This window comes from Pipra filicauda, unplaced genomic scaffold, assembly GCF_003945595.2.
Source record: "Pipra filicauda isolate LSUMZ 115617 unplaced genomic scaffold, ASM394559v2 scaffold365_size864120_pilon, whole genome shotgun sequence".
NCBI lineage: Eukaryota > Metazoa > Chordata > Aves > Passeriformes > Pipridae > Pipra > Pipra filicauda.
Window position 1 is genome coordinate 149,004 of NW_024104493.1, and position 144,179 is coordinate 293,182.

General features: G+C 39.9%; 2 protein-coding genes and 1 long non-coding RNA gene across 3 annotated transcripts; 2 read left to right on the forward strand and 1 right to left on the reverse strand.

Annotated features, from left to right (window-relative positions):
- The first annotated feature begins 4,349 nt into the window (after positions 1-4,349).
- Positions 4,350-93,365, forward strand: SMAP1 (small ArfGAP 1). The gene is made up of 11 exons (XM_027711207.2): positions 4,350-4,561; positions 30,751-30,884; positions 31,549-31,634; positions 35,452-35,527; positions 44,777-44,854; positions 48,966-49,046; positions 71,332-71,416; positions 79,742-79,869; positions 90,271-90,439; positions 91,079-91,410; positions 92,384-93,365. The coding sequence occupies exons 1-11, from the start codon at positions 4,444-4,446 to the stop codon at positions 92,516-92,518; spliced, it is 1,422 nt and encodes a 473-aa protein (XP_027567008.1). The 5' UTR covers positions 4,350-4,443; the 3' UTR covers positions 92,519-93,365.
- On the reverse strand, positions 93,363-112,778 carry B3GAT2 (beta-1,3-glucuronyltransferase 2). Its single transcript, XM_027711209.2, has 4 exons — positions 111,759-112,778; positions 100,749-100,893; positions 93,997-94,145; positions 93,363-93,917 (listed from the first exon to the last, which is right to left on the reverse strand). The coding sequence occupies exons 1-4, from the start codon at positions 112,296-112,298 to the stop codon at positions 93,831-93,833; spliced, it is 921 nt and encodes a 306-aa protein (XP_027567010.1). The 5' UTR covers positions 112,299-112,778; the 3' UTR covers positions 93,363-93,830.
- A 21,993-nt stretch (positions 112,779-134,771) lies between these two features.
- LOC113982736 lies at positions 134,772-141,686 on the forward strand. The gene is made up of 3 exons (XR_003538873.2): positions 134,772-134,836; positions 135,069-135,228; positions 140,076-141,686. It is a non-coding gene; the product is annotated as an uncharacterized LOC113982736 (long non-coding RNA).
- Positions 141,687-144,179: the final 2,493 nt, after the last annotated feature.

Sequence of the window (144,179 nt, forward strand, 5' to 3'; positions counted from 1 at the left end):
GTAAGAACACATGACTCATGCCACCCCTGGGGAACCCTGCAATGCTTATTGACCAGAATTCCAATTGCAGTGACACTACCAGGCTGTCAAATGTGGAATACCCATTTTGGGGATGGTGAGATATAATCTTGTTTCTCCTGTGTACCCAGTATATTCAACTATAGTTTAGACAGTCTTGTCCCCAACAACTTTTGCATCACATAAAGATTCTTTTCATAGCATCAATACATTCTGTACAGTATAACTAAAGTTTTGTAAAGCATAAATTAATGTATTATGATCAAATATACATGTAGTTTGTATATTAATGTATATTAATACATATAATGTTTGTATTTTAATGTATATTAACATTAAAAAGGTTTATCAAAACAGAATTAAAATTGAGCTTTGAAAACCAAACTTTCTGATTTTTCAAAGACTGTGGTTTGTTGTATTTTGTTTTTTTGTTTTGTTTTTGTTTGTTTGTGTTTGTTGTTTTGTTTTGACTTTTTTGGGTTTGGGCTTTTTTGGGGGGGAGGGTTTAGTAGAAAATACTGCATTTTTAAACACTTTGTTGAATTTGGTTTTGGGGCTGTATTTTTCTTTTTAAGCAAATAAGAAGAATATGGGGAAACCCTTGGTATAGTTGTAGACTCCCTGATAGAGGTGTAATTTCATGTAATGTCATGTTACTATGACTTCCTCTCCTTTTTTTTTTTAAATTAAAAATATCAGAACTAGAGCTGGGCAGGACTTTTTCTACACAAAGTACACTGCTGAAAAATTCTCATTAACTAAAAACAATGGTGAGAATCCATTTCTTAAATGTCTATCTTTGGCCCACTCAGGTACAAGGTCACCCTCTCTACCCTTTATAGTCAATTAGGAGGCACAAATTATCAAAGTCATTCATGTCCTTCTAACACAGGCCCTTCCAGATGGTAATTGAGCTCACCCCAGTCAAACACCTCTCTGAGATTGTGACAAACCACCCTCAGGAATGTCTCTTTCTCTCCGCTGACCATCAAGGGTAGACAGAGTGACTGGCTCATAGCTCAAGATTTTCTTAAGTCTGTGATAGAAATTGCATCTAAAATGTTTGCTAAAACACAGTGTCAACTTTTCAGGTTCTGCCATTGTCTGCCAGCCAAGGAACTCAGGTACCACGTTACCCCAGACTCCACAGCACGGAGAGCCAGCATGGAAGAGTTCATTCCCAGGAAGTTTGACATACATACATATATATATATATATATATTTCTTTTTACTTAAGATCATGAAACTATCTGAAGCACCAAGGTTTCTTATGAATCAGAAATTCTTGACTGAACAACTCCAGCTGGAACCCTGTTTATTTCTGGACTTCGATATTTGAGGATGAGGCATTAGAAAAATGCAGCTATTTTGACACCTGGTTTCAATCCAGTTAATAACTTTGCACCTGATGTATTCTTCCCCATTAAGTCAAATTTATGCTAATACTGTCCTGATTAGCAAATACTATTTAAAGCTGTTTTATGGGATCATTCCTGAATAAGGTGGGTGTCTAGATTCAGTGAATTTCAGCTATGAGATTATAAAACAACATGAACTTCACAAGTTGTCTGTAGGTATCCCTGCAAAACAGTGAAATAGTCTACAGGATGACAAGTAGTGACAATTAGGGAGAGATCTTTCTCATGCTGGGCAAATCTTTGCTTTTACTGAATACAACACAATCTCTAGCACTGGAAACTGCAGAAGTCCAGTGTTTAAGTTCCTTTATGGAAAATTCAGTTAGCCACATGAAACTCACTCACTTCTGAAGATACGGGTCTTGAAACACAGAGTATGTACTTAAATAATTCCCAAACTGGACTGCATAGGTTGTGCTCTGCAGGGCTTAATGAAAGGTGAAGCAGAGGGCACCGAGCTGACAGGCTCAGCATGACAACTACGTATCTTCTCCTGAAGGAGCAACATCTCTGGCCTCTCTGCACCACATGGCGTGGGCAGACCTTAAGTCATTCTGTAAATCATACTGTATCCCGAAAGACATCTTTTCTTCCTTTTTTTTTTCTCTCTGAAAAATGCTTCGGGCAGTAACTTCACATCTACCACACTGCTTCTCTTCAGGATCTAGAAGAAGCAGCAAAGGCACAGAAGGGATACATTTTTGTCCTCTTTTGATTCATTTGAACTCTGAGGGAAACACCTAATAATGTATTTACAGCATGCTGTTTTCAAAGCGCTATCTATTAAAATATTAATAACCTGTTCATCTCAGCCCCCTGGTGAAGCAGGTGATTTCGTGTTTCTACTAGAAGCAGAAGTATTTAGAAGGAAAGGATAATTTTCAGACCTGAACACAAAAAGCGCATCTTCATGTTTGACTGTTAGAAGAGGATATTCCATATAAATCAAGACATCTAGTTTTAAGGCACTAAGGGCAAAAGTGCACACCAAACAATACAATTAGTCTGCACTTGTGTAGGTTTTTTCTGGCAGTATGGAAGACAATTTCAGACTACATGTAAATTACAGGTCAAGTCTGTCATGTACAAAAGCAACTACTATTTTCTTGTAAAATGGCAGTGCCGCTGGTTACTTGGCATATGAGAGGCAAGTTAATCTCCTTTTCTCTCAGGGAATTTCTACCCACTTCTCTTGCTCTGAGTCCTGGAATAACAGCAAGGAGCAGAGGCTGCCCTTCTAGCTGAAACTGGTTTTCTCTACAAAAAAAAATCCAATAATTAAAACCACTTTAGGCTAGAAAAAAGTTGTATGCTTGTAGGTAAATATTCAGCTAGAAGAAGTCAGTCCTGTTTAATGTCATGTTTAAGCGGCCAGGACTATTGCGCCCCAATAATCAAGTCTCTGGCAAGGGACTCATGGCGAATATCAGGATACAACGTTTGTGTTGCACACCTTCTGGTGTAGCAAGTCTGGATTTAGACACTGCAGTAAGGCAGCTGGAGCTCAGCTTTGTTGTGCCATTCTGTATTTCTGGTTTTAACCCTTAATGCCTGCTCCAAATAGGATGGTAAACCCTCTGTTGAAATTATGTGTCTATACCACATCCTCATTTTGCAGCCTCACACCCAGTAGTTCACTGGCCAGAACACTCTATGGGCAGATTTTAACTCTCTATTTGAGGGAAATCTAACCACATTCTCCCATTTTGGGTGCTAGCTAGCTACTAATTAACTTGATGTGCATTATTCTCAGTTTTTTCTGTTGTAACTCTTCCAAACCTAGGGGAGTTGGAACTGAGAAAAAGAAAGATACGGAGAATGACTCAGTAATTTAATGGCTGAGAGAGAAAAGACCTGGAATTCCATCTGCCTCACTTAAGTATTTTATAGGCTATATATAGGCTTCAGCTCTTTCCAGAAGGGTTGGATTAGAGGCAAAAAAACACAAGAAGCTAGAATTGATTTGATAAAAAAGGATGTTACTGGTGAACAGACTCAACAGAGTAGTCAAGAGAGGCAAAGGGACATGATACAAAATGGAGAAGGGGGGCAATATAGACATGGTACAAAGTGTAGAGGTCCAGCCTTGGTCCCAGAAAATCAGCTTGGGCTGTGCCTTCTGCAGGTACTTTGTGTCCAACCAACAGAGCAGCCTCAGGATCCAGCTCTGCCTTCCTCAGAGCATCTCACCACCTCGGTGGGAGTGGAAAAGCCCTACTCTCCTCATTGTATGGTCTCTGCTGCCTGTAATGCTTTATTTCAGACAGGAACACGTACTCTTGGAGAAAGTTCAGAGGGCAAGTTAAGGCTATGGCAGTATCTGTTCAGTCCGGAGGCTGTAAGAGCTTATTTTTATTCCCTCATCACCGGCCTGAAGAAAGAGACACCTGCCTCAAAGACACAGGGGGACCCAATGCCACGGACACTGGCAGATCCCTTGGCTGTGTGTTTCGGGGTACTTCCCGCCTTGTTGCCACCTGGAGCAGCGCGGCCTCCAGGACACCCCAGGGACCCGTCCCCTCACGGCCGGGGCGGGGCGGGGCGGCGCGCGCACAGGTGCGGCGGCTCGCGCCGGGCTCCGCCCCCTCCAAGCAGCACCTGGAGGGCGGGATCACCCTCCGGCGGATGGATATTTCACCTGCTGGCTCCTGGTGACCCCACTCGGCTGGACACCGCCCCTCCGTGCCCTTCCAAAGCCAGGGCGGGGGTTTTCGCTCTTTGCGAAGATCTGCGAGGAAGGGGCGACATCCTAGCGCGGCACTTGAGACGCGGCGGACTATTTTTCGTCTCTCGCGGCATAGGGGGCTGCTGGGGGTGGAGGGGGTCGTGTGCGCGCGCGCGCCGGGAGCAGCGGGGAGGGAGGCAGACAGGCAGGCAGGCGGGCGGATACGTCCGCGTCCGCAAGTAGTTCCGGTTGAGGAAGTCAGCGCTCGCGGCCGCCGGTTCCCGTGGCCGCGCCAGGGCAGGAGCGCTCCCGGCCCCGCTCCCGGCCCACTCGAGCCGCGCCATGGCCACCCGCTCCTGCCGGGAGAAGGCGCAGAAGCAGAACGAGCAGCACCAGGCCATCCTGGCCAAGCTGCTGCGGGAGGAGGACAACAAGTACTGCGCGGACTGCGAGGCCAAGGGTACGCGGGGCGGGGGACGAGGGGCCGCCCGGGCGCGGCGCTGCCCCCGCGGGTCCCGCTCGGGGCTGCGAGGACCGGGAGGGGCCGCGCCACGTCCGCAGGGGCGGCCGGGCACGGCGGGCGGCCCTTCCCGGCCCCTGGCCCGGGGGGCGGCAGCCGGGATCGAGAGCGGGATGGGATGGGCGGGCCCGGGGCAGCGGCGGTGCGGACGGGCGGACAGCCTGTCCTTTCGGTGCCGGCCGCCTCCCGCTCCTCCATGGGCTGGGCTGGAGCTGCCTTGTCGTCTAGCGAGGAACCCCCAGCTGGGGCTTTATGCAATGACTGGCCCAGCCCTTTCCTGAAGTTTCACGGCCGCGTCCGCTTCCTGCGCTGCCAGGTATCGATCGAGAGCGGGCTGTGGCCTTCGGGAAGGGACTGGCCAGTGCCAGGGGTAGATGCCAGAGGAGTTGAATGCCGACTGTCCGAAACAATATACCCTGTGATGCTGACTCAGTCAAAATGCCAGGCTTTGTGAATCTGGCTGTCTGTGTCTGATTAGATGTGTCACAGATGTAGCTTTGGTGATGAATGAAATTTTAAAGATTATATCGCTATCAAATCTTACATTGCTTTTGTCTAGTGGGTTTTCTTTCCTACACAAAAGTAGATACATATTTGTGTTTGTATTTACCTTGGGTTCTGTAGCTTTGAAATAGAAAAACGTAGCACATCCCTCTTTCATCTAGAGTCAGTTAATTAAGATCTTACCCTAAATAAGATGACTGCACTGTAAGTTATTAAGTGTAATGCTTCCTGAATAACGACCAGGGGTTCACACTGTATGATTAGTCAGAGCTGCCTTGTTCAGTCCTTCTCCATTCGAGTGGAGGTGAAGTACAGTGAGCTTTGTTTGAGCAACCAGAAATGGCACTGTGTTTGTAAATTCTCTTTCCAATCTCCGTATGCTGATTTTTTTTTTTGCCACTGACATAAGACATGCAGTGCCTTGAACAATCAGAAACAGGACTGTATTTTCCTAAGATATAACCCTAAGAATTATATGATGTGAATTACACCAAAGGTAATAGATCTTTATATTTTGTAACTCTTCTTAAACATTTTCTAGTACAGTTCTTCTTGCCTTCTGACTTCTGGTTACCATGTAAAAGACTCATTGTAACTGGCGGTTTTCTGGAAAAAACATGTTTGTATGTTTTGTGTGTTATTGGCACTTCAGATTTCTGTGGTGAATGCTGCTCTGAGTTGCTTGCTGATGGAATTCCCCATATATATTGTTCTATAGCATAGGCCTTAGAGCTGTGTTGCTCAAGATCAGAGTCTGGAATTCTCCAATTACTTTTTGTTCTACCTTCTGAGTTTCCTCTTTCTAACCATCACCTGGTCAAAGTATTGTTTGTAAGTCTCTGTAGTCCTTGATGCTTGGTAAATTTTGCCCTTTCAGTTCAACAGTGCTGACACTTTCATCTTCCTCTTCCTTATATTTGTGTTAATTAATGTATAATAATGTATTTTTATTCACTGTTCTTTTCTTTGGTGTTTTGTTTTGTAAGATCAAGCTTCAGTGTATCTTGAAGTTGGTTCTTTTCTGTTCAGGTTCTGGAGGACCTACCAATCTTGACCTGGCTGCCTTCTGCTAGTACCTCTTAATTCAGTTTCCATCCTTCTAGTAAACTATTTTACTTAAATCTGATGGGGCTTCTGAAGGCTTCTTGCTTTTCCCTTTTGCTCAACTCCGCTTCTCCTTTGCTGTCTGTCTGTGTGTCAGAGGCATGGCTTGCTTTTACCCTGTCCTCTAGGAGAGCTGGCCTGAAAATACTGGGTGATGCAATTTGAGGGAATTATGAGTTGTTTATTTATTCTCTTTCTCTCTTCAAGTTTAATTTTTACTTTCTTCGTCCTGTTCTAGCAACTCTTCATTTAAGTCTTTTATCATATTAGATTTATAGTGCTATCTGACTTTGCCTGTACTGTATTTAAGTGTATGGTTTTTTTATAGATGGAGAGGAGTGTGTGGAATGATAAAGATGCTTTAGTTGCAGCTGTTCTAGAGGTGCTTGACTGAGAGATGGTCATATATGCGCAGTCTCTGTAGATTTCTTTCCTTAAGTTAATGAAGTTTCTTTCCAGGAAGGAGAGTTGTGTGAACAAGTTGACATGCTTTCACTATGCCCTGAAGTCTGGATTTCTGTATGCTTCCAGAAGACATAGCTCAAAAAAACCCCCAAGATCAATTGTTTAGTTGAAAATCAAGCCTGTCATGAACCTGTAACGCCACTGTTGAGCTCTTCCTTGTTATATCAGTCTTTGTTAAAACTTCATGTTAACAAAATAAGTGAAAAATCTGCAGCTAGCTAGCAGTTTTTTCCTAATATGTTACACATTTAATCCATGGTGTTTGAGTGCTCATGACTTGCTGCCGTCTGGCAAAGCTGTAGTTTTGCTAGTCCTGGAATGCAGTGCTGTCTGAGGCAGTAGCTATTAACATGGCTCTGTTAAGCTAACCAGAGTCTGTCAGGTCTTTGTGTGACTTTCCCCAGACTGTGGCAGTCTCCTTCACCTCTTGCAACACTAACAGCATCCCTTTCATCTCTGATCATGTTTGTCATTAGTCTGGAGTTCCCTTTTGCCACTTCCAATAGGGAGCCTCTTCATCCTGGATTCTGCAGACATGGACATAAAACCACTCATGACAAAATATTTAGGACTTCTGCCAGTCCTAGTTCATGTTTTGTAAAAAGCATGGTTTTCCTTTTGTTAGTGTAATTTATTCTGTTTTCTTTGAAATGTTGTCTGCTTTAGTTTCTGTTACTTCCCTCTCTGGTGTGAACTTTGCTCCGTTTTCTGTCATTGTCTTCTCTGTTGCTCAGTAGGATCCCCTGACTTCTATTTTTTGGTTTTTTTTCCTGTTCACCTCATTGTGAGGTAACACTGTCTTCGGGATTAACTCTGGTTGTGTTAACTGTGTTGCATTTGCGTCTTGGGTCTTATTCTGGCACTGTTTAAAAACATTGTTTTCAGTATGGTCTTTCAGATAGCTGTCAGTTCAGCATGGGTTCTTAACCATAGCTGTCATCCTTAATTCCTTTCTCTCACCCTAAGTGTTACAGTCTTTCTTAAACCTGAGGTATTATATTTCCCCTAGGCTTCTGTCCAGATAGTTGCATCAAAGTCTTGTGGAAATTTTGCAGATTATGCTTGTATATCTGTTTTAACTGCTATTCTTTGAGCCTTCAGGAATTCTTAAGTAGCTAGGTGTAATTTAAAATCTTATATCTTCTTGACCCTTAAAAATTTAATCTGATCCTATTACGGTATTTATCACTTGTTACTTTCATTGTATCTGCAGTAATGCCACTGTTGAACTCCTTTGTATCATTAAGGCTTCTCCTCTGGCTTGTACTTCTTGCATCAAGAAAATGATCATCAAAACTTACTACCATCCTGTCACTCCTAAATTACTGAGTTAGCTCTCCTTGCTCTCAGATATAGGACCACCGTCTGTATTTCCTGTGAGGAGATTTGAAGCATGCACCTTTCCTGTATTATCACATGCTTGCTCTGTGTAAGAATTCAAAAAGTTACTTCTCGGTCTTCCTCAAAATAATCTTCTGTCATTAATAGTGGTCTTGTATCAAGAACAAACCAATCCTTTGGTTTCTGATCTGCTTTTTCAAGTATGTGGTATGCAGACATGTTAGATGGTTTTGGAAGGTGTAGAATGCAGCTGAGGACATTAAGTAGTGATGTCAGAGTAGCGTTAAGTAATAATTAGGATTGCTGACTCTGGCAACAATTTTTGGAAGTGGTTTTTATTCTGTATTTGCGTTTTGCCTGTTAAAATAGTTGCTATGAATCTGATTGTCACTGCTAAAACGTGTTGGAAACTACCTGTCGTAGGGCCATACGGTAGTTGCCATATGTCACCTTCAAACTGTAAATCTTACAGCTGTCAGAAAGAGTAGATGACACTCTGTGGGGAAGAAGCCTAAAAATCAAAGGTTCTGGAACTGTTTTTTCAATCACTGAGACTTTTGGAAGAGTGGGGAGGTTGTGATGACATTTGACAAGGCAGTGCTTGTCTGTGTACTGCCTGTTCTTTACATCCCTGCCTGAACAGCAGTTACATTTACTTAGATAAGGCAGTAAATGTCTTCCCAGTGTTATAGTACTGGAAAGTAGTTACACTTCTGTTTTTGATATTTGTGGGAAATAATAGGATATGTTGGCAGTAGCTTAAGTCACCCGAAGTTTTCAAAGAGAGGCAGCTGAAATGCCTTTGTGATCCTTTTCTTTGTATAACTAAGTAAAGCTGGTAGGAACTGGAAGGATCTAGGAGAGGGAAATAGATGGACAAATCTGTAGCTGTATCAGGTGTGTAGACTATGCTGAAAGCTGTTGAAAAGCATGTGAATTTTTCTTCCCTTTCACTGTAGAGGGAAAGTAATGCATTTTTTTATTGTTGTTTCAATGCTGGTATTTGAGTCCCTTAAGCAATAATACCTCTAAGAGATCTGTCAGATGGAGCCAAAATAAAAAACCTGTTAATATCAGTCAGGGACCCTTTGACTATAGGGGATATAATTTGCTATTTCTGTGTAGTTAATACCTACTCATAACGTGCCAGAAGTCTCCTGTGTTGTTACTGCTGGGCAGCAAGGCTGGTGTTACTTGGATGCTGATATTAAACAGTACTGAATCAAGTACTTAGAAATTAAAGTGTGTGATGAAGCACAAAAGGAGATGCTTTTTTCTTAGAAGGTGACAAGATATTCGCCAGAATCAAAGGTCTGTGCACCTAGGCAAGCAGGCCTGTAAATTGAAGACAATCAGTCTTGGTCAAGTGTTCTTGATTGTCTCTGCAAATGTGGAACGTAAGATTGATTACTGTCCCTAACAATGTTTGAAACCAGTGTGAATGTTCTCTGACATACCATTTCTGTTTGCTATGATTGTATTTGGATGCATTTGTCTTTAGTACAAATGGATTGACTGCTGAAGACTGCTTGTAAATTCATCTCTCTGTCAAGGAGGCAATTACGTGAGTTGTCAGCTGCTTTCCAATTTTTTAAAACTGTAACCAATTGTAATTGGAAGCTTGCAGACCTTAGTATAAACAATTGTAGATGTTTTGGGCCTTCAGAAAAAGTGAATAAATTTCTGTATTGGAGGAAGTGGTCTGGTTTTTTGGGGTTTGTTTTTTTTTTAATATTTGCTTACTTCATGCCTGGTAGTGCTTGAAACATGCTTAAATGATCTGGTACCACAATCCTAGCACGAAGAGGCACATGGATGCTGTTGCTTGTTCAATGAGATTAAAATTGGTTTATTTTGGTTATAATAGTAATGAAAATACTTTTCAATACTTAGAGTTGTACTGTACAGTCATTGAATATCTATATGTAACTGAAGACTTGGTCTTTTCTGTCTGAAAAGTGAAAGGTACAGGCTCATAGGGGTGTGGGGAGAGACTGGACAGGAAAGACTGCAGTACTGAAATTTGTTTAGGTAGGACCAGTTGTTACAGTTTTGGCTTTAAGTAAACCTAATTTTAACTTCCCTAGCAATTGGCCAATCCCAAACAGAACGTCTCTCAGCAGTAGGGGAGCAAAAAATCTAGTTTAAGTAAGTGGGTAAACTAGCTATCAGTAGAAATCTGGAATATTCCAGGTGTGTTTAAAGCTGCTATGATTACTTTTTTTTTTTTTTTTTACAATTTAAGTCTTGTACGGAATCTCTTCTGTGTCTGGGAGATCAACTCAAATGTTTGTGTGTGATCACAGCTTTTTGTGAAGCTTCTTTTGCTCTTTAATTGTTTGATGTGTGGTCTTTCCACGGTGTTAATCTTGCCTGTATACTTCAATAAATAGTGTACTTCTTCCTCAAGATTTGACCTAAAACAGGTGAATAGCTGTTTCAGTTTTCACTGCCCCCAGCTCATGCAAGGCTTCAGCTTTTGCTTCTTACAGTGTAAGAAAGCTTTGGGACAGCTCATCAACAGAGCTCACACTGGGACAAGGCCTGGCTGCTGTACCTCCTCAGGTGAAGTTCTTCCCTGTATTCCTCTTAAGGTGGAGGAACTCTTGAAGTAGGGCATTATGGGCAATGGAAGACAGTTGGATTATGTTGGAGGTCAGTTCCACACATCTCCAGTGCAACTTCTAGCCCTGTATTGAAGTTCAAACACAAAGTAATAACTAACCAACAGATTTAGTGCTCTGTGGATATTCTGTGCCAGTGACCATAGTTGCAAATATCAGATGTTACTGCAGGTCACTTGGATCAAGAAATTGCTGGTACTTCTCTGTGCGTTTCTGTTGCAAGGTTGGTATTGCTATTGGGAGATCAAATTGGTAAAGATTGTGTGAGCATTACAGACTGGAATATGAATTGACAGATGCAACAACTGGAAGCCTCTAGCTGTCCAGTGAGGCTTTGCAATATACTTCCTTAAGGAATAATGAAGGCAAACCATTTTGATTCAAGGTGAGTCTTACTTAAACTTTGCAACTGGAATGATCTATGTTGAACTATAGAATTTCTAGTGATACAGTTCCTTACTATAATTAGTGACTATTTGGTACTTACAGTCTTGTTTTTCTGGCCTCTTTTTGAAGATAGTGCCTTCAAAGACCTTAAGGGACCAGAGACTCCCTTCAGTCTCTCTTTATACTGTATAACCAGATAGGGTTTTTTTCCTGTTTCCCTGCTACTAAATAAAACTACTGCAATGTTCTGTTTTTGTTTTATATGCTCTTACCTGTTGCTGACACTGGTTGGATGAGACTGAAACTTAGGAATTAGTTGCTGTTGCAGCCCTGAAAGTGGTAATTGTCTTCCCCAAACAAAGAGCCTCACTTGCTGGGAGAATAGTGTGGCAGTTTTAGCTTAGAACTTAGAGAACCACTCTGAGTAGGTTGGGTATTGCAGTGTTGGGTGACTCTAGTGGTGCCTGTAAGGAAGGGATTTGTTTCCATCTCTTGACTCTTACAGATCAGAAAAATACTCTCAAAAAGTCACAGGAAATCTGCTTAGCTTGTAATAGAACAGTTATTTGCAAAATCTGAAGGCTTTTTACCCAAGTCCTTAAAATGGTATTTGTGGATGCAATCTCCATTCTTCAGGACTTAACTGAACTTGATTGGATGAGACCCAAAGTGGTATGATGTAGCTTTGAACTTAGCATTGCTTTGACATAAGGCTGGATGGGTGACCTCTGGAGGTCCCTTTCAACCTAATTATTTCTGTGACTACTAATAAAAATATTTGTGGGATTTGGTTCTTTATTATGCTGCAAATTTTAGATTCTCTGAGGTGTATTATACAGATGCAAAATTCCTTACATGCTTAGTTTGCTGCCCTACATTGAGAAGTCATTGGCAGTCTAAGGTGTTTCCATTGTGTGAACCATAAAGGTGGGACAGTTCCTGAAAAGTGATCATTAGTATTGATAAGACCAAGTTCTTGCCTTTTGGAGTGCAAAACACCTCAGTCCTTTTGGTCAGGGTGTGTCTTTGAATGGTACCTAAGCTGTGGTTCTGCCACTCTCTAGTGACATGAAAAAGCTGCCACTGCAGGATGCTGTTTACACCAACTGGTCTTTCCTTTGTTCCTAAATTTCCTTTTGTGTAGTGGAATAATGCTGTCTTGTGAATCTGCCCTCTTTGATCTGAATGCTGTAAAGAAAGAGCAACTGTGCTGCAGCTTTAAGAGGTCTTTGTACACAATACAGAGGAAGCAATCAGATATATCTGTATGATATCCAGACTTTTAGGGAGGTACCTTTTCCTGGAGAGGTGATTCTGTCTTTAATGCATATGCCCTGTAGGACTTAAGAGTCAATTATCAGACATTACTCAGGGAGTAGTCAGCAGTTGATTTAGCTCAGGTGTCACATTGTCCTAGACTAGCTTGGTAAGGTTCATTTGGGTATGATTCAGCTTTACATTAGGAACTGAGGTGCTTCATTTTGTTCTCTTGTGGCCACAACTAAATTCTCAAGGGCATAATGACTTTGCCTTGTGAACAGGTAAAGTTTTTTGTTGATATCTTATTCTCATGTTGAGATTCTTAAAGAGTTATTCTATGAAACCCATGACTAGTTGAATCTACCTTCACTGTCCTGTCAGTAAGTTGTTTTTAGATATTATGAAAAAGTAAAAATTATTTAAGACTGAGCCATGTTTTTTATTGGCATTGCAGAGTGGGATAGCTCGTGCAGCTGGAGGACTGCGGTGGATAAGTGCAGGTCCTTAGGAAGGGCAGGCTGGGATGGTGATCAAGGGAAATTGCCATTTGCTGTGAGAGCAGTGGGGCTGCCTGTAGCTTTGGCCAGAGATGGTTAATGAGCCAGTTGAGAGCTTATGGGTCAGGATTAGAGGCCAGACTGTCATGGGTGGTCGTGTGTGTATCTGCTTCACATGGATCAGGAAAGAAGTAGTAACAAGGATTTCGTTGAATAACTCAAGCCTAACCTTCACAGGCCTTGATGCTCATGGGAGTCTCGAACCACCCTGCTTATTTTCTGGAGTAACAGCATAGCATGGAATAAGTAATCAAGGAGACTTTTGGAATACATTGATGACCACATCTTAATACAAATGGTTGAGGACCTGTTAAAAACAGGGAAGGACAGGTTGAGGATGTAAAGGTTAGGAATAGTCTTGGCTGCAGTGGTTGTGAAATGGAAGAGTTCAGGATCTGAAGAGGAAACAGCAAAGCAAAAAGTAGGATTGCAACTGTGATCTTCAGGAAGGAAGACTGTGTTCTGTTCAGGGATCTTCTTGGAAGAATCATTTGGAAGATGGTTCTGAATAGAGAGATCCAGGAGAGCTGGTTAACTGCTTAAAGCTCTAGTGTGGTATATCCAAGTGAACAGAAAATTTTGCGAAGGCAGCAGAGGTCCTGCTTAAATGAACAAGCAGCTTCTGAGAAAGCTCAGGCATAAGAAGGAAGCATATAAGAGGTGGAAGCAGAGACAGGTGGCCCAGGGGAATGCACGGCTACTCAGAGCAGAAGAGTAAACAGGTGGAAAAAATGGGCCAGGTGGAAAAAAACCTTATGAGGTTCGACAAAGAGAAATGCAAAGCCCTGTCCCTCGAGAAGAGGGTGCTAGGGGTGCAGAGGAGATGCTGTAGGTCAAAAATTGGTTATGAGCCAGCAACGCACCCTTGCCAGAAAGAAGGCAAACAACATATTGGATTGTATTTCAGGAAGGGTGTGTTCACAGTGTCTGGAGGGAGGCAATCCTTTTTCCTCAGCACTGTGAGACTGCGTATGTAGTGCTGTGTCCATTTCTGGGCTCCACAGTGCAAAGACAGGGACAGACTGTAGCAAGTCCAGCAAAAGGGCACGAAGGTGAAGAGACTGTGTGTCTAACAATCAAGAGGAGGCTGAGAGAGCTGGGATTGGTTAGCCTGGAGGAGAGAAAGCTGCTGGGGAGATCTTTTCAAGGTGTATAAATACTGGTAACAGAGTAAAGGTGATGGAGGCAGACTTATCTGTGATATCTGGTGATAGGACCAAAAGGCAATGAACACAAATGGAAACACAGGAAATTGCACTGAAACATATGAATCAACTTTATTCTGGGAGATGTTGAATACTGGAGCAGGTTACCTGGAGAGGCTGTGGAGTATCCATTCCTGGAGATACTGAAAATCTGATTTGGAACAGCCCAAAGCAACTTGCTGTATTTTCTGTGCTCTGAGCACAGGGCCTTGGACTAGCTGAACTCCTGGGGTCCCTTCTGGTCTCTGCTACTTCAGATCCAATTCAGTTGTTGCATCACGTACAAGCTGGTATGGAGTCCCGCTGGTATGGAGTTCTTTTTTTCTCCCTAGTGCAAATATCAGCCTATGCAGATTTAAAAGAAGGTTCTTTTGTTTAAAATCGAAGTCTCTTATGAGAAAGAAAGGTGATTAAACAGCAGTAAATACAGGCTGTAGTAGAGCCTTAACTCTTCAGGACGTGTAGGAATCTCGCTGTGATTTGTGCATCCAGAGATAAAAAGGACCAAATCTAGCTATTTGAAGCAAGTGGGAATTGAGACACAATGGTAGAAGGGTTACCGATGTCTTGTTTGACTGAAATTCTGTTCAAATCCAGCTGGAAGAATACTTTCACTACTTAAACTGCCTCATAGAGCTGGTAGAAAATTGTTTAGAGCTTGTGTCCCTTGTGCTGGTTTTAACTCCATATTATGTCTAAAAATTATGTCCCCTGGAAGACTGGGGCAAAAGAGAAACTACTGCAGATTCCTGTTTTTCTTCCATTCTGACCTCTTATCTGATAAATGTTTGAGAGCTTGAGCAATATTATTCTTAACATTTTTCTCTTGAATGGCTTCACAAAAAGCTATTCAAACAAAACTACTTTATTTTCTTTGTAACTTGGCATATTTAAGATTTGAATGGATACCTGTTTGTATTCATCTTTGTTTACAGTAGACTCTGATTATATGATATGATGCTAACTCCTGCTTTTCTTCCACTGTCTTGTCTGGATCACTTGTTACTTTCCCTTAGGTGCTAAACTTGTATGTCTGAGTACATACTCTCCAGGAGCTTCTGCTTGGTGCTATGAAGCAACCCAACTGAGAGAACCTGAGTTCCTGCTTTGTTTCCTGCTTGTCCAAAATACTGATGAGTAGATTTGGGTTCCTCTGAACAGAGAAGCCAGATGCTTTTCTATTCTGAGGTGAAGATTGGAAGAGGAGGAAGAACTTAGAGTTTCAGAGAACATCCTCATGCTACAAGTCTGTGGCAGATGTGGATATAGAGAGCACTGATTCTGTAGCTGATGGAGATGGTGACAAGTTTTATGGGGAAGTGAGAACTGCACAGGTCAGCGTTCTGCCTATCTCAGGAGCCCTAAACTGTCAATTACCCTTTTCCTCTCTTGGGTTAGAGGTGTTTGCATCCCGTAGACCATGGAGAAAAAAGAGGTAGAAATTGTGGCTCAGTCCCTGTCAGAGTGGAGCTGTGGACAGCGGTGCATGATACTTAGAGGCAGTGTTGCCAGGCAACTAACTTTGCAGTTGTGGTTTGGTAGAAGAGCAGTTCTGTTTCTGAAAGCTGTACTTGGCTATGATTTTGTGTTAAAATATATTGATTAAGAGTGGGGACCTGTCTCTGTTGCATGGATGAGAAAAGGAATGTGATATTCCACATTTGGCTATCGATTGCTATACTCTTATGTTCCTTCCTCCTTTTTAACGAGAAGGGAACAAGAGTCTAATGCGTTTTTACTGAAGTGTTTGAACGAAAATGAATGAAGCTTCATAGAACAGGCCTTCACTGGCAGTAGTAGTCCTATAGGAATTTCTGCAAAAGAAGATGGAAGTGATTAATTGTGTAGCCTAGTATTCCTGAATGCAGCTGAACTTGCAGGGGATTCAAAACATGGCAGTGAGTGGCAACTGGGACTGAGTGATCATTTTAAATAAACTCCTTGTAATGTGTGCTCAAGTAATTTGGATTTAAATTTGTGATTCACAACAATTTATAGAAACAATCAACAAGTAATGATGCTTTTATAATATATAGGGACTGATTTTCCCATTAAAGTATGTACCTATGGCATACTTGCCTGTTACCTGTAGAATAACAAAAATATCCCTTTAAACACGGCAAGTGCCACACTTAATGTTCATCCTTTACAGCTTCAGCAGAATTATGCTTTTGTGCATTTGAGCTCCCCTCCTAAACGAAAGAGAGATGCCAATAAGACACTGGGTGTAGACTTTTTGGTCTTTGTTCTCATTGCCAAGTGATAGGTGAGTTATTCTCGACTTTACATATTGAACTGCTGTGTTGGGTTTGCCTGGGTGGAGTTAACTTTCCGTGTAGCAGCCCTCATGGTGCTGTGCTTTGCAGCTGCTGCCAGGGTGTTGATAACACTGGTGTTTTGGCTGTTGCTGAGCAGTGCAAGTACAGCATCAAGGCTGTCTCTACAACCTCACCCAAAGGCCACTAGACTAGAGGTGGGCAAGAGTTTGGGAGGGGATGTATGTAGCCAGGACAGCTGACCCAAACCAACCAGAGGGATGGGCTATAAAAAGTGATGCATTAAAAGCTAAAAGAAAGTAGGGCATGGGGAACATTTGTTGTTAAGGTGTTTGTCTTCTAAAGCAACCACTGCGTACTGAGGCCTTGCTTCCCAGCAATTCCCTTGCTGATGAGTGAATAAATATTTTTCTTCTTTCTTCTGCACATGACCTTTGCTTTTCTGTACTAAACTGCCTTTATCTTGACCCATGAAGTTTTTTTCATCTTATTTTCTCCTCCTTGGTTGGTGTGTGATGGCCAGCCAAGGTTAATGTACCACAACTGCTGAAAGTTTCTTCTGTGTTCTGAGTAGAAGGTAATTGCTGTTTCCATTAATAAAGACTAAGAAACCTTGGTTCACTTTTCTGGGTGTTCTGTAGCATGTAGAAAGCAGCCTTTGAAAGAAGACCCTTCACACTTGCCTTGTTCATTGCAATTTCCATGGAGTTTGGGTATTCATGGAATCTCTTCTTAAAAAAAGGTTACTCCGAAAATATATTTATGAAGCAAAAATATTCTGTCAAGTGGTTGGTCTTAAAGAAAAAAAAACCAACCCGACAAGATCACATGCTTGAGATTCCTGCAAAACTTTGAGAGTAAATTTTGAGAATTGATACTTGTCAAGCACCCTTAATTGTACTTTGAACCTATACTCTCAATCCTATATTCCAGACTAAATGCAGTGGACTACTTTGATAGTAGTCTTTGGCATCTGAAGAAAATGATGTTTTGAGGAAAAATATTTTATAGCAACAACTTATTTTCTACAGAAACTACAGAGAAACTTTGGAAAAAAAACTTATACAGTAAAGCCATGAACTTGCTCTCCATTTTTTGAAATGCAAATCTAGTTAAAATAGCTTTGAAGAACACTATTTAAAAATAAATTTGTTTTTTCCTCTCCCAGTCACATGTAGCTGATATAATGATGTCTGAATGTTGATTATAGTCTGTCATGCTGGAATGTTAGTTTGAATTATATTTAATTTAGTATCATCTTGTATGAGACTGCCTTAGTTTTAGGAAGAAAGGACGTACCTTTAGAAAGATGCAAAACGTGTTTAAGCCTCAAATGTGTGGCATGATGCATTTGGATTGGATATAAATAAGTTATTTTTTGGTTAAAAATAAGAAAACTTCAAATACTGGACCAAGTTGTTCTTCAGAGAGATGGTGGAATATACCTTAGAGGTGCTCAAAGGACCTGAACAAAGCCTTGAGCAGCCTGGTCTAATTAGATCTGATTGAAACATTAGGTTAGTCTAAATGACCTCATGAATTCCATTCACAGCTAAATTATTTTATAGTTTTTATTCAGTGATGGAGAAAATACAGTAATTCTATCTTTTAGACAGCAGGTGTTAAACATTTCACAGATACCTTCTATTCTATGTATTGGCCCAAACCCACCTTCAAGGATGGGCACTGAAGAACTCTGAGGTGTGAGCTGTTTGCTGAGACTTTGGCAGAGTACAGTACTGGGGTGTAGCTAGCCTGGCATGCAGGTCCTGGACATTTGTGGGAAGGATTTGTGTCTATGCCACTGGAGCTTAAAGTGGAGGAAAGCCCTGATTTTGTCTGTCCTCTTCAGCCTGTTTTTTCCCATGGTTTCTTGTTAAGTTCCACAAAAGAGGTCCACAAAACGTTCTGCTCCGAAGATTGATAATATTGTTACAGTAAAACTAGGGGATCATCCAAGACTAGAGCTACATTTGTGTGGTTGGCTGTTCCTAGCAATATATTAGGGTTTGAATGTGGACAGACAGGCTCTCTGTAGGTAAGAGAGGTGAGAATAGTGCAGCATAAAAATCTACTTGGTCTGATGTACATAACCTGCAGAGGAAGTGAGGGAAGACAGTATGTAGAGGAGGAATGTAGGTGAATATGTCTCTGCAGTGAATATGGATGTTGTGGGATTTCTTTGTAACCCATGCCAGTGGGATGGCAGAAGGAATCAGAAGGGTAAGAGAGAAAACTCATGGTTTGAGATAAAGACAGTTTAATAGGTAAAGCAAAACCTGCACCCACAAGCAGAGCAAAACAAGGAATTAATTCATGACTTAGCATCGGCAGGTGGGTGTTCAGCCATCTCCAGGAAAGCAGGGCTACATCACATCTAACAGTTATGTAGGAAGATAAATGCCATCACTCCAAATGTTCCCCCTTTCTCCTTCTTACTCCAGCTTTTATTGCTGAGCATGGTGTTGTATGGGATGTCCCCTTGGTCATTTAGGGTCTGCTGTCTCAGATGTGTCTCTTCCTGTCCTCTTCCCCGTTCCCAGCCTCCTCACTGGCAGGACAGCCTGAAGAGCAGAAAAGGCCTTCATGTTGTGTAAGCACTGCTCAGCAGTAGCTAAAACATTGGTGTGTTATCAACACTTTTGGTTGCAGATCCAAAACACAGCACCAGAGAGGCTGCTATGAAGAAAATAAATTCCATCCCAGCACAAACCCATATAGCAGAGAAGACCGGTATGAGAAACTGTCTGGCCAGTCTTTACAGGTGGTTTTCAGTGTATTTCTACAGTCTGGAGCCTGAAATTTGGCACTGTGCTTTGGCAGCTTATGGCTTGGGTGGGTGCACTCTTTGCTGGGTGTGAACTGGCTGTGTGGCCAGGCCCAGAGCGTGGTGGTGAATGGAGTTACATTCAGCTGGCAGCTGCTAACCAGTGGTGTTCCCCAGAACTCAGTCCTGTTTGATATCCTTATCAATGGTCTGAAGGAGGGAAGTGAGTACACTGTCAGTTGCAGATGGCACCAAATTGAGTTGGGAGTGTTGGTCTGCTGGAGGGCAGGAAGGCTCTACAGAGGGATCTGGACAGGCTGGATTTGTGGGGGGAGGCCAACAGTATGAAGTTGAATCAGGTGGAGTGCTGGGTCCTGCTCTTGGGTCACAACAACCCAAGGCAGTGCTACAGGCTGGTGGCAGAGTGGCTGGAGAGCAGTCCAGCAGAAAGAAACTCGGGGGTGCTCTTGACAGCTGGCTGTCAAAAGACATGGAGATGCTGGAGCATGTCCAGGGAAGGGCAGTGAAGCTGGTGAAGGGTCTGGAGCGCAAGCCTTAGAAGAAGTGGCAAGGGAGCTGGGTTTGTTTAGCCTGGAGCAAAGAAGGCTCAGGGGAGACCTTATCTTTCTCTACAACTACCTGAAAGGAGGCTGTAACCAACTGCGGGTTGGCCTCTTCTCACAAGTGAGAAGTAACAGGGCAAGAGGAAATAGGCTGAAGCTGCATCTAAGGAGGTTTAGATTAGATATTAGGAAAAATTTCTTTACTGAAGGGGTGGTCAGGCATTGAAACAGGCTGCCCAGTTCCAATGCCTGAAGTGTTGAATTGTCCCTGAAAGTGTTCAGAAACATATAGATGTGGCACTTGGCCATGCTAGGTTAATGGTTGAACTTTATGATCTTAGAGGTCTTTTCCGACCTTAATGACTGATTCTATGGTCCTTGCATAGAGAGACTTGGATCACTGCATTGTTTTCAAAGATAGGTTTATGCTGGAGACGTTCCGGGGTTGCATTTACCTGCTTTGTAATGTACAAGGGAGTGCATCTCTGGAGTCATTGAGGACTGTACAGAGGTTGTATAGTTCGTGGAGTGTTTACTTAAGTCTCTTCACTTATATTTGAGGAAAAAGGGTTAAGAGAGGATCACAATTACTAGATAATTTCTCTCTAGTAGAAAAAGATAACTTTTATTCTTGTTTATGGCACACTGGCTATATTATAAACCTGTCTTGCAAACAAATCTTATTTCTGAGACTTTTGTCATAGTTAAAGGAAGAACTTCAGTTGCTGGCTAAAGGTTTTTTTACAACAGATGCTTATATAACCATTATCCTTTGCCTGGCTACGTAGGGGGATTCCTACATCCTAACAGAGTAGCATAGACTTACATTTTTTTCTTTTCAGAGATGCTTTTACTTAATGCTTAGCTACCAACTTATGAAAACATTTTGTAAGAGCTCACTGTTCCCCATTTTCTTTTTATTTCTGCATATAAAAGGAATATAAATTGTACACTTAGAACCGTAAGCCTTTCAGCAATTCCTTGCTGACAAGGGAAAAATTGCAGTCAGGACGAGCTCCAGAAGTTTCCTACTAATACTGTAGTATGCTACATAACCTTGTCTTTTCTAGAAAGTACCAGATGCTGCTAACAGGAAATGACAGCTTGCACACCTTGTTCTCGCAGCCTGAACTCTGACACAGGCAGGATAAAACTGGAGCGCTACTCCTCAGCCAAATTGAAATTTCATTTCTGAAGCTGTTTGCTTATTGAATGTGCCCGGGTTGGTACCTCTGTCATTTCTCATACTTAGGACACTGACTTTAGTTTCCCAAGGGTGTGCTGTAGCAGGCCAGTATCCCACACAGCTGGTAGAAGTGCTGTGACTGTGTCCCATGTACTCTGTGTGTACTCACCTTGACTTAATCACTCTCCATATACAGTCACCCACATGTGTGCTCTGCATATCCAAGTATGAGCATGGTGGGTGTGGTTGCCAGCCAAGGATCAGGAGCTGCTCTCTGACAGTTCTGTAGCTGGTTATGATCCTGCTTACCTGCGCAGTGTTAGGGTGGATGAAGTTTGTGGTGTGAAGTACTTCCAAGTAAGGAAGTACTTTGTGAACTGGTTTTCAACTTTGTGAAATGATTTTAAAGGAAGTTTCCATACAAAACACTGAGTTAAACTGATATTTGCATCAAAAGTGTTTTAATGAGGTAGGTATTCTATTTAAATCCTGCCATCTTAGAAGTATGATGAATAGGAGGCCTTGGTGATGTTTTGGGGAACAAATCTCCAAAAGCTGTTCATGATCTCCTTTTTCTTTTAATTTACATCTAGAGTGATCAACTACATATTTATGTATAGAACTTTGTGGTGAACTCTAAATATTGTATTTCACAGCTTAGTATTTGCATCATATAATCACATAACATTTTATTTTGGAAAAGCAAACTTATCTTCTCCCAATCGTAGTCAAAAGATTTTTAGTAGCTGACTGTTAATAAGGCCAAAAAAATTTCATTCTTTCACTTTGTCACATTACAACATTGCTTGTGCCAAAGGGCTATTAGACAAGAAAAAGACTGTTCATCTCAAGAATAAACTGACATTTCCTGTATATCTCCAATAGCTGTAACTAACCAGTTCTCTGATTTACAAACTGCGCTTTTTTCATAGTCCAAACTTAATTTTCTGTATAAAGCTTTTGCTGTTTGAAATTACTTGGATGCATTCCAGAATTAAAGTAGTTATGAAGCCAACCACTTGATTTTGTGGCTTAAACATAGAACTGAAGGAACATTCATGTCACTGTACTTCCTTTGTAGTTGAGGCTTCATGCAGCCCTTGAAATTTCTTTGAAATGCTTTTAGCAGTTATTGATGCTACTGAATCAAGTGGATCAGTGAGCTGAAGGAATAATTGAAACTGGTTGATACATATTTCTCTGACTTCAAGAGGTGGGACAGGTTGTGCAGGGGAAGAGTTTCGTTTGTGATACTTTTAAACAGCCTCTTTGGAGTTGTGCATAGGACTGAGCTTAATGGATTTGTTGATGACTTTCATGAAAAATGGTTATCCAGGAAGACAAATTTGGAGGAATTCTGTCCCTGAAACTCTCTACCGCTTACCTGACACTGGCTAAAAATAGCCAAGCGATGCTTCTAAGGCTTGTCTTCACACTGTTCTTACAGTACACCTTGAACCATATGAATCTCAGCTGTTATCAAGCTGGGCTCTGGAGCGGTGTGCTTGAATTGTCTGCTTTCAGTACAGCTTGATGCTGTTGAGTTTGATTTTATTTAAAACTACAAAACCAACCCACTTCAAACAGTTCTTGTTTGAACTCCTGTCACACTTCTCTGCATGTGGGAAGTTTTAAGTTCTCATATTCTGGCCTTGACTGTCCAAACACAGGCTTACTAAGGCACCTGTAAGAGACTGCTGAGAACTACCATTTAAGCTACAGCCTTTTGTTGCTTTTGTTTATATAAAACAATATTTTGCTGCATACTTAGACTTTGACATCTGAAAAGCATATAAAGACTGAGCTTGCATGTTTTTCCCAGTCTTGGGTATGGAGGTAAAGCAAGGAAGCCTCGTCTACTGTAGAGGAAAAGAAATGAAGCCTAATGTGAGAAGTAGGTGTGACACAAGAACGTGTTTCAGGCTGTTTGCTCTGTTTAATCAGAAACTAATTCAGTGGATCAAGTGATGGGTGAATAGTCCCATATCAGTAGTCTCAAAAGACTTAAGGTTCAAGGACCTTGAAGAACATTTTATTTCATAGACTAAAGTTCTTGTACTGTGGTTCTTGCATGATTTCCTTTACTTCAAGATCTTTATGAAAAATATTTTATTCTTTTGGGGATTTGTTCTTTAATTCACAAAGTCTGTTTCAGTGGACATGATTAACATTGCAATTAAGCCTTTTGTACTGGGGGTAGGTGGATGGTGTTCTCAATTGTTTGTTTTTTTTTTTCTCTATCCCCAGAAGTATTAGACTGAAAATGGATGACAGTAGTTGATTTATTTTGACCATTTCAGTATCACCTTGACTTAATCACTATCTTCAGTGTGTTATGTTTTGAGGAGAGAAACTTGAAGGAGTCACTATAAGTTCTGCCTTGGTTTTTTGCTCTTCCCTGAGTAGCCACTGGAGAAGAGACTGTTTTGTGTTAGTTTCTTGTGTTGAATTACATAAAATACAACTGCTGCTTACTTGCTTTTCTTCTTTTCTCTGTATCTGGTATTTAAGGGTCTTCTGTTCACAATCTTTATCTGTATCTCAGCTTGGAGAAATAATAGATATTTCTGGAAAATATTCTTTGCTAACTTGGTTGAAATCTTGAGTAGCAGAACACTCGAGTAGTATGAATTGTGTGTGGGAGTAATGCAGAGAGAGAGAGAGCACTGCATGGGTATGCTTGGGTTGATGCAACCAGTGAGGCTTTGTCTTTGGCCAAAAAGTGATAGCTTTTAGAAACTGTCAACCACTCAGGATGAGTCAGGTGTGTAGATTTTCTTGCAGTTAATTTTCTGTTCCACAAGATGGAGCCAGTTCTTTGGCAAATCAGCTCTGTCAACCAGCAGCAGAATTTGAGGAAACAAAAGAGAATTAAAGTAACTTCACCGTGCTTTATGGTTAAAGAACAGCTTAGGTGCGTTTGAGTGAAAGGAAGAACTATAGTCTCTCAGAAGTCTTTGAAGATGTTGGCCCAAGGTAAGTTTGCTACAGACTGTATTAGAGATGCAAAGCACTTGACTTCCTTCCTTGTAGAATTTCTAATTGGTAACTGCAAGAATGTAAAGTGAAAACTAACTTAATTTCTATGTACCTCTATCATACAAACCTTATTTAGTCTCGACAAGCTTTTTTCCATTTAAAACTTTCTCTCAAACTTATTAGTTGCCTAGCAAACTGGTTTTATGCACACAGTATGGAGGATTCAGAATTGTTTGCTGAGATGTAAAATAGTTGCCCTTCCCATTGACAGCAAATATAAAATTGAAAAGCTGCATGTTTGCTCTTTGTACCCCAATTCAGACCTCTGTTTGCTCTCTGTAAGTTAAGGTGTTTAGGTAGAGTGGGCAGCACCTGTGTTGAGAAAAAGGAGCATTTCAGTATTAACTGCAGTTACAGTAAGCTGAACAGATTGTAGTGGACTGATGGAGGGAAGGAAACTCTGAATTATTATAATAAGGGAAGTAACCATCATCATTCTACTTTGTAGTCAAATCTGCAGTGATTTTGTTCCATTGTGGGTGTCTCCCAGTTATGTCTTATCTCTTCTGTTTCTTTTTAGTTTTTTTCTGGTCTCCATTGCCTTTTTTTTTTTTCCTAACATGTTTATTAGGAAAACAGGTTCTCCTACTCCTGCCCAGTCTTGCCTGGTATTGTATAACCTTTCTCACTAATTTCCTACTGCAAGTGGAAGCTGAGTAGAGGCTGGAGTGTGGACTGAGATGTTTAAAACAGTTGAAGGATTTTTATACAGACTAATCAAATGAAGAGATAAAGCAATGTTTTACACTGTATTGACTGCTTGGATTCATATACAGTTTCACATGTTTTATAATGCTGATAAAAGTACCTTTTCCTCAGCATTTTAAAGGAACAATATTGTGTAAGCTGTGTTTTGTACCTCATACAGTACTGTGCGTCTGCCGATGCAAAATAAAACTTGAGCAGATGCAATAAAACTTAAACCTTGGACTTACAAACACTAGTTTGCTTTGTCTTGTGTTTTCTTTGGAAATGCACTATACCAGCTTCAGCATTACCATTCCTGTCATTATTCTTGACCAAAGATCTATGTCAGATGTACCCACAAAAAGTTGGCTGTATTGTCTAAAATTGCATTAGCAGGGTATATCAGCAATGCTGTGAATTGTTGTGGCTTCTTCAATCAGCTTCTTTCTAATATAGTGGAGTATAACACCTGGTCCTTACGGAGAGAGTTAATGGGATTGGGGAAGAAAGCGATATGCAGCGGTATGTGCACAAGCATTAAGCACGTGCAAGATACTAGTCCAGTTTAAATAATATGAAGGGGAAATCTGCAATCAAAAATTATATCCTGAAAGAGGCAAAGTGTGGAGGAAAAGTGGAAAAATTTTTAAAATATGTTGAGAAAAAACTTTCCCTCACCAGAGGATATGTAAAAAATTACGCCTTTTTCACGAAATTCGCACTTTGTTCATTTTAGAATGAAAGAATGGCATATGAAGTTGGATAAGTTTTTCACCAATTTAAAAATTGGCTTGAAATCAACTTATGTGAAGGCTTTTATCTAAAATTATGTAAATTATTTTCAAGCTCTTTATTGCTTAAGTTTTAAACAGCTGAAGTCAGTTTTTGAAATGTTCTCAGTTTTACAGCTACCAACTAGCTGTAGATATTTCTACAAGTAGGAAGAATGTTGGTTCTATACAATAACTATACTGGCATGGAAGTCTACTGTAACTGGAAAAAACCTTTAGTTTTTTTCTTAAATTCACAAGTTGCCTACAAATTCTGAATACTTCAAGATAATAGCAGGTTACGTTGTTTTTGGGTGGCTACATATTTCTTTCATTCTTAGAGCCCAAATGGTCTCTAATAGAGGACTCCTTAAGTACTCTAAATATGTCACAGTTAGGGCTGTTTCCTTGAACCTGATTGAATTCTGTTCTGTGTTCAACACTTGATGCACAGTTCCTGAGTATAAGGTAGTGTAGTAGCAGGTGTGATGGATTGACCTCAGTGAGCAGCTGAACACCAACCCCCACCCCCCCATCTCTGCAGTGGGGAGAAAATAGAAAGAAGGTGGGAAGTCTTGTGGCTCAAAATCATGGCAGTTTAATAAGGAAGGCAACAGCTGTGCATACAAATGAAGAAGAGAGGATTTCATTCAGTAGTTCCCATCAGCAGGTGGATTTCAGCTATGTCATGGAAAGCAGGGTCTCAGCTTGTGTAGTGGTTGTTTGCGAAAGCAGATGCCATAACCACTATTGCCCCCCTTCCTCCTCTCTTTCCCCCAGCTTTTGTTCTGCAAAATAGCATAATGCCATAGGGTTTGGGATGTCCATTTGGTCAGTTGGGGTCTGACTGTGACCCCTCCTGGCCTCTTGCCTACTCCCCGCCTACTAGGTGGGAATGGGAAAGAAATCCTTGAATTTGTGCAATCACTGTCCAGCTGCAGCATTACTGTTTTCAGCACTGTTTTGGTCTCAAATCCAAAGCACATCTCCATAGAGGCTGCTATGGAGCAAGGTAACTCTATCCCAGCCAGGCTCAGTGCATTAGGAAATGTCACTTGGTATTTTCCATTTAACAGGCAATAGCCAAGACTCCAAATTAATTTTTGTGAAACCATATGACAGCTCAAATCCATCTTTCTGTTTAGCTCTTACAAAAAACTTGCACTTGTGCTGTGTTTAAATTTCAAATCAAAATTAATCACTTCTTTTTATTAAGGCAACTGCATTACAGTTGCCAGTAAAACTAACTATGCACAATAAACCTTGTGGGCTTAAAGATCTAACCTAGTTATTTTAAGGGTTACTTAAATTATGAATGATCTTACACATTCAAAATCTTGTCTTGATTTCTCTGGAAGATAGCACACACCTTCACAGCCACCTGTTAACTGAAAAGGAAATTTAAATCCAGTTGGTAGATTGTATATAGAAATATAGAAAAGAAAGTTCAAAGTGAAGAAACAAAAAATTCAGTTCTCTCATCTTGGAAGCAGCAATCTGGCTTAGGATTGCTGAAGTTTTTTCCTTTGTTCAGCCAGGCAGTGTTTCAGGGACTTCACAGTACTGTAGTGTATATAGTTTAATATAAATATTGGTCATTTTCAGTCCTATGGCTTTTTTCCTTAATTTAACTTCAGCAAAGGACAAAAGAGGCTGAAAGTATTTTTAACCAGATACCTTCATCTTAAATGACTGAAGAAATGACTTGAAGTGTATTTTTATATTGGAGTGGTGCAGCAAGCTGTTGAAGAGCAACTCAGCTCTTCTAGTAAAAAACGTGTATTCAAATGGCTTTCAAAAGAAAAAAATTACAATTCTATTAAAGCTTATGTCAAACATGACATAAGTATTTCATTTCATTATTTGTTGATTGAAGTTGCATTGTATAATGTAGTTCTTGATACGTAAGGTAGCGTTACTACTGACACGTAGAGGTGTTTTAAATAGTGTAAAATAGCAGTCATCAAGATTCTTAACGTCCAGTCTTCGTTTCTGAAGCCAAATGTACATCTTCTGAATTGGCTACCAAAATACATACAGCAGATAAACCAGGTTACTCTTGTAAATTTTTTCTGAAGAAAACCAAATGTATCTTTAAGGACCCAGAAGACAAAGCCTCTGAGTATTTTGATTAGCGCAAAATATTTCCTGTATACAGAAAAAAGGATCCTGACTTCATAAAGAATTGGCAAAACTGTAAATTTTTTATTGAATCAGTCCAAATTACCTTTTAATGTTTCTCACACAGGAAAGTTTGCAGACTAAGCTTTAGTTAACTGGTTAAGTCAAGCACAGTTGGTTTGATGCCCACACAGAAAACATTTTCTAACAACTTTTGCCTAGTGCTTAACTGTGCCTGTAATCGATTTGTATTAATTAAAACATTTTTCATTTGAAATGTTTAATATTGCATATTAGTCAGAATTCAATTCAGAGGCTACACATGAATATTTTTGTCTGGCCTCAGGTTTGCCTGTTATTCCACTGTTTAATTTGTTTCTTTATTGCTTAAATATATTTGATTTCCCCAATTTATTTTATAAATAAGTACAAATTAATGAAATCTGAGCTTCTGGGAAAATATAAAACTGCTTTTTTTCCAGGAAAAAACCAGCTAATTCACAAGATGTATTATAATCTTTCTTTTTGTTAACAAAGTTTTAAGTGTAATATTTTAACTACAAAGTTAATGATCTCTGTCTTAATTCATTAAAGTAGTCTTCAGTCATGTCAAGTCCTCCTTCCAGTCTTATCTCATTAATGTTGAACTTACCTATCTGGGATCTCACAGCTGAGAAAGAACCTGAAGAACAACACGAAACTCATGTGATGTGTAGTTGTACAAACTCATTTGTGGTAAAAAGTTCATAGTGATTGTGTAAACACCTTATAGGGATAAAACCATGGACAGCATATAGAAACTAGAGATAAACACCTGCTGTCCCTGTAGTAACCACATCAAAACAGACTTGGCTTTTTAGCAGGCACATCCATGGGTTATTGTTTGGGGAAAAAAATGGAGAAGCTGTTGGGCATACAAGACTTTGTCTTACCATTTTGTTTCTAAATCATCATGGCTACATTAAGCAATTGCATAAACTGAGGTACTTGATCTGCAATGGAGTGGCTAAGGGTTTTCTTTTATTACGTTTCTTCTGGTATACTACTTTAGCTGAAATTTGATTAATAGGTTGAGGCAGATGACCTGCAAAAGTCTATCTTGAAGCATTAAATCTAAAAGTAGTATAAATTTTAAGTGGAATCTTCCTGTAATATAAATCTACCAACTGTAAGGGGCGGTGTATTATGCATCTGTAGTGTTTTATAGGGGAAAATATAAAGTGCAGATTAATAGGTTGCTAGTTGTTGAACTATTTAAGACACATGTTACAAACAGTCTGACCATTGTTATCTGACAAGTAGTAGTTTTAATGTAGAACTGCCACTTGTGTCAGTTTTACTGAGTAACTGTTAGATCTCTTGACCCCCAAAATCTAATTTAATGATAGTAGCACTGATTTTGAAAACCGCCAATCATGTTAATGATTTTGGTCTTAAAGGTCAGGCAGTGGACATCAAATGGTCTAACTTTTTGAGATCTCGAACAAGATAAATTAAAAGCAAAGTGATTACCCAAAATACAGACAATATTTCCACTAGTAGGAGGAATGCTTCCTGCAACCAATCCGGAGATCTGTGAATGTGTCTTGGGGTTTCAAATATCAATTTGAAACCCCAAGCTGAAAGCTGAAAGGATTTTTCCTGCTTCCTTATTTTGGCTGTTGCTGAACAGTGCTTGCACAGTATCAGGGGTTTTCTTGTTTCTGTTCTACTCCCCAGAGTTGAGTGGGGAGCAGAGAGTTGAGAGTTGCAATCTCAGCTAGTGATGGGTGGGCAAGAAATTTGGAGGAGATGCAGCTGGGACATCTGCTGACTCTAACTGACCACTCCATGCCATGTGAGGATGTGCTCAGCAATAAGTGCTCAAGGAAAGGAAGAGGAGGAAATTATGTTATTGGTTATGGTGGTGTCATCTAAAACAAGTCTGGTGTGTACTGAGGCACAAAGTGGTTGGACAGCTGCCTGCCTGCCCATGGGAAGTAGTGAAGAAATCCTTTCTTTACCTTTTTTTCCCACCTTTGTTTGTGTGTGATTTTTGCTTCACTTATTAAAACTGTCATCTCAGTCTGCAAGTCTGCTCACCTTCCTTCTCTTTTCTCCCTGTCCTGTTGAAGAGAGAGTGAGTGAGCAGCTCTGTGGGTGTTTGGCTGGGGTCAAACCAATGCAGCCCTAAGCTAAAGATTGAGAGAGGGAAGAATAAAATTCTTTTGTAGGTCCCAGGAAAGTGTTCTTATAATATATTGATTTTGAAATGCAGAAGTTGTGTTAGTGGTGTAGATGCATAACTGTCATACAAAAGCAGAAAATAATTGCTTGAAATGTTTTCAAGCTCTTCAATGTGTTTTCTTGCTTTTGGTGGTTAATTATTTAGTCTTTGAGCTCAGAACTAGATGGACTTTAAAGCGGTGCCTTTAACAGTGGTGATGTACAGGACTGGAATAAAATTATATAAATGTGTTTAATTAGAGACTGCATAGTAACTTCAAGTGAAACATTCCAAGTGTCACTGCAATAATTCAGGCCAACATACTTTAACTGTGTCTCAGCATGCTGGCACAGCTGAGAAATGATGGAAAGGTTCATAAATCAACCTGATTCTGTGAGAAAATCCATCAGTTTCTGAATGGCAACTCATACTGTAGTTTAGGAATCAAGGGTACTGAACATACTCATTTTTCCACCATTCTTAGTCATGGATATTTTTATCAGTTGATTTTGCAAATTGGTATAATCATTCCCTAAGACCTTGCGTGCTGCTGTTCTAGAGTCAGTGCTGTATGAGGTATTAAAGGATTTGTTGCATTAATATAAGATTGCTCTGCATTTAATTTCAAGTTAAGTACAGATGCATGTCTTAAGAAGCTTTTAATTGGAGAAAAATTAGCAACTTCTATTGATGTCTGCTGATGCTTGCATCTGAGGCATAGCCATAAGGATTATTCAAGATGCAAGTAAAATCCTGTTGTTGCTAGTAAACCAACTTTCTAAAGTTTGTTTATTGGGTTTTTTTGGCATGGGGAGATGGACACAATATATGACTTTCTAGCTTAGTCTGGCTAACTAATGCTCTGTGACATTATTTAGAAGTAGAAATCTGTGAATAAAATTGTTAACAGCAGAGATTGTTTAAAGTAATACATATCCTAAGGACACTGCTATGAGCCTTTATTCAAACTTGTTGATTCAGATTATCAGTATGGAATTATGCCAAGGAAAATCTTCACAGTATATGGAATTTTGAAAATAACTGATTTATTTCCCCATTCCTCTTAGGTCCAAGATGGGCCTCTTGGAACACTGGTGTTTTTATTTGCATCAGATGTGCGGGAATACATCGAAATCTTGGGGTCCATATATCAAGGGTCAAGTCTGTCAACTTGGATCAATGGACACCAGAACAAATACAGGTAAAATATCTTAAATATGTTTCCATTTTGGCAGGGATGCCAGGCGTACTTTTGAAAGGATTTGCATTTATCATGATGCCCAAGTTAAATGTTTTGTAAACACAGTAGTTCTTAACGTGTTATACTTCTGCTGTAATGACTTTAGGTTCCAAACACTTCAGAAATTGGTATTCTACCTTCCCACAGGGACTCAGGAAGCTATTTCTTTGTTGTATCTGTAGAAAATGTGTTGTAAGCCTTTTCAGTAGTTGACAGTAAGGTAGCATTCACACATCTGCATCATTCCTGGTTATGTTGTTTTGGTGCACCAAGCACTGACTTTTCTAGGCATTCTCCAGTCTGAAGCCTTTTTTTGCCATCAGACAAATTTTCTTACTCCTTTCTTCCTGGTCTGAAGAGCCATCTTGAGAGATGAAAGCCTGTCTTTCCCAGGATGGGTTAGTTTACGCTGTAAACAGCATCAGTGTTTTTTGCTTTTGTCCAGCAAGTCTTGGCCGGCAGCCCTCCTGTGCCATGGTAGCATCTCCCAAGGCATATGGCAACAGAGAGATCTCCAAGTTAAAAGCCTGTAGTGTCATTTAAGCACACCAATAGCATTCTGACTGTTTCTGGATTTAAAGTATTGATGGACATCAACTAACTGTTTTCTACCACTTTTCCTTAGTGCATGCAGGAAATGGGAAATACTAAAGCAAGACTACTCTATGAAGCTAATCTGCCAGAGAACTTCCGAAGACCTCAAACAGATCAGTATCCTTTTTGTTTTGACTTTCACACTGAAATGACTTTCAATGCAATTTAGGTGTTATGACTGTTTCAAGGAACTGCTACATTTGACAGCTCATCTTATTTATTTCATTGATATTGTTGTATAAGAAATGAGAGTGGAAGTTGAGAACAGTTCAGAAAAGGTTTAAATTACTTCAGTTATTGCAAATCTACTTTGTAATGAGATTTGGCAAGCCCCATTTATTTTTGCTTTCTGTAGAGGTGACTTCATAAATTCCCTGTATGTAGAAGGTAGAGTGATACTAGAGAGTTCTTGAATAGTCTATCTTTCCTGAGTAAGTGTCAGCTGAAGTTAGAAGCATTTGATCAGGAAATAATGAGCTGAATGGTAAAGTAAATAAGCCATTGGATCTTACTTAAGTGAAGTATGGATTTCTTTCTCTGGGTGACTAGCATGGGAGTACATAAAAAAACGCCTAACCTCTCTGATGGCCACCCCTTGTGTTTGGGTGTGGTTGTCACTATGTACCTGGAAGGAAAGGGTTGGAAGAAAAACTGTCTACCGACAATAAATAACTTTTCTCAAAAAAATACGTTTTTTTAATTTACTGAATCACTAGGGTAATATATAGTGGCATTAACTTAGATTTGTATTTTTCTTGGTTTAGTGAAGTTACTTCATCGGTAGGATTTGCTTCACCTGATCTTCCTGGAACTCTTTAGCTGTAATGAGATCCTAAACACCTAGTGTTGAGTGAGCTGAATCTTTCCCCAACTCTCTTTTCCTGATGCTGATACAAGCTACAGGTGCTGATAAACAGACTTAATTGTAACTGGATCTGAATATTCTCCTATGTCCAAAAGTGATTTTGGTTCTTCTGTTTATTAGATTCTATGCTCGATATGCTATGCTGGAAGATTTTTTTTTTTTGGAAGGGTTAGACTACTTTTTATAAAATGCACTTGAGCAAAACAGATGCATTTTTTCATATTCTAGTAGCTTTTGAATTAAACATCCATCCCCATAAGAAAAAGTAACTGGAACCAGATAACACTGTAGTATTCTAGCTGTAATATTCTAGAACTTTATTTCAACCATAGGACTGAAATACTTTGACTGAAACGTACTCAAAAATGGATCTTGAAGATGTATATTTTATTCTTACTGCGGCTAACTTGAATTCACTGGTGCTATTGCATGAGAAGCAATAATGCTTTACTCTAAGCTTTTCTTGTCAGATCAAGCCCAAAGTCTAATTTTTAGACTTTCAGAAGTAGGAGCAAAATTCCTTTGTTCACACTGTATACTTAATTATGTACCCTTTTGAACAGTTGTCAGCTTCTGAGTGGTGGACTTAGTCAACTGAATATATTTCACTGCTTGTGTTTTCTTTATTAAAACTGCAGTACCAGGACAGGTGATGCCAACATTTTCTCTTTTGTTTCTCAATTTCCCCATAACTTGGCATCTACTTACCTACTTGGCATTCATGACAAGCTGTTGTGCTATGGGTGGTTTTTGTCCTTCCTCTTTGCTCTTTGTATCACTACAAAATTAGCTTTGTATATCACCAGTGTTCTGGTTATGAATATTCTCATGTTCTGAATGTTGTTTTGGATGAACTATGAAAATGTTTTGCATGTAATGATCAGTTTTGTATATATTCATCTGTATTAGTGTGTAAATTCCTGTAGCACTATAATATACTTATATTTTTTTAGGTAGTAAAGTGAACACACAGGAGAAATGTGTATGTGGCATCTGCACAAAATCTTTTGCTAAAGATCCCTGATCACATCTGCTTCCTAATCACAAGACTGACCTTTTTTAAGCAATTTTTTTTCTTCCATTGTACTTGGCAGGGATGCTGTAGTGTAGAAGCTAACTTTGAGCATCATTGTGATGGTTTTTTCTATGGCAGCTTTAGCTTCCTGTTGGAAAATGTTTTCTTCCAAGAATAGAGTGAATATTTTTTTTGTCTCTTCATTTTACTCAATTCTTAAGTTTTGGCATCTGTTGAGGTTGCTTAAAATTTTCTTTTGTTAGCCAGAACACAGTAGGTTATTGATCTAAAGAAACTTAGGCATGGTCCAAAAATTCATGCATATTGAAGGGGGTAACTTGAATAAGGTGGATATTTTTCAGAAATAAGCCCCATGAAATCTAAATACTTATGATTCAATGTTAATAATTTTTAAATTAGACCTTTCTAATTGTCTGAAATATCAAGTGTGCATTCTTGGCAACTACTAAAAATACAGAAATACTTATGCAAAAGACCTAAAATATCTAAGCCTAAAATATCTAAGCCTGTGCAACCAAAACTTAGAACACTTGACAATCTGAATGTGGTGTCTGAAAATGTTAATTGTGGCAAATAGCTAAGATGTTTTATTTGAAGAAAGATTAGTTTGTTCAAGGGTATTTTATAACAGTCAAGTTTTGAATCTTTTCTCTTCTGTACTAGTTATATTTTAGTACAGTTATCCAGTTGCAGCCCAAAAGCATGGAAAAAAAAATTAAATTCCCTTTCTCTATCTTCTCCTCCCACTGAGTTAATATAATCCAATAATTTGCACTGCAGTTTGGAAATAAACTTTTTGAGGGAACCCCATTAAGAATTAGCTACATCTGTAAAGTTGTGGGAGGTGCATATTACACAACTTCCATTCATCTGTGATTTAATAATATACGTTGATTTATTTTTTTTTCAAAATGACAGTATAAAGGATAATGCAGTATTAGTACTAAGATAGTTGTATATTCAAAGTGCTCAAGATACCCTTTAGAATTTAGATGTATTTGGAAGGAGGTAGAAAAGAATGTTTTGGGTTTTGTAACTTTTATGAAACAGTGTCTTCAGGTGATACTTGCATACTGTTTGAAACTAAATGTGATTTTTGACAAAATAATTTGGTGCACAGAGTGAAGGGACCGAGCTCAGTGTTAATCTTAGAACGTAGTATGTGGAGCTAAAGTGTCTTTCCAAATTGCTTTGGAAGTTTAAGAGGCAATGAGTCTGAGCTTCCACAGTTGCAATTACAATTTTTGAATGGATAATCCCATTGCTGGACAAATTAATTAAAATTTATTCTACAGATACCAAAGAATCAGCTTTACTAAAGTTAAAGTGTTTACACTGCTTTGGATGAGCTGCTTTTATGAAGCTGAGAGAATAATTGAGGAAAAACTAGTTTTCCTTTTTGTATTTGAGCTGCTGAGTTGCTAGTTCTGGTTTTCTACATCAATATACTTGCTGCTATTGCCATCTTTGCTTTAATACTTTTTATCACTAGTGTTTTAGTTTTGTTTCCCTTCCACAGGGATGTCTGTTGTAACAGGAGACTCTCAAGGAGGACTTTTGGATATCTGAGAGCTGTTTATTATAAGCTTTTGATACATGGTGTAACTTGTGCAAATCAGAGAACAGATACATACGTTTCACCTTTTTTTTTCTGAAGAGAAAGTATTTTTTCCCAAGTTAAGATGGTAAACTACAATTATTTACCATATATAAGTACTGTTGTTCAAGTATTTTTAGTACTACAGCCAGGTAGATTATAAATACCAGGTGAAAATGTCCTAACTGTGGTACACTGAGAAACATATTGGTTTCTTAAAAGATTAAACTGATTAATTCTCTGGAGTAAAAAGAAGTTCATTTTGGACACTGCAATAGCAATTGTTCTGTGTAGAGTGATTTGTTCTGCTGTTTTAAAACTACGAAATGAGATGCAAGAATCTGATGCAGTTTTTGAATTTGAATAACCGTGAGCTTTTTAGGTTAATGTTACTATTTATCTGAATGCGTATTTTCCTTAAACTAGCTACTTCCAGAGCTGTGGAGTTTTTCATCAGGGATAAGTATGAAAAGAAGAAGTATTATGATAAAAATGCAGTCAATGCCTTCAATGTAAGTAAACAGTTTCACTGAGAATTCTGTCACTTTTTTTTTTGAAAGCTACATAAGAGAAATGTAGGAAACATTATATATGTTGTCTTTTAGAGTCAAAACTTTTTGAGACAGAGCTAACTGCTTTCCTCTGTATCTCTTGAAGGTTATTCCTAGGTTCTATAAGTTTGACAAACATTGTCTATTACATTCATAACAGCAGAGTGTTATGATCCAATAAGTAGCTTGCTTACGACTCTTTATATTCTGTTTTCCTCTTTCAGTGATGAGTAGTTCTTTAGCAGTATACTTTGAGTCCTTTCTAAATATATTTTTCCATGTTATGGAGATAAAATAGTATGACTCTTCCTGGTGACATTGTTTTGCCTCATTCTCTGTAATACCCTTATGAGAAATCCTAGTGTGTGTCGAGCCCCTCTTCTGCTGACTTCCAGACTGTTGCTTGCAGTGAGGTGCACTGTAGTAGCACACAGGCAATATGGTGAACCAGCTGTTTAATCAGGTAGTTGTGTGTTCACTGCAGTAAGTTGGTGAGGGCTTTTCTGGCAAAGCAGTTTTGACAATGTCAGCCTTGGCTGAAGTTCACAGGCTTGTTAGTTTTTGATTGGTTTTTGATACATCTATTTCTGTGACATACAATCTAGTTAATACATTTTTATTTATATATTTGTATTTATGCTGAAATATTATGCATGAACATAATACAGCTATACCCAGATAATGTAAGTATGGCCTAACATGTAGCTTACTTCTCCATCTTACTAGGCGGTGAACTTGGACAGTGAAGCAAGTATAGGTGTGGGCGTAAAGAGTGAGAGTATATGCTGCCTTTCTCATCTGAGAAAGTGGATCATTGAATGATGGTTTCATTTTAGAAGGGAAAAAAAAAAGCAAACCTGGGAACTGCAGAAGTGTATTTCATTAAGCATTGTTGAAATGGGGGAAAATTGCTTCACTTAAAAGGTAAAATACGATTGAGGTTTGAATTACACTGTCAGCTACCCTTCTTTACTTTTATTCCAAAGTAGAAAATAGGAAGAATAGTTTAAAATTGTACTTCTTTACAAAGTTCAAAAGACTCCAAAGATATTTCTAAACAGAGAATTTTAGTGTCTAAGTTAGTAGTTCACTGCTGCCTTAATATGTTCGAATGAGTAATCAGATTTTGCTTTATCGTGTTGCAGTCTAATATGAATCTCTGTCATAGCAGCAAGGATAGAATCCAGACAAGCTGAAGAGATGGATGTTTCTGCTGAGTACTTGCTTCCTACTTGGGTTTTTCTTTCACTGACTAATGTAAATGGCATAATCTCTTTTGGATAGGAACAAAATCCGATTATGAAATATTTTAGCAATAGATGACTCATGCATATTCACAGTCACCTGCATTTCTTCAAGGCCACCAAACATCGGGCATTGGAATGGGCTGCCCAGGGAGGTGGTGGATTCTCCATCCCTGGAGGTTTTTAAGATAAGACTGGATGTGGCACTTAGTGCCATGGTCTAGTAACCATGGTGGTAGTGGATCAAGGGTTGGACTTCATGATCTCGGAGGTCCCTTCCAACCCAACTGATTCTGTGATTCTATAATTCTGTGATCAGGTTTGACCTGGGCAGTCTGAAATCACAGTTATGCTGAGATCCTAAAAGTACAGTAGCACCTACAGTCGTCGTCTGGTGCTTATATTGGGTTACATTTGTTGGTCCTGGCCCAGCTCACAGGCTTGTGTAGTGCTGTGACTGGTATTGTATTCAGTGATCATCTTTCCCTGACAAGGAAGAGGAAGAAAAGGTGAAGCTGAGCCTGCATTCTACCTGTCTCCTACTGACCTTTTCTCCTCTGGATACTGTTGTCAGGGAAGATGACGCTTCCAGCACATAGAGAGGTCTGCGGGAAGTTTGAGAAGAATGGAGTGAGGAAGGGAGTTCTATGGAGTACATGTTTCCATGCCCCTTTGCAGGGTGTTGTGACAATTTCTAAAACTTTATTTTGCAGTCCTGATAACATCTGAGACACCTTCTCTCTTCCTGCCCTACCAGAAGGTGGCTAAAATTCCCTGGGAACTGAGGGGCAACTGTGGAGAAAAGGGGATTTTCCTACTTGTAGCCTTCAGCCCACCCCCGAAGTGTTTTGGTAGCATCAAAGCACTCGCTAATACAATACTTTCAGGAGTAACAGTAAGTGAAAACAGTTCTTGTGAACTGTTCTAAAGGGGTGTCAGTGCTACACCAGGGCAAGCTCTTCTGGAAGATTTCTTGACTTACTGTTGCAGAGAGCACCTTGTGCCTATTTTTAATCAAAATTAGCACTGTTGGGGTGACATGTGAGCTTTTTAGGACCCTTTTCATTATCACCTTTGAAACAGAAATACTTTCTGCTTGGATTAGTACCAATTTAAGTTGGAGATGCATATGTATGTTGTAATTTGGTAAAATGAATCCCTTCTGGGTATGAGCAGATAATACAGAAGTGCAGAAACAGGCTGCTATGCCCTAAGGATCACTTTCCTTAACGTGGTAATTTCACTGAAGTGGTATTTAAAAATTTAAGGGGCTTTCCCAGATCTCATCCACTGTTACAAGTTGATGGTGGTGAAAGCTTCCTGTAGCATAAAAGTTGTTTTGAACAGATAATCTTAAAGCATGCAGTACAATATTTCTCTTAGGTTAAGTTTATCGAGTTCATAAGCTTTTCAGGTTTGTCTAACAGTACATCTCTGTTAATGTATTCCGTCTGTTGGAGCCCAGGAGTATATGTGAAGGTTCAGTTTTTGGTTGTCAGAATTAATGTATCTTTTGTTACAAATTTTTTATTTCTAATTCTTAATTATATGAGATGTTCTGTTTTCTGACAAGACTGTTGTATTACTAAATTTGGTTTTTAGAATTGCACACTACAATAACAAAATTAGCTAGAGCAGAAACCAGTAGTGCCATCAAACATGCAGATAAAAAATATGCAAATATGAAAAATTAAATTATTTTTCTTGTGGTTCACTGAAAAGCAATGCAGAATAAAGCTATGGGGGAAAAAAACACCTGTGGTTTTACTGACTAGTTACATTTTAAATTGAATAATGCAATTAAGTAAAAATCAAATATAGGTTAGAATAATGCTGACTAAAAGTAGCTTGACTTTAAAAAATATTTAAAATCTATTAAAATGTATAGGTCTCAGAGTTCTCTGGTCCATCATTTTTGGAAAAATGTGAAATGAAAGTTCTGTAATGCTGCCCAAGTGCAGATGCAGGTATCATCACAAACAATCTCTACAGCTTTTAGTACAAATAAGTGTATAGGGGAATGCATATGGAAATTGCCTTATTCAACGTGGATGGTGAATCAACTAAGTAGATTCCAGATACTTTCAGTCTCAAAAATTATGAACTGGTACAATCTATTCTACTACATGAAGTGGGAGTATATTATCACGTCCTGACAATGTTTTAGAATACTAAACAAAGTTTCTGTATTTAAGAAAGTGTGTGAATTTTGTATGAAGCAGATGTTTTCTATGGCTTAAGTTCACTGCAGGAACATCTTTCACATTTTCCTAAGACATTGTGTATAATTTAACAAGTGTGAACTTAGGCAACTGGCTAAAATGTGATGTTCATTAAGAGATTGTGATGGCACACCTTCCAGAAAGTTATCTTAAAGGAGATTAAATCTGTAACACATTTACTGCACTAAGTATGTTATGTAGGCACCTTAAGATGGATAAACTGGGATATGACAGGGTACGTGAACGGTAAGTTTATAGTAGCTATCATTCTGAAGCATTCCGTCATTGTCGCGGAGAGAGGTTACCAGTTACCCCTCCCGCTATTGCAGCAACCCTAGTGGGTTTTTCAGTGGTCTGTGAAAAATCTATGAATTAAGTGATATGAAGTATTTTTAAAATATGTTAATCAAGATAGGCATCAGTAGGAAGCACTGAAATGCTATACAAGAATTATGACTTGAAACAGGGATAGTGAGTGGAGTTTCCTGTATTTCAGTTTATGTTCAGTGCCTCTTGGTCCTGTTCCTGGATACCACAGGCAGCAGTCTGTCTACCTTAGTCTTTGCTCCTTACCCTCTCCCTGCCCTTCCAGCTTTCTCTCCTCCAGGCTAAACAACCTGAACTCACTATGCCTTTCCTTGTCTGAAAGGTGCTCTGGTCCTTTAAACATCTTATTGTGCCTTTGCTGGACTTGCTTCAGTGTGCCTATGTCTCTCTTGTACTTGTGAGTCCGTGATGCTGGCTCATGCCCAACTTATCCACCAGGACCACAAGGTCCTCTTCTGAAATCTGCTTTCCAACCACTTGATACTGAACCTGTACTGGTGCATGCAGTTATTATACTGAAAACATTGGTTAGGCTGGACAGGGGAAGTGGAAGGAACTTCAATAAGAGATTAAAAGCATCTGTTTTGTTTATCCAGTGCCAGCCTTTAATGAAACCATGGTAACTCTCTCTAATATCTAAAGGAAAAGCTAAATAATCTAAAAAAAAAGTGGGCAACAGTAGGTGCAGATGTTCTTGTTTAGAGTTGGAAAAAGTATTTTGTGCTCAAATCTATTAAATATATCTATATTTGCCAGAACAGTGCATAATTACATCTCTGTTTGATGTAAATTTTGTGAATGTCTGTAGCTCTGCACATATTCAGCTTATGCCTAAGCTTCACCCTATTCCTGTGACAAGGTACGATCACTCTGAAGGGATTGAGGAGTGGCGAGTATGTTCATAATATTGATGGAAGAGCAGTACTGGCTTCTTTGAAAGGCCAACTACGGCTCTGTTTTGTAAAACATGGGACTTTGAACCTTTTTATGGGGTGTCAAGCATTAAAGCACTGAATGACGGAGTGTTGTGGTTTTACTTCAGCTGACAACCAAGCCCCAGGCAGCCGCTTGCTCACTCCCCCACCAGTGGGATTGGGAAGAGAATTGGAAGGGTAAAAGCTGGAAAACTCATGGGTTGAGATAAAGACTCAGGTTGTAGAGAAGGTTGTAGGGAAAGCAAAACTGTGCACACAAGCAAAGCAAAACAAGGAATTAATTCACTGCTTCCCATAAGCAGGCAGGTGTTCAGCCATCTCCAGGAGAGCAGGGCCCTATCCCACGTAACAGTGACTTGGGAAGACAAACACCATCACTCTGAATGTGTCCCCCTCGAACCCCACTTTATATACTGGGCATGATGTGATATGGTATGGCATATCCTCTTGGTCAGTTTGGGTCACTGACTGTGTCTCTGCCCAACCTCCCATGCACCCCCAGCTTCCTTGCCAGTGTGGCAGTATGAAAAGCAGAAAGGGCCTTGGTTCCTTGTAAGCACTGCTCAGCAATAACAAAAACATCTCTTTATTATCAACCCTGTGTTCAGCACAAATCCAAAACATAGCCCCATATGAACCACTGTGAAGAAAATTAATTCTACCCCAAGCAAAACCAGCACAGGGAGACATTTTAGTAATTTTTAAAAAAGCCTTACCAGTTAGCCTAAAGAACTTCAGAACCTTGCCAGAAGCCTAAAGTTTGTAGGTAAGTGTTATTGATAGTACATTACTTTTCTTATACTCCTTTCAGTATTTCAAGAATAAGCCTCTTGAAAAATGTCAAGCAATTGATTGTGTGTTTATGTGCATCTAATAGCAGTCTATAATTGCTACTGCTTTAAGATAAATTGCTGATTTTACTGTTGTCAACATTCATTGGAGATGTATAGTAATAAAGTCAGAAGTCTGCTGAAAGAAGAAAAACAAATGTTGAAGCTGAACTTAAAGCCTGCCAAATGAAAGCAGAGTAGTCCTCTTTTTAGGTTATTTCCCTGCATTATTGTGTGTGTATAAACTGGCCACTCGAGGGCACCTTTGTATTTGTTTCAGCTGCAAACTTTCTGGATGGTTTGATAATGCATTCATTAAAGACAGTATTGAGCTTTATTATGCAAAGTGGCTATTTTTGCTGTATTGTCTTTCTAAAGAGGAGTCAGTCCCAAGATGCACACAATGGAAAGAGATTCAAGAATTGCTAAAAATTAAATGACTGCAAGTCTTCTGGTCTGAAGTGCAGTAGAAATTTTGTGAACATACAAGAAATATGGAAACTTAAGAAACAGCTCCTTGCTTTCATTCTCCGTTTTAGGCAATCCTGAATTAACTTCTTAATCAAAAACCCAACTACTCTTAAGTTAAAAATCAAAATTATATATTTGAATGCTAGTTGTCATTCTGCAGTACGTTCATAATGCACACAAGCACATCACCATTATCCTTCTTCTAGTAGTATGTGTGATTGGTTGCAGGGGTCACCACTGGTTTTGTCTGGTACTTTGAAGTGTCAATAATCAAGAATGTCTTAGTTGACAACTTTCCAGAGCATAGTGCAAACATGTTATCAGAGTAGATCAGCATGTGCTTTTATACTTGAATTTGAAGTATGCCTGGAAATTGTCTTGGATTTTGATGCAGATATTTAGATGGCTGTCAGCCAGCACCCCCAGATCCTTTTTCCCCAGGCACATTTCCAGCTGCTCTTTCCCAAAAGACCCAAGTTCAGGACCTGGCACTTCACCTTGTCGAATTTTACTCAATTGGCCTTGGCCTATGGATCCAGCCTGTCAGATCTCTCTTCAGAACCTTCCTCCCCTCCAGCAGATCAACACTCCCACCCAACTTGGTGTCATCTGCAGACGGACTGGGGCTGCACTCCATCTTCTCATCCAGATCATGGATAAAGATATTAAACAGGACTGGCTCCAATACTGAGCCCTGGGGAACCCCACTAGTGACCAGCCACCAGCTGGATGTAGCAGCATTCTGCCCGGCCATGCAGCCAGTTTTTATCCAGCGAACAGTGCACCTGTCCCAAGTCGTGAGCAACTGGTTTCTCCAGGAGAATGCTCTGGGAAATGGTGTAAAAGTTTTTACAAAATTCTAGGTAGACAATGTTCGCATGTTTAGCTTTGTCCAACCACTCAGTTTGACTGGATTTTTTCATACAGCTTTCCTTATCTAGCACAGCATGGTAGATAACAAATTTAACACGATGCAGTGGTGATAAAGCTGTTCAGCAGCCCAACCTCGTGCTGTTGCTTTCATTATATAAACTTAATCAGTTCTTTATACATTGTAATGTGTCTTCTCTTAAAGATTAGCTGCAGTTGTATGCCTTTTGTATTCTTGCTTAGTTGAATATTTGCATATGTGAAGTGTGCTTTCAAGTTCTCCTTTTTTGCCTGAAGTGGTTGTAGTGCTGCTGGTTGTCTTTAAACATTACGCTTGGGCATTTCTCAGCTTGTGCATCCTGTTATATATCCCATGCTAGATAGCGACTGCATTTCACTCTGTCTTCTGCTTATAGCTTGCATGACACCTTACCATTGGTTCTATGATTCTCTACTTGATTATCAAAACTATAATAATTGCTTTCAGCCCTTCATAGGATTACTTTCTTCTAGGTTAGATAACCCCTTAATTTATGAAGATGGTATGCAGATTGAGAAGAACTATTACGGGAGGATGGAAATTGATGCAAACATCTATAATGCTCATTTTTCCCCTAACCCCCAAATGAAATTCTGCTTACCTGGTTCTGTGTAATGAGTAGCTGTTACCTGCTGTTCACCTGTGAGAGCTATCAAGCTTAAATTCTAAAATCTGAAGCATACAACAGAATGAAAGACACTGCAAACCCAAACCAAGAATCACACTTTAGCAACTTGAAAGTATACCTAAGATGTTTCATTATCAGAATTTCACATATTTGCATTTCATTGAGATCTTAGTAAGGAGCATGATGTTAGAGTCCATAGTTCAGTGTCTTATATAGTTACCTTATCATTTTTCTGACATTTTTTTTACAATGTGGTGCAGTCTGAATAAACAAGATCCCAATGTTCCTATAGCAACAGAATGCTACCATTTGAGAAACTGCTTCATTGCAGCAAATATATCCATAATTCTGCTAATAACCTGAGGATTTTAAAACAGTAAATTTAGAAATGAGGATTCTGTTTCATATTTCTGCAGGTAACATTTGGTTTTAAAATTAAACCTTATAAATATCTTACCTGAAGCTCTACACCACCTTCCAGTGTAGGCGGAGTTTCTGAGTTTGTAAAAATAATAAGTATATATATTCTATGAATATTCCAGCTGTATAAGCCAAGGTACTGGTAGGATTTTCTGTAAGAATTAAAGGGTGTTTAGGCATGAAGGTAGAGAGGGGTTTTTTATCAGCTTTCAGTTTCCGTTTAGCACAAGCTAGTTTTTTTAGGCTAAGTAAAAACATGTCATCTAAATTGGTTATTTTGGCCCAACATAATGACCTGATCTGTAACAGCTTTATTTATTTCTAAATTTTCCTTCTGTATAGTGGAGGTGATACAAGACAATCTAGAAGTGTCAGCTTTATAGCTCTGAAGATCTTCTACATGTTTGGAAAATTTATTTCAGTTGCATTTTTATAATAAGGCAATAGAAAGATAATGTTTCCATTAAAGTGATCAACTATGCATAGAGAAATAAGATAGGAAGATGTATGAAAATACATTTAGAGAAATCCTATTTTCTTGAGCATATATAACTTACACTATTTGGATAATTCTGGAAGTCTAGTGCTATTAATACCAATTTTACATACCAATTCCTAGAAAAGAAGTATGACTTGTTTGGGAGGTCTGTCAGCCCACTGTTAAGATGCAGCTTTATATTAACCCTAAGCTCTTTAAGTACTTGGAGTGCTCTTAGAGAAGAATTAATTAGAACTTTAATTAACGTATAACTTCCAGAGTTATTTTGCATTCCTCTTAATAAAAGTATTCTGTTACATTGAACAAGAACAAAGGCACTCTTCTCTCCCCCTCCTCTGGGACAGTGTGCCTTCATGCTTCAGGACATTAATATTTCAGTAGTTACACTGGATAAAAATTGAACAATGGATGAAACCTAATTATTTTTCTTAGGCCTGTGATATGATCTTATCCAGATTCATTTGCTTATATTCTGTTCTAGCGAGTTTCATTATATAGGTCACACTTTCCTGCCTGAAAGATTTCCTTTAAATCTTGTACTCAGAAAAAAAAGGATCAAATATTTTATCTCCTCTTTATGTTTCTTCTATGTTGTATAACCACCACCACCAAAATTATTGAAAGAAAAGGAATGAAAATCATGTCTCTTAGCCACCTCTGCTCCCTCACTTCCCAGCTGTTCTTGCTTATTTTCTTTCTCATTTCTTTCCTCTGTTTTGTACAGATATCTTCATCTGATGCTGCTCAGCCTTTGGCATCCTCTCCTTCTCTGCAAGCTGCTGCTGAGAAGAGCAAAGCAGAGGTATATTGGTTTGGGTGTAACTCTTATCAGGTTACTGCTTTGCGCAAATGTTTTCATTTCTATAGGATAATTTCACTGAGGTAACTTGAGAATTTGAATTGCTGGTAATACTTTACACATTTAAAATATTTCTCTCCTTTTTTCTTGGACTAGCTAAATGAAAAGTGCCAATACAGCCAGACAAAGCATATGTGTGATTGTTACCTCTTAATGTTTCTGTGTCAAAATTTTGGTTCTGCTCTGGTTTAGTGTCACAAAACTGTGGAAAAACCATTTCATTCCCAGCTAATGGGTATGAGTGACATTGTCCTGTCTCCTCAGGCATAATTCTTGATATCTTTTTTTTTTTATTACTTGCTTGTTACAGAATCTAAATTATCAGTATTGTTCCAGCCATTTAATCTGTTCTCCTTGGAGATAAATGTAGAATTAATTTGACTCGTACTTCTAGCTGGGATATGTATATATGCTGATGTTACATTAACTGTTTAGAAGGGCCTTTGAAAAACTTAACACACAATTAGTAGATGAGGCATCATTTGTGTCAGCTTTCAGTAACTGTCACAATTTGCAACAATAATGAAATATTTTTTAGACTGGGAATGCTCTTTCAGATGCTTCACTCTAAATTGAGATTCTATACAGAATATTAAATAATTTATGATCTGATCCTGTCACATTTTTTCCTTCTAAATACAGAATATATGGACCGACATTATAAATTATTTTAGTTCAGCTCTATTTAAACATTAATTAAAGTTTAAATGACAGGGTCATGGACTAGACCACAAGCCTCATTGAATTTGACATGTTTTTTATGTTGTAGCAGGAGTAGCAGCAGCCACTTGGAATGAAACTTACCTTCACTTTCTTACCCACCTCTATTTATGCGTTCTCGTTTGAAAGTTCCTCTGTGTAACAGCATGCCATGTTGATAGAAATGAAACTTGGGAAAAAACGGAATAATTTTTGCTTAGAATTTAAGAGCAATATGAAGCCAATTTCATTTTATTATATTCACAGTGCTTTTTGACTGCTTTTGCAAGTAATGAAACACTTGAGTTGAAGTTCTGGCATCAATACAGCATCTGAGAAATGTTTTTATTTTGTCTGAATTCATTTTTATCTAATGGAGCTGAGGCAGAAAGCTTGCATATTGAAATTGAGAAGCGTGAAGATGAAGGACTTTTGCGTTTTCAAGTACATGGTGAAAATTAAATGAATAAAAATAAACTCACTGGGAATCAAGAGAGTTCCTGTGGGCTCTGTGAGGTGTGGAGGCAGAAACACTGTAGAACAGTTTAAGTCTCCATGTATTCACTGTGAAGCTTTCAGGGTTTTGTTAAGGGCAAGGAGAGGCATGTATTTGTATTTGGTCACCTTTATGGAGTGTTTGCCATATGAAACTTTCTTCAAACCCTCCTCGATCTTCAAGTCCTGAAGATCAAAAGTTTCCAAATACTTTTTCCTCCAGAAGCAAGGTTTTTTAACAAAACATATTTTAGAAAAACATTGGAGTCAAACTGGACATCCTGAAGATGATTGTATGCAAAAACTTAAACTCTGCTTTCACTAAAACATATTCAAGCAAAGTTAAGGTAGTCTATTTGAGAAGTAAGTGTATTGTCATGGCACTTCCAATGCCCTTTCCCGGGAGGAAAGGAAACAAATCATAGAATGGTTTGGGTTGGAAGGGACCTTAAAGGCCATCTAGTTCCAACCTCCCTGCCTTGGGCAGGGATGCCTTCCACTAGAGCAGATTGCTCATAACCCATCCAAACTGGTCTTGAACATTTCCAGGGATGGGGCATCCACAATTTCTCTGGGCAGCTTGTTCCAGTGCCTCACCACCCTCACAGGAAAGAATTTCTTTCTAATATCTAAACTAAACCTACTGTAATTCAGTTTAAAGCTATTCCCCTTTGTCCTATCCCAGTAGAGAGTCCCTACCCATCTTTCCTGTAGCCACCCTTTATGTACCAGAAGACTAAAAGGTGTTCCTGGAGTCTTCTCTCTTCTTCAAGCTGGACAACCCCAACTCTCTCAGCTCATCTTTATAGGAGAGGTATTCCAGCCCACAGTCATCTTAGTGACACTTCTCTTGACTACTTGCTTCAGCAGATCCATGTTTTTCCGATTTTTGGGGGCCCCAGAGCTGGATACCTGAGGAAGGGTCTTAAGACAGCAGAGTACAAGGGGTAGAATCACCTTCCTTGACCTGCTGGTCACACATCTTTTGATGCAGTTGTCTAAAATGTAGAAAGGTTCCTACAGGAGAAGAGATTAGGTTTATTTAAATTATTCAACTTGTGAAGGTTGGAGTGGGAAGTGAGGACAGACAATGAAAGACTTTTGGAAAAGTTACTGCTCTGACGGTGTATGTGCATGTATATTAGAATGCAGGTTGGTACTAGGGTCAGTGAAACAGTAATGGAAGAAAAGCTAAGCTTCATTGAAAGACACAGCTGTGCATTTGTAATCCTAGTTCAAAAAGCCTACAAGTCGCAGGCTATTATGTGACCTCAAAATAAAGCACTGCCCTATACTTGTCCCAGTCATACAGACTTCACTTGAACACCTTGCACTGCCACAGGTGAGATACAGTTTAGACAGGTCCTCTGTTTTGGAATACTATGTTCATTTTTGTGTTCCTAATGTTCACTAAAATCTAAGTTGGTCTCTGTTTCTTTTTGTCAAAACAGGCATTCTGAATTCCCCTGCTGCAGTTTCATGACTGTGGTCATTGCTTTCTGTTGCTTGTAAGCAGGTGCTTGGTCTGATAGTCCGATTTTCCTGCAACTGAGTGTTCAGGTTAATGCCTGATGAAATAATTCACAAGGTTTAGTGGAACTTGAGTAACCTCAATCCATCTGGTAAATTTGGTGAAAGTTTTGAAAACCGATTATTGGAAGTTGTGAAGAATATGTTGCTTGGGTCACTCTGTGCCTGGTCCCCCAGCAAAAAAACCCTCAATTCATCTTAGTGTTAGAACTATATGAAGTAAATGCCATGTTATAAAGATTTAAAAATTATATATATTGGATGTTAAAAAAAAAAAAGAAAAAAACAATCCTTATTGACACAAACTATAACCTAGTAAGTTATTTTATTTTTAATATTGGAGCTACATAGACAGTTGTCTAACCTCTCAGCCTTCCTCCTAATGTTAGGAAACTTGCTAAACAATAGTGTTTTGTGAAACAAAGCTGTTTCAAAGCTTTGAACAAAGGGATACAAGTCTAATGATTAAAGAACATTTAGGAGATACTATGAGGTAAGCCCTTGTGTCAATCCATTTTAATGTTCAAATATACTCAATAGTACTACACTGTAGTTGAACAAGGTAAATGCAGACGGATTACTACTAACTACTAACACTTTGGTCTAAACTACTAACACTTTGTCAAAACAATTGCTGGCCTAAAAAGTGCATATTTTCTGCATGTTATTCCTTACTGAATATTTTATGCTTTGATTCAATCAGACTAAGTCTGTAATATTGGCCCATTTATTCATTTAAAACCAAAATGAAGAAACTTCTGTAATGTCATTATGATGCATTCAGAGTAAAGGCATCTTTTATATTTTCACTTTCTGGAACAACTTAATGTCTTGTGACTCGGGTGGTCTGTCATAGGGCCTAAGGCAACTTTTTACATTCAGAAGTGTTGTTTAAGACACCTAGATTAGCTTTTATAAATTAGTAACTTTCTGCAGAAAGCTCTGTGTAGTTCTTTGGTCAAGGTAACTGACATCTGCCCTGATGAGAGAGGTTATCAGAGTTAATGGAAGTACTTGTAGAGATGGGTTTTCTCTTCAGCTCTGCACAGTTTAGGAGAAGCAACACTGTTGTTTTTTTTCCCCGTCTGCTTAGAAGCAGAAACGCAGATGACCAGATGAAATAGTGCATTTCTTGAATTCTCAAAGTTGCAGTATTTTTAGTACTACTATCTGAGCAAAATGAGCTTCACTTCTGGAAGCAGAGCAGATAGAGGCATAAACTCTGATTTAAAAAGGAATAACTGAAGATATCTGTTTATATTCTATATGGCTGTAGACATTCAATATGTTTGCAAATTGGGTACTAGCAAAATGCTTTTTCTTTTTGCAGAAGGAAAAAGAAAAAAAGAAAGAAGAGAAAAAGAGAGAGAGAGAATCAGAAAAACCATCAAAACAGTTAACAGCTGAAAAGGTAAGAATAGTTTATTTTCTACAGTTATTTAAAAATTGCACATAGTATTAGACATATACAGAGATTTGGGGGGAAATTAATATGTATTTATATATATACACACGTGTGTGTATATGAATAATAATCTGGTTAATCCCCATGAATCATTTACTTGTGCTGTTGCTTGCATACAAAGATTGGTTGACCATGTGAAGAGGAATGCGTTTAGGGTAAGATGGGAATTACAAGTTAAGCTTTGTTAAGATTTCAGCTCAGACTAAAAACCTAATTAAGGTTTTAACTTGTACCATTGCTATTCTTGCACAGAAAATTTTCAGTTTTATTGAGTCCTGTATTATCATCTAATACTGTCTTTCATAAGTGAATCCATTTTAAACATCGTTGTATAATTTATAGAATTTAAGTTAAAACTCTAGATAACTTGAAAATATGCAACTAGATCATGTCACAAAATGTGACAGGCAAACCATTTAAGGTGCTTCTTTATACAGCTATGCTAAAGGATAATGAGCAGCCTTACCAACATAGGTACAGTTAAGATTTCAGGTACACTTCTGTATAGAGTTAATATTAAACAAAAATGAAATGGGTAATTTAAGTATTAGATAGAATAATTTATTTTACTACACGTGTCCTCTCTCAGATTATGTGAATCCATTAATATGTTCTGGTCTGTAGAATGCATTGGAGTCTCCATCTGTCAGTTTATTCCCCAACAGTGCAGTGTTACAATTATGAAAAATGTTGTATATTCATAGACTATGATTGCAGATGTATTTCTAATTCAGTTTTCAAATAGAGGTTTTTTCATTTTGCAGAACAAAACAAGATACAAAAATATATGCGTGCTTTGGGGGGGAAAAGCCCCTACCCAATACAAATATCATTTTTCTGAAATTGGACTAAGTTAATGCAGAAGCCAATTTTGTTATGATAATGTATGTAGCTTCACTGAGGTAGTGGAAAAGGATATCCTTATTCATATGGCAAGAGGTTAAAGCAAGTTTATGGGTGACAATAAAAACATTAGACTTGTTGATTATTGAAGTTTTACAAGGGCATCCAGCCAAGTTAAATGTTTTATTCTGGTCCTTATAACAATATACTTTAGTTATAAAGGCTAAAAACTTTTCTGTGGTTTGGAAATCTGAACTTCCTAGAGGCCAAAGGTCTACTTTTGGTCTGGGAGAGAGACAGTTTCCCTTTGCAAGGATGCCTGAACCTTGTTACGTGGCTGGTTAGGTGAGCAGAAAGGACAACTGAGCATAGTTACAGCTGAGGAATTATCTTAATACTTGAAATAAAAACCAATTCAAATACGACTTGTCAGATTTATATTTGAAAAGTCATTAGATTACCAGTTAATGATTAAGCAAATAAAAAGAAGTATTTTGATTTTAACTGCTTGTACTAGAAAATGTGGAAATTGGTAAATATATCTGTATTAGGTAATAGTGCTATTGTAGCAGCTGCAAAATGTTTGAAATACTTCAGCATATTTTATTTCATTATTAATGTGTCAGCACTGATAGCTCAAATGGAACTCATCTGTGTGTCATCTTTTTAATTTAAGAGATTCTTCAAGCTTGGGATTTTCAGGGCTTTTAAAGATCACTCATTCAAAATAAACTGCTTTTAGACACAGCCTATAAACTTGATATATTTTAAAGTTACAGTTGCTTTCTTAAATCTAAAGGAAAGAGACCTGTATCAAATACTTGTTTCTGTTGGAAAGTGCTGGTGAAATAGGGAACCAGAAGGTTTTATTTTTCTATATGAAATAATAAATTGCTGCTGTTGTGGTGTGATTCTGCTTTAGGGAGCTGATAAACATTAGTATTTCAGTAATAGTGATATACTTCTCATCCCGGTAGAGACTGCCTGTAGACTATCTTAAATATTGTGTGTTGAATCAGGAGAGGAGTGCAGGCATCTTGACCACAGTGTCATGTTTTCAGCAACCACATCAAGCAGAAGATGGTTATTTTTCCCAGTTTTCACCTTCCTGGAGGAGGAAACAGAATATGAGAATTCTTTGGACACTTCATATGTAATGTCACTGGTCACCTTTACTGCAGGCATGGTTTATCTCCAGTCTGGACATTCCAGGCTTGGGAAGTCAGTCAGTTAAAAATATATGAGCAAGGAGTTGGCAGTTCTACCACACTTTTGAGACTTCTTTTATGTTAAGTTAGTTGAAGCAGTGTTTTAACTATCCTGTGGAAGAATCAATAAAGATGGAAAAAATTACAGGTCTTAAGCCGGTAGAAGGTTGAATCTAGGGAAGACTTCAGTTCTCTTTGCAAGTGTCGTGTACTCCTACCAGTCTTAAGTTCGTAGTGACTGCAATTTTATCTTCCGAGTTTAAATTTCTTAGCTCTTTAAACAAGAATATGCATCCTAAAAATTTAAAATGTTCACATTCAATTCACGTGTTTTGATCTCTGCTTCACAGAACTGACTAATCTGCTCCTACATCTGTGTAAGAGTCTTTCTGCCATGACTAACTGATCTTTAGCTAGTCTAATATGATTTCTGTTGCATTTTCAAATATCGCTAAAAGCTTGTAGCATTGATTTAGTAAACTTTTGATCCCAATATTACATTAATGTATCAGGTAATTGTGAAGTAAAAGATACTTTATTGATTATCATGCTGTGATAAGTAAGAACAGAAAATCATCTTTTAGCTGATTTCACAATTGTGAGTTTTCTTCTGAAATGGCTTTTCAATAAAGAAACCTCGTACTTAAAGTGAGTTTTGTGGGAAATATTTTTTATGAGCGTTCGAACTGGAGACAGTGATTTCAGATGTAGAGTAGAATTTCCGCACTATCAGAGAGATCTACTGCAGAACAGTGAGTAGGATACTTGTTTGAGTATTTTTCTGGGCTGTGCACTTTCTGTGACAAAATTACTGAACAGGATCTTACTGTGTCAGCTACCAACTGAGTCTAGTCCAGTGATTAGCATTTTATTGGAAGCCGCCAACAACATGATGTTCCTCATCAGATCTACAGAACTCTTAATAAGTGACATTGCCAAGTTACTGGCAGCTGTAATGTTTTTTTCAGTCTAATTGAAGAAAGTTGTGAAACCTGCATAAGTTACCCAGGGCCTTCCCCCCGCCTCTCCCTATGCCATTTCCGCAATTGCAGACTTCAAGTTTCCTCAGTGCTTACACTTAAAATAACTTTATCTTTACGGTTACTTGGGAGAAACAGGGAAAAAAAATTGCAAGAAAACTGCTGAAACAATTATTATGCAGTTCATCTTGACATGAAAAGTGGGGCCAGCAGAGCTGAGATGTCTAATCAAAGCCCAGCTTGTTTATAAGCAACACAAATGCCAATTTTAGCAATATAAAAATGTGTTAAATTGCAAGAATAAATAATCAGACGGAGCTAGTTGTGTGCTTCTCAATGACGCCTGTATGCCAAGAGCAAAAATAAAAGTATAAGGTAGACTGTCATGTAATGAAAGCAAATTTTAGATATTCCATACAGATAATTAAGATTAAGAGATTTTAAATTGACTAACAAAGTAAATCTCATGCTTTAAGAGCCCATTTTAGTAGTGGGGAGGGGAAGAAAGTCTGTAATTTGACCACCAATCTTATGTGTTTCATTGATGGTTACACAAGAAAATCTTTAATTCATAGGTGGGAAAGACCAGCTAGACTTTTGCTAGATTTTTGCTAGCCTTTTTTTAAACTTCATCCTGCCTGCCCTTTTATCAGCTGCTGAGGAGCTTTCCCTTCTTATAAATTACTCTTTTGCACAGCTGAAGTTAATGAAATTTCCCAAATCAGATATGATTCCCTTTCCCTTTCTGACCTGACCCCCGTCCGACCCTCTCCTCTCTTCCCTGCTTAAGCTGACTGAGAAGTTCTCCATTCAGGAACAGAGTAAACCACCATTTTATTTCTAGTATGTCTACTGAGTGGAATTTTTGTTCATCTTTAGGCGATTGAATGTGCCCTATTTAGAATCATTTGGTGACTTCAAAAAGAAATATGTAACCTAAGTAGTCTACTGGTACGTGAGGGAGCTACCAAAGCCTCATAGTAGTTTTTTGAAATAAAGATTTAAACCGTGCAGGTACTTCAGGTGAAGTTCCTTCTTGTAGCACAGAGGAGCACTTTAGGTAAACTTCATTGTTCGTGCAGCACGCTGGAGCAGGCTCTGTGTGCACCCCATCCAACTTGTACCTATTTTCCACTGAAAGGAAGTTGGAAGGGAAGGACATGGGGTCCATTTAGGTCTTCAGACAGAGTGATCAGGACTATGAGGGACGTAGCTGGGACGTGGCCAGTGCATGAACTGGGGAGACTGTGTGCCACAAGGATAAACAAGAGCTGCAAAAAGTGAACTGAGGATGACTGTTCACAAGTGATCAAATGGTATAAGGAATAACACTTTATTTAGTAAAGGCACTCGCATTGCTCTGTTTAGAACAGAGAACTTGGATTGAGCTGTATGAATGACTTCTTGAGTTTCAGAGCAACTAGGACAGTTCTAGTTTTTTTCAAGACACCTGTTTATGTCCTCGTGCAATACAAATGCAAATGGAAAAGGCCTAACTGGGTATAACGTCTTGAGGCTCTGGTGTGCTGCCGGGGTAAAGAAGGAGAAAATTCATACGCTTAAATGTTCAGATTTTTGTAGTACTGAACTCTTTATGTAGTCTAATTTTTAAATTAAGAAAACCTGGTCTACAACAATGCTAGCAATCCAGAATTAAGACAGAAGTTATTTGGAAAACTGTCCATGAAAAACTTGATAAGTGTTTCTGATATCCTAAATTATAAGGTTCAGCTAAGTCCATGACACTGAATGCTGTGGAAGGGTTTGAGTTCAGCACTGTGTAGCTTTCTCTGGTGCTTGTTTTAGGGATTTCAAATGAGTTGAATACTTTCACGAAAATATTGTGATGTTTTCACTGTAAAATACTGCATTGTTGAGGACCATAGTTACTGTAAAACCACATCTAATTTCTTGAAAGTAAACCCTTTTAAGAGAAGATTGTGTTGTACTGGAACAGTTAACTTAAATGGCTAGGATGTAAAGAACAAACTATTCTTTTTCCCACAAACTACTTGTGCATTTGCAAGCTAATATTGACATTCAAAGTTAAGACTTTTTTCATTCTGCTGAACATATCAGGATGATAAATGTTTCTGAAGGATTGCAGCAGTAACAGTTGATTAACTGAAGTACAATATGACACTGTGAGTTTAGTTTGTTTTATTATATTACATTTTGAGTTTGAAACTGGCTCTTTGTTTTTGTGTAGAGTTATTTCAAGTGACAGGAATGGGTCAGTTGGAGGTTATCTTTCAAGGATGGTATATCAAATGCCGTTTTTCTTCCCCAAAATGGAGACTAAATTGGCAGCTTAAACTCAGCAGTAACAGTGAGCTGCTGTTTCTCAGTCAGCTGGTACCAGCCAGCACAGATGGCCTGCATTACAGAGGTACAGACATCAGTTTATTTGCATGTAAAAGGTACTGGAGAACCCCTCAAATAAAAGGGGGGGCCAATCATATTAGCACCTTTTCCCCTTCCTGTAGGAAAAACAATGTGACAAATACTAATTTAACCAAATAGGAAGAACTTATTGTAGCTTGTTAGGATGGTGTGTTTGTTTTTCCCTAAAGACCAGCTAAAACTCCCACAGAAATTAACCTGCCTGGAAAAGTGAGGCAAGAGGAACTATCAGTCTCCATTAGTTCTCTGTGATGTTTTTTACTTACCCAAAATATTCCAAATTATCATCCTAGTAGTTTTGTACTAGGATAAATGCATTGGAGCAAATAATGCACTGATATTCTACTCTTCTTTAAAACTGAGTAGCATGGTGAGGATCGGTGGAAGAGTGAAAGCCCTCAGAGTTTTTGGTGTCCACTTAAGCACCAGTAGGTGGAAGTGATGTGTTTTGGTATTTATTTTTAAATTGTAGAAATAAGTTGACTCACAAATACTGACCTGAATGATAATTTAAATGCAGAATTATGTTATAAATATTCTAAATGTTTTCTTTATTTTGATACTGTATTGATGATACATTTGCTAAATCAGTTGAACAACTTGAAACATTGATAACATTTCCCTAGCCTTCAAAGCATTATTTGCCTTTCTGAATGATTTAATTTTAAAGTGTTTTTTCCTTTCAATTTTTATATAAAATGTAATATCAAATTAAATTATAATATATAAACAATCATATTTATCACAGGAACAGAAAAATAGAAATGTGTTTTGGCCTCTGGTTGAATACATAGTCTTATTTGTACTCTTAGTCTTTGTTTTCACAAATTCAGACTAAGTAGATATGAGTTAAAGCTCAGGATTTAGGAGTATGTGATAAAAAATAGGACAACCTGTTTCCCTTCCTCCTATCCCTACAAAGGGCGAAGGATTTTAAGGCTTCTTCTTCTGTCAGTCTGCATTTTACAGACTATGGACCTTCCCAGCCAGGTTTTACATTTGTAATTGTACCTTTTCAGTCTTGCAGAAGAGATCAGATTATTTTTGGTTCTTTGGTTGTTTTTAAAGCTAATCTGGAGAAAGGCAAATCAAATTAGATTCTTCCCAAAACTGTGCTACTCATTCTTTCACAGGTAACAAAGGACTCCTTATACTTGAGGATTGCTTTGAAAAATAGTCTTACTTAATGAAATTAATCTGTCATGGCTCTTATTACATGTTGGAAGTTGCAGACAAAGAAATTAAGAAACAGATATTGCAGGTAGAAGCAATGAAAGAGAACTCTTTTTTGTCAGGAAAAAAAAGAAAAGTTTTTGTCTTTTTAGTGTTGGATAAGGAGTCAATGTTCAGGAAGAGTCTCACAATTTTTTCCTCATCTTTGCTGTTACAGTTTGATTCTCTCAACTCTGGTCTACAGCAGAACAGTATTTTAATATGGCGTTTCTTTTAATTCTATGCAAATAGAATCTAAAAACTGAGAACAAGCTTAAGTGTGGGTTGCTTTGGTTAAATTTTCCGTTGTTTAACTTACCAAACTCTTTTTAACAAAAAGCTGTTGTTAAGTGTGCTTAGTTTTAATTGATCCTCATCTACATTTTTGCTCCATTCATGTTCAAAACATAATACTGCCTTGGATTTCCAGCTGATAGTAGTTATTAACAGATAGCATTTTCAGCTCATGCTAAGCTTCACCTTTTTTCTTGGTGATTTTGAGAAAATTAGGTAAGCAACGTTACATATCATACAACATTTACTTGTATCTTGCACAAAATAAAGTTGGCACATTTAAGCAGACATGAACTAAATCAGCCTTATTCATTGCTGAATGCTGTCTTTAGAAAAAAACATCTGTATGACCAAGACTTAGTCATTCTGAAACATTTGAAACCACAGGAGCATTCATGAAGTTTTTTAAAAATTATAGTACGAGTTAGGAGATTGTGTACAATCAATCAAACGTGAAGGAACAAAATGCATGACACTTTTACTGAAGTGTTACTGATACATGGAACTGACTGTAAAGAAGGATAAGGATTGGATGAGATGAGGTTGATAAGAGGAAAAATACTTTAATTTAAATAATGTCACTCAAAATAATAATCTTATCTTGTTTTGAATAATAGGCTTCCTTTGTTTTCCTAGAATAATGCAAGTACTGGAGCATGAGCAAAGCAATCAAGTGTCTTTGTGTGCTCTGTTTCATTTTATTGTGCTAGAAAGTCCTTAATCTCAACAGTGTGTGACCATCAAGATAGGGCAGTGGGGTTGTGAGAGGCCCTGTCAGATATGCACATCTTACTGAAGAGTAAAGTTATTGACTTATTTTTCATAAAAATTATTTTAGATGTCACTGATAACATTAAATCTCCATCATTAACTTAAAATTGTTTAAAAAAATAATGCTCCAAGAGGTTTCAACAATATTCCGGTCTCGTGCAGTTTTAGTGTTTTCCGGTTTTAATTATGGTTGATATAGGTATTGATTGTATGCCTTTTTGCTAAAAGGTATAAGAATATTTCTTTGGACTGTTTAATTTATTATGTTTTAATAATTGCTCATGGCACTAAAACAGTTGCACAGAGAAGTTTTTGACTCTGGCATACATCCTGTTGCACAATTATGTCTTCACAAAATTAACTCAAGGGTATTTGGAAGACAGCACTGTAGCTGTGGTAGAGATAAAAGCAAAAGAAGATAGAAGCAGGATCTGTTAATACAATTTCAAGGAAGTGGACAAGTTTCTCACTCTAGATAATTTTGTAAGATCATAAGTATGATGCAGAATTAAGTTACCAGTTACCTAGTTGCTCAAGTAACTAGCATCTCTTTATTGCTAAATTCCTTTCATATATCCATCAGAACTGTTAACCCATCTGCAATCAATTGCCTCTTGGCTCTGTTGAAAAAATAATTGCAATTGGATGAGCTTGTCTTTCAGTTTTACTTGAACTTTTTCCTTTATAAAATTGGTACCTGCAGCTAGAAGAAATTGAGGGCAGTTCTGATGTTGGTCCCTGGGCATGTCAGTGTACTGTTGAAAAAATTAATCCATCCTGTCTCTCTACTCAGCAACTATTGTCTCAACTTGAGGATATTTTATTTCATGTCAGAGGAAGATGCTGCAGGCTTGTCTGTTAGGCAGAGGGTGTATTTTACACTGGGTAGTAACATGGGTAACTTCTGATCAAGGTAATAAACAGATTTTTTGTCTTATGTACTTAAGCCTCAGTTTATACTGTAAGTAGATATCAACATGTCTTTTTCTTTGGTTTAAGCACAGATTATTTTAGTGGTAAACAAAACAGATTGGGCTGAATTTTAGCATAAATGTTGAAATGGATGACTGAACAAACAAATCAGAGACCTTGTAATATCACTTCGAAGGACCAGTTGTAAAATTTCAAAATCTTTGAAGCTGTGAATCTAAAAAGTTTTAACAATCCTTAAATTTTTTAAGTATTTTTAAGGATTTTTTAATATTTTTTAAATATTAACTTTCAGAATATCTAGAAATTTCATATAGATTCATATTACTTAAACTGGAGGATTGAAAGCAGAAAGAAGCTTGACTCATCTCCAGTGGAGATGTAGGCTGTTAGACTGGATTGTGGCTACAGTGCTTCTTGATATTTAATGTTAAAAATTGTGATACGGAGGGTGAAGACAAAGAAAATAGAGCTTACCTGAGTAAAGAGAAATCCATTTTGGTATTGTATATGATAGGTTAAAGTTACTTGGCTTTTAAAGCAATTGTTTCAGAGTGATTAACTTTGAAATGAGAACAAAATTAAGGAAAACAAAAACCTGACTGGCAGAAGCAACTTATACAGTTAATGATGCATAAGTATTTAATAAACATTTCTTCTTCTCACTAAATTCTGCATTTGTGAAACAGAATTATGTATTTCTATGTGAGGATGATAAAGTACTTGTCAGCTCTCTCCTAACTTTCATAGCAGTTAAAGAAAGCAACAAGCTGATACAGAAGTAAGAAAAATTAACCTATGGGGCTATTTCAATCTGATTAGTTGTTAGTGACAGGATTGAATTTCCATAGAGCTAATTGAGAGCCTTCTTAAATACACCTCTAGAGATATATACCTCTAGTATACTTAGACTTCATAAAGTGTTTGTATCATACTACTTGCCATAATGATAGAAAAGATGCTAGTGCAAGGTATTAGTCCAACACTCTGTGAAACGGATCTCTGTTACGAAAAGTCCTAGCGCAGAGGCTGTTTATATGAAACAGTATTCAGTATGATGCTGTAAGACTGTGACTAAAACAAAGACTATAAGAATCAGAGGAAAAGCAATAGGGAGGAGCAGAGGAGTAAACTAATGACTGAAAACAGAACACAGTGATCTGCTTCTGCTAGTCCATTGAAGGAAAGTGGTGAGGTGAGTCAAGGAAAGAGGTTGATTGCATAGTAGGTTATAGGACTTCTTGTGGAATGCAGAGAGAAAAGAATTTGGGGATAGGGCAGATAATATTACATGAATCTTATATAATGGGATGTTTAGGCGGCAGAGACCAAAAGCAGGGGAATAGAGGAATCAAGGTGGATTGGGGTATAAGAAGCATGAGGAAGCAGGGGGGAGGGGAATACAAAGGGGCAGTCACATACGTGCAGGTTGCTGGGCAGTATGCTTGTGAGTCCTGCACTTGATCACCACAGGCTATTGTGTGTATGTGCCAAATTCTGTTTGCAACCGTATTGTGAGTGACTGCACTCTCTCTTCTGTGTCTGTATGTAAACACTAGCGAACTTCAAGTTGAACTACCAGACAAATAGGATAAGAAGCTGATGTCGACCACTGGAAAGAGACTGCAAGTCTTAGGAATCTCAGGGTCAGCAGCTGTAGAGACAAGCATCTAGAAGCCAGTTGTTGCAAAGACAGCATGTCTTAACACCGGCTCCTGGAAACAAACATTCTGTGATCATGCACATTGTGTAACAAGTAGCAAATTTCATGCTGGACTAACCAGTGAGTGAGATATAAGCACCAGGAAAGATCCAAGGTGTGAGCTGGTTGCTAGCTAAGGGTAGAGGTCTTGATATTGGATGAATATAGGATATAATATATTCTATATCCTATATTCATCCAGTACATATATATATATTGGATCCTATATGTATCCTGGGCTTCCTATATCGTATGATATATGATATAGAAGGCTCAGGGGGGCACCTTATTGCCCTCCCTGAAAGGAGGTTTTAGTGAGGTGGGAACCAGTCTCTTCTACCATGCCTGCAGTGAGAGAACAGGAGGAAATGACCTGAATCTGAGGGGAGATTCAGATTAGATATTAGAAAAAAATTTTTCCCTGTTAGTGTGGTCAGGCATTGGAATAGGTTGCCCAGGGAGGTAGTGGAGTCACCATCCCTGGAGGTGTTCAAAAAGCATCTGAATCTGGTGCTGGCTGATGTGGCTTAGTGGTTTAGGGTTTACAGTTGTAGTACTGTAGTGGACAGTTGGACTTGATGATCTTAAAGGTCTCTTCCAACCTTGATGATTCTGTGATTCTATGTCTCACTCAAAAAACATTTTTCAGCAAAAAAAGGTGCTTTTGCTATAGTTAAGGAACAGACTGCAAAGCACACTTTCATGAATAGGGATGGAAAAGATTTCTTGGATTGGATTAGTTTTTTACTATGAGCTCAGTCAGTTGCCATGCATGAATCAACTCATTCTTGTCTGGAAATATATGAAGGAGGAATTAGAAATACATGCCCTTTAGTTCTGATTGGGTACACTGATGTTGTATTATGTACTACTTGAAAGGTTTTTAGAAGGAAAGTTATAAAAGAAAACAGTTAAATGAGGAGTTGGAACTAATATAGCTGCATTATTGTAATCTTGCCCAGGCTAATGAGCACGATAGAAGGCAAGGAGAAATATGTAAACTGAGTTCATAGAACCATAATATGTGATTCAAAAACTGAAGATGTATTTAAAATAGCTTATAAAAATACAAACTGTGTTTATTGCATTTCACAGCTTGCAGACTGAGATGCATTAAAACACTTCGACCCTAATCCGATTTATAGATCTCATAATGGGACACTGGATTAGCTTTAAGATGGATCTGTTTAGATTTTCTGCTTCGTAGTAATTTCTACTTAAAGATTTAAACCCTAGGTTTTATTAGATTAAAAGTAGAACTCTTGCTTTTTATCTAAATCAAGTTCCATGACAAGATAATACAAAATAGGAAAAGGGTTGATAAACAGCTTTTTCTCTGCCTTTTGTGTCCTTGTAAACAGGTCCTTGCTTCTGGGCTCAAATGCAGTCATTTCAAAGATTTAGAGCTGCAGCAAACTCTGCTCAAGTCCTTGGCCTCAGAATCCCTGGAAAATTTGGTTACCTCTGCACTCAGTGTGCCTCTCCTACTCTGCAGTCTTGGCCATCTCTAGACTGGCTTCAGGTTCCTATTTTTTGTTGTGACCATTACCTACCAGTCATCTCACAATCTTTTGCTTTTTTCCAAGTATCAAGCAGGAAAAAGAGCTTTCTCTCTTTTTTTCAGACCCTATTCTGAACTTGTCAGCTTCAAGAACCTAATATACTGGAAACAGAATGCATAGAACTAGTATTTCAAATGTGGTGGTTATTGTATAGATTTAATACATGAATCGCCTGGTGGTCTAGTGGTTAGGATGCGGCGCTCTCACCACCGCGGCCCGGGTTCGATTCCCAGTCAGGGGACTTCCCCGGGCAGATGGAGCTCGTCAGCCCTGTAAGGCCATCCATCTAAGAGAAGGTCACTCTAAACAAACCTACGTCCTGAGGACCTCGCTGCCACTGTCCAAGCTCGTTTGGCCCCGGCAGATGAACCTTAGGATTAAAGGGTGGGCTCAGTTCAGTGCACACTGTGTCTCACCTAAAAAATCCACTGCGCAGGCTCGAAGGGTAATGACCTTTCCCAAATCTTCGTTCGCGAAGACTGGCCATGAATACATGAATATAAGAATTTAAAGAGATTTATCTGTGATATTTTGCTGTAGTCTCAGCAGTAAGTATAAAAAGACAGCCAACTTCATTTTAGGAAATTATGCTTCTATGTGGTTCATACCTTGTTTTGAGCAAGGTAAAAGGGCCTCTGAGGTTGTCTGATGCATTAGAAAGGAACTAAACTGATCCAGCTAAGTATAAGGCGTGAAAGGTTTTAAGCCTTCTTGGAATACATTGAGTCAAGTAAATGAGATTTGAGCCAATGTTTTAAATTCAGTTAAAATACAATGTTAGTACTGCACGGTCAATAAGTAATAGCAAAGGAATAGTCTTAATCCATTTCCATAGAAATTATTAGCATATTAGCCTAGACCCAGATAAAATCATATTAATGGAATAAGATTATGGTGCAGGGTCTGTTAGATCTGCCGTGAAGTTTTTAATTCAAGTGACTAAAGATACAACACATTTTACATAATCTTGTTCAAGTACCTTGCTTTAACTGTGAAAATCTAATGAAATCCATATACCTAGGTTTTTAAAATGAAGGTGTGAATTAAGGACCACTTTAAAAAGTTTGCCTTTTAGAGTTTGTTTTGTCTGAAGAACCTTCATGTGCACAGAATCATATTTACGACAGTTTGGTTTTGTTGGTTTGCTTGGTGTAAATGCCTTAAATTGGCTTATGCAAGTCAGTGTGAGTAGTTCAGTGTCTATAAGTGACTGGAATAATTGCAATACTTACATTTCCCCCTCAGGTTGGCAGTTTGGTTTGTGGTAATTCTAGTTTTATAAATGAGAATGGCAACTTTTGTTGTTGTTGTTGTTGACCTGCAGGTTTTTCTCTTGATTAGAAATGAATAGAGTTTGTTTGCAGAGTCACTGTAGTCTGTACATAATGATAACACTGTAACATAACTTGTGTTTCAATATAGTATACCTGTTTTCTGGCTTTTTGCTTGTTCAGCAAAATAAGAGTTCATCACTTGCTAAAAGTATCCTGAGTTTTGAAGAGTTAGTCTGATTTCTAAGTTTCTTCATCAGTTTCAAGTCTGAATTAAAAATCTTATGATATGATATGGTATCTTATAGGAGGGTAAACAGAATAACACATTTCATCTTTAATATAATTTAAATATTATGAAAAGATTAGTTTTTACTTATATGCACATCACGTACGAAAGCTGTAAAAACATTCTTTAAAAATTCTAGGATGCCTACATGACTAATGCCATAAATAGATATGGACTAAACTTTGGATAGCATAAATATATGAGCTGTCAGAAAAATCATATCTACAAACCTATTGCAAGCTTATAGTCAATTACTTATATTATTTTCTGGCATGGCAATTCTCAAATGTTTATACTCTCTTGCAAGTTTTACTGCCAGCAGGTAATGAAGAGGGAAGGAATCCAATTGCTTTATGCACAAGGCATACTATTCTTACCTAATAAAAGGAAAGGAACACTTTCGTTCAGTAACCATAGAGGCGTATATGAGCTCTAGTGAGTAAACTGGAAATTGCTTTTAAGTGCTCTTCACAAAATTATTTGATGGATCTTCAGCTTTCATAAGGCTTCTTGTAGTTAAGGTAGGGTATATAAGTTAGAAATGCATTGGTAGTCAGATCTGTTTTAAACAGACTTCCTAGATTCATGTGAATTTTTCATTGAAGTAGAAAATTGAGGAAAATGTGCAGAGAAGTATTTTTTGTGTTTAATATTAAAATATGAAAGAAAATAGGAGCAGCTAAGTGGACTGGACAACTGATGAATCAGATTTTTGACTGTGACCGATACCTTTTTTCAGAGAAGGAGGGACTTTTACATTAGTAAAAGGTTACATTTTTACAGTGCATCATGTCTTTTAGAACTGTTAAACCCTTAAAATCAGTACCTATGAAGATAATTCACATAAGGTTACAAAAACAGAAAAGAGAAACTTGAGTCACCCATTTATAATGAAAAATAACCAGAGTATTTTCGCTCTGTGCTGGCACATTTGAACCAGGCCTTACCAAAGAAGTTTGTTTCAGTACTGTCAATTCCAGTGCAAAATGCCCTCAGTTGCCTCTCTCAGAGGAGAGTGTTCTGATGAACAGGAATATGCAGAAGAGTAGCCCAGAAATTTAGACTGACCATAGGCTCTGGAATGTATGGTCATATTAAAAAATGTGTTCTGAAAGGATACCAGTGTCCTTGATCATTTCACAAACTTGGATTATTTTCCTATTTTACTACAATAGTAATTAAAAAAAAGTCAGTGAGGTTGGCTGCAGAGCAACATAGTTGCTGTTAGATCTGAATACTCTTGCCATTTTCTCATTCAAAGTCTACCACCAGAAGACCTCATGTATGTTGTCTATTCTGTCAACCAAGCAAGTTGGTATAAAGCTTTCCACTTCCCTCGTCTTCCCCTGCCCATCTTGTGCACCTAAGAGCCATACGTGGTGCTGAGAGTTGAGAAAGGACAAGTTTGTTGTTTTGCAGAAAGGGAACATTGGTAACACCAGCTGCAGACCTCACAGTATCCTGAATTTAATAGGCATGTGACAGTCAGTCTTGCCCATAAGATGACCATATCCCTTATAGGCAGCATCGTATGTGCTGTACTATAATCTTTGTGCAGGGGAAGGAGGAAGATTGACTTGGCAATGCCTTCTTTTTTTTAAATTTTTTTTTTCTGAGGCAGAATGAATCACTCATTTAATGGTTATCTCCAAAAATAGCTGGCTGAAGAAAATTTGGTGAAATACCCACAGACACCCTGGACTTCCTACAGTATGTGACTTATACTTCAGGTGTTACTTAGTGTTCTTCATGGTCTCATCTCCTGCAGACTTGCTGCCTAAGTTTCTGTGAGAAAGCATTGCTGCCTGTTCCAGGGACTGGGAGTTTGCCTTTGGATAAGTCTGCTGCAAAACTGTAATGCTCAGATTCAGAGGTTCAAGGCTTGTGCATGCTAAGCTTCAATAGGAAGACTGAATTTGGGAATTCACTGTGGTTTGTAGGATGAGTTCCATATATAGGAGCATCCGTTTGCTTAGCTGAGGTCAGTTGTCCCAGCTACATCTCCTTCCAACTTCTTATTCACGCCCAGCCTATTGCTAGGGGTAATGTGGGCAAAAAGAAAAATCCTTGAGTGCTGTGTGAGCACTGCTCAGCAGTAGCCAAAACAATGGTGTGTTACCAACAGTGTTGTAGCCACACATCCAAAGCACAGCACCATATCAGCTGCTATGAAGAATGTAAACTCTGTCCCACTAGACCCATGTAGGCAATTAGTTTGCAAAATATATGGTATAAAGTAGCTGTCAGTTCTCTTGTCCTTGTCAAAGAAACATCCTTATATACTGGGTAATTTGCTTTAGAGTAACATAAAAGAGAGAGAAACAAGTCTGTAAAATCAACTCCAGAACTTAATGTGTGAATAGTGATTAACAGTGTTACTTGCTGATTTATTTGGTTTCATTTAACTCAAGCAAAGTATGTCACATAAAGTAGATTGAACTAGAATGCTGTAACTAGTGGTATATTGAGGGCAATGCATTGTGAGAGTTCAATAAAGGCAAATATTGGTTTCTATAAAACAGAGCTTTGTTTTTTAAATTGAGACCTAGTAGACACAATTTTTTTTTTTTTTTTTTTTGCTGGCCTAACCTGGTGTTCTTACCCAATTTTTAAAAATTAAACATCAGATAACTTCTGTTGTTGCACAAAATTAGTAAAGAAGGAACAAAGGAAGAGTGGCACAGCAATGCAACATTAAATACAGGTTGCCGAATTAAAAGATACCCTTTCATGATGGAATAGAAAACTTTCTCATTCTGTGTAAATTGGGAAGTTATTAACAATTCTTTTCATTTTTGAGGATGTAGTCTGAACTGGAGCAAAATAAACCTCAGAACTTTGGTACAGATTTTTGTAACTTTTCCACCAAATCCTGGTGACCTGGAAATTACTTTAAAATCTTGGAGCTGAAATTGTATGTACATGAACAAGACTGGTAAGTGATTAAACCTACCATTTTCTAATGGTAGGAAAATGATCAAGATTAGTTGAATCCTAACTGGTATCTCTTTGAATTACAAGAAGACTGGCTGGTGCAGCTTCCTCTAATGAAGACACCATCTCAATGTGAGATTAAAGAAGTCTTGTGCACTGGGTTGCTTTAAAATCAAAATAAACTACAAGTGGCCTGATCTTCTCCACTGTTGTCTGCTTTTGGATTTTATTTGTGATGGTTTCTTAGCATAAAACATTAAAGTTGACCAAGGTGCAATGTGGAGGTATGTGGAGATTGCCAGCATATGTATTTCTCTCCTGTAATTTCAAGCCAGTGGATTTACAGTAACAGTGTGTAGGAAGTTAAGTGAAGGTCTAAATATTCATCTCTGTATTTTCTTTCTGTTTTCTTTTAATAGGAGAGAGATGCTACTTCTTGTCTGTAGACATAATTCTCAGTTGTTCATTTTGGTAGAGGTAAAGTTATGAGAACTTCCTAAATATTTTACAATATTTGCTCTTTAGATACTGAAAGGGGATTTATCTTGTTACCTAAGGACTACTTGTGGATGTAGTATTAGTGCTATACTGTCACATTATTGTACTGTAGATGTGCAGCAGACAGGATTTAGGTGTAGCTTGATTTGGGTATAAAATTGGGAGTCAGTCATCACTGGATCATCATCATCATGGCTAGGCTTCACAAACAAAGATTTGGGAAGGGCTCTACCCACGTTTACAGAGAACTGAACGAGAGCAGGAAGTTTAAGAGGAAATTGTTTCCATGATAACACTTTTAGCAGTTATCAACAGCATCAATAGCCTTATTGAAGTAAAGGAAGATACTACACAGTGCTCTCCACTTGTTTGCTGAGATAGTCATGTCTCATTGTAGAAAGTTGTTGGGTTGATCAAGCATAGCTTCCTCTTGGTGAAGCCATGCTGGTTCCCCCAGTCACGTTCTTGTCTTTTATGTGCCTGGAAATGATTTCCAGGTTAGTTGGTCCATCACCTTTCTGGGTACTGTGGTGAAGTTGAGCAACCTGTTGTTTCCTGGGTCTTCCTTTTTGCCCCTGAAGATAGGAATGACAGAAGAGTGTATTTAAGTAGAAGGTTAAAAGGACAGCATTGAAAAATAAAACTATAAAGGATTATTGCATAGCAGTTACCTGTTGTATACATGATTGCAAAAATGTATAGTACCCATACTGGATCTGACTAATGAGTGTGTCCCTGCTCCTCTACCGGAAAGATGTGCTTTATAGATGAAAATACACGTAAAAGATTGCAAGGTTTATTTGCCTGCTTAATTTTGCAGAAGTATAATACCTGCTGAATAGAGGATAACTAAAATTGATTATTGTGGCTCTTTTCAAAACAAAGGCTTGTTTTTTCTTAAGGCAGAAAATTCCAAGTCATGCTAGGTACTAAACTGACCATGTGAAGGATGCAAAAAAATTGACTCCCTGGAAGCTCATTCTGGCTTTGGTTTCTTTCAGTGATATTTGCAAATAAACTATTTTCAGTAATCTCAATTTAAGGCAGCAGACATTGCTTGCTTTCAGTAGGTACTCCAACATGAGAACCACCTTGAAGAATAATGTAGTGGCTATTAGTCACAAGTGTGAAAAATGGCAGTGTAAGGCCTGCATATCCAAGATGTCTTGATGCTCTGCTGTTTGCAAGGACAGTGTTTCAGAAGAAATGTGCTAGTAGCATAAAAATTATTTTGAATGAGAAGTTGTTAATACAGGACCTGAAGTAAATATATCTGGGAATTGCTACAACCATCTACTTTGTTCAATCATCATCATCATCATCATCATGGCTGGGCTTCGCGAACGAAGATTTGGGGAGGGCTCTACCCACGTTTGTCACAAGCGCACTGGTGGCTAAAAAGGCCAATATGAGATAGGCAAGTCCAGTTGCAAAAGGCACAGCAGAAAGGCTCCTTAAGTGGTATATTCTGCAAGGCACGATTCTTTCTGCATTGTCTTTTCTCCTTGAGAGTGATCCTGTGTGCTTTCTCAAAAGCATCAGCAGTGTTATAAATAGTGTGTCTCCAGACCTCCCGATTGGAGGCCAGAGTAGACCAGTTATGTTGATCAATATGACCAAGGCTGAGACGTTGTTTCAGGGAGTCCTTGTATCTTCTCTTCGGGGCTCCTCTCTTGCAGCAGCCAGTGGCAAGTTCACCGTAAAGCAAGACCTTAGGGACGCAGTGGTCCTTCATCCTGGAGACGTGCCCTGCCCAGTGCAGCTGTGTTCTCAGCAACATGGCCTCAGTACTTGTGACTGCTGCTTGTTCTAGAACAGATGTATTGGTCACATAATCTGACCAGTGGATGTTTAGGATTGTATATTACTAAGACAGTCTTGAGTGTTGTAAAAACAATAGTAGCCTCAGTAACCCTGAAGGCTCCACTTGAAAATAAATGCGCAAAATTGTGTACCTGTTCTCTTCTACTTGCCTTTTTCATATCAGATTTTTAATGCTGTTTTTAGTTTATTTAATGCTGCTTAGTCTCCTGTTTTTCATGCGGCCTTATTCCAAAGGGTACAGCAAGGACTAGATTATCTGGTACTGGTGTCAAGACTTAAAAATAATTGCTGTGGGAGTCAAGCAGACCAGTAATAGAAAATGAGATGAATCTTAGTGCAGCAAGATTCCAAGCATTTGTCATGCTACCTTGCATCTCTACAAAAAGCGGTAATTTTTAGGTAAAGCACAACACTAAATTAAACATTAAATTTAGGAAATGTCACTGCTTTGTTATGCAGTTTTTTGCCTGTTGCACACTTCTGTGCTCACTGTGTGCAGTACTTAGCATTAATATCTCAAAAGGCCACTCTCTCCATAAAGCTTAGTCATGTATGAGTCCTGTTGGAGGAAAACTACTAAAAAGAAATTAAAAATCACATTTCTCTTTATGATTTGGAATAAAATTTTCCAGTGACACCAGTGTGACTTCCCTGTTTGTTCTTTTCCAAAAATTTTAACACCTTGTTTATGCCAGAATTATATGGGCTGGAAGGGACCTCTTGAGGTCCTGTGCTCCAAATCCTAGGGCATGATCCCTGCTACAGAATGGTTCAGTAGGGCATTGCTTTTCACTGTACCTTCTTCAACTGGACCACGGTGCAGTCAGGTAGCCCAAGATCCACAGGACCAAAGAGAGAACAAGACCGTCCTAAGAAACAGTATGGCAACAAGGGGTATTTGGGTATTGTTCAGAATAACGGCGTGCATGCAAGGTTGTTGTTCCAACTCATCCCACTAGTGCCAACCTTACTTAATTTATGTCTAAATGTGGGTGACTTTAGAGAAGTCCCTGTCTATCTGTGAATCTTGGCAGACCTTAAGCACTGAACAAATGTCTTCTGAATTTGAACAAAAGCCCTCCTATGTGCTGTGCAGCATCTTAAGCAGAAATAAAGGCATACCCAGTTATAGAATAGAAATCTTGGAGGATAGGAAATTCCAGGAAATGGTCTTTGTTATGGTGAGAGAATGGGGGGAACAACATAGTATTGCAGGTAAAATTAAAGGTAAGAGGAAGATTTTTTTTTTTTTTTGTTCCAGATAGCTGCTGAATATTGCTTTGCATGACCACTGTTGTACAGATGTAGTATTGATAAATGTCAGGTGGCTGATACGTTTTCTCAATTTTCAGAATACAGGTTAGTGTGCTGGTGAAAACTGTATCTGTAAAGGTGTTGGACTGTGCTTTGTGGAGAAAATCTCCATCAATGAAACAAATGCAGTATTAATGTCTAGAAATATTTGCTGTGCTAACAAACTTTAAAATGGTTTTGCAGTTTTTCTTAAAGTAACTAACTATGAAGTAACCTTTAAACCTATTACTTTAGATACTGGCAAGGGAGCAAAATGGCACAGAAACTGCTGATCGAGAAATATCATAACAATATTAGAAATGGGTGTCTTAAAGGATCATATTTTTATAGAACTTCATATTTTTATACCTTATGTCTTCACTACCTTTCTTATTTACAGAGTGATGAAACAGAAATATGCATTTAATAATTCTTGAAAATGTTCATTTGACAAAGCAGAGGACCTAAGTGGATTATTCCTACTATATTTTTAAATTTTTAGAGTAGATAATGAGATTAATTTGCTACAGTAATAAGTACTAAAAAAAAAAGAGTGCCATTTGAACTCTGTTTAATTCTTACTAATATATGCAAAAGTGTTTACTTTCTGTGAAAAGTTTGCATTCAAAACTAACCCTGCCAAGCTTTAATTTATTTTGAACTTATGCTTTAGGTAGTTATCAGAAATCTAATCTGGAGTAATGAAAATTTGCAAATATGATATAATTCTAACAGTTATTCTTTTCAGTTGAAAGAAGTTGTTCTATATTCAGAATTTTTAGGATGTGTAAACAAAAGGAAAAAAAGCCAGTTTTGTGAAATCAAGGAACATGTCAGAAATGCTTCTTTTTACAGCTTCTGTGACCCATAGTGTTCCTTACAGAGTTGGAGAAGACTCAAATGTGCGAAGTTTCATGACAAATTCTGTTCTGAAATATTCACTGTTAGTTCTGATTGGTATTTAGGATAATAATTTAAAGTTTTATGGCACATATATTGAGGTGTGGTCAGTTGTAGAAAACTTTATTTTGAATTGTCACTTTAACAAAATTCTTGATATGCAAAAGTTTACTTTCAAAAACTATAGTTTTTTGGAACATTGGGAATCAGTGTGCTGTGCTTCATATCATAAACTCAGACATGAAAGTTGTAATAGAGTATAGAATCAGGGCATCCATGGAATATTTTTCCAGCAGGTGATTTCCCAAACAGTTTGATCTTGAGCAAGGTATTTAAAGTCAACCTAAGAATTTTTGGCAAGAGGAGCCAAGTATTTCTCTGAGAGATTAGCAGGGGTCAGTTTGAGTATGACAGTAGCTGTGCCCTGTAGCTGCAGAAGTGGAGTTCAGTTCGTCGGAGCTGTTTGCTGGAGGTTTTCAGCTGGGGCTTTGCTCACATAAGAGGAGGTCGGTAGTGTGACAGTAAAGGTGTATTAAACCCATGTGAGGAAATGCACTTCTTATGTCACTACTATAAACTAGTTTGTATTACTTTTAAAAATTGATGTTTCAATGGATTCAGGCAATCAGCCTGATATTGGTATGAATTATAAACAGATATATGAAGTAATTTTCATAATCAAATTTCACGTCAGTAGAAATATTTTGAAGTCTCTAGGCAAGAAAAGACTAGGAGTTCCCTTTTCCAAAAGAGAAGAATGCTATTATTAGCCTTCAGGTTTGTAAAGGAAAAGATCATGAACAAAGGTTGTGCGCATCGATGCTTAGCATCTGTAAATGCTGCATGTTCTGCAGATGCTCTTTGCAAGAAGGCTAAATAATGTCACTAGTCTGCTTTTAATTTTTAAATCTAAGCTTTTAAAAACTTGATTTTTTTTTTCTCTTTAATGTTGCAGAAATGTATAGTTTGGTTGCTGAAATGAGTTGATAAATTGTAGACAGCTCTTTGCCTAGTGCATGATATGCGATGATCAGTTTAAGAGTTTAAGACTTATTTTTAAGCTATCCTTGAACTTAGTTTTATTTAAAAAGTGATTACATACCAGTGAAGATATAATGATAATTTTTTACAATCGCGTGCCATGTTCCTTTGACCATAACTGCCACATACATCATTACAAATCAAATTCATTATGATAAACAAATATAGAAAAGGGCTTTTGTTTCTGATACTGAAACAGCATCTTTAATGAGAATTTTTTAAACATGGAATCTTTTCAGAAAGGTTACTTGTGTTTATTTTTTTTTCCCTTAAAAGCCACAGAAGAAAGAGGATCAGCAATCAGAAGCTAAAGCAAGTCCAAAAAAGTCATCAGAACCCACTATTGACCTTTTAGGACTTGGTAAGCAGTCCATAATTACCTGGTTTTAAATCAAACACAGGTACATCATTTTATATTTTAATAGACATACTTTTATTTTCGCTGTGTTTACTGATAGCTAGATAAATTTGAAAACCATAAGATTGAGTCTATGAATTTGAAACTATAAAGGCGAATGCCACAGGAATATGGGTATATCAATACTTATGTTTTGCTAAGGAAAGTAATGAGCTCCTCCGGGAAGGGGAAGTTATCAAAGTGATCTTCAAAGGGCTTGTGAACTGTAATATTTCAATGTTTATGGTACAAGTGTACTTTTCAGTGAAAATGCTGAGGTTACCTGTATTGCGTATCTGTAAAATACCTTATATCGTAAAATTCCTATATCAGGTAAAAGAACAGGAAACTGTCGGACTGCAGCTGACTAGTATCTTGTAAACCTTAATACCTTGGGCATTTCAGTGTTGTGTAGTGACTGTGACCATCATTCATTTTTATCTAAAACGCCGTTTTGTTTTCTGACTGGCGGGTGACTGTGTATTTGTCTTGTAAGTAAACTAGTTTGAAGTAAAATAATTTAATTTGCCCTGTTGTGTGTAGTTCATATTCGTAAAATATGTCTTTCATTTATCTAGAGTTACTCTAAGTGTACTTTTTCTATTTGATAGAATGGAAATGGAAGAATATAATGTTGCAGTAACTATTTTTATTTCCTTTTGTTATTCATTGTCAGGAAATTTTCTAAAAGTTGTGAGTGGATATTAAAAGTATTCCATTTATATCAATATAATGGTTATTCCTAATTTTCTACATAATTTCTACAGGATATTGGAGGAGGCTGAGAAGTCATTTAAATGTCATTAGTATAAAAACTTGACTTTGTAGAAAAATGGCTTGGGATTTTTTAATTTTTTGTTTCAAGGTATGAATGATGTGACAAAAAGCAATAAATGTCTTCTCTGTTTTAGAATTCACACTCTTATCCAAAATGCATGGTATTTTTCCCTCTGGATGTAAACTTTTAACTGTAAAGTACTATTTTTGTATGGATTATGTCTATGTTGTGATCCGTATCTCATTCCAAGTAATCTGCTACTATAGGCAGGCAAATCTTAATTATCACAGTAGAATGAATGTAGAATGAACCTATTTAAAAAAAGAAGTTATTTAGACTTGATAGAAAGCTGATCTTCCTTTATTTTCCTTTAGCAGAACAAGAACCTAATTAAGAAGTAAAATTCAATCAATATGTGGTTTTAAGATTACTAGGCTTCTGTATTCTTTTGGTAATGATTTGGAAAGAATCTTGGTAACAGTGTCGTGATATAATAATGAACTTGGATTACATTGGCTAACTAGAAATGTAGTATGCAATGGAGAGAGTATTATAATTGGTGTTCAACAGCTGTGCTTCTTCAGTGAGATATACAAAGAGCAAAGTTTATAATATATATGTTAAAACCCCCTAAAGGAGGGAATGCTTAAAGATCTTTTAAATAACAAGTTGAAAGGCAGTGTATTAAGCCAGTAGCGCTTGGAATCCACTGAGCTGCAAATGAGATATGTGTTAATGAGAGCAGACCTGCATATTTCATTTGGAGAGTAGTCTTTTAATTAACACTTCCAGTGCACTACTTCAGATAGTATTGAAAGAGAGATCACATCAACCCAGTATATCATACAAGAATAGCAAAGGTTGGAAAGGACCTCGAAAGACCCTCTGGTCCAACCTGTGGGAAGGAGAGCCTAGAGGAAATTATCCTATGTGATCACATCCTGAGAACCTCCAGTGATGGGGACTCTACCACATCTGTGAGAGGTTGTTCCAGTAATTGATCTTACTGTAAAAAATTTATTTCTTATGTTGAGATGAAACCTCTCCTGGTGCAACTTGTACCTGTTGCCCCTGTCTTTTCTGTGTGGCTCCTTGTGAGGAGAGAGCCTCTGTCCTCTTTGTAGCTGCTCTTTAAGTACTGGCATACTGGGATGAGATTCTTCCCGAGCCTTCTCCAGGGAGGAAAGGCTGAACTCTGTCAGTCTTTCCTTACAGAGCAGGTTCTGCAGCTCTTTGGTCATCTTCGTGGCCCTCCTTTGGACCCTCTGCAGTCTGTCTGCATCTGTCTTGAACTGGGGGGCAGAGCTGGGCACAGGCTCCGGGTGCAGTCTGGGAAGCGCTGAGTCGAGTAGGGTGATTACCTCTCTGTCTCAGCTGGTAACACCCCTGAGGATGCAGGCCAGAATCCCACCTGCCTCTGGTGCTGCAGTGATGCGCTGCTGATTAAAATGTTTAATATGTCATATCAAATAATATTAAAATGTATATGATTGCTTAGCTCGTTCTTCTTAGCGGACATGTTTCTAATGAGGATTCATTCTCTTAGGACTTAATTTCTGCAAATGAAGAACAGTAGTAGCTTTTAGTAGGGCAGATCAAAATTGCTTGTGATAGCAGGTTGAGTAATTTTAGTAGATCAGAATTCATGCTAGAATAATTGTGGCTTTCAGAATAACCCATCTTCTTTGCCAGGTATTTTCTTGAGTAACCCTCAGTGCTGGTTTTGGGTCTGGGGTTAACCTTCGGGTCATTGCTCTTTTATTGTCTCAGTTGGTCTTGTAATAATGACCTCATAAGAAGGTAAACTTCCTGAGACAGGACTTACCCTGTGAAAATTGAAGCTAGACAATTTTTTGAAAATAAATACTTTCATTTTTCTTTACAAATTGCAAAATTTTCAAGATAATACATCTAGACAAATTGTATCTTTAAATCTTGTAATAGGAGAAGATAATATCGTCAGTAATTGTACTATGATGTTTGTGTTTCTTCTGAACCTTTTTTAAACACATTCATGTGGTTCCATTGAGTTCCTGATTGGGGATTTACTATTGAGATGCTGTTTGGATATTCACTTTTTGATCCAACAACATTCGTAGCTTTTGGCCTTTTGTTTCAGAACAGATTTTAGTTCAGTACTCCACACACAGAAAGGTGGGGAAATGGGCATGTACAAGGTAAATATTGTTATATTCTCCACAAGCAGTAGTATGCCTGCTGTGTTCTTGCTGTGCAACTCCAAATTCCTTCCCTCTGTTCCCAGGCAGTGAGAAGTCACAGCCTGTTTCTGTAGGCTAAACCTGAAACTGCTTTTGTAGTCATCTCTGCGATCATTTGGATCTTATCCATGCTGGGAGGGTGCCCTGCTGAAAATGTGGAGTCTTAAAATTGGCACTAAAATCAATAATATGGGATTTTATAACATGAATTTTTAATATTATAATTATAGGAAACATTTTTCAGTTTGAAAGTCACAGTGTGTAAACCACAGTTCGTCAGCACTTAAGTGATTGGTGGTGCTGTATTTTCATCTCTCTGGTGTTAACCTTGTGCACTGTGCTCCTTTTGGAGTTTTTGTCTTACAACGTAGATGTCCCCACTTCTACCAGTTTGATGTAAATAATTTTTTTTAATCTTGTAAAAGATTGTGTAGTACCTAAGTACAAATGTGGAGTATTGGAATGTTACACAGGCAGTTTTGGATCATTGTGTTTGTCAAGAAATGTCACTTAGAAATTATTTCAACATATAGAAAAAGGGAAAAATTAGTATTTTTAAATACAGAATTATCAGAGAGAAGAAAAGTGCATTTTACATATTCTGCATCTTTTACCATGTTTAGATGTGCCCTTCATAAAATGGACAATTGCACTTCCTAGAAAAACCATTGTATTAAGTTACAATGAATGACTAAAAGAAAAGAGATTTATTATATTGTTATTATTTACTGGATTTGATGTGTGGGGCATTCATCCAGTATGGTTGGGCGTAAAGTATAGTGTGCTAAAAGCTGCTTATCTGCTTCTGCATGGGAAATATTCTCTGAAAGAATTCGGATACGTAAGTATCATGTATGCATATATAGATCATAGATTCCTCGAATCATGGAATAGTTCAGGTTGGACTGGCCCTTCAAAGGTCATCTAGTCCCACCTCCCTATAATGAACAACGGTATCTTCAGCTAGATGCTCAGAGCCCTGTCCGACCTGACCTTGAATATTTGCAGGGATGAGGCATCTACCACCTGTCTGGGTAACCCATTCAGTGCTTCACAACCCTCATTGCAAAAAAATTTCTTTCTTATATCTAGTCTGAATCTGTCCTGTTTTAATCTAAAATCATTACCCTGTGTTATATCGCCACAGGCCCTGATAAAAAGTCTGTCTCCATCTTTCTTAGAGGTCTCCTTTAGGTTCTGGGAGGCTACAGTAAGATCTCCCTGGACCTTTCTCTTCTCCAGGCTGAACAGCTCCAACTTTCTCAGTCTTTCCTTATAGCAGAGGTGTTCCTGCCCTCTGATCATCTCCGTGGCCCTCCTCTGGACCCACTACAACAGGTCCATGTCTTTTCTGTGTTGGGGACCTCTGAACTGGATGCAGTACTCCAGGTGGGGTCTCACAAGAGTAGAGTAGAGGAGTAGAATCCCCTCCCTCATCCTGTTGGCCACACTGATTATGATGCAGCCCATGATACAGTTGGGTTTCTAGGCTGCAAATGCACACTGCCAGCTCATGTCCAGATTTTTATCCTCCGGTATCCTGAAGTCCTTCTCTGCAGGGCTGTTCTCAATCTGTTCATCCCCCAGACTGTATTGATAGCAGGGATTGCCCTGACTCGGTGCAGGACCTTGTACTTGACCTTGTTGAACCTCAGGAGGTTTGCTTGGCCCTGGTTCTTGAGCTTGTAAACATGTTCACATTTGCAGTATTGCTGCAATGTTAAGATTATTCTTAGATAAGGAATACATCTACCCAAAATGAAAATATTTACAACCACTTGAGGCGTACAGCATTGTTAGATTTCTGGCTTTCCACATTTCATTTTCAGAAGTATTATATGGAAATTGCCTCCTTATGAATGCTTTTTCACTTCTGCAAAGGTTTTAGCAGTAAATAAAATTTTATTAATGCATTAAATAATTCTGCAGTAATTTTGTCCAGACCTTGTTTGCCTCTTTGCCCCAGATTTTTGTTGAAAGTATTAACCTATTTCTCTCAGTTCTGCCTGTCTAGTAATTTGGTGTAAGAAAATAATCATATGCATATTTTCCCTCTATTACAAGGCTTGATATGGCTGTCATAAATTATTGTATATATAAAAATACATGGCTGCTTAGTAACAAAGTTCTTGTAAATAGTTTGACCCATAGAAAATGAGTTCCAGAAACATAATGCGAAGTTTAGAAGCAGATCTGCTTTCTTGCTGTTTCCTCTCTTGCTGTCCCTTTGTGGCTCTTCTGCTGGTCATTCTCACTATTGGTACAGATAAATATACCAAGGAGATTAATGATGCATATAAAAGCTATGATGTGTATGAAGGCAGCACTGAATTGGAAATTGTCATGTCAGGCATTAATAAAATACATACAGAAAAAGAATGTACACTGGAACCCTTCACTGTATTATTAAAAATATTGTGGTAAAGAGCTTTTGTTTCTGCTGTCAAACAAGATTTACTTATCTGAAATCAGAAGCAGCATCTGCTGTTGCACAGATACTATGTCATACTGTCATAAATTGTAAGAAGAGAAGTTTTAAAACCACCACTAGGAACAAAGATGAGGAACAGTGTCTATTGATTCTTCATGTTACCTTCTCCAGCTGAGCATGAAAGCTCTGCCTTGCATGTGCTCTCAGTGCAATGGCTTCTGCCACATCTAATACTTCACTCCAAGCTACAGATGTGTTCTACAGAAAAGTGGTGGAGGTAGTGTTTAATAAAAGTTAATTGCTTCAAAGTAATTCTGTGATGGTCGAAGCTATAAATTTCTCAAAATATTCAGACAGGCCCGTATAACTCAATCTGACTTTTACCTGTTCCCTGGACAGGCTACAGCCATGTTTTCTTCCATCATATACACTCCACCTCTTCTAATCAGGTTTTAATGGTAGGCAGCACAAGTTGAATGAATAGTGATATGTTTAGAATAAGTTAGAACTCAGAAGTCTGCTGGATTATCTTTCTTATGCTAGAGAAATATTTTAAAATATGGAGGGGAAGGAGGAAGTACTTCTTAATCTGTGACCTCTGTTTAAGAACTGTGAATTATTGTGTTGAAATACAAGTCTCTGTATGCCTGCATGCATATATATTTAAATGAAGACACTAATATTGCTACAATTAATAAACTGGAGTGAAAACATTGTTAGGTTTCTTCTATATTCTGAAACCTAGTTCTTTTAGTTTCTGTGCAGAGAAGGGGGAATATTTTTGGAGTTGCTTTTTAATAGAAATATTCCAACTATTTTATTTTGTGAAATCAGTAAGAGAGGATCATCTATTAATACTATTCATACAGGCTTAAAACTGTGTTATAAACAGTAAATCAAAATGTCTGGTTTCACACCAGTAGAGACAGCGAGGTAGTTATCCAGTAAGAGATGAAAGGTGTGTACATTACCAAATAATACTCTTACAGAAGCAATCTAGCAAAAATCTGGGTTTTCATAGTATTAATTTATAAGCAGCATATTAAGTACTTGAAAAATACTGTGTTTTTGCAAATGTGTTTTGTCATGAGTGTTCTAAATATGTGAAATGCTTGTTTGAGTAAATGATTGTATTTAAATTTTCAGTCTTCTACATTAAACGCTTACATTCAGGTAAACTAAATCACTTTTGAATATGACAAGAGAGATATGTTTTTAATACAGGTGCCTGACTGAGAAAATGAGAACATTAAATTATTAATTCCTGACAATCCTTTTGCTTGAAAATTATGTACGGTTCATTCTTAAATTTATCTGAAACAGTGAACCTTTGAGATGTTTTTTGAACTACCAGTCTGCAGAGTGACCTCAAATAAAGCTTGTTGCTTACATTTGTCAGTATATTTATTTACACACATCTCAAAGCACTAGTGTGGATGGAACAGTGGAGCAGATTATACATATTGTCATTTTGCTGTCCACTGACTTCCATTCATATCATTAAGATATAAGTAGCTTTGTCATAATCATAGATGAGTATGTAACTTTGCTTTTCAGAATCATTGGAATGGGAATACCCCAGCAAAGTCAAATTAAAACAGTAGAACATTAACTCTACCCCAGACAAAACTGATGTGATGGTCTTCTGAGTGGATTGTTTCAGGAGGCAGTGCCTTCTCATATGAGTTAGCAGTCGAAAAACGTGTTAATAGCAGTTTTTTTCAGTGTACTGTAATCTAGGGATTTTAGAATACCAATCCTCCTGTAATGTATAATCACCCATGCCAGTCGCAACAGGGTTTCATTTGCAGAGAAAGTTTTTACTTAATTCAACTAGTTTGTTCTGCCAGAGAAGTTCTGCAGTGAGATTAGATAATTTGAGACTTAACTTCTTTTGCCTGAAAAAGCTTTCTCAAATTTACTGTTAAGACTATGCAGTCATCATAGTCACCTTTGTATTTGTCAAGCTCTGTGTAATGGCAAACCACCTGTGATATGCTTAGGTATAAATTTATGAGCCAGTTCTTACCACTTGATCTTGAACAGCTTAAAATCAAATGAGAAGTGGTTGCTCTGTTCCTTAAAAACCTTTTGTGATATTTTTGTCCCTATATATTTTCAAGTATTTTCTTGAAATTCTCCTTAAAGTGCAATGCTCCATCCCTTTCGTTGTCCTGCATGTATCCACTCTCACCCTGATCAGTAAATGCATTCACATGTTAAAGTGGTTACTGGCACCAAGGCTGTGAAAGGTTAACTCTGTACGGAATGAGAGCCATGGGTTCTTATGGATAATTAGCCCAGTGTGCCTGGCAGAGGTATTCATGTAGAGCTATAGAATAAAATTAATGCCAAGTACTTTTAAAAAAGGAGGGGAGAATGGACTTTTTTCATAATGCAAAGTTCACTTACGTACCCTTGAGTAAATTAGCATATCAAGAATAACTTTAAGGATTCTAAAATGCAAATTGTAACTCGAGCACAGATGAATGTATTTCGTCTGATACATGGCTACCAAATTTGGGCCTTCTCAGTAAGACATCTGTTAAAATTCTTACTAAAAATGTTGATGTGCTTGAAAAAGACTCATGAAAAATGAGTAGTGTGGCTGTCCTTAGGGAAGTCTTAAATGTTTTGTTTTGTCGTTGGTTGTTTTTTAATGAAGCACATTAGTATGCCATGTTTTTAGGGAAAGAAGTCTTTAAAAATCTGAACAATATCACAGTCTGAAAAATATCTCAGAAATTGAATACATCTTTGATTGGGGGCAGGGTAGGAGGGAATAGGAAGCTTTAATTATTCTTATGCTGTTAAGATATTAACGATTTTCCCTTTACATGTGATCCTTTTGTCTTTTTAAGATGGTCCAGCTGAAGCATCTGTTACAAATGGAGGCACTGCTGCTGTCACAGCACTGAATGATGACCTGGATATCTTTGGCCCAATGATCTCTAATCCTTTACCAGCAACTGCTGTACCTCCTGCTCAGGTAAAATTTATTTACTAGTTTATTAGTTATGTGTGTGTAAATATTTGTATGCACATGTATGTTTTCCTTCAGGGAATTGTTCATTCACACAGAAGGAATGCTCACTTCTCTACACTCATGGCTGAAGATGCTTTAGCTGTAATGGTGATATTTTTCTCACCTCTTCAAGTTTCTGCACTGCTTGGATGTAGATATGAAATTAGGAAATGGTGTGGTCTTCCATTCTGGTTATCCAGCTAAATTAGATTCTGTCTTACCTTGATGATGGTAGTCATGTTTTCTTTTAATTTATAGTCTTTTGTCTTGTTCTTTTTTTAATTGCTGAATATAATTTTACTTAATGTTCTCAGGTTGTTAGGCTTTAAGTCATCCTTTTTAAGACCTCTTATTGCTTTGTGATGCTGATATTTAGGAAAGGCTGCAGCAGATGCTTCTCTCTTAGGGATGCTAAAAATTTTGGGTCTGAAGCTTCATACTCAAAATCCAGAATGGATATCAAGAAAATCTAATATTGCTACCTGGACTGATCTGTCTTTTGTCTCATCTTGGAACTTGTATGCCTTGCTCTCCTCAAGGAAGAGTAGCATAATCCTACACGAAGAACCTGCTTAAAGCTGCAGCTCTCTCAAAGTACCCGTCAGACTCAAAGAGCAAAGTATTTGTGTTGCACATGGCTGGTTCAGAATGCACATATGCAGGCTTCCTTACCCCAGACCAGCTTCTGAGAGGGCGGTTTTGGAGGAGTAGTGGGCTAACCTCCCCATCTGGGAAGTCCTGTTAAGGTAATTTAGAAGCTTATTTTTGTGTAAGGCTTTCTGTCTCGCTCAGCTGAACTGGAAAGAATTGTGTGTATTCTTGAATTTATGGTTTGTGACATGTGATCTGTACTTGTTTCTCTTTCTCAGTTATTTTTCTTAATATATGTAAAATGGAAGGGATGATGATGAAAAGGAGTTCCGAGTACCTCAAAGCATATGCTTGTTGTTCAGCAGATTTAATTATTTAGCCTTTACTCTCCCTTCCCCTGCTTGTTGCTGAGGGCTGACTCTGTGCAACATGCTAGGTAGGGTTTTAGAGACTGAAACACATTTCTTTTTAAGCATAATACTACAGATGGGGCAAACTTCCCACTGTGCCTTAGCCACCCATAAACAGTGAGGGAAATGAGCTGTATACATGCATTTAGATTTGGATGTGTTAGCTAAAGTTGTGAAGGAAATTGCTGGTCTAATTTCTTGTCTCTTTTGGAAGTCTATGTTCAAAGTACCAGGAAGAAAACTATTTGGGTGCTTGTTGTCTGCTATCCTAACACATTATGTCAAAATTGATCTAGAGGAACCTACCTGTAGAGCTAGATGTGAAAAACAGTAGCCCATTTCCAGTTTCCCCGAGTTTTGTAATGTATCCAGTTTGTACGTAGATTGAGTAAATTTAAATCTATGAAGTTCCTACTTGGCCCTGAAATCAGTGGACTATGGTAGCAGTACACATAATGGATACGACTGAATTCTGGTTTTCCCCCTTTCCAGTCTTTCTGATGCTGGAAGTGACAACTTCTGTATGTAGTTACTGTCTGCTCAGGAGAAAAGAGCAGCTTGAAAGAGACGAGAAAACCCTTCTTTTGTTTCTCTTCCATGAACACATGAAGTGACCTGCTGGTTAAACGAATGATTTAGCTGTAGAATGCAGGAAATATAAAGAAAGGCTGAATATTTAAGAGTGAGAACAAGAAAAGTGAAGGGGGATACTTGGGTGATGATGATGACTAGTGATGGGTTAAGTAATGGAGTGGCTGTTAAAGCATAATGAATTACGTGTATATAGATAATTTAAAATGCATTTCAGATTTGGTCATTAGATCTTCTGTGAGAGAAATATTTTGAAATGTAGTTTATCTTTGTGCTAGTTTCTAGGCTAAAGATGGTACTTACTCTATGGCTAGGCTTTGCAAACGAAGATTTGGGGAGGGCTCTACCCACATTTGCTACAAGCGTGCTGGTGGCTAAAAAAGCCAGTACAAGTCCGGTTGCAAAAGGCACAGCAGAAAGACTCTTTAGGTGGTATATTCTGCAAGGCACGATTCTTTCTGCGTTGTCTTTTCTCCTCGAGAGTGATCCTGCGTGCGTTCTCAAAAGCATCAGCAGCGTTATAGATGGTGTGTCTCCAGACCTCCCGATTGGAGACCAGAGTAGACCAGTTATGTTGGTCACTATGGCCAAGGCTGAGATGTTGTTTCAGGGAGTCCTTGTATCTTCTCTTCGGGGCTCCTCTCTTGCGGCAGCCAGTGGCAAGTTCACCATAAAGCAAGACCTTAGGGACACAGTGGTCCTTCATCCTGGAGACGTGCCCTGCCCAGTGCAGCTGTGTTCTCAGCAACATGGCCTCAATATTTGTGACTGCTGCTTGTTCTAGAACAGATGTATTAGTCACATAATCTGGCCAGTGGATGTTTAGGATTGTACAGAGACAGCATGAATGGAAGCGTTCTAAGAGTTGCAGTTGGTGGCAGTAGATGACCCATGACTTACTAAATTGATTAAAAAATGCTAGAAAGGATAATGTTATTCTCAATATCTGGTAAGTATCATCTTGTTTGTGTACTAGAAAGTCTGAATATATTTACTTGCTGTAAACAAACCTGTCTAGATTTTTAATGACATTTTTCTTTTTTCTGAATTCTATAATCAGGAGCAACAAATGGAACTTTCATCAAGCATTTTTTTATCAAGCACATGATCCTTTTGGCATATTGCGAGATTTAATGCTTGGTTATCTTCCATTTTTAATCAGTAATCTCAAAGAAAATGTAATATAATCAGATAATCTCCCCAGAAAAGAGGTAGGGACATGGGTAGGTAGCAGAAGACAGGTGATTACATGGGTTGCTTGGTAAACTGGGGCAAAGCAAATACCTGTTTTGCTTTAGGTTTAACAACACCTTGCGTGCGTTGCATCTCAGGACGGCTGTGTCTGGTCTGGGAACTGAGGCTGGAGAGGAGCCTCTCATTTGGCAGCAGTATGAGTATTTTGTAAGATCTTTCACCTTGTAACGTGGATAAAAGTTGTATGGGATTCAGAGAAGAGTCAGGAGAATACAACAGACTAGAAAGGTTGCCTTATAATGAAAGGTTTTAAAGACTCGGTCTGTTTAAATTTCTGAAGTAAAAAAGTGGTGTGATTATGATGTGTAATTATTTTGTGCGAGACTGCAGTTGGGAAAGTGGGCACGAACTCAGACTAGCAGTTGAGTAACCCTAACATTCAGTTCCTGTGCTTGGAATTGGAAAATTTAAAGTAGAAATCCATGACCAATCCTTAATTTGAACTTGTCCAAGTATCTATTAACAGAATGTATTGAAATAAAAAAACCCCATGAAGTAGAAGGGATCAAATGTGGAATAGCATGGCTTGCTTTCTCACTGAGATATTTGCCATGATGTTCTGCATAGTAGGTGTGTCTGAGATACCACAGTGGGATTTGAGAGCCTTGAAGAAGAAGGGAATGTAATGGTGCTCCTCAAACTGATTTGTAGAAGCAACGTATGACCCTCGAGTTTTCACAGGATTGTTTTTGTTTTCCAACTTAACTTGAAAGGCAGCATTTACTGCTAAATGCACTTGGTTTTATGGCACTGTGGAACACAGAAGTGTCTTTTTGAATGTTTTATTATGAGACTGAAACAACATGATGTCTGCAAACCTTAGGATTTATGTCCATTGTCATAGCCAAGACATGATTTTCAAGTGAAAACAAAAGTATTTTTTTCTCCTTTTTCAAATATGACTTCAGCGTTCAGGATCGTATGCATTTTCATTCTGCTTTCAGATATGTGTCTTTATCACAGTTTTCAAAAACACTAAAAATATTTTCCTACTGTTCAGCATAACCAGATGCAAACTATTGGTTTTGTAAAGGACTGGTAAAGAACAATACGTGACTGAGTAACTTTTTTTCTAGAATTTTGTCTATAAGCAAACTGAAGGGGGGTTAAGAAGAGTTACCTTATCCAGCTCCTACAGTAGCTAAAAGACGTGCTACAAATTTAGCCATTGTGCAGTGTTCATAGGCAGGAAAAGGGAAAAAAGAACATTTTGTACGTTAAGTGATGCTTTTTCATGTGAGGTGAGCAGAACTAAATTACGGCTATTAGAATAGGGTTTGTTGCCTAACACTCTATAGGAACTAAGCAAAGGTCTGTTGTTCTTACCGATAGTTAATTTCCTAAATGGTTTTAGCCAGAGTTTAATTCAGACTTTGTATGGGTATGTTTTCCAGCAAAAGTGTGATCTTCATTCATCAGTGAAACTTGTAGGGAGGAGGAGAAGGGGAGAACTGTGAGTTATAAGTTTGGAAGTATTCACTGAAACATTTAATGTAAGTCTTTCTCCAAGAAGGATACTAAAATTCAGTCAACTTAAACTTTTTTTGAATTTCTGTGTGTGCCTGATTTGAAGTGTATTGTGTTGGGAGCTCAGAACTGGTTCAGTGGCTACAAAAGTATATTTTTATAGAAATGGTGTATGTTCTTCATGATTCATACCTGACAAATTTTCATGTAAAGTGCTGGTATATTTTAGGTAACTAGATGTTCTTAAATATTCATTTTCTGCTGAGGTCAGGTGTATGTACCTGACGTGATTGCCATTGATCAGCAGACAAGCTTAAACTTGTTAACAAATTGTGGTGATGTTAACGTGTCAAAGCTCTCAGTTCTTATGTAAAAATGAGTTATTTCAGAAGTTTGCTTTATTGTGTTATTTAAGCAGGGTCTTACTTGAGAGCTATTTAGTCCTGTTCAGATATGATCAGTTGAAATACTTGTAGCTTCTGCTCATGTTTATTTTACCCCTCTTTACATTTTCAGGTCTCTGAAAGCAAAAGGTTCATTCCTTCAAATTGGGTTATGGCAATCCCAAACATGGGTACAGGTAGGGCAATGAGTAGGTTTGAGAGCCGCCTTGCAGGGAAGGACTTGGGGGTTCTGGTGGTTGAAAATCTGGACCTGAGCCAGCAATGTGCATTTGTAGCCCAGAAACCCAACTTCATCCTGGGCTGCGTCAAAAGCAGAGTGGCCAGCAGGTCGACGGAGGTGATTCTGCCTCTCTGCTCCACTCACGTGAGACCTCACCTGCAGTACTGAGTCCAGCTCTGGGGTCCTCAGCAAAGGAAGGACATGGATCCCTTGGAGCAGGTCCAGAGGAGGGCCATGAAGATGATCAGAGGGATGGAGCACCACTCCTGTGAGGACAGGCTGAGAGAGTTGGGGTTGTTCAGCCTGGAGAAGAGAGGAGGCTCCAGGGACACCTTATAGTGACCTTTCAATACTTATGGGGGGCTACAGGAAGGATGGAGAGGGACAGACAATCTAGTGATAGGACGAGGTGGAATGGCTTCCAACTGAATGAGGGTGGATTTAGATTAGATATTAGGAAGAAATTCTTTCCTGTGAGGGTGGTGAGGCACTGGAACAGGTTGCCCAGAGAAGTTGTGGATGTCCCATCCTTGAAAGTGTTCAAGGCCAGGTTGGATGGGGCTTTGAGCAAGCTGGTCTAGCGGAAGGTGTCCCTGCCCGTGGCAGGGAGTTTGGAACTTGATGATTTTTAAGGTCTTTTCCAGCTCAAACCATTTATGATTCTGTGATTATACTCTCTTTGGTGCTGGAAACACCTTAGGTGGAACACAGTGGAAGAACAGCCATCATATTCCAGAACCAGAAGGGGTCAGCTGGACAGTCTAGAGGAAAGGAAAATTATTTAAAGTTCTAGAGAAGGAAAATCTAAAGAAAGAGTTAGAAGTGAGACTGCAGGGGAGATAACTGTCTTCAAACCTAGAAAAGGTTGATTGCAAAGAAAATGTTGTGTTGTTTGTCCTGAGTATTGGACATGCAACAAGAAATAAAGTTGAATTTTTAATCTTATTTTGAGGTTAAGTATGTTTTTGAAAATGATCTTAGGAAGTGATAGAAATCTTAATCTGACTTCTTCAGGTGTTGCTAATAATTCCTAAAATCAAGAGAAGAGATGAGATTTCTTAGTGGGTTTTTTGGTGTGAACTGAATATAGTTGAGTGCTCATTTCCTCATCAGTTATTACCGGGAAATAACAGTTGATTATTTTTAATGGAACTGTCTAGATGTCTAAAACAAAAATATGCAAAATCAAAAACAGGAAGAGCTGAAATAAGCAGCAAGTGCATTGACAGTGAAAAGATAAAGAGGATAAGAATTGTACACAGAATTTAAGACCTTAATAATGTACTTTGTGCCTAACTTGCTTACATAAGAACAATGGCATGCTAGGCTGTATTTTCCCTATGCAGGTCAGCAGGGAGAAGTTGAGAATGTTGTGTGGGACCATTATTTATCACCATATAAATGAAAAGCAGTAGAGGCCTGGCTTTTCTACAGCCCATCCCTGTTGTTGTAGATACCAGCCAGAGACCTTCAAGTAGCAGGAAAGTGCACATGTGTTTTTTTGTCTCCTGCAGTTCTTCGCTCAACTGCACATGTCCTACTCTCCCCTTCCCTCTTTCATTACTGTTGCCACCTCTCTTTCAGTCTGTAGTTGTTGGAGCGTCTGTCCTTGTCAGGGCAGAGGTTGACCCAGAGTTTTGGATGGTTGATGCAGCCCTGCAGGTTGCAGGCTGTGGGGAGTGCCTGGTCCCTCTCTCTGAGGCCATGAGAGATGGTCTCTCCCACAGGAAGTGTGCTGTTCTTCAAGAACTGTGTCACCAGGGAAGGAATTATGGCAGGAAGTGAACAGGCTGTGCAGCATCAGAAAGGATGAGGGATACACAAGATCTTCTCAGAAACTCAGCATCTTCAAGAGCCCCAGAGCTCGACTGCACTGGAGTGCAGAGTCTGCTCCTGGCAGGGCAGTAAGTGCGAGCACTGGGGTAGGCGAAGAATGGGACTGGTGACTTCTGACACTTGAAAAAGTGGGCTCCAGCTCCACCTGAAGATTTCCTACCGTGGAAGTGGTTCACAACCTCAAAGCTGAAGGGCTGCTTTCAAATGAAGCACCTGAGGTGACTGATGCTGAGCTATGCAAGGCCACCAGGATGAAGAGGCGAGTGATAGTAGTGGGCAGCTCCCTGCTGCAGGGGGCAGGGGGGCACCCTGTCTGCAGACCTGACCTGTTGTCTGGACGATTTTCCTGCTTGCCTGTGTCTTGGATCTGGGATATTGTGAAGGGAATGCTTAAGCTTGTTCAGCCCTCTGTCACCCCTTGCTCTTCTTCCACGTGGACACTGTCAGAGATAATCTGGAGGGTGACTACAGAGCCCTGGAGGTGGTTAGTGAGGGGTACAGGGCCCAAGTGGTGTTCTCCTCAGTCTTACCAGTGAAGGGAAAGGGTGTAAAGAGGAGAGCGCTGATGCTGCGTGCCAACAATTGCTTGCAGAGCTGCTGGTGACAAAAGGGCTTTAGTTTCTCTGAATGCAGGACCCTGTTTGAGGATTAGCATCCACTCGGGAGAGAGAGGATCTCATCAACATATACAAATACCTGATGGGATGGTGCAGAGGACAGAGCCAGGCTCTTTCCAGGGATGCCCAGTGACAGGACCACCAGCAATGGACAAAAGCCATGTGGACTGTTACTGCTGTCAGACCAACATAAAATATTGAGGATGTAATGATCTTATTATCTGTTTTGCAGTCTTTTGGTAATTAAAAGACAAAATGAAAATACTTATTTTTAGTCTCATGCATTAATCTAAACTTCTTGTCAGCCACATGCTGTTTTGTGCAGTCAGATGGCAAGTGTGAAGTGTCAGATTCAGCTACCATATTTTGTGGTCCTGACACATGTAACCAATATTTGACAGTGAAAACTTCCTCTGGATGGGTATTGCCTTTTATTGGTAATACATAAGCTATCGATGACAAAAATTATTTAAGTTTAAACTTGAAGCATATCGGAGATGACTTCCAGTGGTTCTGAAAAATTCTGTTGCACTAATATCGTGAAACCACTGAGTGGCATGTTCCTTAAGCACCTGATGAGCATTTAATTTTGGTATGACTGACTGAGAGCACTGTGTGTAGGAAAATTATTATATCTATGCCAGGTGTGTGTTTTTACAGAGGCCTTGGGAAGCATGACAGTGTTAGATACCTGAAAATCATGTCAGTGTTGTTGGTGGTTGTTTTTTACTTGAATGCCACCTGTTGTTTTCTTGCCATGTATTTTGCATTACCTTCCATTTATTCAGCTGATGAACACTTCAGGGAGTGATTGTTCAGTCCTTTGGCTCCTCTGAGGATCTTCCATAACCAAACTGAATGAAGAGACATTAAATGAACATTTAGGATGTAAACACAACATGATCAGTCCTCCAGCTCTCCGGCTCTCCCTTCTAGAGAGAAGCAAACCCCTTCCTTGCTGCAGTGCAGGCGGTGAAGGGGAAGCCACCTCTGTTCACCCACTTCCACTGCTTATGTGTCCTCCTTCCTTCAGTCTGCTGAGCATGGCTGTCACATGGGGGGCTGTCTTAGGCAGACACCATGGAAGGAGATCCATGTCCATATGGAACAATTCAATACTGGGACTTCCTGGCTGTATGCACAGTAAAACAAATACTGCTGTTCAGGATGGGCTTTTACCTGAATGTATCGTTAAATCTGACTGTGGTATTTTTAAAGACTGGTTATGCCACCCTGATAAAGAATTGTCTCAAATAGAGGGGGCTTCCTCTATTTGGGGGCTACTACCTATTTAAAAAAAGTCGACTTTGCTTTGCAATCAGAAATTCTTGTGAATAGTAAGTAAGAGGCAGCAGCTTTTTTTAGTAGGAAGAAATTGATAGTTTAAGTGTACGTTGGCCAGTGAGAAGGTTTCATGCATCTTTTTCTGTCTGCTTTCCCTTTGTAGTGCTGTCAGCCCACTCTTTGTTGCTCACTAAGTCCTAGTGACTTTGGCCCAAATTGGCTGTAGTATAAATGCAGATTTTCAGTTGCCAGAAAGTTCCCATTTCTCTTTTTTTTTTTTTTAATCTTCCCTTTCTGCAGCGGTTTTGGAGATTTTTCACCATCAACTATGTGAATCTAAGCTCCTTTCTCTTGGTCTGACAAATTTAATTAGTAACAGAATTGTTCTGTGGTTATTTCTTCCCTGATCTGTGGCAGTGCCTTAAACTAGAGGTTGTAGTACTTCAGGAGTCAGATGTGTTTTCTGAAGCTGCAAATTGAATGTTTGTATTGCGGTGTTTGTGTGAGCATAGTGGACTTTTTGGGGCATAGTCAGCAAAACCAGAAGGTGGAGGTTGTTGCTTTAAGGAAGATTTATAAGTGTGTTCCAGACTGAATATTTTGTGGTGTCCTCTTGTCTCTCTGATAAACTTGGGTATGTGTTGACAGGAGACAGATGGACCTGGTTACGTGTCCAGTTCATTCACAGTAGTAGTCTAAGGAAGATTTTCCTTTAGTGTGGGAAAGAGTTGAAACTCGCACATGCTGTGGGATGTGGCAGGTGTGTGCTAAGCAGTTGGGGATCACTTAGCTGGACTAAAATAAGGCCATAATGCAAGTATGCTTTGCAGTCCTGGCTCTTTTTCACTGTGAATACAGTTGACTTGCTTTAAAAGTTCATACTGGTAACAGGATGAGTTGTGTATTTTAAGGAATATAACAAGAACTCATGTATTGCCTAGTTCCCTAAGGAGGCTCCCATATGGAACTTAAGTGTACAAACAACAAAATAACAGCACTGAGAGACACCTGGATACAATTTGTTCACAAAATATTTTAGTGTAAGAGCAGTAAAAAGCCTGCCAGCTTGCCTGTATTTTAGTTTTTCAGTCGTACTACAATAAGTTTTAGATAATTATGTTTTCTCAATAAGTGAAACATGCTTAAAGAACTCTAAGCCAATTATACACATTGTATTTTAGAAATTTTATTACTTTAAGTAGATAACCAAAATTTTACTTCTGCCTTTTCTCCAAAGGTACATTTCAAAGTACTTAATCTTTTGGTTTAGCTCTTCTCTAATCTATTCTGCCTATGAGAGGATTAATGAGATGTGAATTGTAATCTCCTTATTGATTTCCTAATTATTTTTCATAATCTAACTCCAGCTCTTGATTTATGCTTCTCACTGATGAAAAATGTAGAAGCAACAGGAATGAATAATCTGTATGTGTACGCCCTGGAGCTGGTCGAGGATTTAGTTTTCTTTGTTTTGTAACCTCCATCTGGTCTGGTGGTGTTTCCATATCATATGCACTGCTTTTTTGTTTTTAGTCATACCACATCTTTTTAGATCCTCATTTACTTAAAATCTGGTTTCTGTAAATGAGCAGGATTTTATTTGATTGAGGAGCAAGGCTGTGCAGTAAATATTTAACGTAACGTCTTTTTCCAGTTTCATTCAGTAGTCTGTCTTGACTTTTATTTCCCAGAGCACTTCCACTAAACCAGCAGCTGCTACCTTGTCTGCGGCATCCGGGGATCTTGATCTATTTACTGAGCAAACAACAAAATCCGAAGAGTCAGCAAAGAAACAACTCTCCAAAGACTCCATTTTATCTCTGTATGGCACAGGAACCATGCAGCAGCAAAATGCTCCAGGTAAATAATTTTGTGAAGGTTTCTGTGCAGTCCTAGTTTAAGCTTTACCTAGAGCAGTTGTCTTCTACAAATACAAAGCTAAGGTTGGCTACCTGCTAACTACAGTCAAATGAAGATTTTTAATTTTACCTTTTATAAAACTGAGAAAAATTACTGAAATGTAATACGGAAGCTAAAGAAAAATACGGTATGTGATTTTAATTTATTTATAGCAGTTCAAATTATCAAGTGTACAGTTTACTGAAAGATTTGTGAACTCATCTTCTGCGATCTAATTCACTGCTGAAGATCTGAGTCTCCACTGTGCAACCAGCAGCTGCCAAGATCTGTATGGAGCTGTCAGAGCTTGGGTTTAGCTATGTTTGTGCGAAAACAAAGACCTCCAATACAGCAATTAAAAGATTCTGGTTGGCCAAAGGGATTTGCCAAACTCTTCTTGGCAGTTAATCTTGTGGTGAGTCCCTTTTCTTTCAAAGTTTTAAGCAAATTTTCAGTTTTAACAGAAGGTAAATTGACAGCTCTGACATACAACTGGATACACTTATCCTTTGAAATTATTTTGGTGTACTTCTGACCTATGGGGATGGGGGAGGAAAATCACAAAATGCTTTTGCTGAAATCTTCCCTTCTCTGGTACAGGTATGTTCATGGGGTCATCTTCTATGCCATTTACCACACAACCATCAACTCACTTTCAAGGCTTTCCAGCCATGGGAGTTCCTGTGCCAGCAGCAACTGGGATGATGGGAAACGTGATGGGACAATCGGTGCCAGTCATGGGACAGAGCACAGGCGTGATGATAGGAATGGGAATGCCCAATGGATTTACTGGTACTGCACAAACTGGTGTGATGGGACTTCCTCAAAATGTCGTTGGACCTCAAGGTGGAATGGTGGGACAGATGGTCACACCACCACAAAATAAGTATGGATTGCAACAAAACCAACAAGCTCAATGGAACCTCTCTCAGGTAAAGACTGGCTTCCCAGACGAGAGTGCTTTAGAAAAGATGCTGCTTTTCAGGTCCAAAATGTGTGGCTGTAGGAGGAAGGTGCAGTGTAGCCATGTTACAGACTGCTGGACTATGAACTGCTCAGAGGCATGTGTTAACAAATCAGTGAATAATTCAATTAAAGGTAACATAAGCAGAGAATAATTTTTGCTCTCAAACTTATTTTTACATTGAGCACTGAAAATTACAGTGATTAGATAATATTTGTAGAGAGTATGAATAGTTTTGCACCATACTTGAAGTGAATGTGCTGAATTTCGAACTCTTTCCCACCTTTAACCAGGTCTAAATTCACATGAATTTAATTTCATGTGAATTATTTAATTCATTTAAGGAATTACAATATCTTGAGTAGATTCTTTAGCAATAATGGTTAGATTTAGATAAAATTCATGTTTATAAACCCACCTCATTCTTTGCTGATTGCCACCTAAATGGACAATTTCTATAAAAACTTGTGTATTCAAGATTATGAGGTCTCCAAAGAACAAAAAAAAAAATCTGGAGTTGCAAGTGCAGACAAGGCTATATTACTGGCTTTGGTGTCTCTTTATCTCTCTAACCATAATTTTGTTGGTTAGCTTTGACACTGTGAAAGCAAACTCTTACCAACCAACCACATCAGCCATCTCCTTCACATGCTGTGTCAGTTCCTTAGTGGAACTTTCATACAGATGTGACACATAGACCAAGTGCTGCAGCCTGTCAGCTGGTGTATGATGGTGATTGAAGGGCTCCAGAAAAGCTGATAGCGTGGAAAAAGGCTTAGAAACTTAGATTGGGTCGGTATTTTTATTTAATGAGAAACATTTTTAGGGAAACGTACTCTTAACTGAGTGGCTGATTGGAGGCAGGACTGCTTTTGGCCAGCAGCATGCTGTGTTTCAGTGCCAGTGCTAACCAGCCTCATGCATGTGTTTGTGCTTCGCAGATGAATCAGCAAATGGCTGGAATGAACCTCAGCAGTTCCAGCAACGTGATGGGCTTTGGCCAGCCCCCCAGCACAGCGGCAGGATGGACTGGAAGCTCCTCTGGCCAGACTCTCAGCACACAACTGTGGAAATGAAAGTTGCAATAGAAGTCTCTCCCAGAACAGCCACCTAACATTCCTTGTTCAAATGCATTTACTTTTGCTGTTCCTTCCATGTACATATATATTCTTTTTTTTTTTTCCCAGCTGTTCAGATTAAGAATATAACTGACTGACCGTGTTGTGGTCTATATTGATTTAAATTTGATGTAGTGAAAAGCAGATCAGGAATATATTTATACATCATTGGAAGCATTTTCATCCAATGCATATGATTTCATAGACCATATTAAGAAGCTGCTTAACCGCATACTGATTTTTTTCCCTCAAAATTCTAGATCAAATGTTTGCATATAAGGGACGTAGCTATCATGTTAGTAATATCCAAAAATATGAACCCCAATTCCCCCAAATTACCCAGTAATCCTGTAGAAGGTACTCTATGAACAAATGTTTAATCATATATAAATAGAATGTAAATGTATCACCGAGCAATGTTTTCTAGTGTATCAAACAAATTTTGTTTCATCATACATTTCACTGTGATGTTATTATGGTGTGCATAACAGGGAATGTGGTTATTGAAAGAAAGATAAACCTGGATGTTACTGTAGTTCTACAAATCAATAGTTTATTCTTTTAAAAATGAGCATTGGATGCATTTGAGTTTCCTGTGATAAAGTCTCTGATCTGGCTCATGAGGCACACGCACAGTATTAATGCTGAGAACTGGCAGCACAATATGCATACAAGGTAACTCCAAATGAATGGATATATTTTTCCTTGCAGAGATCCAGGTTTATGACAGTGATTGTGTTTACATTTTATGGTGCCTCGTAATGATAAAATGTTATTTCCCTATATTAAAAGGATAAATCCATAAGTGACTCTGGGTTTTTATTTTGTTATTGTACAACCTATTTGACCGCTACTTCTAATGAAGTAAAACATGTTCAGTTTGGAGGATCCATTTATGCAGATATTTAGATCAACAGTTTGTGAGTTAAAATCAGTTTATAATTACACCATTAAGCTGGATAAATACAAAAAGTATATACATAAATAATGATTTTGAAAAAATACCATTACACCACATTTCTCTATGTGGAAACAGCGTTAAAACAAAGGTAAGTGTCAGTTTATTAAGCTGAGAGTTCAGAAATGCATGCAGACAAGTTAGAACAAGCACACCCACTTGATTTGCTTACTAGAGTCTCTGACAACTTCCTTTTGTTTCCACAGAAGTCCATCAGGTCTCACACAGAACTAGATGATTTTAACTGGCTGAATTCAAACACGTCCTGACGCGTCCATTGTCCTGCACTTGCTGTGTGACTGTCTCCCCACATCATACCTCAATATTGACTGTATCCAGGTGGTACTTTGGCTCGTTAGCTAGATTCACCTTCTCTGTTCTCGTGTGCCATACCAGAACCTATAAAATAACATTTGTGTCAGTACAGTCATCTACAGAGATGACACAAAAGCTTTTTAGAAAGTGTGGAACTTGGTACCTTTGTGCAGTTGTTTGCTTTTGGCTCCAGTTCCTCCACTGTTGTTATCTGTTTCAGAAAATCAGATTCTTGCATTCCTGGTTGAGAACCACGACGCTTGAACACGGCTTTGGGATGCGACAGGATCACTTGAAGACTCACAGCAAATCCTTGGATAGAAGGGGACAGGGAAAAAGTTAAGAAAAACCTTTAGGCTTTACATTTTTGTGCAGTTACATTGAAGCCTAGAAATCTCCCATGCTCTTTTTAAAATTGTCTAAATTTGATTATATGAATATTTGGTAGGTTTGTATGTCCTACATTTCTGTGTTTTGCCCTCAAGATACAATCAGATGTTTTTTGCGCCATATTTTCAACATGTTTAATCTATTTCCTGTCATGTAAGGAATATATATTTTTTTGCCCTGAAAAGTCAGATATTGCTAAGATCCTGGACTATTCATCCTTTCTACTTCTAATTAAGAAATAAAACTCAATTTTAAGTAAAATAAAATGTATAAAATTTATACTGTGCAAACACTTCTACATTTAAAGGTGAAAGTCAGAAAAAAGGTTAAAATACATTACAACTGTGATCTTTGGAGAGTTTCAGCCTGTAGAGAGTTTTTAACGTTGTTGGTGAAAGACAAGCCACATTAATGCTCTGCCTTGCACACTGTGTAGTCACTGTGGACTTGTGAATGACTTTCATCACTGGTGGTCTGCAAGGCAGTCTGCAGGTGATCTGTACATGGCACAGCACGGCTGAAAGGACTTCTTCGTGCACACGCCTCTCTGCGATGCATTCCTCCAGTAACGTGCGTTAGGTCCCTTGAAGGGAGATTGCACACTGAGAAATCACTGGTTTGAACAAACTCGCCCTCTCTGAAGAAGCTCCCATGAATCTCCAATTTGCCATTATTTATAGAACTCTCCAGTTTTCCTTCAGCTATGCTCAGTCACATGTATGGTTCTTTCAGTAGGACTCAAAACTAGACTGATAGACTTGTAAAGAAAAATGACATTTGTAACTAACTCGTTATGTCTGATTGCCAAGCCTACCAAAGAAATCCTTTCTTTGTCAGTTCAGAGTGGTTCCAGCTGTCCCTTTATGACACAAGTAGTAACAGTTTTCACACAAGTTTTGGAAAACGGCAAGAACATTTAATTCTAAAGCCAGTATTAAAATGTTATTGGTTTAAAATTGAGAATAGCTTTCTCTAACTTAATATAATTCTAACCCATTTTTACTACAGTTGTCTTGCTACTGTATTTTTCTTGAAAGTATCTGTGACTTTTGTAGGGGCCTTTTGAAGAGGAAAATATAAGGAAGTAATTATTACATCACGTGTAAAGAAGGGCATACTGAAACCACTTTCAGTGGTTCCTGCTCTTGCTTGCAGGAAAGTACAGGAAGACACCAGAAAGTTTGTTTTGTTTTAAATAAAGATTTGGACCCTGATAAAAACTATGGGTTGGACATAAAGTAAGGTTCCAATTCACTGATGGACACAGTTGCAGAAGACGTGTATATGTTATATCTTTTTTGTAACTTTATACATTATATCTTGTCTGAGATAAAGAACAAGAGGTGTCTAGATGGAGAGGGCATATTGCCCACACCTTGCAGAGCAGTCTAGTGAATAAAAGACTTCAGGAGGTGTGAGACGTTGGCTGCAGCCTGTCCTCACTCAGTTAACCTCTGCAGCATCACTGCTGGGATCCAGCTGTTCTCTGCTGCAGCTGCTGGGCTTAGCTCAGTGCTCCCAGGCAGAATAATGCTCTGGACTTCTCTTCCCCACCAGGGGTTTGTCTGCAGCAGGCTGCAGGCCTTTCCTACTTCCTACAACTTGTAGACTGGTCATGAGAGAGCACAAGATGGGCTCCATCCCAGCGTTGTTGGTAGGCAAGTGTAATCATTTGGGAAGAGCTGAGATCGAGTGTTTAAACTCCCTCAGCAAGAGACAGCAGCAGTGTGTACAGCCAGCTTGCACCACCTTGAAAGAGACCTTGGACTTAATACTGATGAACAAATTGACCTGCTTCAGTTCAGTGGTTTTGGTTAGGTTTTGTTGGTTTTTTTCCTCAGTTAGAACAAGCAATAAATTTTGGATGCAACTGGGCTTTGATAATTTTGAGCGCCAAAAAAAAAAAAAAAAGTTGCTTTGCATGGGAAGGCATTGTTGGAATCCTGATCAGCTGTGTGAGCTGCTGTTTCTTTTCAAAAAGATTTAGGATTCAAGCTGGCCATGCATAAATGAAGTAAACACCAAAATAATTAAGGTAGTGGCCTAGTTTTTAGAGTGGGGAAGGAATCCCATTCTAAGCAGAAGAGGCACGGATTTTCCACTGCTTACCTCAGTATGTGTCAGTGTGGCTCCCTGGCTCCCTCAGCCCATACTTATCCATACATTGATTAATTTCTTATGCTTGCTCCTCTGTTGAGAAAATTGCATGGAGTTCTGAGGGTGGATTTCTCCTATGCACAGATCTTCAGATGGGCCGTGCCCCCTGCATGTAACACATGCCCTTGCTACCATGCTATTGCAAATTGCCATTATAGGGTGCTATCAAAAATCAGGCATCAAATAAAACTTAAATTATAAACTGAGTGTTGTGGGTGGCAAGGACACAGACTACTGTGCACAGACTGGCCTGAGGTTTGTTTCCTTGGTCAGTGGTCACGCAGTCTTTGTTTCTTAAAAAATCCAATAAAGCAACAACTTGAGAGAAAATAATGCAAGGAAATTTATGTCCTGCCTATTTTAGTTCTTCAGCTTTGCTTTATAACTGCTTTAATTTCACATGTATGACATTTTGTAAGATGGACTTGGGAGAAAGCCACTTTCTAGTGACACCTTTCCACTGACTTTTTATCACAGATGTATCATTTTGGTGTCAGAAAGAGAGGAGATGGCTCAGGTTTTGACCAGACTGGCACTAATTTCTCTACTAATTTCTCTCAGTAGATAATGAGCCTGTGCTAATAGATGAAAATATGCTGTTATTTTGAATTCTATCACCAAACAGGGATTAATTTGGGATTACTGTCTCCAGTGTAGCATAACTGAACAGTGCTTACATGCATACAGTTATTTTACTTAATCATTATTCCTATAAGGTCATATTGGGCTTAAGCTCATATGACGTGCCACAAGACAATTTCATAGCTGGAGTGTGAAGAGGTGTTTTGGGGGTTTTATGGTGTTTAATGCAAGGTTGTAAATTAAATCTAATTGGCTGAAGAACCACCTAGACAGGAATTAATTTGCTGGAGGATAAGATACCTGGGAGATGTGGCAAAGATTATATCTGTGCTTCTTTCAACATAAGCTGTTCCTGTTAATTCACACCTTGACTTGTGTTAGATCAGTGGCTTCTGTTAAAAGGCAGAACTATTTTTTTTTTCATCCAGTTAAACTTGAGCCAGTGTTTAAAGATTTTGTTGCCATGATTAATGCCATTGCTTCCTAGATGTTCTAGATAGGATAGTGGCTGAAGGCAAGTTATATTCTTAATCTGAACTGAGAGTTTATAATTTCTGGAGTGTATAAATGCTAATGTAGAAACAGACCTACTGGTGTCCACATGGTTTAAGGTACCACCTTTGGCTTGTTGGATGTGCCATGGCTTGGGCTCTGCTGCTCTCACTGTTCTCCCTGTGACACACAGTTTGGGTTGCAATAAGACAGAGATGGCTAACCAGGGGTTTCTGTAGTTCAGAACAAAGGCATCTGCTCACAATTAATTCACCATGAAAGGCTCTTGATTGTAAACTCAATGTTTAAAATGGTATTAACCCTTTCACGGAGGAGAAGTTGGGGTTTGGTTTTTTTGAGCATGCTGTCTGCCATAGCCACTCAAAATTTTTTTGTTTGCACTTGTGTCTTCCAGCAGTGGCTCTTTCAGAGTCAGTCAAAATATGCCATGTTTTGTGGTGTCATGAATAGACTAGCTTTTTGCTCAGGGAACCCTAAGAAAGATGAGATGTACTGAAGAACTCATAACTATAGCAAAATGAAAATTAAAAAAAAAAAAAAAGGTGTTTGCTCAGGCCCTAGCAGAGGCACTTCGGGCACAGTGGATGAGCTCTGCACCACACATCCAAAATCTGCTTGCCTAGTCATTTACAGGCATGTACTAATCCCTGTGACTGAAGTAACTCCTGGAATGCTAATGTAAAGCATGGGCCTGCCTTCTTGAACAATCCTGACACTAGGAGAATCATGATGTAACATGTTTTCATGAGTGGTCCAAAATTCTGGCACTGGGAACAAGCCAAATTTAAAACAGCAGTATTTAATATAGAAGACTTTAAATCAGGTCCATAGTAAATAACACACTGCCTAATTCAGAATCAGTGTCACCTTTTTGCTTTCAAGATTCTTTCTCACTTTTCTTCCCTGAGGGTAAGGAAGTTTGTGTCAAACTCTAGAACTCACCTACAGTTAAAACTGAAACAGAACTTAGAAAACATCTGAACGAATTCATATGGTGAGTTGGTTGCCAGTCAAGAAGCAGCACAGGAAACAGCGACTCTGCTTTCTGAATGCAATTTAGCATTGGAGAATAGCAGTGTCAGCCACAAATTTCTCAAAATAAATAACCAGTGCTTAATGAACTGATCTAATGTGACTGCGATGTGTGAGTGTGTTTCATGGAGTCTGGGGAGGTTGGCCACCTGGGGTCTTTGAGATGAGCCCAGTGAAATCAGCAGGATCTGTCTCCACTTGCAGTAATTTGAATTTGACTCTTGTGAAAATCATTAAGAAAATATAGTTCAGTAAACCAAAGGGAGCTTCCTTACCAGTGCATTGGCTGTCAGAATATTAACTGTAGACAGCTGAGCAGTTTAATATATGCACCTATACTTTTTTCATGGCAATATTTTCAAATGAGGTCCTTGAACTTCCTTATGTGCAGTTTAACCTAAATTGCTTGTGTGTTTGGTGAGGAGATGGAGAAATGCCAGTGATGGACCACAGCATGGACTTAGGTTTTTTTAGTAAGCCTCCCAAGTCTGCAGGGGTGTGTTGGGAAGTTGGGAGCAAAGGGCATGGGTAGGAAACTGAGTGTTGACATGTGTCCTGTAGACTTTGCCTGCTCAGACACCTATGAAGTTCTGGATTTGCACTTCTGTTCTGTTAGTGCCCTTCCACTGTATTCCTGAGGGGACTGAAGATGCAACTTTCACATAATTATTTTAGAGCTCTACACAGCATCCATTTCTCTCCTTGCTGAAATTAAAAATGTAATTTAATTTCTTCAGTATTTTTGAAGACTAATAAAAGTTGTCTTACAAAATAGTAACTCCTTGTTTGTGGATCTGCAGTAACTTCCTGTACTATCAATGTTTCTTTGTCTCTATAACCCTCCCCTTTGTGACTTTCATAAAAGTACAAGGAGGTAATGCTACTAATGGAGCTGCTTTTCCCTCATGCCAGTGATTCAGCCAGCAACTACAAAGTAAACCACAACTTAAGAACTTTCCAAGTATCTCTTCATGTCTGGGTTAGAGTCCCCTGGCCATTGTTGTGTAATGGCTTTTTGTCTGCTGCTAATGAATTATGAACCATGCTCTCACCTAAATAATGCCCATCAGTAATCCCTTCTACAGCACTGTATCAATAGGTATCTGTGAGTCCACAGGCAGAGACTGATAAAATGCACAGCTGCAGTCCTCGACACGCTGCATGGGTTTGGGCATTGACATACCTACATCTCCCCTGTGGAATGCCTCTACCTAAACACCCAAATATTAATCTTTATGCCAGGTGGTATTATTGTCTTTAAATGCCCCTATAGTACAGAAAAAATTCACCTGCTGATGTTTCTATCTTTGAGGTGTTAAAAACAATTAGTACTTTATTCTTTTTAACCAATACAACTGTATATAGTGTACATATTTATCATCAGACATTTCAATTAATATATTCTGCCAAAGTGAGAAAGCACTGTTCTTTTCCCTCTCCCAAAATATAAGTGTACCAGAGGAAAAAAAAAAGTAGCTATTTCTCTCCTGTTCTTGCCCTTGTATTCCTACTTTTCCCCTTCCCTCCTTGATACAGAAGATGCCTAAGTGCAAATACCGTATCGCTTGCTAGGAAATCAGCTGCTGCTACATAGGAAAGTGGACTTCTGCACAGTGGTGATTCATGTGGCAGTTGTGAATATATTTAAGAGATTGTCTAAGCACGGACTGACAGCAAGACAGAGCTGTGTGGTGTGCAAACTTCACTGCAGAAGATTGATTACATCCATTTTGAAGCTTTTCTGCCTTCATCTACTAGGCAATAGCTGTCAGTGATTTTTCACCTAAGCCCAGTGTTTCAAACTATATCCATCTACAGTTATCACTGTTGTTCCAAATAACCAATACAAAATGAATCATTTTATGATACAGTAGCATTTTACAACATGAGGTCTGCGAAGGGTCTGTATTTATACTACCTGGTTTAGATTGATGACACAATGACAGGCAGGTGCTCCTTGCAAAAATTACTTCGATGAATTAACTTACAATTAACTTGTTTCAGACAAACAATTTATACAACATAAAAGCCAAGTTGCCACATAAAATTAAAAACAAATGAAAGTAACTTCAGATATCACCAAGCAGCAACTTAATTAGACAAGATGTGCAAGCTAAGACTTCCAGGATATTTAGTGCCAAAGGGCTGCATACAGTGCTGACACTTGGGAAGTTTTAAAAGCTGCTTACGTTGAGAAAATCAGTTATTATGAGAAACATTCATGTATCATGTGATCCTTACCTGCCATGTCAATAGCAAAGGGCCTGTCCGCTCTCCAGCCCGTGTACCAGCCAACAACTTTGCCGTTCTCCACGACTGGGCGCTCGTACCGCCGTCCCCCGACCAGCCCCACGGGCCACACGGACACCTTGCGTGTTGTGCGCATCTGCAAGAGGCAGCACAGCATCACTCACTGCCTGCCCGTGCTCCTGGCAGGCTTCTTTTGTAAGTGTTGGTAGAAAGCCTACGCACTAATCAGCAAGACTAGGTATTCAAAGGCAATTCTAGCTTACAGATTTCAGCCCAACAGAGTAAGTATTTGAAAGCTACGTGTGCCCACTCATTTTCTGTGAAATCTCCAGCTCTTTAGCCCATAGGCACCTCAGTTCTACTTTAACACCCTATTCATAATATCTTTTATAGCAAAATTTTTTAAAAGCTGTGAAAAAACAGGTTTGGGGTTTTTTTTCTTGTTTGGGTTTCCACAGGTGTAGTAGATCTTTTTTATCTGCAAGACTACAGCATTCTCTCAGTAGGCTTATTTCTATAGATTGCTGAGATATTTTACAAACCCGATGAGAGAAAATGTAATAATGATTAACAAATACGCATGTCATTAAAACAAGTACAATTAGTTTGAGACTGGTAAAAAATGCATTGAGTACAGGAAATTATGACACAGCTCTTTCCTACCTGCAACGTACCAGATTTGTACAGAGCTAAGATGCAGCTCAGATCTATTAAACGGTCACCAAAAAAAAAAAAAAAAAGATTATTTGGGTTAAACCTTTTTTAATTTTACATTTTCCCTTTAAAAACTCTGCTAAATTTCCAGGAAGGATGAAAAAGCAGGCCAGGTAGGATGCTTACTATCAATAATAGGAATTTTTCCCAGTGGTGTAAATGTAACTAAATGCAGTTCTAGAAACATGGTCCCTATCTAACCTTGAGGAATCTACAGATACTAAAAAATGATTCTTTCTTTAGCAAGAAGTGTGCATGACTGGGAGTCACTTCAAGGAAGACATTGAGGTGCTGGAGCACGTGCAGAGAAAGGCAATGAAGCTGGGGAAGGATCTGGAGAGTAAGTCATAGGAGGGGCAGCTGAGGGAGCTGGGAGTGTTTAGCCTGTTAAAAAAGGAGGCTCAGGAGAGACTTTATTTCTCTCTACAACCACCTGAAAGGAGGTTGTAGCCAGGTGGGGCTTGGCCTCTTCTCCCATGCAGCTAGTGACAGGACAAGAGGAAATGGCCTCAAGCTGTGCCAGGGGAGGTTCAGTTTGGACATCAGGAAGAATTTCTTCACTGAAAAGGTTGTCAGACATCGGAACAGGCTGCCCAGGGAAGTGGTGGAGTCATCATCCCCAGAGGTGCTCAAGAAACAACTGGATATGCCACTTAGTGCTATGATTTAATTGATACAGTGCTGTTCGGTCAAAGGTTGGACTCAATCTTGGAGGTCTTTTCCAACCTTAAAGAATCTGTGATTCAGTGAGTTCAGATAACTGGTTCACTGGACCATTTCTTCAGTAAACAGGAGATAATATGACATGAACTTTGACGCACTGCTCCCCATGGGAAAATCAGATAGTCTGATGTGAGAACTTGAGTAGACGAGTGCAACAGACACGGCAACTTGCACAATTTAACCACATTGATTGAAAAGCCACTGGTTCAACTACTGTGTTTTAAATATGGTGCTATTTAAACAAGTATTAAACTATTTCAGTGTAATGTGGGCTTTATTTGATCTGTTCTAAAAACAGTCTCATCTTTTGTTGTAATTGAAGCTTATTCCTTAGGGAAAGGTTATCCCTTTCTCCTTCCAAGCACTTCTCTTAGCAAAAACAAATACAGTTTTACATATTTGTTACTGCAGTCCCCTATCAATGGATGTTGAAGTAAAAGACAACCTTGGTTAAATATTAAACAATTCTCTCTCTCTCTGCCAAGGTGAAAGATTTATCATGCATATCATCTAGACTCATAGGAGTTGCACCAGAAAAAACAAAGACATCATGTCAGTGTGGTTCACATTTCCAAGCTAGATACATTTGCAGATTCTTAGAACTTTCACACAGGGAAGGCATAAAATATATATTTGAAAATCCACAAATATGTATGGACACACAGAAGATAGATATGTACCTTCTCTCCCTCCAATTACTTGTGTATCTTCAAATTTGTTTAGCAGAATTTCCTCACCTCCACCCTAATAGCTGTGGCAGTCAGCTGAGAGTCACACCATCTCTCAGCAGCAGCAGAGACATCCCATAGTGTGTGAGAGCAGAGTAATGTGTACAGTTGGCAATATAGGGATTTCTTGTGATAAGGATTCTGTCCAAGCCATTGACTATTTAATTGCCAGTGAGACACTATCATGAATCTCTCTACAGGTTATTGCTAATCATGTTTATCTGTAACTCTTCTCCCTGCTTACGTTTAATTTTCCAATCTGTCGCACTCCTCCATGCAGGAAAAGCAGAGTTAGCAGTTAACTATTTGGGTATGGACATTAGCCAAACCTTCTCATGAAGGTCTTTTAACTCTGGTTTTAATGATACATCCCTTTTGCATATTTTGCTAACAGCATATTTCTATTAACACCCAAACATATCAGACATGGACACAGGGCATCATTCTGTTGGGCATGTCTACACAGGTAAGTTCCAGTAGGTTTCCAAGGGCAGCAAAAAGCCACATACACCCAACTGTGCTACACCAGCAATAACCACAGGATGAACACACATGTTGCCATTAACACCTCCTGGAGGGTATGGATACCTTTACAAATTATTAATGTACAGAATTGCAGCACTTTAGCCACCCTATGCCAATCGTACCCACAGTAAACACGAAATGCCACAAGACAAGGGCAGACACACTCTAACTACGAGAGTGTGGCTGATGCATGGTGCACCCATGCCCTGCCTGAGCACACAATAGAAGTTTGGGCAGCTGTACTGTACAATGGGCCAGGTTACACAGGACTTCTGAACTGGGTAAACAGCAGCCTCAGCATCTGTGCTGGCAGAACCAGACGGATTTACATTAATACTCTACCATACACCACGTCTACGAAAATCTTGTCAGTGGAAAGTATATCACTGACCTCGCAAAACCCAAGAAGTTTTGAATTTGTACAGTCTTGGTTCTATCTTGGTGTCTAAGAGTTATGTCAGTAAAGCCACCACACAACAGAAGGAAGGAGCTCTACATTTTGTCCTTGGGTTACTTTCTTTATTCTCACAGGTTACATTTTTGGAGAATGAAATAAGCAGGTGTCAAGAATACAGCAATCCCTTTAAGTAAAAGCTGAAAGAGCACATCTAGACCAGTATTTATGCTAATTCTGAAATACCTCACAGCCTCAGAATATGCTAGGCAGATGAAAGTAGGAATATTTCTTTTAATCTTCTGAGAATAGCATTACTGCAGTTAACATACTGCTATGTGAAGGCTGTATTTATGTATGATGGGGAAAAAGCTATTATTATTTGGATTAAAAGGCCAGCTTGCACCTGGAATTTTATGCTGCTAATCATTGGGACACAAAAAGGTGATTCGAAAATGTGTTAATTCTAAATAGTCTTAGTGCTGTGGGCTAAACAACTGCCAAAATCCTGTGACTTACAAATAGCTTCCTAAATTGCCCTTCTGTCATTGTAATGACAGCAGTAGCACACGCTGTCTTAATACTCATTATTTTAAGTCCTAGCAACTTACATGAATGGTATTCATCTTACTTATACTTAACTCTCTGTAAGTATCTGGTCTGTCCTAGTTAGACTTCTGTAGTTAATGAAAGAGATAGGAACCCACTGACATGATTCATCCTGCTTGGCTTAGACAGCTATCTTAAGGTGGGATGAATCTCCCTCAGGAAATGCTTTTATCCTCTATTTACTTTTTGATTATTTGAAAGGGGGTCTTGGGCATAGGAGGAGAGTAATGTACTGGATGGGGAAGATGGTAGAAAAAATCTGAATGAAGTAGCAGAAGGGACAACGATTGGGAAGGATTGGGCAAGGAAATGACAGGAGAGATTGGTAACAACTGACCCAAGAAATCCGAGTGAGGTGATGGGCATATAACAGTAAATAGTTACAACAGAGTAACCACTAAAGAATAGCAAGTGAAAATGCAGAAAATGTATCTGAGTAATAAAAGGCAGTGATAAAAGCATTGCCAAATACAGCATCTCATTAGTCAATCAAGAAAAGCTGCTTAATGGGATGTGCCGGACTGATGGATAGGGAAGATACCAAGCCAGTAACAAAATATAAAAGCCCAGGGGGAATGAAGGCAAATGACAGACAGGGAGAAGGAAACATGGAGGTACTTCCTACAGCGAAAAGGCTTCCAGACTGGTACAACCATCCTAGTGTTTTTGCAGCATGATGTTGATGTGTTTTTACTTGAGATTTAAAGCTCTTTGTAAATGCAAACCTGCTGCTACACGTAGTACGCTTTTTTCTCCCCCTATCATTTCAGCCTCTCTCTGATTTGTGATCTATACTGGTCAGGCTACAGGTTAGCACCCAGGCTCACCATCCCATCCCATCCCACTCCACCCCCCTGCCCATCCCAGCAGACTTCTACAAAAAAATTCCTATTTATTATTACCAAAGACAGGACATAGAGCTCCTTCACTACAACCCTTCCACAGCAGAAAATTTTATGGGTTAAAAAAACAAGCACAGCCAGGTTCCCTGTCAGTTCTCACACAGTTCTCTGCATTGCTCACAGGTCATCTAAAGCCAGATTCTGCTTCAATGAAACTCATGGAAGAGTACTACGAGTCAGAGAGCTCAGCAGCAGCGATGCTGTGCCCGTTTACTGAGGCATTGGATGGAGCTTCTGCCCCTACTTACCATCACTTCAAAGGAGGTACTGAGGCATAGAAAACCTCTGCCAGTGATTTTTGTGGTTCAGGGACTGTGACACTTAAGGGATAGGAACTTCAAAAAGCAAGGTTGTTGTTGGTAAACTTGACTGTAAAAGGTATTCTCTGTGGGAAAACTTGTAGAAAGGGTCTACAAGTCAAAAACATTTTCAGTCATTGAACTCGCCTGCTCCACAACCCTCACAGGTGATCTGATTTAGTTCTTCGCCATCCTCACTATTAGAAAGCTTTCTCTCCAAGCATCTGTTTTAAACCTCCTCTGCTGATTTGTACACAATCTACACTGCAAAGGGAGGATACATTAATTCCCCCCTTCTTTCCAGCAACATTTTATATATAGGGTACAATGATTAATGCTTTTAAATTATACCAACATCCTTGGGCACAAATGTCAATATTGCTTCCCTACGGAAGAAAACTGTACCAAATTTAACTAAAGCAGTTAGGAGCCAATTTCTCTGGACTGGGATGACTTCCAAAACATTTGCTACTCATGTTACTTCTGGGCCCTTCTACTGACTGGTTCTTTTTCTCATCCTACTCTCTGTCATCCTACAAGGTTGCGTTCACTGCACCTCGGAAGAGCTGCTGACCCTCTCTAATTAAATTCAGAGTAACAGTATCAGTTTCACATATGAGACCACTGCTGTCAGTGCAGAAACAGACAGTACTTTGCAACCCAGAGTCCTTCACTTGGATAATGTTTCAAATAGCTCTTTTTTTTTTTTTTTGTCACTGTTTCCTCTCATTTTTAAGCTATTTCATTCTCTGCCAGTCTTTTCTAATCCAGTCTCTTTAGCACAGGTATTACATGTGTATGTGGAAGAAGAATGTCAGTGTGCATTTAAAATCTGTCATGTACTCCTAAATCATTTATACCCTAGAAAGGTATTTAATGCACTGCTAACACACATTTGGATCATTTTTTTTATTCTGAAGAATATAACTAATGACTGCCAGCTAATATTTAATTCTGTCTAGACTACTGAATGTTATTTTTAAGACTATATCAAAAGATTTGATTTTTCCAACCAGCTCCAAGAGATACAAAAAAAGATTTTCATGTTTTTAAAGATAAACAGATTCACTTATACTAGTTTTAAATCTTTTTGCATACATATATCCATTCAAAAATACACATATACAGTGTATAAAGATTATGACAGTTATGTAAGTGTTATTGAAGGAACACTAACCCTTCCCTTGTCAAAGCTGGAAAAAATAGCAAATATTCACCTCTCCTGTGATGTGTTTTTTGAGTTGCTCAAAATATTTTACAAAGATGATCACAGGAAAACTGAAGCCTGTGTGACGTGCAATGCCTGCAAGTATTTCTGTTCCATTTTTAATAACAAGGAATTATTTTTTTTAGGCTACTGAAATGGCTGTTAAAAGCCATTAGAATATCTGCCACCTTCATACATACCTTTTGGGAAAGGGAAGAGCAGGGACGCAAGAAAGTGCTTTCAATCTGAATCTTGAGCTACTTGTAAAGACTACCACAACTTCAGGAGAACAGGTGGAGCTCTCTCTCCTCCTACCTCCTTTCCAGCTTCAACTCTACCATCACATTCAGGGTATTCTTGTGCAGGCAACAGCTACAGCAAATTGAATTCTGGTCCACAACTCAGTGGGCAACAGGGCTAACTGCTAAGCTACTAAGGTTTGGGTTGGTTTTTTTTACCCTTCAGAAATGACAATTAGGGCTGTGATTTACTTTAAACTCCATGCTGCAAGGCTGTATTCAGATCATACCTTAGAGCATGGATTTCTCTAAGGCGGCCCAGTCTTCCAAGTTGCACACATATCCATACACGGATCAAGGCTTTTGGCCAACTACACAAAACACAGAAAGAGCAGAGAAAATGCCTGAGACACAGAAACACATGAATTATGTGAAGAGTTAAGGGAAGTGGAACTTAGCTGTCTATCTTCAGTTTCTAGCGCTTAAGTAAATCCTGTTTTTAAAATCTCTCTATGAAGGTGGAATGCCAGCTTTATCTAAGGTTTTCTTTCTGGAAGTTTAAAAATGTGCAATCAGCAGTTGCTAGGCATCAGTCACAATATTCCAATAACTTGCATTCAGGAATAACATGAAACACAAATGCACCAGAAACTATAAGATAGTCACTCCAAAAAGAACAGCCTATAGTACAAAATGGAAGTTATCATGATTCATGTAGAAACATCTGTAAAACAAATGTACTAGTTGGGATTTCAGGCTTTTCAATGGCTTTTTTTATGAATGCAGGCTGACTTTCAACTGAAAAGAGATATTTTCAGAAAGCAGACTGTTGTTTTTGATGGCAAGATGCAGATGTACCCCTCCAGGTGAACAGATCATATCTGAGCAGAAAATACAAAATTACTTTTGAGGCCTGGATCCCAAAATATTTATAACAAAATACAATATACCAGAACCACAGGCATTAAAATAAAAGCATGGTTTTTTACCTGACCACCACTATATGCTCAAGCAGAAAGGGTTGGGAATAACTTAAAGGCCACTTCTTCACTCCTGGAGATATTTTCTTCATCGTTGCTACAGCCCCACTTACTACTCTAAAGAATTTCACAATTGCTGAACAAACTGGTTCTTTCCCTGTAGCCTTTCCAGGGAGGGTGAGCCAAAATGCTCAAGAGAGCCAATGCTGAACATACTGTAGCAGCAGAAAGACAAACCAGGCTCTCCACCTTATTCTAGAAAGGACAACTAAACCTGCTCAGACCCTGTCCAGTTTGACTTTGAGGACATAGTTTTGCCAGTCAGAAAACTAGCCTATACATCCACATTCATCATCGGTCTTAGGAAAAAAGATAATTATAAACAGCACTAGAGGGTTCCAGATTTACTACAGACAGTGACATTTTCCAGAAAAACTCTACTGTAAACTGGGTTCTTGGGGTTTTTTCCTGATTTCCATGAAACACACTTGGTCTAGTTCTACTGGGCTCAGCTCACTCTATATCAAATATAAAGTATTCATTCCTATACATACCAGGCAGAAGGACTTTGGACAGAGATTAGAATTTCCTCATCAAAAGCTCTCAGAAGTATCCCATGGCATTTCATGTCAAAGCATGCTCCTTTCTGATCATGACCCTCACAACTACACTACAACTCCCAGTAAAGCTTTTGCCGAATTTGCTTTGTTAAAAAGGCTCTGTCTTCTGTAAGGGCACTAGGGAAAGCCACAGCAAAAGACCTGCCTTAAACATAATCCTTCACTGACGTGCAGTTCTGTGGCTCACCTTTTGCTCCGCAGTCCTGCTTTTTTAACCTCTGAGCAAAATGCATCCCTAATGACAATATTTCTCTCATGCTGGCTTTACAATCCTAACTAGCCTTGGTTCCCACCTCCCCAATCCCTCACTGCTGTTACTGAAACCAGCTTTGACTCAGAAACAAAGAATACAGACCTACTATTTCATAAGACAGTAAATGTATGTAAGTGCTTGCGGGCAGACAGTACCTCACATTGCCGCTGGCAGGTTGGGACCTACACACCCCTCTGCCCGTGTCAGTGACATGCTGGAAGTCACGCAGCCAGCACAGGATGGTGGGTGGTAGGAGGAGAATTCAGAGCACCTGTCTTGTTTTCCTACATTTAAACTGCCCCCTCCCAGTGAGCAGATTTCAGTTTATCAGACCTTTTTAGGATTAAGCAACTGCAGGTCTGGAGAATTGTTCCCAGCAGGGCGACGAAGTGAAAAAACTCCCTCTCGGGTAGAGTTACCACCACTTTCATGAGAGGAATTACTACCAGATTTCATCTACACACAATATGTTCTGAAGCTGTTCTCTTCATGCTTGGAAAAGACAAGTATAGCTTACACTCCTATATCTATCAATCCCGGAAAGAGAGATCAGGATTTACTACAGAGCTGTCAAGCCAGAATCCATAGAGACACAGAATTTCTTTTATCAAGAAAAAAAAAGCAACCAGCCCTCAAGCAGTGCCTCGACTGAAAATCAGACTCCTGGCTCTCTCCAAATGTAACCTCCCACACATAAAGGCATCTTGTTGGTAAAGCTTGCCAAGGGACTTCCATTAACTTTGCCAGGTCCACGAGGCATTCCCTGTGTTACTACCAGTGGTGTCCCCCGAGACCTTGCATACAGCTCGTTAGTGACCCCAGAAAACAGTCATGGGAACTTGCAGAGGTAATTGAAGCAAAAGCTCCTTCTCCACTCCTGTAGCTGAGCTTTCCAACCACCACATTTCACAGGGAAAACTCATTCATGTGTGTCTGAGTGTGAACACACAGCTCAGAATAAACACCTCTTCCCCAGCAGCTGAACCCTGGTGAAAGGGAGGTCTTAGGATTGCAGAGGTTCATGCTGGAGGTTACAATTCTTGTTAGCAAGAAGAAACACAGGTTGCCTGTTGTGCCTGTAATTTTCAAGGTTAACCCTTCAGACAGCTTTATCCCCTTGCTTTCCTGCATTTCCCACCTGATCAAAGAGGTAATTTGTACCTTTCTGTTGCATCCTTCACAGCAATTAGAAGAATAATGATAGAAATTATAAAAGAATGTGACTGAACCCCTTTTCAGTAGCTCTGAAGTGAAATGCCTGTCAATACTGTTTTCTTTAGCTTGTCTGTAATGTCGGTACTCAAAAAAAAAAAAAAAGCCCAAACCAACAAACTATTAAAAAAAAAGTAGATATTTGTCTCCAAATATCTTTTGTTCCACACTAGTCATTGTGTCGAAGTGTACTTTCTGTTTCAATTAACAAACTCCCTAAGATTCAATCAGATTAGCCTTATATCTGTGAATATATATGTGGGCACTCCCATCACATCAAAGATGGGTACGGTGGAATTACTCTGCATTATAACGTGCTAAGCACAGCCGTGAGAATTTAAAAAAAATCAATTACGACAAAGGTTTAGCCTCCAGGCAAAGGTCCTTAAATTAGCAGCTTTAATGCTGAATGCCAAATGGGCAAAAGAAGTAGGACATCTCTGCTGAATGGGGACCCTGCACCTGCCCACTCACTCACCGGAAATGAAAAGGGATGCATTACAAACCTAAATATTTCTAAACCAGCTTGCTCTAGGGAATTGCACGTGCTTCACGTTTCTGTGTGTTGTGTTCATTTTAGCCTACTGACTGTAAAGCACACGAGGAGGCACATTGCTTGGAAGCAAGCTGTAGAATATGGGTGTACACCTCTAAATACAGTTCTGTCCACCAGCAAGAAGATATGGACCACAGTCTGTCAGAAGCCCTGTGTGTTCCCTATCTGCTGCCAACCTACTTTTCCATTTCCCTCCCTTATTTCCCTGCCAAGGGTACTCTCCTAGCTGTCACAGAAGATGTACATGATCTTTCTTCTGCTGTTTTATGTCCACTTATTAAAGTCCCTCCTTCCTGCCAGGCAGAACTCAGAAAGAAAGCTGGATACCCTCTGCTCCAAGCGCTTGCCAATTCCCACCAAAATGAAACAAAGCCCTTCACCAAGGGAAGGCAATAGACAAAACCAGGTCCCTTCAGAAAAGAAACTCCTGAAAGGGTGTTTAGTCGTTACACAAACGAGTTGCTGCTTTTAAGAGCGAAAAGGCTTCAAAAAGGCAAGTCCATGTGAAGGAGCCGGCTCTGGATAAATTCATTTGTGCCAAGAAAAAACTGTGAAGGATGGCGACTCCTGATGCCAGTTTGCCCTACAAGGAGAGGGGTGCAGCCCGAAAAAAATCCCAACTATGAAAGAGCGCTTTTCATCCCAGCTTTAACAAAAACACAAGATCCCTTATTTAAACCCTAAACTTGCCTCGCTCGGCAGGAAAGCGAGAAAACAACAGTAAAAAGTTGGGGGGAGCGTGGAGGAGAGGGACAAGAAACTTAAAAATCAAGAGAGGAGTGTCACACGAAGGCAGCTCTGGAGAGCCCGGTTGAGGGACGGAGCGCGGCGAGGTGTCCGCGCCGGGGACCGGGCATGAATTCTCCACGCCCAGAATTTCTGAGTAAGGGGCACCGAGCCGCCGCAAAGCGGGATGTGGCACAGCCCCGCGCGGGAGCCTGGAGAGGGGCGAGCCCGGCGGGAAGCGGGGATGCTGGAAGCGGTGGGAGCCCGCGGAGAGGCGGTGGAGCGCGCCCCCCCCTCCCTTATCCCGCACGCACCTCCTGGAACAGCTCCAGGCTGTAGGTGTTGTCGTCGTCGGCGAAGAAGAGCACCCCGGGCTGCGGGGGCGGCAGGTGCTGGTGCCGCTGCCGCAGCCAGGCCAGGCCGGCGTTGCGCTGCTCGGTGGCGCGGGGCAGCCCCGGGCGCTTGTAGCGGCGCGGCGTGGGGACGTGCAGGTGCGTGCAGGGCAGCCCCGCGCCCGCCACGAACCGGGTCACCAGCTCGCTGCGCGCCGCCGCGTCCTCCACCAGGATCCAGTGGAGCCGCGACACCTGCCGGAAGGTGTTGGCCAGGCGGGTGAGCTCGGCCTTCTGCACCGGGCGGCTGTAGGTGGGCGTGATGGCATAGATGGTGGGCAGCACCGCCTCGGGCCGCCGCCGCGGGGCGGGAGGCCGCGCCCCGCCGCTACCGCCCTCACCCCCGCCGCGGGGGTACAGCGCGGGCAGCGGCGCCCGGCTACTATCGATGTCCAGCACGATGATGACGATGAGCACCCAGGGCAGCAGCAGGAGGAAGCGGCTGAACAGCAGGGACTTCATGCTGCCCCCGGCGCCCTCCCGCCGCGCCTCCGCTCAGCGCCGCCCCATGGACGGGCGCGGCGGGGCGGCCCCTCCGCGCTGCTCCGCGGGGCGCCCGGGCGGCGGCGGCGGCGGCCGGGGCGGGCGCCGGGCGCTCCCTCCCGCGGGCGCGGGGCCGCCGGCGGGGCGGGTCGGGGTTCCCCGCGGTGCCCTCCCGCAGCCCGGCGGGTCAGTGCCCGGCCCCGCTCCTGCCGCGCCTCTATTCCGCCCTCGGCCGCCCTTCGTCCTCCTCCCGCTTCTCCCTCAGCATCGCCGGACGGGGTGCTCGGCGGGGACTCTGGGGAGACGCTCCTTCTTCTGCGCTTCCCCGGGCGGCTCTGGCGGTGCGCGGGGGCGGGGAGGGGAGGGCGGGCGGAGAGGCGGGAGCGAGGGTCCCCGCGGGCGGGGGCCGGGGGGGTTCCCGCCCCGCCTCGCCTCGCTCCGGCTGCCGCCCCCGGGAGCCGCGGGGAGGGGGCGGCGGCGGCGGCGGCGGCCCGGAGAGCTCCGCGCTCGCTGCCCTCGGGGGGCGGCGCCGGGGCTCGGCTGAAGGGGACGGGGAGCTCGGGGGGCTCCTCCTCTCCGCGACCGGGACGCCTTCCCCGGCACCGCGCCAGCGCCCGACGGGCTGGGCAGGGCTGGGCTGGGCGGAGGGTCCGTGCCTGAGTACTTACCCTTCGGAGTGGCGGGCAGTCGCTCGCTTCATTTCTGGGTTGATTGGATTTTTTTTTTATTTTTTTTTTTTTAAGGGAGGAATATTTCGAGCCCGGTCGAAGTAAGAAGTTGTAGATAACGCGGCGGTTTTCCGCAGCTCCTGTCGGTGCCCGTCAGTAAGTGTTGCCTTCCGCACATCGCCCGCACCGCCCTGCGAGCCCGTGCTCCCCCGGACCGCATCTCCCCGTTGTTCTGCTGAGCTGCTTCCCCAGAGATCACAGCTCCTTTTTGAAAAGGTTACGTATATCAGAATTTCGTAATAATCCACCTCTCTTTATTTTGAGAAAAAGGCATTCATCATGTGCTGCAACACACATGAAATGCACAATCTAAAACCTCTTACGAATCATTTCCTCCCAGGGAAGTTTCCGATGCATTTTTCAACACTCCCTGCTGTCATAACTAAACATTTCCTTACAGCTTGAATTATGTTTTTAAAACTTCAAGCTGGATAAGAGCACAGAAGCACAGCAGTAGAGTCTGCAAATTACAGAATTCTCCACGATTCTAGGATTAAAACATCTAGATCGAATGATGGTCTCACTGGCTCGTGAGCTATTTGAGATCAGAAATAGAGTGATTTGTCACTGATACATTGACTTATTGGTAGGAATAGCGTGGCTTAGAGAAATCAGTCATGCCTTCATGCCAGCCTCCTGAGCTTAAACTACTGCTTTCGTTCCAGTTTTATATGCATCCTTCACATTTGCATGTGTATAACAAATGCAGATAATGTGGACACCATGTCTATCTATCATTCATATCTATCTGCAATCAATCTGTTATTCAAAAGGACGTATTAACCCAGCAGGCTCACACACAGATAGGACATCGAAGTGATGTAATGTAAGCTGAAATTCATGTGAAAGTTAGGGTGACACATGGCCAGGCACTGAACATCGAAATGAGGAAACATCTGTGTAGCAGAGAGCTAATTAGAGTTAGCATGGTTAATGGAGAAGTGGAAGGGTTGTTATGTGATTAATGAAATAATATGGAGGAACGCAGCAAGCATAAATAGTTTGATATATCCAAATGAAAAATGTCTTGGACCTGAAATTACAGTTGGTGGTTTTATGCTGATCCATTTTATCCAAAGGACAATCACCTGAACTCAATCTCTCTCCAGTGACTGAGCATACCATTGTTTTCTCATTTCCAGTACAATCCTATTTACAGAGATAATTTGTTCAGATAAGGCAAACGTGTATCAAAGCAACATACCAAGAAGCTATTGCTTGTTCTCATTTGAAAATCAGTGGTCATTTGGAGAAGTTAGTTCAAAGCTAGTCAGTTCTAGATACTATATGATACTATGTCAGGATTCTTAAAAAACTATTGGGACGGAACCTAGAAACTAAGGGTTACAAATGGATGCATTTAATTGGCATTCTTTATAGTCAAACATATAATATTTTAAAAGTACTGTATTATTTTTTCATCCAAAATATTATCTTTAGTGAACCTGTGTTTTGTATTCAGAGCTCAGCCTGTAGAGGATACTTAATAGTTTATGCCTTAGTAAAGGCAGCAATAAGAATAGCTGAATGTAATTGCAACAGTTTAGAAAGGAGCACAAACAGTAACTCAGCACCAGGGAGGTATCCCAATGAACTGTGTGGTGATCTTCCGTCTCTTTAATTGTGTTCCTGAAAGCTAGTAACTATGTGTTTCTCTACACTTGCTAACAAATATTTACTGCATTTACTCATTTAGCATTTGCTGTAACATAACAATATGAGACACGTGGTCACTTGATAACAAATCTCAACAAATATATTTTTCCTTCAGAACCCTTGTAATGTGTCTTCACGTGCCATGGAACGGACTGGGACGTCATGAGTCAGATACATCAGATGGGATATCAAATAATGCAGCAGCATTTTCTGTAAGCTTTAGGAGTGGATTATTTTAGATGGAAAGGTAAAATAGAATGAAGGCACTACATACAAGCCAACTGCTATTAATTAAACTGTTGTTTCTTGATAAGCAAAGCAGAATGTTCTTCCTCTGGAAATTAGAGGAACCCAGTCAAATAACCACTCCATTTGTAGAGGCAAACAGTCTACAGAGATAGTTTTTTCTGCCAAACACCTTAGCACAGGTTATTATAAAAATTGTCACATTTGATTTGAGGCCTCAGGTGCGACTCCAAAACAAAGGACGAGTTTCTAACTTGTGATGGATGGTACCAATCACTGTGTGACTCAGGCTGTTCCTATGGTTTCACACACAGTATGCAGCACAGTGCATATTCTGGGTTGTATCAGAGTGTGTGGGCAGGCATTTCTCTTCAGGATCTGGTCCAGAATTGTTTGTTTGCAGTAGTTTATGGCTTGGCTCATCTATTATGGTGTTGTGATTGCTGCCCCCGGCCTCCAAAGATTTTTTTCAGAGATGTGTCAGGACTTGGCACCCAATTTTTCATTTGTTTTTAAAAAAACTATCTCTGCTTCAGTTTCTTGTGCTTCTTACCCTCAGACGATGCCTGGCTCTGGCAGGAGAATGCTCGACCGACACAGTGCTAGAAAACAGTGTGTGTGTGCAAGTGTGATACGCACACATATACAAAAGAAATCTCATCTCTAGGAGCATTCTCTACAGGCCCACAGAGGCTTTTTTCAAACCGGAGCACACTGCAGACACTGGCTGGATGCAGTCGTAAGGGGTGTAATGTTAGCCAGAAACAGTGTGCCCCAGTTCCTTTCTTCTTCATTGCTTTCAGTGTTTCCAATATCTGTAGAAGAGGATAGACATGGCAGGAGAGTTGCTATAGCTGTGTCATGGATGTACTTTTCCACATTCTTAAAACAATTCTGTTCTTTCTGCCTTTCTCCCCCTCCCAACTCAGAGTCACTTGCCCATCAGGCAGCTCCATCTAGAGGCTTCCCCTGTGACCCAGCACTCCCACCCAGCCTCTCAGCTAGACATGCCTGGCAGGGGAACAAGCTGGCCAAGCCTTTTCCTTGCTCCATTTGAATTTCCACTCAGTTTCTGAACACTGGGATTTCCTCAAGCTAGGTACAGTGTTACAAACTGGGTTTTGGGGTTTTTTTTCAGTTATTGGAAAGATGGTCTGAGTTATAAGATACCGTTTGAAATAAAGCTATTAAAATATATTGGTTTGTAGGTTCTGCAGTTGATAGAACTATTACAGTCCCATGGGAAGCAGAAGGAAAATCAGTTGGATAAACATATAAAAATGTGCAATTATTTTCAACTAGTGGATAAAACACTGCAGAGAAATAGTTTCTATTTCACATGACTGTAAATTAATAGATTAAACCCGAGGATGGTTTATTTCTTTGTGCTGTTTCATGTTTTTCTTTCAACAGCAGTGACTGGTGGTAACTGGGGGTGGGTAATTAGCTCTGGCAAAGGGGGCTCATCAGCCTGGTTTCTATGATGGGTAAATCCAGGTGCCAGGTGACTCAAATCACAGCAGACAAAAGACTAGCCCTGCCTGTCTGAATGAAATACAGGCATTGTAGTTTCTAGTGTTTGAATTTATACCTTCTGGCATCACTCAGTCAATCAAAATGTGTAATTAGGCAAAAAGAAAAGAGCATGGTGGCTGCATCTCACAAGAGTGTCACTGTCTACTACACACCCAAGGGCACAAGCCTGATCTCGGTGAGCCACTGGGTATCTAGAGGTTCAAATGAAAACGGGCTTATTACATGTTGGTGAAGGCCCAAAAGACCAATGTGTAAGCCAGGCATCCTACAGAGAAAGTAATGTTCTGCCATCTGACAGGCACAGATTGCCACCCTAAGTGTCTGTACAGAGGTATCTTGGCATCAGCAAGGGGCAAAGAAAGGTAAAAAAAATGAAGCCCCAGCAGAGGATGCAGCAAAAGCATAATTTCTTATGTCCTCTCCTGCTCCTTTAGACTTATTTCGGCCTCATTAGATCACCTAACAGTTTTTCTAAGAGAGCACATTTTCCTACACTATCCAGTTTTGGAAGCCTCCAAGAAGTTTAATCATCCAGCTCAGACGGGAAAGCCCCACTCCCTCACACAGGATACTGTGTGTCAGAAAACACAGTGGAGATTGGGCTGGACTTGCTAAAATAATGTATATGTTGTCCATGCTGTTCCAGAAAAAAGAAACCAGCTGCCCAAGCTGACAATGAGGAGCGAGATTGCGTGTTTATGTATGCACATAGGCCATTTTGAAATAATTTTCTCTAGTGTTTTGTTCCTTTTCCTAATAAGCCAACTTGTTTATCACTATAGCAACCAGTGACAGATTCCTGGAAAGAAGAGCTGCAAATGCTCATTTGGACCTCTGTGGTCATGGGCTTTTGGTACTAGCAAGGTGCCACACCTGCCTCCCGGAGCTCTGAGATGCCACACAGGGACAGAGCAGGGTGAGGCAGGTGTGACATGGTATTTGAGGGGGATTCAATTATCCTTCTGTGCCAGGGGCTTAGGTGATGAAGAATGGAAGAGGTGGGAAACGGATGTGCAAATAACCTGCTCAGTGGAGATCCTCCAGGTGTGGTATAGATGAAAATCAATGTCTCACCAAATATCTGCTGCCAGCAAACACCTCTGAAATCTGTGCCACTGAGCCTCCCACTTGTGTTGAGCCATGTTCCAGGCAACATCTCACAACCACACCATTCGTTCAAGTGGCAAAGGTTGGTGAGGCAGAACAAAAAATGGAATCTCCAGAGATAACCTTCAGGGCAACATAGTTACACAGAGGTGAAAGGTTTTATTTGCTTTTCAACCTAGAAAGCTGAATGCATACTCCCCCCCCCAGATGTTACAAGATACTAACAGAAATGTAAACTCTTAGTCTTCTTTTAAATCTACCTTTTCAGATAATATGAAGAGGATAATTCTTATGCTGTTTGCCTACCACTCCCCTGCATTTCTATAACTCATATCAGAAGCCCCTGAGCTCTCTCTGTGTCCTGGTACCCGCTCAGTTTGCTGATATTTTGAACAGACCCTGGGTAGGAAAAGATGAAAGCTAAAAGCCTTGAAGATTGAAAAAGGCTACTTGACCCTTGGTTGTGATACCAAAAGGGTTGAATGCTTTATTCCATGTTTTGTTTGTAATGTAATGTTATATTAGTGAAGTAATGTTGTTCTAGCACCAGTGTCCTAGCAAATGTCAGGCAAGCTCATAGGGAGACATATCTTCTAGTGGACTACATGATGCAGTAAAAAAGAACCCAAGCAGATGAGTGTTCAGGCATATAAGCTCTTCTTTCGCTCTCAAACAGTAACTTGCTGAAACGTCCTCAAAGGAGGAACAGTCTAGGAATTACTTCTCATGAAGAAACTGTTTTCTTTCACGGTGTTGTGATTTTTTTGTAAGAATATCAAGTTGATGATTTGTGCTTTGTTTTGTTTTGCTTTGTGTTTTGTCCTTGAGAAGTCAAAGGTTCTGCTCCAGTTTCTCTTGAAATTATAAAGGAACCTCCCACACCTTTATGTTTCAGACCTACAAGATGCCTTATTGACAGAATAAATAGTTTTGGTGTAACCAGGTGTGGACTTCAATCAGCACTGCCAGGTGCAAGCAAACTTCTCAGCAAGGATGCTTCACCCTACGTGAAGACTAAATCAGTGCTGTGTGAATCTGTTATCTTCTATCTCACTTCTCAAAACTGGATCTGGGCTGACAGCAGTAACACTCAGACAGCTTGCAATCACCATGGTAAGTGGGTATTATATGACAAGGCTTGCAAACTGTCTTGCAAGACAGCTGGGTGACACCTCATATTGTGAACGAGCAGAGAGAAAATTCCCCTTGTCTTGGCCAGGCACTTTGTTTCATAACATAATATTTAATTCTGGTTGGTCTTTGTCATATGGAAATAAATGTCAGGACTGTTCTGTTTTTTATAAAGATACACTTTGAATATGTTTAGGATGCATCTTTGAGGCAATAAGTGGTTTATGGCATTTTTGAGATGATGAGTGTTTTATGGCACTGTAGTGTTTGAGTAGTTGGAGACTGTCTCAGATCATTTCAAAGACCTAGAGCATACACCTGCCTTCCCAAACCTCTCAGGAGTTTGGGGAGATAGCTGGCAAAATAGGGGATATTTCCTTACTATATACTATATGTTTTGTATAAGTACTTGTATTGGATCCTAGGAGACATCAGGTAGGCAACATAAAAAGGCACATATGAACGTGTGATCTCTGTCCAATAACCTTACAGTCCACAAACAGCTGAGGATTTACTATGGCTAGGTGAGAGCAGGTACCTTTTCAAACCACTTCCCCCTTAAGCCCACATTTTTCTCCTTTTAATAGGCTTGCCTGTACAGGTCCAATTTTGCCTGTACTACCAAAAAGAAAGAGGAGTTTGCTGCTTCCTGATGCAGGACGTGAATGGTGGTGCTTCCAAGGCAGTGAAGATGGCATCTTTGTAGTGGATAAGACAGCAGTGGGAAAAGGGTCACACTGTATTAACACCAAGCAGAAACTCATGGGCGGGAGTGTTACTTGAAACTCTGCCTCTTTTTTTCTCTCAAATACTCTAGATGAAAAAGAAGGGACAGCCGGTCTTGGTCAGCACCTAGTTGGCCTGCATGCCTTGTCAATATGTCTGCAGATTACTGCTGCCTTTCCATCTGTTCATGGCATCTTCTCCCACACCGAAATTCTCGTTGAGCCTTGGAATGGCCATGATACTGTAAATATACAAGTTACATGGTATCCTTCTGCTGAGATTGCAAAACCCAGCTCCAGGTTACCTGGGTTCAGTGGCACTGAGGAACTGGCGCTACTTTGATGGTATTTGTAACACTGGTGATATTTGCCACTGAGCCACAGAGCTAATATATTCCTCTTTCCCTCTTTACTTACCTTCCTAGTATTTCTTCTCTGCATTGTCCCAACAGGACGTCCCTGGAGCCTTCTAGTTTGTCAAGCACAGCACACTGCTCTGTGCTTGAGAGCATATGGGCAACAAAACAAGAGTTTGCAGCTGGAATTTGAACATGGCACAAACTGAATTGCTTAAAAAATCAAGGTGTGTGCTAAGAAGAAAAAATTGTAGAAATGATGGACACAAAAGGTCACATAGACCAACCACTGGCCTCAAGCCAGGAGCAATTGTCTAAACTTCCCATGATGATAATCCAACCATCTCCTGATATAGTACCTGACTGTGCTGATGGCAAGAAAGTTCAGCTGATATTTAACACAAGTCTTAATGTTACTGTATGTTCACAGGTTAATTTCTCCTTGTAAATGGAAAATAACTGACCACTTTCACATTTATAGCAGCATAGACAATTATCACCGATACCTCCCCTTCATATCTGCTTTTCTACAAAAAGCAATTTTTTCCCTAGAAATTATTTTTAATGCATAATAAATAAAGGTCTTTTCACTACCTCTGTGTATTTCCTAAAGTATGGACTCCAATACAATAAATATTGCTCTGATCAAGATCTTACCAGTGCCATGTGAAGAATATTGTTTACCATCCATGCCTTCCATATGATACTTGGAACAATTAGATTCCTTCTGTCATCTGTTATAGGTCCATTTCTATGGTACTGTTCTCTAGCTAGGTATTCTGTACATAATCCTACTCCCTCATTTTAAAGGGGATAATATGGCTGTCCTTCTTAGGATTGTTCACGGTATTTTTCCTCATGATTTTCCCCTTTCCCCACAAACTCACAAAGTCTTCAGTGATTTCTGGAATTTCAGCACTGTAAAAGTAATTTCAACTCATCCAAATATTCCTTAAAAGATTCCTTTTGTCTTCTAGCCTGTTCTCTTGTTATTAATTTTAAAGACTGTTAGCCAATGGATCATAGTTCAACCCTTTAGGAAAGATAATTTCAGTCCTTTTAAGGCTGTTATTTTTGACAGTCTGTCCTTAATATTTGTGTTAGTTTAATGGAATTATAAAAGTTTTCTAAATTCTCCTTTTCAGTACCTGAAAACAGTGAACAACAAGTCACCACCTTTCTTCTCCTTATAAGTTCTGACTTTGAATACTTGTTATAAGCTGACTGTCGCTCTAAAATATGACCAACAAATTCCCCACAGGATCACTGCTGAAGGTGTGGTGGAACATTTTTCATGAACAGCTGACCTAAAACACAGTGGCAGAGACACTTTCCTTAGACTGCTGGTAGGCTCGTACACTCACTTCCCTGGTGATTTGATTTGCCTTTGTGCTTGCAATTGATGCATGAGTGCAGTAAAAGATGGGAATAAGACTTGGGGCAGGATGCAGGAATGTGCATTGGATAAAACTGCAGACCAGGGATGGGAGAGCAACCTCCAAGATCTGTGGTACTTTGGATGTAAGGTAGGATGAAATCACCACACAGGTCCCAGAAAAAGAGCTGCTGAAGGCCTGTAACAGATTAGTGATGCAGATTCTGGCTCTCCAAGGGTGAGGGGCCATGTCTAAGCAGTTGTGAGCAAACATCAGGTAGATGTTGAAGAGGCTCAGGATAGCTTCAGAAGATGGGGAGTGGGAGAAAAAGGCTCTTCTTCATCACAAGGCAAAGGATGAAGACATGCTGTTATTCCCAGGAGTTATTTTTCAAGGACGATTTGCCCTCAGGCACTTCTTTTTTTTAATAAGGATGTGGCCAAGCTAAGCAGTTTTCTCTAAGTCATTGTGTGCATTTTTTTCTCAAACCATGTCCATGGCAAATTATGTATAATTGGGCTGTAAGGCTCTCTGTGTCCTGCTTAATCTGCTGTTTACTGATGTGGTCTTTATCAACACTGACAATTTTTTTTCGAGATGATTTTGTCACCTCCATCCTCTATACAGAATGTAAACAGTGATTATGTAAACAGCTTACACTGCTATTCATCACGTTCAAACACCTTGATTTCTTATCTTTTTAAGGGTGAGGACTGTATATAGAAATGTGGAAGCACTTACCACAGTTTTTTAGGGCTGGATGAAAGCACCATCCTGCATTAGGGATGGGCCACTCTGCCGTGTTCTGCTGGGGCTTGCATCTAGGGCTGTGACTTCAGATGGTGCTTGGGGCTTATTGTCAGGCAGATCAGTCTCTCCTTCAGAGAACAGGTCTGTACCAGATGTTAGTATGCTAAGGGACTTCTCTGATAAGCACAAGAAGCAGGTTCTAAGTAAAAATATACCCTCATCCAACCTGATGTGCCAGTGTAATGATACCAAGGCTTTCACAGACCTGAAGTCCCAAAGCATGAAAATTAGGTATTTCCACACAGTTTTCTTGCCCTGCAGCTTAAAATTCAGTACATATCAGTCAGATACCATATGTAGAATTTTTTTTTTCTTCCCTGGCAAGACCTTTCTCTTCCTGATGGAACTTTAAGGATCTAGAATTGTCATATTGTTTTAAGGAATATTATTCTTTCAGAAATCCTTGAGCAGTTTTGGCATTTGAAAAGAAAAAAGCATTTCATCCTTTGTGTAAATACAAGGCAAAGTTGTATCCGTCACAACCTTCCTCTCAAATTACACTGTTTGTAATTCTCAAGTAATTCAGTTTAATATAGTTCAGCTATTTGCCCCCAGTTTTCATTTTCACTAAAGATGAGATATATTTTAATTCTCAAATGGCACAGTTTAACATCCCAGCTCTTCCAAATCTGCACTGATGTATCATATAAAGAGAAAAGTCTCATAAACTTGCTCTATCACTAGTGGATACTGAAACTGTACTATTTTTTAATCTATTATTTGTTCTTCCATCTTTAGTCCTGCCGTTATTACAAAGAGGAGTGAAACTATTCCACTACTTCACAGAAATCTCTGCAGTGTTTTCAACCAGTGGTGGATAACTTCATCACGATTCTGTAGCCAGTTATGGACCACTGAACTCCAGACTCATGGACCACCAGGTATCCCAGGACCTCAATATAGATATTTTGAGACCAGGAACAGCTGCTTAGTCATCTCCTGTTGCAAATTTGGAAGTATACTGCTGCCACCCTCATATTTCATATAACCTGTAAATGGTTCCCTCATTTTCAAGGTAATCATCAGACTTGAGGACAGAATGAACTCTGAGCAGACAAACTGCACTGGCAACAGCCTGCTCTCAACCACCACCCTCCCCAGACATCTCTGGTCCTTCTCTGATCAGGGAAGATAACATTCACCCACCATAGGAGAGATCTTTCCATGAAACCATGAGCTGGTCAGAGGCTGCCATCCCCAAATAGCTCAGCCAAGACTTGCTGACTTCTGGCTGGCAACAGAGTGGGCAAACTATCCAAGCAATCTATGGATGGCACCCTTGATTTAGTCTATCTCCATCCTTGAGATAAAACTGAGCAGATTTACACCATCCTCAGCTGCTCTTAAAAACATTCAGTGTAGAGGATGCTGGCAGCCTCTGCAGTAACCGATGCTCAATTGCCCTTTCAATTAAAAGGATAATGCCTAATCTAAATTACCTTTCCTCTCAACAAATGAGATTACTTTTTTTCCTGCTGATTTTGAAGAAAGATATACTTTGTGCATGTGAAGATTCACTTTATCCTTGTCTTCTTCCTAGAAGACAGCTTCAATTCTTTCAGCCATTCTGAAGAAGTCAGATGCCTTACCATCCGTGTTGCTCACCTCTGAGCTGTGTGATTCACAGAGCTACATTCTTCTAAAAATACCTATCCCAAAAATGGACACCGTTTTCCAGCTGAGGTCACTAATGCCAAGCTGAGTAAAAGGACTGTTTTCTGTATTTTATACCTGTTAATGCATCCCAGAAGGTCATTTGAATGTCTTGCAGCAGCACTATATTTTGCACTTCCAATTACAATCCATTGTCATCTTCTGGATCCTTTTCTGCAGCAGAATAAAACTGATCAGGATAAACTTCTACAGGGCTCTACTTTTTTCATCACATTTAAGGAATGCACTGAATGATAAATTCAAATAGTAATTGTCAATCAGTTGTACATCCACCTCATAATTTTATCTGGATCATTTTTATTCAGCTGGCTTCTGGTAACATCATGTGGGATTGTCAAAAGCTGTAGTACAGTCAATATAAATTCTATCTGTAGTCCCTCATGTCCTTGCTAGGTTTCTATCCATGGATTTTTTTTAGAATGATATCATGTGATTTGCTCTGACCAAAACTGTATATTGTCTGTTTTATTGGTTATTAAGTGACCATTCAAGTGAGAGCATTTCCAGGTAATGAAGTTAAACTAATCCATCACTGTGTATCCCATAGATTTCTTTCTAGTTTTGCTCTAAAGATAGATTTTGTTTTCCTTTTTGCAGTCCTCTGGGATTCCCTGTCCACCTGCAATTTTCAGAAGAGATCATTAACAGTTCAGAGGTTGCTCAGGATAAATCCTGAAATATTCTTGGAGAAATTTTCTTAGAACCAGGTCATATGAATAGAGCTAGTCTGTCTAGATAATCTGTCCTTTGCTCTTCTTGAAATTAATTCCATTATCTATCTGGTCAAAATCAACTTTTTTTGGTCATTAATAATGTAAAAAAAGAACTTCCATGGAATGTGCATCATTCATATTTCTTTTAAAATACTATGTATATTTGGGTAGATTTTTCAGAAAACCCCACCTCAGTGATTTCAAATTCCATCCCATGCTTTGTATGATCAATAAGTTTACTTCAATACTATATCAATTGCTGGCTAGATTATGAAGTAGAGATGGAGTCACAGTCACAAAATCATTCCTTGAGAAGACTGGTCCTTTATAGATCACTATTTATTGTAAAGTTTGAATAACTTCTCTTTCTCATAATCCTTTCAAGGATTAAGTATTAAATTATATATATTATTTTAAGAGCTGGGTTTGCTAGTCCTCATAATTCATTGCCTTCACCTCTACCTGTATTTATAGCATACATGAATAAAGTTTGCCCAGGCAGAAAGTAAGATAAAATTACTTTCAAAAACCATTTAATATCTGTGCTTGTATGCATCACATAGCAACGATCATCCTTATTTTTTCATGTTCTTGCATTTTTTTGTGAATGATGTCAACTTTACTCTTCAACATTTTTTGAATACAGGTTTGTGGAGTTTTTTTTAGCACAGCTCCTCTTTCTTATACTGGAGTGTTTTTCTGGTATAGATGTAAAACATCACCTAAAATACTGGGTGTGCTCACCCAGGCTCTTCATACAGGTGCATATTCATCTGTTCACTATGTCAGGTCAGATGTTAAGAGTTGTTTGATTTTCTAAATGAAATTTTTGCTGTTTTGTAGGTTAGTGGCAGTTTTGACACTGACTTTAACAGGGTCAGAGCATCAGCCACTGTTTGTCCAATGATTTCTGTGTAACATTCCTATTATGTAGTTCATATGACTACAGGGTAAATAAAGGCATTTGTCCTCATCTGTACACTATTTCTTTGCAGGGAACTATTAGTCACAGAGAATGGACCAGGATGAAGGTCTCACAGCACTGGTTGCACATAAAGAAGTTCCAGTCAGAGAGAATTCATAATCTAATTTCAGAGACTATAAGTGACTATAGCACAGAGGTGGAAAACTAAAAGAAGCATGAGAAGTTTTTAAGCTCTTACAGTAAATGCTAAATAGACTTTTTTGTGTTAAACAGACCTTTTCTCCTCAATAGGGAGCTACATGCTTTTTATACCTTCCAGGTATTGCTGCTCTATTCAGAAATGCAATCAACCAGGCATTTTCATTATTAAAACCTTTTCTTCAACTGCTTATAGCTTCCTGGAAATAAAACTTGTGTAATTTCTTAACATTGCAACTAGGAGAAAAAAAGCAAACAAAAAAGAAGCAGGCACTGAAGTGATATAAGGAACATGTAAAATATTAAATAAGAAAAAACTCCACAAAGAAATGTTGTCTAGTCTCTTGGATTTCAAAAAATAAAGATTAAGTAAAGTAAGTATAGGAAGAGTGATGTTAGTTTTCTGACAGGATCTTCTTGCAGAAGTTTGCACGATGCTAAATTACGTACATGGTACCCTCTGAATAATCTGAACAGCACTGGCTAAGGTACAGCCCAGAAACCCAGGAGTCACAGCTGCTTTACCTGCCTCCCCTGATAACCAGCTCTTCCCCAGTTACAAAAAAAAACCCCAAAAAATCAAAGAGCAAAACTCCAAACTTTCCAGGGCTTTGCCCGCTTCTTGCCTCTTGCCTCCTTCGGTGAGCCCTGGCCAAAGGTGTGCTCTTCAGGCACAAGTGAAGTGCTGGTTCCATCTGTGCTGCCTCTTGCTTTGTCACTGTTGGTGACCCAAGAGGTGATGCCTGGCTGCAGAGCATTCAGACACACAGCCCTGCCTAAGGGACACCTTTCCAAGGAGAAGCTTCGTCCTTTGCAATTCCTTGTTCTTGTTTTCCTGAGGTCTCATTATCAAATCTGCTCAAAACAGAGTTGTGTTCAGTGCTCTTGTTTAATGCAGAGTATAAAGGGACAATAGAATTTTATTAACCCCAAATTTTAAATGCCTCTGCACCTAAGCAGGAGCAGTCCTACCAGTCTTACAAAAAAACAAGCAAATCGGTCCTGGACAAGTCCATTTACTTCTTCTCCAGCTTCAGCAGAGACTGGCAAAGAGCTCCCTCCTCTGTAATACTTCTGTCCCCTGCAGCTCCTCGGAGCTCTATTCTTTCCTTTAACAACTGAGGACTCTCTAAAGTAACTGACAGTCTCCCTGCATCAGCTTGCACAGGGGCTGATCTTACGTGGATTCATTAATCTGTCAATGCAGATACACTTCTACACCTGCACAAGGTTCACTGTGATGCTGGGGCCAAAATAATTCACAGCTCCACTATGTGCCATAGTCAGGCTCAGTCGCTCATCCCAGCCTCACACCAGAATAAGGTCTGGGGGAGAAACCAGGAGGAAGAAAATCAAAGTAAATATCCAGAAAAACAGAATTTTCTTACATTATTTTCTCCATGTCTCTATCTTCCCCAAGCCACTTTTGTCGAGTGCCCTGTCTTACTGGTGCTGCAGGATTGTTCGGCATGAGCATGGTCTGAAAAACAAACTTCAGCCCCCAGAGAATTTTGCTGGGAAGAATAGATCTGCATCCAAGTCTAAATCAATAGAAGTCTTTCTGAATGCATTTCCAGGAAACCTAGACACATCACCAGTGACTTTGACTAAAATACAAGGTGCCATTGTTTGGAAAGCAATTTATAGTTAAGTAATTTAAATTTCATAGCGAAGAAGGCCATATAGTGAGAACCTCATCCACTGCAGGAGAGGAAAGCCGGAGGTGTTCAGGGACTGCAAATACTTGCATAATTTTGGGAGGAGTTTAGAGGATATATATTTTTTTTCAAGTACAGTTTCTGGATCCCATTCCAATCCCAAAGGAAAATGCTCCTCTTCGTCCCCTGAATCCCAGCATATATACAGTTTTTGCCTACTTTTTTCCCCATGGGTTTATTTTCTATCAGAGGATTATTTTCCCCTTTGTTAAAAGCTTCTTTTAGGCTCCTGGGGTAGATGTTTAAGGTCTGCATTCTGTCACTTCTTATTTACATGTTTTCAAATGTTTCTCCTAAAGCTTGACCATAACTGATGGAGAAATAAATGTAGAGGCTATACTACTATACAGCCAGTTGAAATGCACAGTTGATTCTTCCCCTTTTACAATCCTCTATTAGGACTAGCACTTATGAAAGGTCTGATTCTCTTAACCTCAATTTTATGACCCAGTGCCACCCAGAAACCTTTCTTTTCAGCAGCAGCACCATTCCGCAGACACCTGAACGTGATGTGTCCCCATGTGCAAATTCCAGCATTCGACAAACTTCTTTTGCCCTGGCATCTTCTTGACTGAACAGCTCAGCAATTACCTTCAGTCCAAACCCAGGTGGGATGCCTTAAGCCCACATTTGTCACCTTCCAGAAGCATGTCCTCTCTGTGGAGATAAATGCCAGTGATGCCAGAAACAAGGGGAAGAAAGAAATTGTGATTTCTATAGACTGACTGAAGTGATGTCAGTGGATGGGCAGCACTGAGGGCAGGAACCACAGGGCCAGAGAGGGAAAAAAAAGGGTTTTCATATCACCTGGTGCTCTCATCTGGTATGGCAGGAGGTATTGCCTGGAGCCCTCCCAGGATGTGGAAGTGCTGACTCTGCATTTCACTCTTTCTCAAAGTGAGGCGTTCACTGATCACAGGGGTGTTAAATAAAATATGGGGTCTGCTTTCTCCAGGCATTTTAGTTTTTTTCCCTCAGTTTATGAACCAATATTTCTAGTGCTTCTCTTGGGAGACAGCCCACGTGTCTATAGTGTGTCTAAAAGGAGGCACCATGACCCTTCACATCCCTGCCCATTCCTCTGTGACCAGCATTTCAAGGGGCTGGGCTGTCCAGGAGCATAGCAGAGGAGAGGGGGGAGCACACCACTAGCTGCAGGGCCCACTGCCGGTACCAGGACCCCCATGGTCAACAGAAGTGGATGGCATCCATGCACCCTGTGAGGGGGCTCAGTTACGTCAGCCCTACAGCAAAGCCCTGTGGTGATCTCAGCCCTAAAAGCTTGGCTTTACCACCACTCTCCTTTAAGCAGGGTGTTGATGACTTCAGGTGTTAATTACACTTCCTGTTGTCCAGGTTTGGTTGATACAAACTCATTTGCTTCCAGAGATCTCTTACTGGGGGTCATTGCAGCCTTGAAAACCTTAGAAAGAAACTCAAAGTGTGAAAACCCATTGCAACAGCAGAGAAAACAATTTGCAGGAAAACAGAGAAGAGCAGCAATAAAGGCAGGCAGGGGAAAGGGATGCAGCTCTCCAAGGCTCCCTCAGGGCACAGTAAGCTAAAATCAAAAGATAAAACAGCATGCAAGACCAAATCCTGCCAGTGGCAAGTCCAACAAACAGCTGGAGCAAAAGGCAGCTCTTGGAAAAGAAGCTGCCGCTCACCCTCATCCCCCCTTCATAACTATTCCCTATACAGGAAACAAGATACCATGAAACATTAGACAGTTCTACTCTCATAAATATTTCTCTCTCACTTTTCTCTTGGCTTTGCCTGTTTCTTTTACCCTTGGCAGCCCCCCCACCAGGCCTGCCGTGCTGGGGATGGGGTATCAGCGGGGCGTGCAGGGCCATGCTCCCTCAGCAGCTTGGACAGGGATGGAGCTGCAAGCACTGAGGAGGTTACAGCTCCAGCTGGCTTCCCACATCCTTATACTCAGCTTTTCTTTCCCTCTTTGGGATCATAGAGGCAACTGGAAAGTATTACATATCTGGTGTTCATAGAATGGTTTGAGTTGGAAGGGATCTTCAAAGATCATATAGTCCAACCTCCCTGCCTTAGGAAGGGATACCTTCCACTGAACCAGGTTGCACAAAGCCCCATCCAGCCTGGCCTTGAACATTTCCAATGATTAATCATTTTTCTCCAGGTAACCTGTTCCAGTGTCCCACCAGCCATTACATATAAAGTTTCTTCTGCATATCCAATCTAAATATAGCCTCTTTTAGTTTAAAACCATTGCCATTACAGCCCTTGGTAAAAAGTCTCTCTCTGTCTTTCTTATAAGCCCCCTTTTTATTTTGAAAGGCTGTGATACAGTTTCTCTGGAGCCTTCTCTTCTCCAGATTGAACAACTCAAATTCTCTCAGCCTTTCTTTATGGGAGAGGAATTCCAACTCTCTAATCATCTTTGTGGCCCTCCTCTGGACCCTCTTTAACAGATCTTCTTGTATTGCGGACCCCAGAGCCGGACACAGTGCTCCAGGTGTGGTCTCACAAGGGCAGAGTAGAAGGGAAGAATGACCTTCCTCAACCTGCTGGAGCATTCCAGGCTGCAAGTGCCCATTGCCAGCTCACATCGAATTTTATATCCACCAGTATCCCCAGGTCCTTCTCTGCAGGGCTCCTCTCAACCAATTCATCCCCCAGTCTGTACTGATATTGGGGATTGGTCTGACTCAGGTGCAGAACCTTGTACTTGGCCTTGTTGAACTTCATAAATTCAGTGGCATGGACCCACATCTCAAGCCTGTCAAGGTCCCTCACGATGGCATCCCTTCCCTGCAGTGAGTCAACTGGACCACTCCATTTGGTGTCATCTTCAAACTTGATGAGGATGTACTCAACCCCACTGTCCACGTGTTGAAGTTACCTATTTTCATGTAGAATGCAGTGTTTCATTAATGTATATATATTTACATATATATATTTACAAAAATGGGACCCCTCTTCAAAAATCTTGTGCTAGTTTGGGCTGTGGTACAGTTTATGTTCTTCACAGTAGCCAGGATGGGGCTGTGTTTTGGATTTGTGCTGGAAACAGTGTTGATAACATAGGGATCTTTTCATTACTGCTAAGCAGTGTTTGCACAGAGTAAAGGCCCTTTCTGCTTCTCACCCTACCCCACCAGTGAGGAGGCTGGGGGTGCACAGGGATTTGGGAGGGGACACAGCTGGGACAGCTGACCCCAGCTACCCAAGGGACATTCATACCCTACATATGGTGTCATGCTCAGTATATAAAGCAGTGGGAAGAAGAAGGAAGGAGGAGGACCTTTGGAGTGATGCCATTTGTCTTCCTGAGTCACCATCACATGCAACAGAGTTCGCTTTCCCGGGGATGTCTGAACACCTGCCCGCCCAAGGGAAGTGGTGAATGAATTCCTTGATTTGCTTTGCTTGCATGTGCATCTTTTGCTTTATGTGTTAAACCGTCTTTATCTCAACCTATGAGTTTTCTCACTTTTACTCTTCCAATTGTCTATCCCACCCACTGGAGGAGTGGGGGAAGGGAGGGGGCAGACTGAGCAGCTATGTGGAACTTAGTTGCTGGCTGGGGTTAAACCACAACAGTCCTTTTCTGGTGCCCAACACAGGGCTCGAAGTGTTCACAATAATGACAGATTTGATTAGAATGTGCTAGATTGAATTTTTAGCTGTTCTTGCCATTTAGCTATTAATGGGCAGACTTCTGTGCTTGCCATGAGGCGTGCTTGCCTGACTGTGTATTAGAGCCTAGTGCTCGTTAGTGGCTGCTTTTTGCTTTTGCTGCTCGCTGTGCTGCTTATCATCTTACTCTGCTGTGCTTGGGAACATTTTGATAACAGCCATGGTGATGTGCCTGGGCTGTCAGATGGCCAGGCATCACTGCTGTTTCTGTGCTGCTGTACTGGACAGGTTGGAACTCCATTGTGAGCTTGAGTTGAAGGGACTATGACCTGGGGATGAGTCCATGTGGAAGCACAACACTCTGAAGCGTCTGTGGCCTTGGTTTCGTCTGTGCTGCAGTAGCTGTCCCTCTGAAGGGGCTGTGGCCTGAGGATGAGTCCACACTGGAGAAGATACACGTCAGAGCAGCTATGGCTGTAACCAAGTCCATGCTGCAGCAGGTACACCTTGAAATATCAGTGGCTGTGCATGAGGTCAGGCTAGAGCACCTCAAAGTATGTGGCCATGGAAAAGTCCATGACAGTATTTGCCAACTAAAAGTACGGAATGGTACAGTAAATAAACATGGAGGCAGTAGGTTTCTACATCTAGAGAGTTCATAGAATGCTAGAATCTCCTTGTCAAAACAGATGCACTTCTCACAGCATGGAACAAAGTTTTAAAAGGGCTTTGAAGGTCCCTGGGAATGGTGCACCCAGCCCCAACTCTGTCTTTTCAAGCCTCACTGGCTTGAAAAAAAAAATTGTGAAATTTTGCACCAGTATCCTTATCTTGAGATTTTCTAGTTGGGGAATTACAGCTAAGGATTACAAGCTCCCAATATGAATGCACATTTGGGCGTGTGCTTATAATATACCCACAGAGGAATACAAGGCAACAACATCTTTTTTGGCAACCCTTGCACTTTTCAAATCAGATGCAGAGGAGTTATTCTAATTATTTAAAGGTCTCTGAGTCTCAGCAAATTGTATTGACAGAGCTTTCGCTTTCAATAAAAAACAAACTCGAAATGCTTTTGTGAAATTTTTATTCCACTGTTATTGCCTTTTATACTGCGCAAAAACTATGTGGACAACCACACTTACACACATCCCTAGTCCCCTTCTTGTTCACCACAAGGTTCCTGATTCCTCCAGTCTATTAACATCCCCAGCTCCCAACACACAGTGATCCAGCTGCACAAGGAGCCAAGTGCATTGGGTTGGCTTCTAAGAAAAAGCAGAAGTGGGGGGAGAAAAAGGGTAAGACGAATTAAAGGAGGGGATTTGGAAGTGCAAAGCATGAAACTAGAAGGACAGGCAGTATGAACAGAGCTGTGAAGCAAGAATCAGATGAGCCAGGATGACTGAAGCAGAGAGGAGCAAAGATTTTGCTACAGATTGTCCTGTCATGAAATTGAAATATGGGGCTTTAAATTGCAAGGTAGGTGAGGCAGAATGAGATAAAAGGAAGCCAAGGGAGTAGTAGTGAGCAATAAGCTGTGCTTGTGATGCACATGCACAGTAAGTGCATAAACTAATTAATGAAAATATTGCATTAGCATCTGCAGCAGGATCATCCCTTCTCTGCACCCACACAGAACTCTCCTGGACATGGCTGACCAGTTGGATGTTGCTCATGCCCATCCAAATTTTCCATTGAAAGGAGTGGTACTGCTCTAGTTTTAATGAGTTTCCTAATAAAGACATGATGACTGGCAGTGTAATTTCCCTTCTACATTTCATGCTTTCATGACTGGAGTTTATTATTAACCTTACTACTACATTTTCTGTTATTTTACTCTGGTGGTTTAATTGTATTTCCACCTCAGTCATGTGCATTTGCTTTCTAATAGTCTCCCTTCCCAGATTGCTTTCATGTGAACAGCAGGGTTTTTCAGTTAAGTACTCTGCATTTCTTTCTGGTTTATTCCCTCTTTTTTTCCTCTCTGTCCGTGTATTAGTCATCCTTAATGGGGTACAGCACCTTGTGCTCTCTGACATGGAAAACAGGGACAATGTAAGCAAACATCAAGGACAAAGCATAAAAATAACAGAGGCAGTATCCGTAAAAGGGGAATTAATGACTCAGGCAAGTGGATGCCACATGTAAGTAATTTTAAGGAAAGAAAGCAACAGCCATGCTTAGAAATGCAGATGTATTTATCGCCTTTCAGCCCCCCTATTTAGCTGTTACTAATGGCATATCGAAAGGGAACAAAGGAAATTTCTGAATGCAGAAGCAGGGATGTCTTAGCAGGTGGTCAGGGTAATGGAAATTTAGGGCACAAGCAGCAGACCTGATTCTTATTTTATTAATGCTGACATAAATCAGGCATGTGTATCCACTGAAGGAGTGAATGAAGTTATGCCAAGGTAGGGTTGGAGAGAAGTCGGTCAGGTCTCCCATCTCCATTCTAACACGGAGCAGCAGTCCCCTCAGGAACTGCACCTCTGCTCTCACTAAATAAAATAAGATAGAAATAAATCTTTGTACTCCACTATAAAATACTAGGATGAGTGCACAGATGACTCTGGGTATGCGAGTGCCAGTCTAACAATGCAAAGGAGCAGAAGCGCAGTAGCCCCAGCAGCAGGAGCAGTGGTTTGGTGTTAAGTCAATAAAAATAATTGAGAGTCAGCTCTTATCTACAGTCTGGACCCTTTCCAACACCAACATTTTAGGGATGCTGTACATTGGATCTAAATGTAAAGTAATTTACTAGAGTTAAAGGTCTTCCATGTGAATGAGAATCAGGACCTTTGATTTTACATCCCAGTGTATGTTTCCATCTGCATGTCACACACAAACACTGTTTGTCTGTAAGAAGTAAGGGTAATAACATTCTGCTGATGGGGTTATGAGAAAGACTGAGAGCTGCTTTGGTTTTGGTTATTAATATCTTCATGAGAAGAAAAATCTTGATGCTGAATAGCTTTTTAAACTACTGGGGAAAGGCATGATAGGAACCCCAGGCAGGTGGATAGAATGTAACAAAATCAAATGGGAAATGAAGTATGTCTAAAATGGTGAAGCAGAATAGTCTGTTGATACAGTAGAAGTGGGTGGTGAACTCTCCATTTCTGGTTATCCATGCTGGATAGCCTGCAAGGAAACATACTTTAGCAAGGCACACATACAGGGTTCGGGAGAGGAGATCCTCAGTAAATTTAAGGCCTCATATCAAATAAGTATTTGATTAGATCATCTAACAGCTTTGCCTATAGCCCCTGTGAACCATCTGCTCTGGCTGGCCATCACATGAATGCCCTGGAGCAGAGCCGATAGGGGAAGGTCGTGAGAGGAGCAGTCCTGCCTGGAGCCTTCAGCCTCCATGTGCCTGGCTGTGTTAGCAGGGGCAGGCTCTTCCCACAGCGATGCTAATGAAATCCTGCCACCGAGATTTAGGCAAAGCGCCGGAGCTCCTCTGGCTTACCCGCCCAAGGAGCTCTCCAGCCTTTAAACACAGGAGCACCCGCCGTGTTCCTCAGAGCCAGTAGATGCCGGAGCACTTAGCCAGCATCCTCGCCCGACCGACGGCGCTCTTGCGATGAGAGGGAAGTACCGGCCCTCACTCTGCAGACAGTGCAGTGGGTCCAGAGCCCACATCGCCTGTCTGAGGTGTTCAGCGTCACCCGCCACACCATCTGCTGTCCTTGACCTCCCCGGGAAGCCTGGCTGGGAGATGTCCTGCTGCTTCCTGGAGTTACTGGGATTACTTTTCCCACCCGTGCAGCGAGATGAGACAGATGGGAACACTGACCAAATGCTCCACAACAAACACCCCCCTGCGACTGCAGCGCGCGGGCCCCGCGGCAGCCCTGGCACGGCCGGCACGGGGCTGCCCCGGCCCCGCGGCAGGGGCGCGGCGCCAAGGGCGGGCGGCAGCGCCACCTGGCGGCCGGCGCGGCGCCGGCGGGCCCGGGAACTGCCCCGGGATGCGCCATTCCTGAGCTCTCTGCGGCTGGTGCGCGGGAAAGGGAGGGAGAAAAGCAGTGAGGGAGGGAGGGAGGGAGGAAGGAAGGAGGGAAGGAAGGAAGGAGGAATTTTTCAGTTTTGTCACACTAAGAGCAGAGCTGCAGCCATGTGTGTGGCCTGTGCCGCCTGCTGTAGTGGGGCCACTGTTGCAATTTGGTCAGTGGAAAAATCAGTTATTAATCAGCAAAGAACTATTGATTTTCCAAGTGCTCTTTCCATAGAATAGGATGTCAGCCGTTGCAGCCAGCGAGCGGTGAACTGTGAAGTGCCACTGGGAGCACCTCTGGCCCAAAGGAGCAAGTCGATCCGTGGTGGGAGCTATGAGGTATTCTGGGGTCACTGCTCAAACAGAGCAGTTCCCAGTTCACAGGAGATATAGAGGTACATTTTGTGTTTGTACTTAACAAATTAGGGCAAATTCCCTGTTGCATTGGGAAGCAGAATGGAAGATGTGGCATACTATTCAACTCCACATCAAACCATGTTTTTGGTGGATGTAGGCTGTTTTCCAGTCAATTCATAGTAGCCCTGAGAAATACATAATTTTCCTCCGATAGAATGTAGTCAGCAAAGCAAGCTTTTCTTCTTTTCTCTTCCCCTTTCTTTTTTTTTTAAATGCAGTAGAAATATCCATAAGGTGTTCAGCAACATGCAGTCTTCTGATTGTTTTTCTTCTTGTATAGATCAATTGTGATGGTTCACCCAGGCAAACGTGCTGATCTGGACCATACAGATTTCCCTATTTATTTTAGTTAGGTCTATAATGGAGATTTTTATCACCAGCTACTGGAATTTGTTTGTTTTTTTTTTTTTTTTTATGAAACCTGTCCAGAAATTGAACATTTTGAGACCTGCAATGCTTCTTTTGTAGTTTTTTTTCCTAAAATCCCTGAGTAATATACTCAAGAACATCATTGAAATGTATCTACAATGCAGAGCTTATGTTGACATTTACCCAGGACAGTATCAGCATCAGCAGTCTATAGTGCTGCATAATAGGAACAGGCCAGTGTTCTTTCATACTTTCTGGTATAAAAATTTTAATTTCATGATCTAAAAGATGCCCTGCTTTGGATCTGAATTTTAACTGTCCAGCCATCAGCAGAGAGTGTGGGTTGGCTTGCATCAATTTTAGGTAGCTTTTCAATATGCACATAGTCAATGTTACTCTGCATTTCACTGCATTTCTCTAACAGATCAAATTGTGGTTGTTTCTTCAGTCATGGTCCAGCAACACAATGACAGTAGCAAAGGCATGAGCTCTCACAGCTGTCATTAAGAATCACAAGTTCATTTACTCACTACTGAAACTTTTATCTGGAATAATCCAATACTGCACAGCCATTCCAGGCAACTGGAAAGGGAAAAAATGTCTTTTTGAAACCAGGGCTATGAAAGAATTAGTCTGGAGCTTGACACAAAGAGCATAGTGCGTAGCTCTATTATGGTGATCACCATCAGGAGAACATTGAAAGGTAGGTAAAATGCTGAAACTGATGCTTGTGGAAGATAGTGTTCCCAGTGTCACTGCTGCCACTATGGAGAACGCAGTTGTCACTGCTGCCACTATGGAGAACGCAGTCCTAGCTTCATACAGGATCACTGGCACATGCAGCCCTACTGCAAGGAAAAACTGGTCAGCTCATATAGTTTAAGCATATTGAAATTAAAGCAATTTATTGATTTATTAGCAGTGCATATTTAATCTGCTATCAGAGAACTCTGTATTCAGGACTGAAATCATCAACACATCAGATAAACCACAGTCCTAGACACTTGCAAAATAAATGTCTGCAGATTTATAAGCATGCTTTTATAGCCCAACATTTAAGAGCAGCGTGCACTGCAGCACCCATGCTTTGTGTGTGGGTGCCGTGCCCATGTGCAGCCCCGCCTGTTGAGAAGTGGGTGCACCCACCGTGTGTGCACCGATGCTGCTGCCGGCACCCCGCTAAGGCACCGCTGAGAGCAGGTGCCTCTCATGGCCCCATGTGCACCCTGAGGAGCGGTGCACTCCCCTACACTCCCCATGCTGTGGGACACTGGCTGGGAGCTGCTGGGGCTGCTGCGGGGCGATGCCTGGCAGTGTCCCAGCAGGGTCACTGCTCCTCCTTCTGCTCCAAGGCATCTCCCCGGGGAAGGGTAGTCTCTGTCATTCCCTGGTTATTGATTAATCGGGGTGGTCATTTTCCTTGTTAGCGCTGCCAGCATTGGGTAATGCCCTCTCAGGCGGCTTTGGGTGTTCCATAAAGCTACTTAGCTGAGGGGTGTGTGGCTGGGGATGTGCTTTTGGGCTTCCATTGCTGCCGCCGCTGTGCGAGCTGGACAAGCTCACAGCCGGCGCTGCCCTTGTTTCTGGACGCTGGTCTGCCGGTTTGGTAGCAGACATTCCTCGCTTCCCCGGCGTGCTGCCTCGGCCGGGAAGGGCTCTCGCTGCTGACAGGGGGAGCTGAGCAGTAGCTCTCCCTGCCTGCTCCTGGTCCAGTCCGGGGTCCTCCTCCTGATCCAGTCCGGGGTCCTCCCGGGTGACTATCTCGGAGCAAAACCTTTACAGACATGACCCTTTGTTTTGCTCTGTTAAAAGAGTTAGCAATACAGCTGCAAAGGTCCGAGTTTACTGGTGTTTGGTTATATAGCCCTGGGCCTGCAAGGCTATGTAAAATTCAGATCCTCTCTGAATGCAGCTTCTTAGAAAACTGGGGATTGTTGCAACAGTTTCTCTCTCTCTCCTGTACTGATACTCTTCCTGTCTAGATAGTAGTAATTCGTACTTCTAGATATGCTTATTTGTTTCCAGTCTAATATTTCTGCACCTTTTCTTATTTCTTTTTAGTTTTTCTTTATTTTTCCCTTAACCAAGTTTTTAAGACCATGTTCTTTTATGTGGCTCCTTTTCCGTGCAGTTTCCTTGAAATCCTTTCTTCCTCTGCGGCTTTCCGATCTGTGTCAGTCTCTCTCCAGATCAATAGTACTTAATTTTTGGGGTTTTTACTTCTTTCTTAGACATTTCAGCTCTTTGGTCCCAGTCACTGTCTAAAAGCAATGGATAGTGTTCCCAGGGGTACTGGGGTGACATAGAGCTTTGTGCCTTCACCCTCCATATGCTGCCAAGTGAGCATCCTTGAGGCTACACCAGAGCTGATCTCAGCATCTCCTGTTAGTCTATAATAGTGCACAATAATGTTGTGACTCTCAGTTTGCAGCTGTTTGCATTTGACCAGGACATGGAAAAAGAAACAGTAATTTGGGAGCACATTTTTCTCCACTTTTTTTTTTTCTGTCTGAAAAACAGCAAGTGATCCAAATTTAGCCAGCTGTGGTGTTTCTCTTGATGCTCTGCGGCAGAGCTTGATCAACAGTAAAACAGCAGATTGTAGAGAAAAATAAGTATCAATAGCGATGTTTTCAGATGTGAGAAGGTCCCTATGGCTATAGGGGTTTAGTTTTCTCTAGCTCAAACAGCACTGAATTGTCCTTTAGAGAGAAAAAAAAACAACTCTAAGAATGGAAAACAAACACTTTTGGTTCTCTTCTTATATTTCACGTGCACTCACATCTCCAGTTTCATAGACCAAACCAAGCAAAATTGAGACTCATGTCAACTTTTTCCACTCTTTGAGAGATGCAAAATGCAAAGGCCAAATAAATCACCAAAAGTTTAGATAAGTCATGTTTGCAAAGTTGTACTTACAATGCAACTTTTTTACCTCACTCCCTGCAGCCCTCCTGCTGTTATGTTTATGCACTATGTGAAGCTTTTTAAAGCTGACATTTGGGATTTGTCCCTGAAGGATTATCTTTGAAGCAACATATCCCTTCTTAGTACTTAAGATTTTTTTAACATCCTGCATTCATAATTCTAAGACACAAATAATACTATCAATATTAATGCACTGTAGACAGTTTCTTCTGTACTTGAAGATATGTTACTACCCACAGAGATAAGTAGAATTTCATAAATACATACAAAAATCTTAACTTTTGTTCTCATGACATGTCTTCAGAGCTGTAATTGTAATAACACTTCAGAGCATAGTATTGTTACTAGCTGCCAGAAACTGCCTCTCAGGAAAAATTGACTCCATTGAATCAAGCATCTCTACTCATGCTGAGAAGATACTGAATACACACACACACAACTATGTATAAATATACATATAAAGATATATGTCAGTGTCATTATTCATTCAAGTGAAAATAATTTCCTCTTTTAAAAAATATTTGACTTTCTGTGAATAAGTAATAATAATAATAACAACAATAATGTAATTTAAGAAGAAATAGTTAAATAGTTGTGCAAGGGTGTGTTTAGGCTTCAATTGACGTAAAGATTCCCTCTATTTAAAAGGTGCCATTTTCTCCTGTACCTGCAAAAGAGTATTGTCTGTGTTTTGTGTCTAGTCCCCCATAAAAAAGATGGATTGCCACCCAGAATTCTTTGGGCTGAAACAGGTCTACTAAAATAACAGGAAAATTTTGAGTGAAGGTAAACCAGTGACATTTAAATCCATTCATGGATAACTGTCATGAAGGAAATAGGTCTAATTTACTTCTTTTCTGTTGTAAATAGTGGTTCTGATTCTGTTCTCATTCTTGGATATAAAGCTGGAGTTTCTTCACCAACACTGCTGACAATTCTAGGTTTATAACACATTCTATTAAATAAGAACTGCTAACAGAATTAGGTCACTCATGTTCACTACAGAAGAAAAATATTTTAGAGGGCTAGACACAGTCAGTGGTGATGAACAGTTCTTAGTTACCCCTGTACACCTCTTTCTGTCCAAGAAGGGTGATCTGAAGGAAGAGTTTACAGTTTCTGGGTAACTGCACAGTATTTATGTCTCAAAGCCACAAGCTTATTTTCCTCAAGTACAACAGGGATGTTGCACTATTATTCACATAGATAAAGTGTTGGGTAAGTTGTCCTAATTATTTCTTACCCTTAATGTTGAAGAAAACACTATTGTCCCTTATAGCAGAGTGCTATTTATGCTTCCTTTATATCTCCATAATTGTTGTGCAATGTTTGCTGTGGAGTCCTCAAGACTTTTCTTCAATATAATTGTTAAATAAAAGGTATATTTTTTATTAATTATCTAAGTGTCTTTTAGACATCACACAGAAATTAATAAACAAGGGGACTTGCCAGAGATATTTTACATTTTGACTATAAAATAGATAGAAATAATTAATGTACTGATTATTTATTTATATCTTTCAAACAGGCATCAACAGGACTAAAAAGAGCACATTTTTAAGCTTTATTAAAGGCCCTAGGCAACAGATTTCTTTCTGTAATATATTTTAATCTACCAACTGATTTATGGATAATAAAGCTGCATGAGAAGTTTTCAATGGAATTGGAGTCAAGATTGGCCATGGTGTCATTACAGAATGGAGGACCCTTCACCCAAACATCACAAGCTATAACCACTAAATCATCTGCGATGGGCTGCTGAGCCTGTACATTCCTGTGTGTAAAAGTCTAGAAAGGATTTTTACGTCTTCTGGTCTCCCAGCACACTGGGTCCCAAATCCAGTCTGAGACTGCCTTGGCCTCACTTTGTGCCTTTTGCTAGCTCCAGTGGTCAGAAACCACCTCCTGATTTCCAAACTCATTTTTTTCCTGGCTGGTTGGTGCCTTTTGTTGTTGTTGGACCAATATTATATTTTATCTGAAATAGCTGTTCCCTTCTGAGAGTTTACTCACCTGATATAGAAGAGCCTTGTCTTTCCTGAGGGTCTTGCTCAATGAAGCAAACCAAGTTGTCCTAGTCCTCTCTAGTAAATACAGTGAGTAACTCTGCTTATCCTAAAAGCTCTCTCCTGTGTCTAGTCCAGTTAAAATTCAGCTTTCTTGTATGTAAGTGACTAGAACTATATGAGAGCCTAAGGAGTTGTTAAAGTCACCACAACATTTCACTTGCCTTTGTTGTGGCTGCAAGTTGTGGAGACATCTGTGAATACACGTGTGCTTTGTGTAATGTCCAAGTGTATATATGTATGCAAGTACACATGTGCACCCCCACACACCACACACATATCCACACATTGCTTTGCGTGTTTGTTGCCAGCTGAGGAACTCTCAGATTACAGTGCACATTTTTAGTACTGTTGCTGAAGTGCATGCCCTTGTGTGTTATGGTACTCTGTTGGGATTCCTCCTCTCCTCATGATCACCTCTCTCTGTGTGAAAGACAGTCTCCTCCATACTGAGGATAGTGTATTTGGCAAATTTAGTTACCACTTGTCCATTTTTTGCACTATCAATATTGCTAAAACTAAACCAGACCCAGTTCTTGAAAAACTTTGCTCATCATCTTCTTCCAGATCTGTACCATCCCTTCCAGCCAATCCTGCTGACATTCTCTCTTCAAGCATCCTTATGCTACATGGCTTGCATTTGTTCTGCTCAAAATAAAATTATTTCCTGGGTGACTGTATAGTAGATGTTTTACAGATGTTTAGATAAATGAAATTTTGGTCTTAGTATTGCATAATAATAATAGTTTAAAAATATCAATTATAGTTTCTAAGAAAGATGCTAGATTCATCTGACACGTACATTGCATTACTCTTCCTTCCATCTTCACAGGTTTAATTAGTTTTTCTTCAAAAATTATTCCAAGTCCTCTCCTCTTTTGCTTAAGTTTGTTTAAGATCTCTACTCTCAGAGTTGTGACTGTAAGAGTCCAGTCTAGTATGGACTAATTCTCTGGTTCTGACTATGCTTCTGATATTGAGATGACAGCTACTTCCCTCTCTGTGTGTGAGTTATTGTATGCAAGAGCATATCCCTAATGTCATTGTTGCCCATTAAAGAACAAAAAACTCTCTTGATGTGGTCAGAGACTTACATTTGCTTTGGGAGAAGCTGGAAAAAGCCCTGATGAAGGTAACTATTTCTGCGGGCAGGCAATAAAAGCTGGAGGTGATGGAAGGTGGGATGGACCAACCATATTTGTCCAGCTCTGTAACTTCTGTCATTGAGTTTGTCACATTAACACTGGAATGAAAACACCTCTTTCCCAGGGTTCCCATTTCAAAGAAGTTGCCAGGTATCTCTTTTATAATTATGCCTATGGTTGGGGCAGTTGGATGCAACCAGTGTTCTGGCTCTGTCCATCATCCCTGTGCTTCCCAGACGTACAGCTTATGCATGCAGCCTGGGAGAAGGATGTAGGTTGGTGTGATGGTGCAGTCAACATGACTACCACTGATGAGGTAGCAAACATTGCTGCTGAAGCAGTAGAAGTTCTTTGACACAGAGCAGGACAAGAGCTACTGAGACAGGGGGAATGCATCTTTGCCCTGTGTCCCTGTTGGACCTGGACTGAAAATCAAGGCCTTTGTTTCTAACAGGGATGGCAGCAGGGAGAAGTGGGATCTAGGTGCCCACGAGGCAGGAGGGGTAACTTCACCTATGGGAAGGTGTGGGGTGCCTCTTTAGGAAAACCTCCATGACAATATCCCAAAAAGGGAAATGAAAATGGATTGAAGAAATTAAAAAGCACACAGAGCTGCTTCAAAAAATTTTATACCTTTTTGCACATCCCTGTGGAGTCAGTTGTGGCAATAGGTCTGTCTGAACTCTTTCATTTCCCTGTTGCAGTATAATGCTCCCCCACTTAGCTAATTTTTAATCCTTTTTTTGAGCTGGGCATGCCTTTTTAATTTTTTTTAATAATGCTTAATAATCATGTATGTTCAGTTCCCTGGGTGGTATGTTAATTCTTTTCTTTCATCTGCTTAATTAGAAGATTTTGTTCTGCATAAAATAAGGCAGCTGGGGCAGGGTCTTATGAACTGGTAAGCATCCAATAACTATATTAAGCAGTTTCTTAAGGGTTTGAAACTGTCTTCAGATGGTAGCTGTTGACAAACCCTGAAGTGAAGCACTACTTGAATATTCACATTAAAACCACCATTGCAGTTAAGTTAGCGATGCATGATTAATTGGCTTAAAAGCAATGGATTCATATGGAGTAAAATGCCTCTATGAAAATCAATAGCATGACAACCATTAGCAAGAGCATTACTTTGAAGATATTAAGGGACACAAATCAAATTTGTCAGCTGAAGAGTAACAGTACCTACATATACAAACAAACAGCAGTTCTGTCTGCAACACAGCATGAGGGGTTAATGGGTCTTCTCTTAATTATCACAGCGATGGGATAGCACATAGTTACTCCCAGCAAATAACAGAGCCAAAGGTACTACTTTGCTTCCACCCACCAGGTTTGGCTGGAACCTCTTGGTTCCCAGCAGGTGCAGATGTTCAGTACTCGATGCTGTCACCTAAGACTGGCTCCCCTCTCTTTACCAGCTGCATTCACACCCATTTTAGCTGGTGCTGGCAGCCTGGGCCAGCCCCAAAACTGACAGATGGGCAACCCCAGAGTTTCACAGGGGTCTTGCTCTAAAAATTCAAAGGCTTTTTTTGCACTGTAGAAGCATTATAAATACTGCTCCTCTCTTCTTGCATCCCCACAAACTCCCTTTTGTGCTGTTGCATAAAAGCCTCTCCAGGGCTGAGAGTCACTTCAATCCATAGGTGGATGAAATACTGTATTGTGGTCATGTTTACAGCAGTACACAGGGAAATGGTACAGATTTCAGAGTTCTCCTAGGATATGTGCCCTGAATTAAAAAAAACCCAAACAAAACCAACAAACCAACATGCCACTTGGGTGCATTTTTATGTCTTTCACTCACACAAATATGCTGAGTGGCTGATTCTGTGCATCACTGCAAAAAGTAGAAAGCTGTCTGTCCGCTGGGGCACTAGTCCTCTTGGCTCAAAGCTGATATAAATGATGATAAGAATTTTAACTTGGAAAAGAAGGAAGATAGATGGAAGGGACTTCTTTAATCTCCATACCTGGAGATCTAACGCAAAAAAAGAGAAAAATCAAATAAACAACAACATGACAATCTGTAATGGAAGTACAGAAGATGAGAGGTTGGACAGCACAGAGAATGAAAGAGATAATACTAAGGAGTACGGGGGGGCTAAGCAACTGTTGTACTGACCTAAATATAAATTAACCTCAGACATAAGGCAATTGTCACTCTTTAAGGAACAGAATAAAATATTGATGTTCTTCTTTAAAAAATCAGAAAGTATTTAATTAAGTAAATTATCAACTAACATGACAAAACATGTGTACTATAGGAATATTAAGTTGGGATAGAGGTTCATGAATGATCCTTAAAACTATTAGTAAGAGGGTCCTTTGGAAATTTGTGGGTGAGATGATGGTGGGAGGCATCATCGACATGGCAGAAGATGAGGATATTTGCAGAAAAAAAGACTGTCCCAAAGA

Coding starts and splice junctions, on each gene's coding strand:
- SMAP1 (XM_027711207.2), top strand. CDS start 4,444: ATGGCCACCCGCTCCTGCCGGGAGAAGGCGCAGAAGCAGAACGAGCAG. Junction 44,855..48,965: donor CTGAGAAGAGCAAAGCAGAG/GTATATTGGTTT, acceptor TTCTTTTTGCAG/AAGGAAAAAGAAAAAAAGAA. Junction 91,411..92,383: donor CTCAATGGAACCTCTCTCAG/GTAAAGACTGGC, acceptor TGTGCTTCGCAG/ATGAATCAGCAAATGGCTGG.
- B3GAT2 (XM_027711209.2), bottom strand. CDS start 112,298: ATGAAGTCCCTGCTGTTCAGCCGCTTCCTCCTGCTGCTGCCCTGGGTG. Junction 100,894..111,758: donor GCCTGGAGCTGTTCCAGGAG/GTGCGTGCGGGA, acceptor TGCCTCTTGCAG/ATGCGCACAACACGCAAGGT. Junction 94,146..100,748: donor CTTTGCTATTGACATGGCAG/GTAAGGATCACA, acceptor CTTCTATCCAAG/GATTTGCTGTGAGTCTTCAA.